A 144,179-nucleotide genomic window follows, 5' to 3' on the forward strand; every position below is an offset into this window, starting at 1 on the left:
CCCATCCTTTGTTGCGGCAAGTTGTCACAAAAGATCAATGTGTCTTTAATAAACTATATATTTTTCCTAGGCAATAACAGTGGAAACAGTCCAATATTTTTGTAGCCAAGATTTTATGGCATGCACCTATCCTAAAAAAAATATTACTTGAAGTAAAAACGGTGACAACCGGCTCCGCTCTCCCATTTACAATGACAGCTGGCGTTGTATTATGGCAATATTGTTAGTACTGGAATGCTTCAGGCCAGGTGAGAGAAATATTACATACCGGTAAAGGATGAAGGCTAAAACCTGAAACCATCCTTGGCTGTATTCCAGCTCTGCAGTGTTTGTATCCCACCATTATAATCCTAACATGTCGTCACCATTTCAGAAGCCCAATTTCACAAGCACTTTGAATTAACCATAATTAGAATCTTGGCTTTTGACCCTTTCGAACACAAGGGATGAGGGTGTGTAAATCAGATTGGTTCTACTGTGATCAGTAACATATGTGAACTGGGAAGAAGATGAATGTGCTCATGCCAGAGTCTATATCAATGAGCTGTGGTTTATGCGGCCTGTGATCCAGGTTTAGTGTTGTGCCAGTGCCAGGCTTGTGATTGATGTGTAAGACATAAACTGATGTGTTGAAAGGCAAGAGATTTTCTTTCATGCTTGTATGTTTCCTGTTAAAGGTGCAAAGCAAGAGTGAAAGCGCTTCCTCTCATTTCCAAGATGATTCCAAACATTTGGTAAGACATTATTTTATGCAGGTAGGGATATGTATTTTATGTTGATGTCCCTGAAATCTACCAGCCAGCGTGATGGGATTTACCTATGCCCCACATATGAGAGTCTGAAATGAGGATGTGAATGTTTGTGTGTGTGTGTGTGTTCGCATGCTGGTAAATGTCATGCTCTTTCTCAGTATGCTCTATCAAAAGGTATGGGACCTCGCATAGCAAAGCACTCAGAAAATGGGGAAGGAAAATATCACTCACGCATTTGGCAAACATTTGGTTGCGGTGCTTTTGATCACAAATGTGAGTGTCGAGTAAACCTCAAATAAGAAAAGATTAATTTTCTTAGAAAATGTTTGTTTTCTTTGCAGGGAAATTTCTGAATTATATCCAGTTCAGAGGTGTGTGTGTTTGTCTGCATCAGTTTGCATGAGTAAACATAACAAAATGATTCTCAAACCTGTTTACAAATCACCATTGAGTGGTTAATATTACAAACTCAATTGACAGCATTATGTGGCATAGTTTGATTAGCACAGAAAAATAATAATAATTTTGACTCGTCCTTTTTTTTCTTTACAAAGGGCATTAATCAAGGTTATGATGAAGTACTTACAACTGGAATGGGATCATTTTTGGAGGATTTAAAAGCAGAAATGTGAAGCATGTTATGTTATAAAAGCACTTACATTATAGTTCTGTTAAACTCGTGTATTATTTGATCCTTAAAATCACATAAATAAAATTTCATTTTGACCTCATTCACTATTCACATTCCAGTGCCTCACTATAACCTATATTTTTGCTTGTTGTAAAGAAATGGAGGGACGGGACCATTTAAAAAAAAAATCTCAATTATGCCACAAACACACTCAAATATGCTCAACCTGAATTAAACTGGGAATATTCCTCATGTGAAATATCTTTTGCGTTTTAAATAAGAAAAATTAGCTCTTGAACTGACTTAAACCTGAAAGATTCCTCTGTTAATCTCAAACCTTGAACACTGATTATGGGCGCCTCCCCTTTTGAAGAAAAACAGAACAGTGGAGTATTTCCATTCTAAGTAGATCATGCCAAATTACAGAAATGTGCTTTCAATTTCACCCTTCTGAAACAATAGATGTTAAACAAGCTAGATTTTTGTCTTATGCAAGACTATACAATGCTACTCGATCTCTAAAGTGTTCTGTGTGGTTGTTAGCTATTTACATGAATACCTATTATATCCAGGTCCCTATAAGACTTCACATATCAGGTAGAGTTTCGCCTGCTTTATCATCCATCACATGAAAATCACAAGCCTGAGCACTTACAAAAAAAAAAAATCTTGATTTTAGATATCATTCATGTCCGTAGCACTAACAGAGCGGGACTAAAGTTGTCCTGTCTTAGCAGCAGGAACATCTTGAGTTATGTAGTTTCTGTGTGTGTTGTGTGCATGTGTGTTTTTAAACAAAATGTCAGATGATGTCATAGGCTCTGTTCCTTGGTGAGCATTTTATATTTCCCTCTGTCCTCCCTTTTTTTTTATCAGTATTGGAGTGAAACTAGAGGCCAAATGTCATTCTGTCATGTTTCAGGCTGCTTGTTCAGTCAACAGCATGTGTTCTGCATCTCTCAGGAGAGCGATATATATCATAGCAATACCGCTAAGTCAGCACAGAACGCTGCCATAACCTTATAGCTTTACTCCAGTAAGCAGCCCAATGAGATCAATGCTTTGAGTCGCAGTTTAACGAAACAGCATAGTTAAACCATTTAGCCGCTTTGGAAATATTTCAGTATTGTGCATAATTTATTGAGCTGGACATGGTTTATGAAAGCACGGTAATCTTTTCTGTTAATGTTCTTCCTAGAGAAACAAATTTGGGCTGGAGATATGGAAGGGCTTGTACCTTTTTAACCATGATTTGCTACTAGCTAGTCATTTAATGGTTACAGGGGAGGGATACTTTCATCCGAAAGACAAAAATCTGTGTGGTTTAACATGAGTCATCAATATTTTTTATCTGTTTTCCCAGAGAAAGAATAATAAATATTAAATGTGGAAATCAACTAAAAGTTCATTTTGTCAGCATTTTGCTAGCATCAAAGCTAAAGATAGACTAAAAGATACAAAAACCTTTTTAATGCTGGTCCAAACTGGTTATTAGATAGTTCAGGCTGGTCATTATAGGTAGTGTATATTTGATATATATATAGAGAGAGAGAGAGAGAGAGAGAGAGATAGATATAGATATTTCCTTCCTCTCTTGAAATCATACACTCTAAGAAATTAAGGTACAAAAGCTATCACTGGGGCGGTACCTTTTCAAAAGGTACACTTTTGTACCTATTAGGTTCAAATATGTACACTTTAAGTACTAATATGTGACCCTGGATGACAAAACCAGTCTTAAGTGTCAATTTTTCGAAATTGAGATTTATACATCATCTGAAAGCTGATTAAATAATATTTCCATTGATGTATGGTTTGTTAGGATTTGCATTGATGTATGGTTTGTTAGCAATATTTGGCTGAGATACAACTATTTGAAAATCTGGAATCTGAGGGTGCAAAAAAATCTAAATATTGAGAAAAACGCCTTTAAAGTTGTCCAAATTAAGTTCTTAGCAATGCATATTACTAATCAAAAATTACTTAATATCCTAATGATTTTTGGCATAAAAGAAAAATGGATAAGTTTGACCCATACAGTGTATTTTTGGCTATTGCTACGAATATACCCCAGCGACTTAAGACTGGTTTTGTGGTCCAGGGTCACATATGCACCTTTAAGGTACCAAAATGGACCCTTTAGGTACAAACATGTACCTTTTGAAAAGGTACCGCCCCAGTGACAGCTTTTGTACCTTTATTTCTGAGTGTGTATGTGGTCTTGAAAGCCTTAAAACAAACTGCACTGATGTTCATATTCTTGTGAATAAGCTTGAAAACTCTCAGTCAGCAAATAGAGTTGGAAGGCATTCAGCAAAGAGTAAAAGAAAACACAACCTGTCAAATATCAAAGATGTGTATGGGTATGCATGCATATATGTGTGTGTGCTCATTTCCATTTTAGTGGCTATTCAGGAGCACTAGGGGGCCCTGCAGGGCTGCCTTATTGTGATTGCATGATTTGTGTGTGTGTTGCTAATGGACCTTACCGTGACAGATTTAATATCAGCCTTGCCAGTGACATTGACTGTTGAGAGTTCATCTTCTGTTAAAGTCCTGATGCTCTAACATGACATCAAACCCACAGTGACCAATAAGCACAATGTGTTCAGTGTGAAGCTGTTTTCACAGAGACTAAAAAGAAAAGGAAAAAAGAAAAGAAAAGAGGAAAGACAGGTGGACGCAACAGTTGCTGCTGTCCCTCAAAGCAATCTGGCCGAAAGGAGAGCACCTGTCGGATGTGTAACCGAGAAAAAGAGAGAGAGAGAGAGAGAGAGAGAGTCTGTCTCTGTGTTGAGTCTCTGTGATGATGAATAAGATTGAATTATTCCTGCTTAAATGTTGGTGCGCTTTTAGGTGTGAATGATTAGATCTGTGTGTCAGGTATACAGTTATGAGCTAAATCTTCTATCTCTTCTAACTTTTTAAGAGGAAAATTGCATTGCTCAGATGTTGCTCTTTTGTAGCTCGGAAGATTTAGAGTTTAGACTTAAAGATTTCTTTAAGATAATTGGTCGGAAAAAAAGACATTTTCCAGTAATTTTCCAGACATTATCGTTAACCCTAAACAATGTAATGAAACACAAATTTCAAAATACAGCTAAAACACCTGGAAAAAATCATTATGGAAAATTCCTTTACATTAATATAGCACATTGTGCCTTATTTTTATGGATTTTTTAAAGCGATATTTAAATTGCTCATGTTTATTTAATCTATTTTTACTTTTAGTTTACCTTTGCCATCATCTAAAGTATATGTAATCTTTAAACACAAAGAGTTTAATATCCCAGTTAAATGTAATCTTTAGCAAATCTGAAAATGAACCACTTTTTCATACTGTACTCTCAGAAATAAAGGTACAAAAGCTGTCACTGGGGCAGTACCTTTTCAAAAGGTACATGTTTGTACCTAAAGGGTCCATTTTGGTACCTTAAAGGTACATATTAGTACTTAAAGTGTACATATTTGAACCTAATAGGTACAAAAGCGTACCCTTTGAAAAGGTACCGCCCCAGTGACAGCTTTTGTACCTTTATTTCTGAGAGTGTGTACAATGCCTAAATAATGCCTAAATTCACTTTAGAGTTTAAAAAAGCTGATTTTTCTTTTAGAGTCTTATAAAATTAGCATTGAATTATATTATTAATAAGGCTTATCTGTATTGGGTAGAATTTAAAAGTTGGTACATCCTAATTCTCAATTTTAATTATCAACTTTGTCTTCTTAAAATTCTTAAAAAATAAAATAAAATAAAACACACACACACAAATGAGAAATGTTTAATGAGTTTAATTTAAAATCTCTGACTTTTCTGATTGCAGACTTTGGTGCCTGTTTCTTAGGAGAAAAACTGAGAATAGAGCAAAATATCTCAATTTAATCTCGTTTGTTTCTCCTATACAGCAAAGAGTGATTTTTCTATCCTATGGTTTGTGTGTGTGCTGTTATAGCCACTTCTCTCTATTGGTGTGTTAGGTGAGCTGTGCCATTTGTTTTCCCCATAGCCATGACGTTGCTCTGTGTGTGTGTGTGCATGAGTCTGCTAGACTCATATGAGACATTACAGGATAGCTGAGCCTCTCTTATGGGCCACAGCTGCTCATGGCTGTTGTAGTGCCTGTGTGATGTCATCTTTAATGGACATCCATTTCCACTGGGAAACAGGAGGGAGGGAGATGATCTTCATAAAGCCACCTGCATACTGGTGCATATGTACCACTGCGTACGTGACCTCTGAAAGAGAAGGAAAGGTGGGTTGGGATATGAATTGATCAAACTGAACTCCTTGGTGGCTTTGTTTCCAGGAGATGATAGCATTACTGGGGAACAGAAAAATCAATAATTTTTGGAAATGAACGGGGTGTGTGAGTGTGTGTTAGGGTGTGGTGGGGGGGTTTGCGTTCAGGGTTAGACCCTTTACGCAAACCCTACACCGTCTTGAGTAAAGGAGAGCCCCGCTAGGGATGTAAGGTGAGACACTAGGACAGATGGAAGGGTGACGGGTGAAGGGGTGTGTGTGTGTGTGGGTGTGTGTCTTCATGTGCTCTGGTGAGTGTATGGAAATAGCAAATAGTATACTCTTATTTTTTCAACTGTTTATCTATCTATCTATCTATCTATCTATCTACAAAAGAGCACAGCTCTAAGACTTGAGTGATGGAAAATGGCAGAAGGAGAGCCCACAGTTTCATAGGGAGGACAGAAGGAAAGGAACGAAAAGATAAAAGACTCTGGCGTGTTTTAATTATTAAACTCTACAAAAGTACTAAAGACTTGGGCTAAAGGTATACTGTCAAATGCAGAATAATCACTCTGTTCTCTCTATTCCTTCTCCACTGGTTGTTTTAATATTTCCTTTCCTTTTTTTCTCCGCTCTCATTTCCATCTGCCTCTCTTTATAAAAAGGTTACTTTCTTCTTTTCCCCTCTTCATTTCTTCCTCAGACAGACTGATCTCCTTTGCTGTGTACGTGACTACATGTGAGTGTGCAGGTATGTTTCCATGTTTGTAAGCAAGCGTAATTCCACCCCCACCCTCCGCCTCATTAGGTTCATTCTGAAGGATTTGATTAAATATTTAAAGTGTGCAGCACTTTCTCTGGCATCAGGTGTAAGCCACCGCTGTAATCATAGATAACACTCTGTAATTACACTGCAGTTAACCGTATGAGTGTGTGTGTCTCTGTGTGTGTGTTTGAAATATGAGCACGCTAAACCCTGTAATTCATGTGTACCATCCCAGTCTCCCACACTGTGTTCTCCTTGCTCCTTCTGATACACACACACACACACCTTTTTCTGTTTCGTAATCCTCCCACAATGCCTGCATGTTTCCTTTCTCTTTCTTTGATGCTGGATAGAGAGTGCAAAAGCAGCAGAGAGAGACAGAGAAAGAGAAAGATGGAGGGAGGAAGAGATTACACTCATTCTGAAGTCAATTATGCACACAAGCGTGAATTTCATAGACATCTGTTTTGATGCTGATATGTGGATGTTTACTTAAGCTTTATGAAAAGAATTTGCTAAAATCCTTCTTGTGTATGTATATGTATGTACATACACACATATACATATATACATATTTCACTCTCATTCAAGTAAACAATACATATAAAATATAATAAAATCTTCGTTTTGACTTTGTTTCAGTTCTGATCTGATGATATCCTTGAGTTTCCTGAACAACCAGTGGTTACCACCATGATGACTCCCTATTTCCGTTAGCTTGTTTTCCACTGGTCTCAATAAAAATCCTCGTTGAAGCTAAACCCCATACACGCCACAAACCAGAACCTGTCAGATAAAGTTAAATATGAGCTCGGTTTTTACATGTGCTGTTGTTGGTTACCACAAATATAAGATGTTTTATGAAGTATTTGTGTAGAACACCAACAGATTAGAAAAGAATTTAACGAATTCTTTAAAAGAATTTAAAAAATAATAATTAAATTCTTAAAAAACAGAAGTGTTAATTATCAAACCTAAAACCCCCACATGTAATAACTTGTGTCACTGTCTAACACTTGATGGCTGCTCTGTAAATTCTTCGTCATCAGTTAGGAACCTAGGTGTTATATTTAATGGCAATCTTTCCTTTGACAGCCATGTTTCTAGCATTTGTAAAACTGCATTTCTTCATCTTAAAAATATTTCTAAATTGAGACCTATGCTCTCAAAGTCAAATGCAGACTCCCTATTAAACATCGTATAGATTTTAAAATCTTGTTAATTACTTATAAAGCCCTGAATGGTTTAGCTCCTCAGTACTGAGCGAGCTCTTAATGCATTATAGTCCTCTGGCCATTTGATGATACCTAGAATATCAAAATCAACTGCGGGCGGCAGAACCTTTTCCAATTTAGCGCCCAAACTCTGGAACAATCTACCTAACACTGTTCGGGAGGCAGACACACTCTGTCAGTTTAAATCTAGATTAAAGACCCATCTCTTTTACCTGGCGTACACATAACACACTAATACGCTTCTAATATTCAAATACATTAAAGGATTGTTAGGCTGCATTAATTAGATCAACCGGAACCGGGAACACTCCCCATAACTCACGATGTACTTGTTACATCATAAGAAGAATGGCTAATATTAGTCTGTTTCTTTCTTATTCCGAGATCACCGTAGCCACCCGATCCAGTCCGTATCCAGTCCAGAAGGTGGATCAGCACCTAGAGATGACCTCTACAGCCCTGAACGTCAGCGGAGATCAGGACACCTAGATGAGCCCCAGAGACAGATCCCCAGTGAAGACCTTGTCACCTAGACAGCCATCGGGTCAAGACCTCGGGAACCAGATGAGTCCTTTACACAATCTGACTCTGCTGCAGTTGGAATTGAACTGCTGTTTCGTCTGTCCAGAGGAGAACTGGCCCCCCGACTGAGCCTGGTTTCTGCCAAGGTTTTTTTTCTCCATTCTGTCACTGATGGAGTTTTGGTTCCTTGCCGCTGTCGCCTCTGGCTTGCTCAGTTGGGGACACTTAGTTTCCAGCGGTATCGTCGGCTTGATTGCACAGATACTATTTAAACTGAACTGAGCTGGATGATGACATCATTGAATTCAATGATGAAATGCCTTTAACTGAAAATTGAGTGTTTAATCTTGTCATTTTACATTACTGACACTATTTTCCTATTTTGATATTGGAAAGTTGCTTTGACAATCTGTATCGTTAAAAGCGCTATATAAATAAAGGTGATTTGACTTGACTCGACTTAACGCTGAAAGAGAAGAAAAATAAATAAGTGGGCTTGAAGTTTTAAAATTAAAACACTCTCCAAAAAAATTAAACAGCGGAATAGTTGCCTTAATTAGAAATAGCACACAAGAACATTTACCTGTTGTGAAATGTAGGCCTATGTAGTATTATATATGCATATAGATTTATAAAGACACTGCAAGTGTTTATTTTGTATTTGTATCTACTGGACACAATATTACGTCTTGCATCTTGGCCATGGTGCCAGTTATGGGGTGTGATAAAGGCTTCCCCAAAATCTACGTTTCACGATGCTTTCAAACTTGTCAGTACCCACAAAAGTTAGATTACAAGTTAGTCAGAACATGCTAAACAGACACTCGTGATTAGAAATCGCATTCTCCCGCAGAATTAACCATAGCAACAGGAACGCTTCTCGTGCTCGAGCGAATCTGACGATACATCGAAACAACAGAAATAGATTCGTTATTTATTATTTTATTCGATTTATATATAGCAAGTGTTTTACAAAATGTTGGAAAGGTCTTGTAGTTGCATTAGGGAGTTAGTAGCGGCAAAAGACAATTAACGCGAAATTACACCGACATAATGTCGACCACGCTGCAAGTAGTTCATACACAAACAACAGCTTATGAGTCACATGATAATGTAACTGAATTCAGGAAAATGTGGATAAGATCAACAGTGGACTTAATGTCTTGAACTTTGAGTATCAAAATAGATGCTTGCATATAAGCCCCAGTTCTACAGCTCATTAGTGTATAGCAAAGAAATTGGTTAAGATGATGTGTTTATATAAAGTTTCCAATTTTGACCTATATCAGAGCTCACATGGAAAAATGGGCTAGCAAGTGTTAGGGGGTGGCTTGCTGCTTATGGATATGCGTATGTGTGTTCGTTCACAGGCCTTGAGAAATCTTTTCCCCATAACTCTTCAAGGTTACATGACTGACGTTTCTTCCTCTACACTTCTTTCTGCTAGTCCTTTATACTCATTTTTTTTTATTTTTCCTTTCGTCTCCACAGTCCTGAAGCCGAACATGTGTTGCGTGTAATGTTTTCCCAGAGTTAAAGGCATTGCTAGGAGGTTGTGCTTGTACCTTTGGATGATGTGTAGACGAAAAGGTGTTTAAAAGGCTTTGTTTCCTCAGAGGCATACATACACACACACACACACACCCCTGCAGTAAAACCTGATATGGCTCTCGTGATGGAGTCTGTCTTTGGCAGGTGCGGTTTCTTGGCGCTCCTTGTAGCCTGCGGCGATGGGGCTTTTTCGTTGACCGTACTCTGTCCAAGAGAGCTGGAGAACATTACATCGCACATTATCTCAGAACAATAGGTCATATCCTGAAAGTTTTATTCCCTAACACACATGACAACACACTGAAAATGCAGTCTAAGCAAAGCTCTAGAAGTTGTCCTGGTATATCCTGATTACTATGTTCACGTTTTTTTGTGTTTAATGCGATATGAATTACTAGAAAATGCATAAATAAATCATTTTCAATATTGTATATTATAACTGATGATACAAAAACACTATAAAGAATAAATCAATAAAAGAATGCTAAAGTTGGAGCTAATTGCTCCAAAATAAAAACCTCCATAACCTAACACACGATTTGAGATTATGAGCAAAAGGCAAGCCAGTACTTACCTCAGTCTTTTATACAGTGTATTGCCACACTGTTCTGGCAAACAGTTTTAACTTCTCCTAATTGGCCTTTTAAAAGCAGTGCTAAGGGTGTAAACTATAGTAAGCTTGAGCTTTTGGCTTTCTGTGCTCTTTTGAGTCAGAAATATTGATGTGTGATTTCTCTTGCCATTGTCCAAGTAAACAGCAGGTGGAAAGCCTAGAAGAAAATATCAATTCTTGGTTATCAGAGCCCTGGAGGCATGGCGGTATTGGAAACCACAAGATCTCAGTGATAAATGTATAAAGATACATTATTAAAGTATGCAGTTCTGAGATATAAGCCCCTGTGTGACTGTGTTCGGTAGGATGTTTGATATATTGATTGTACCAGTCCCGTATTAGAACTTGGATGCGGCGCGTAACACGTGCGGCCCAGGTACATGTGTGAGGTCAATGAGCTGTATGCAGAACTCAACTGTCTGCTGGTAAAGGCACAACCAATGCATTAACTTGCTGAAAAAGCTTGTAAATTCACTCAGCCGTTTAATATGGGAAAGCTCTATTCCTTTCTTACTCTTTTTTTATTTTCTCTCTTTCTCCCTCCGGTGGCTGCATAACATGGTATTGATTATGGAGACATATGAGAGGTAGGCATTGCATTGACAGAGCTGTTCAGAGCTCTCTCACAAATAAGATGTAAAGAATTTAATGTTCCTTTCCACAACTTGTATTTCATGACCTGTAATCTGGTAACGCAGTGATACTGATGGGGTTCATTGTGCATGGCATTTTGCCTGTTTGAGATCGAATGCAAAAAAACAACATCAATGTAATGCAAAAATTCCACATTGTGTGTGTTTCAAGCCAGAGAGAAATTCAGTATTGCCGTTTGGAGCGCTTTAGGTAGTTGAACAGAAGAGAAAGAACCAGGCATTTACACAGTTTGGTTTAACCCTGCCAATGTTTGTGTGCTGTTTCGGCCTGTTTATTTTTCTTTTATGTTTATTTTATGGTTTCTCTGTTACCAAGACAGCCCTCTCCAAAGGAAAATGAATACGAGAGGTTTCTCAAGAGATCTTTTAAACCTGCATGCCAGATATTTCAACATTGCAAGTAACTGAAGGATACAGACCTGAACGCTTTTGGATTAGCTCCATGATTAGGCACCAAACTACACAGACCTTGATATAAAACTAGAAACAGAATGCTTTTCAAGACAAACCCTTATGTTGGCTTGATGAAACCTTGCTGGAAATGTAGTTTAAAATAGTTTCAACTATAGAGTTAGAAGGTTATTGTTTGAAGACTGTACAGGTCTTAAAGAGACAGATCACCCCAAAATGGTCATACTCATGTTCTTACAAACTTGTATGACTTTTTTTCCCCCAGCAGAATGCAATTCTATCTATCTATCTATCTATCTATCTATCTATCTATCTATCACCATTTTTGGGTGAACTGTCTCCTTAAGGCATGTAGTCTTCAAACAATAACCTTTGAACTTTAAGCTGAAGCTATATATTGAGATATTTTTCCAAGTTATCTTCAACAGACAGACAGACACATAGACAGACAGACAGGGACTTTTGATCAGGAATTTTTATTCTAAAATTGTAGGTTCGATTGGTTAAAAAAAGTTCTGACTGACCAGTTTAAAACTCTGCCTAACTAACATAAAATAAACAAGGGATTTTAATAAAGTATTTATGAACTTGAAAAAAAAAAAACCTCTCTCTCTCTCTATAACATGTTCTCTCTCCTCTCTCTGTCCCTGTTTCTCCTCCCTCATCTATCTGGTTTTTATTCCTACCTGTCATCCGCTTCCTCAGCCCATACATACACCTTTCCCCTCTCTCCATTTTCCTCTCGCTCAGAGAATTTATCACCTCTCCGGTGCCCCCTCTAAACTTGTTAAACGCACTGAAAGGAGGAGCATTTTCTCAGGACCTGACAGGGGAGTCTATGCTGCGCCTGCAAAATGTGACTCATGGAAACAGCAGAGAAAGAGAGAGAGAGAGAGATAGGTAGAGAGAGATATGAACGTAATTGATTCTGACCGCCGAGGTGGGATCCAGGTTTCCCGAGGGGGATCATCACAACGGGAGGCCACACTGTAACACTCCGTCTGGGAAAGAGGGAGGAAGGAGGGATTGAATATAGCTGGAGGTGATAATGATAAAATGCTTTTCTTAATTGCAAATTGCGAGAACTCAGTCCTGCAAACTGGCGTGAAAGTGAAAACAGAGGAAAGGACGACTGGAGTGAAAAATTATAAACTCTAATTGTAATAGTGTATTAGATTCTAGTCTATGCAGCTGTTGATGAAGCGTGATAGAAAAGGGGCCTTGCTTAAAAATACTTGTTGATATAGTTGTAACGTCGCCTAGGTAAATGTAAAGAACTCCTTCATATTGCTTCTGACATTTTCCCGGCATCCAGTGCGACGAATATGCATTAGCTAATTAACCTATCAGATAAGGTTAAGGGAATTTCAGAGCATGCCGCAGGTAATTGCCATCAAAGGAGCAGAGGAGCATCATCAAAGGTTATGTGTGCAACAGTGTGTATGGATGCACAGTTTCAAGTTCCTCCATGCATCATGTATGTAGGTGCATAAGGAAGAAGAAATCAGGTGTTATGCATTCATGTCTTAACGTGTGTAGGTGGCCGGTTTTTGAATATTAGTTAATGTAGCGCTTACATGCACATAACATCAACATAATATTCATGAGCATGTCTGCAGGCCTGCGGTATGTCATTAGCCTTATTTGCAGAAAGACGTCGGATTGGGTGAATGTAGGTTATCACTCAGGCAGACCTAATTCCCTTGAGCCCCCCCTTAGATTTCCACTGTCAGGATCCTCCCTGTGGGAAGACATTGGAAGATAGCGGTGGGGTGGGACGGGGGGAGAGAAAATGCTCTACATCCTTTCCTAATTACTCCAGACTGCTCCGGTTAGCCTACCTGGGTCTCATTAAAAACAGTCAAACTTGGAGTACTTTCTCACTCCCCTTTCTAGATTAGTAAATATTGCTCTCATTAGGATGCTAAAGTACTGACAACCGAGAGCCAATTATCACTAATCTATTCCGGTGAATGAGTGAGCACTGATTGGCTGAGAATGAAAACAGGAGCGTGTTTAATCAACAAGGGAATATCTAACTAAAAATAAACCAAACAAATATGTATTTGCGAACAACTTTAGTGACTTGAATAGTGTTTACGTAATTACTAAAAGCTCCCAGATTGGCCCTTGGTGGAGTTGGGGCCCCTTTGTTGGGGTGGTAACGCTTTGACCGTTGATGATGAAATCAGGAAGGGTTCTAGATGAGCAGTTTAGCGGCTCTTTTGTCTGTGTGTGTAGTCGTGTGTGTGTTCCAGGTCAGAGTTGTGTGTGGGTAGTGAGATGTCCTGGGCAGATGGCTACTGTCCCTCTGGGCGGTCTACTAGAGACCCAGTGGAACAGAGTGATTCTGCACCATCTGGACCACACAGCACACAGGAGAGACCAAAAAGCGGCAATGTCACTGACAAGGGCTTCGTATTTACAAGTGTCTCCAGGTGTAGTACAAACATATTGCAATGGGAAGAAACATTCATATTCGGACCTCATAGATCTTTTTACAAGTTTTTAATGAACTACATTGCATAATATCATCAATATCATGTTCTCTGACCCATGAAAACAAGAACGATGGGAAGCGTAGGAAGCAAAATTGCATAATATATAAGACTTGCTTTCAGATTATCTTGAATTTAGTTTATTTTTCTTACCCAACTGACAAATTGTTTTATGCATAAACCTAACTACACTACTGTTTAAAAGTTTGTTGTTTTTAAAAGAAATGACATAATTATTTATTCCTGTGATGGCAAAGCTGAATTTTCAGCAGCCGTTACTTCAGTCTTCAGTGTCACGTGATCCTTCAGAAATCATTCAAATATGCTAATTTGATGCTCAAGAAATATTTCTTGTTATCAATGTTCAATACAGTTGTGTTGCTTAATGTTTTTGTGTAAAACAAGCCGCAACACAACAAAGTTAGCACAACACAACGGAAACAGGCCACAACACAACGGAAACAAGCTACAACACAACGAAGTTAGCACAACACAACGGAAACAAGCCGCAACACAACGGAAACAAGCCACAACTAGGGCTGTAAGATTCTGGAATTTTTGGAATTGAGTCCGATTCCGATTCCTGGTTCTGGAATCGATGGGATTCGATTCCCGAGAATCGATTCCTCTGTTGTTGTCGATTCTTTTTCGATTCTTGTTTTTTTTAGATCGAAGGAACCTAATCTCGCCATGACTGCAGAATATTAAGGTCGTAGAAAGTATACTTCTCATAATATGAAGCTTTATTTGTAAAAAATGACTATAAATTTCTATAGATATGATTGATTTTTAAATTGTAATTTTGTCTGCTTTCCCCGTGAAATTAGTAATAGCTCACTGCTCATCAGGGACATGCATTCTGCATGAATTGAAAAAGACTAAGAAGTGAAGAAGACGAAGAAGTGTCTAAAATAAATGTGCACAGTTCAGTTGAATGATGAAGTTTACTTTGTATGCTTTGGACAAAATTAACAAACTGTACATTGAAACAAAATAACCAGAACATTAACGATAACACTGATAGAGCTCGTGGTTTATCTGTCAATCAGATGCGCTCTCGGCCACTGATCTATGCTTGTGACGTTTTCTTTTAGAATTATTGGCTAATAGAAATAAAAAAATAGTATTTTAGATGGAAATAAGATCCTCAATCACGTCATGATCTATTCTGTCGTGCAGCGCTCAAAATTGTGGACAACATAAGCCAGTTCCACCGTAAAATAACCCCTGAATCATATTTTTATTTTTTTTAACTGGTTCATTAAAACTATATGAAAGAACCTTTTCGTGGAAACGAATCAGACTTCTAATCACTTTTACCGAGCATGAGGCGAAGGGTAATACAAATATAAAAATGAAATTGATCTTTTATATATAAAAAATAATCTTTTATCCCACAACTCTTGTAATTATGGCTTTTATCGAGCATGAGGGAGGCGAATGGTGCTTCTCAAACAGAAGGCTGCATCCTCAAATTCAGAGGATCTCATTACCGACTCGTTTTCTTTCAGTTTATTTTAGTGAATTTAAATGTGTGCAGCCTTCGTAGGATGCAGCCTTCCATTTGAGAGGCACCCATAGATAAGCTTTGTTGAACTGAAAAAAGCTCTGAATGAGGAGTCGATTCCTCTTGATGGGATCGATTCCAACCTTTGGAATCGACTCTCGATTCCCAACGCCTTGGAATCGAGGAATCGATTCTTTTTGGAATCGATTCCCAGCTCTAGCCACAACACAATGAAGTTTGCACAAAACAACGGAAACCAGCCACAACACAACGAAGTTAGCAAAACACAATGAAAACAAGCCACAACACAACGGAAACAAGCTGCAACACAACGGAAACAAGCCACAACACAACGAAGTTAGCACAACACAACGGAAACAAGCTGTAACTCTACGGAAACAAGCCACAACTCAACGAAAACAAGCTGCAACACAACGAAGTTAGCACAACACAACGGAAACAAGCCGCAACACAATGGAAACAAGCCACAACACAACGGAAACAAGCTGCAACACAACGGAAACAAGCCGCAACACAACGGAAACAAGCCACAACACAACGGAAACAAGCCACAACACAACAAAGTTAGCACAACACAATGGAAACATGCCGCAACCCAACAAAGTTAGCACAACACAACGAAAACAAGCTGCAACACAACGGAAACAAGCCACAACACAACGAAAACAAGCCGCAACACAACGGAAACAAGCCGCAACACAACGGAAACAAGCCGCAACACAACGGAGCAAGCCACAACACAACGGAAACAAGCCACAACACAAGCGGAAACAAGCCTCAACACAAGCGAAACAAGCCTCAACACAACGGAAAAAGCCACAACACAACGGTTAGCACAACACAATGGAAACATGCCGCAACCCAACAAAGTTAGCACAACACAACGAAAACAAGCTGCAACACAACGGAAACAAGCCACAACACAACGAAAACAAGCTGCAACACAACAAAGTTAGCACAACACAATTGAAACAAGCCGCAACACAACGGAAACAAGCCACAACACAACGGAAACAAGCTGCAACACAACAAAGTTAGCACAACACAATGGAAACAAACCACAACACAACGAAAACAAGCTGCAACACAATGAAATTTGCACAAAACAACGGAAACCAGCCGCAACACAACGAAGTTAGCACAACACAATGGAAACCAGCCGCAACACAACAAAGTTAGCACAACACAACGAAATTAGCACAACACAATGGAAACAAGCAGCAACACAACGAAGTTAGCACAACACAACGGAAACAAGCCTCAACACAACGGAAAAAAGCCACAACACAACAAAGTTAGCACAACACAACTGAAACAAGCCTCAACACAACGGAAACAAGCCTCAACACAACGGAAACAAGCCTCAACACAATGGAAACAAGCCGCATCACAACAAAGTTAGCACAACACAACGAAATTAGCACAACACAACGGAAACAAGCTGCAACACATCAAAATTAGTCCTATGTGTTGTGGAAATTTTGTTGTGTGGTGCACTACTGGGCCACCATAATAGAAAGTTAAAAAAACAGCATTTATTTGAGATAGAAAGCTTTTAACATTATGTCTTTACGTAAGGAATAATTGACGATGGACCTTTGGATTATTTAAAGAATAATTGACGACGGGCCGTTGGATTATTAGAAAAATAATGCGCGTCCTGACCGCATCACCACCTCAGGTGTGCATTATTTTTCTAATAATTCAACCGACCGAAGTCAATTATTCCGCTTATACTACGGTTGCCACACCTCAAGACATCGATCAGATGATATATTTCATGGCATTCGTCCGGTATTTCTACTTAAATCGCTATAGTGAGTAGGATTATTTCTTCCGCATTTCATCCAACGCCTCCGTTGCTTTTAAAACTAGAAATGGAGGCTTGAGCCGTTGATAACAGATTAATGCAGTTAATAACTAAGTTATGAGAGAGAGAGAGAGAGAGAGAGAGATCACCTCTGTGCGTCTCTCAATAGTGTTCGGCAGCGATGTCTCTATAGTGAAACTTAGTTCCTTTTGTTCACGAACAGCGCCGTTGTTGTTACCTCGCTTGTGAGAAGTCATGTAGTTTTTAAGTTGTTTACTGATAAAATCGTCAGAGTAACGCTAACATTAGCGCGATGTATGTTAGTGTGTGTGCAAATTGTAACTGTTATTTATGTGCGGCTGTGAGGGAGAGAGAGCGGGAGAGATAGAGTATGTGCTTTCCATACATACTGTAATAAAGCCTAATTTTGTGGCAAAAACATGGACATGACCTGTCGTTTTTATCATATTGTTTACTATATTTATTTATTTGGCCAGTGTCGTTGTGGGTTTTGGTTATTTTGCCGTTGTAAGACCTTTGAAATAACAGAAATCATTTGAAGTGATATGGTCATGTAATGCGGTCAAGAGCTGCCTGGAACTACGTTCGCCGTGCGTTCCCTGAAAATAATTGCACACCTTAGAACGTTCGGTAGCCAATCAGATTCAAGCATTCAACGCCCCCGTAGTATAATGTCAGTTTAATGCATGCTTGATGAATAAATGTATTAATTTCTTTACAAAAGCTTACTGATTCCAAACCTTTGAACAGTAGTGTAAATTTAGTCAAGTTTACACATAAAACATGAAAATGTTATTTGCCAATAGGCTAAAATTATTTTACCCAACTTAAATTGATCCTGTTTTTAGAATGTTTAGATGTGACATATTGTTTGCTTTTTACATTTCAAACAATTCCTGATGGATCAATAAGTCTCGTTCTGCATTTTTAAATCCTCTATAACATCAAATAAACAGATCATATGACAGGTTATGAGGCAAGATGCTCTGATATGTTTCCTTTCTCTCATAAAGCTTTTAGTGTTGCTAAGCTTCTCATTCCAGTGAATGTGTTCATTCAGTTCACATCACACTCTGGGTTCCAGACAGGCCTGTGTCTGTAAATGCAGGTGATGCTTATCTACTTCAGACACACCCTTCACTTCATTCATTCATCTTCAGCTCAGCATCATCTCTCTATCTCTCCTCCTCCGAGCAAACCAGGACGGATCGATAGAGCTTCTTGCTTCCATTAGTCTCCATGCAGGTTAATGCTGCATTTAAATATCTACATGCTCGCTGTATCTCGGCCGCTTCTTTTTTTGGATGGGAGAACTTTTTCTATCATTCTTTTATCAGTATCCATTCATCATAGTTCATGAAGAATTCATCCTCATCATGGTCATCTCTGCAAATGAAATGGATGGTGTGTGCGGCGCGCACATGCGGTTTCACTGTCAATTCTCCCCATTTCTTTTACCGTCTCTTCTTACATGTTTTATTTTCCTCTGCAATCTCCTCCTACTTCCTTTCTCTCTTCTGCAACCTCCTTTCTGCCTCTCTTTTCTACAGCCCTACATCCTTCATTTACTTTAAAACAGACACTCTCCTCCTTCTAAAGCTCCATCCTCTAATCCTGTTAGAAGGATGGGCTTTGATCTCCTGTGAGTGATCATGTTTCTGGTGTGAAGAGAGAGAGTGGAAGTGAGAAAGAGTGCCACACAGATTAAAGAGGAATATGCATCGGTGTTGACGTTCCTTCACTACCTGCATCTGAAGTGACTGCGCTATTGGGACAGAGAAGTTATGATCATTTAATGCAGGTTATAAATCAGAGCCAGAGCTGCTTGGGAAGCACTGAGGAATACAATATAAAATGTGATAGAAAGACTGTAACTCAAAATTATAAGCGATATAAAATACTGGATGTTGCATTTGTGACCAAAATGATCACACTGGGACGGGAAACTGTGCTTTCTAATAGTGGTTTGAAATGTGTGTATTAATATTACGATATAATGATGACATATAGTGATAATTTAATGATGTAAGACATTCAAGCAGACATTATAAAAGCATTAGCACTCCTTCAGTGAATATAGGTTGTTGTATAAATATGAATCCATCATGTGTCCAGCTGAAATTGATTTAATTCTTGCCTTACACGGCTCACTGTTCTGTGCAACCTACAAATGAAGTCTTGCGGTAAATGTCTTTGTAATATGGAATAAGATAAGCCTTAAGATGCAGCAGCTTATGTGTTCGCTTGTGCTCATTAGAGTGATGATGGAAGAAATCAAAGTCAGACAGCCAGGAGGTTGTTGCATACAATAAGCACACCAACTATTACTGTCGTTAGTTATTTCTTTTTTATTTAGGCACCAATAATCAATAATGCAGGGACGATGCTCTCTCTCGTACAAATGCTATTTAGGGCTTAGTTTATCTAAAGCCACAAACAGACACGTTTAACTATCACAGTGGCGGGGAAATCTTCAGAACTGGAAATGCTACCAGACACTTGTGCCATTACTGGCTTGTTAAGTGAAACCGATTCAAATGTTTTCAAATGTCCATCATTAAACAATCAATCACTTTAAATATAATAAGACCACATTTAAAAACATTTTTTAAGGTAAATCAGGCTTAAGTCAGGAGCAATCCACCAAAGACACGTTCTACTACGAAGACACTTGCGGGGTAATTTCAACAAGACAAGCAGCATTTATCTGTTTATTGACTGTTAAGAGCAACATTACTGACTTTAGGTTATCTAAAATATGAACTCAACTTTGAAAGACAAATGAAATGGTGCTTTGGGATTTGCTGTTCGTTTTATGTCAAGAATGTAACGTTAGTCAACTTTTATTTGTTCGCTTTATACAGCACCAGTTAAAGTAGATGACTGTTTACAGATCGAACACCAGTCAAAGGTTTGAACACACTTACTCTTTATCATTACTAATGTTTATATTTTCAGAATAGTAAAGTCAACTATGAAAAAAAATTGAACTATTTGATGACAAAAATATATTTTATTTTAAGGCTGGAATACGCTACAACACTGAACAGATTCATACACTGGTCGACTAAAACACTTAAAGGATTACACACTACCAGACTTTGAAGTTTTAAAATCGGCTAAAAATATCAAATATGTCTGATATCCTCCAACTGGAATGAATCATTGTCTGAAGCTAAAAAAATGCACCCATTATACGCTGTGATTTTCTAAAATTTGTCAGCTTCGACCACCCAAAATTGGCAAACTGGCTGTAACTTTTGGAAACTAGAATAGACTCTTCCAGACTGCAAAATGGGGAAAAATCATGTAGTGTATTTCAGCCTTTAAGCAGCCTAGATTCCAGCTTCGTACACTCTGGGCAATCTCTCAACAAAGTAATGAAGAATCCACCTGCGAAGTGCTGGGCACTTATTGGCTGCTTTCTTTACTATTCAGTCCATCATCCTTTTTTTTTTTTCATTTTAATGAAAAGTTAAAAGTAAAAACAAATTACACATAGGTGTCTTTTACGTAAGGCCTAAAAAGGTGTTTTAAAATTTAAGCATAGCTTAATCATCAGCCAAAGATTCTGTCAAGTGTGCTCAAACCTTTGACTGGTAATGTAGCTGAAGCTGCAGGTTTAACATTTAAGACACTGTAACAGGTAAATATATTTCATTGTTAATTTTTTAGAACAAAACAGTAGGGGAAGTCTTTGTGTAAATATATATTCTCAATATACAGCTGTATATAGTATTTTTTAGATATATTTGTAATCTATCTATACAAGTATACATATATAACAATTAGGAGGCTTTTTTTAACATTCCTTTACCCTGACATTTTTTTTATGAACAGAAATATGTTTGAATAGACTGTTAATATAAATAAATCACCACATTTCACCATGTAAAAAAAACAACAACATATTTTAAATACATAACATTTCCATCCAAAAATACAACATAGAATATTTAATGAAGCACATACACACATTCATACTAAATTTAACAGTTAAAGATTGGCCAAACTGAGTTTATTATTATTTTTTAAATCCTTACTAGTGGACCTGCTTGTCTTAGACTGAGAAGTCAGCAGAGGTTTTCTGGCAGTATTTATTTTAGCTGTGGAATGAGGACTGAAACTGTGTGATTATGTATATGTGTTGGTGGAATGTCACTGATAATTTGTGTTACTTTGAATGTTCTTTGACATATTATTTCAAGCATGCTAATCATTCCCCATTTGTATTCAGAGTATAGCAAATTTTCAATTTGTCTGAGTGGCAATGTGTTTTTGATGAGCCTTTGTTAGTCTGTTTCACCTGATTCACTCAACTGAAGCAGTTACTAACACACTGTGTTCACAAACCTTAAAAATTATAATTATCATCCTTAGGTTTTTCTATTTGTGGCGGTTATATTACATCTGCACCTGGGCCATGGTTATGACTGAATTTACGGTTTGTGAATTTTATAGATTATTTTCTTCTGCTTTTATGCACGTTAAAGAAAAATACCAAACATAAAACATTACAAAATTCAAGCATTACAAAACAACATTTGTGATATTAAAAAAAACAGTGCAAAACAAAACAAGAACAACATAAAAAGTCAGTTAGTGGATTTTTTTTGCATTAACGTCACTGCATCCTGCATGAACCACACAGTCGACACATGGAGCAAAGAATAAATTACCCATTTGCAGTTAATTTGGCCCATCAGTAAGCTTGCTCTCCCCTTTGAAGTCCAGGACATCCCATAGAAGGGTGGGATTTTCACAGTTGTGCTGTGCCCGCCAATGCTCAATAACGTCCTGTTTCTTATTAAACACCTTACTGCAAAGGATGCAGTTAAAGTGAGACCCCACCCTTAGGGATATACCTTTACTGAGGCCCCTTAATACATGGCCCTCCTTACCTATCATCTCCTCTTTGTCCTCCTCTTCTTGACTCTCTCTAGCTTCTTGATGGTGAGAATGGAGGTGGCGTTTGAACTTGGAAAAGGAGAACTCCTCGTCGCAGGTGCCGCAGTGCACTAGGTTACGTTTCTCATTGAGCTGCCTCCAGTAATGTGCTGCATGTTTGACCAGTTCATCCTCTGCTTCACGGCCCCCACGCATGGCCCCATCCCTCAGTCGCACCTGAACCTCCTCTCCGTGCACGTACAACAAATGCAGCTTCATGTCAGCAAAGGTAGGGGTGATGGCCTGGCAGCGCCCACACTTAATTTGTAGCTCGACTGGGTCAACACGTTGTTCTGAGGCCTGTTCATCAGCTTCCGAAGACCTGCAAGACAAGGAACGTCTATGTCAACAACAAGAAGGATTTAGCAAGAGTCAACTCTCGAAGTTTATTACTTACTCTCCAACAGACATGTTTTCTTCGTGTTGACTGATGGACGGTTCAACAGTAAGTATTACCCGGTGCACCTCTCTCAAGTGGCTAAAGTAGACACCCACATAACCAAATGACTTCTCACAGAATTCACAACAAAGGCTCTTCCGGGGCCTGCTTTCTGCATGGTGCAGCTTCATATGAGTGCTAAGACTGCCTGAATGAGCGTAGGCCTTCCTGCATACCGGGCAGACGTAAGGCCGCAGGTTACTGTGGCTATTCATGTGGCTCTGCAAGTGATGCTTGAACTGGAAACACCTGTTGCAGGTAGGACATCGATGCAGCGGACGACTTCCCGTGTAAATCACTCCTCCACCACCTTTACATTCTACCACAGGCTGCTGATCAGTAGCTTGCGAAGGCTGTGGAGCACTCGATTGCTGTCCTGATATCTGCTGGCCTAATACGAGCTCCTGATCGAGGTTCTCCGATGTTGACAAGGAAGGGAGCGGAACAAGTTGTGGAATAGTGGTTTCCATTACCAGTACCGGCTTGGGACGAATACTCCGATACTTTTTGGATATGTCAAGCAGCTTCTCTTGAGAGGCAGAATTCGACACACCAGTTGGAGGTTTCTCAGGTACCCTCCTTCTGAAAAACGACAAGGATCTCTTCTTTCGGGCTTCGAAGGCTAGGATATCCTCCATTGTTTTTCTCTTCCTCCCCCGTTTCTTGCCTGGAGGTTTCTTGATTTGGGTGTTGTTGTGGTCTTGGCTTAGGCTTTCACTTTTAACTTTGCTGTCTGTGGACTTGATTTTGTCGTCTGGGGGGCTTTTCAGGCTGCTTTTGGCTCCAGTCTGCTTCTCTGAGAATGGGGTGCTGGCGAGGCTGGTTGGTGCCAGGAGGGAGTTCTTCACCTTGGCATAGGGCAGGATGGGCAGCTTGCCCTTGGGTGGAGATGGAATGATCTGAACAGCTTTGCTAAAGATAGTGGGTGAAAGGACTGTGATGGCACTGCCAGCCGAGGCTTGACCCTCTATTTGGGTTTTAACCGGTGAGATTTTCTTGACAGGGGCAACAAGGGAGGTTCCAGAAGGATAGTGCTGGTTTTTGAGTGGACCGGCATCACTTTTTTGTTCCACTTTTCGATCTGTCTGTGAACCTGGGAGCAAGGGTGCAACGTTGATTTCGGATGAAGTAGGAGCATCAATCATAACAAGCTGCTCTGATACTGGGTCTGAACTCTGGTCTGATTTCACAGCAGGTGATTGAGCTTGTATGGTTGCAGAAACCTTGGCTGGACTCGGCATCTTGCTACTGCCTTTTTCTGGAGCGCTCTTGCTTCGCACCGGTTGGTATCTAGGAATAGGCAGCTTAAGGTTCTTCTGGATTGGCTGTTGCTGTTGTGTCTGAGGTAAGGCCACCAATGAGAAGGTCCCCTCTTGTCCAGCCACCTGCATGAGTGCATAGTTCTGGGCAGGGACAAGGATGGATTTGGGGCTGACAGCCGTGGATGCTTCTGGAAGGGCTGAGGGAGGTTGGCAGGATAGAACTGCAGAGGACGGAACCACTGCTGGGGCTTTGGGGGCAATGGTGCGAAACTGGAGACCCTTCATTTGGGAGTGAGGCCGTGTATCACCTGTCAAAACAAGATAACGCCTTCAACTTTGTCATTTAAGAAATAAGATGTAACAAAAGTGAAGTGAAAGAAAGAGAGGGTCTAACTCCTTTTTCATTCTCTCTCTCTCACACACACACACACACACACACACACACACACACACCAATTTACCCTCGGGCAAAGAGTTTGAGCCCTCTTTGATTCAAGCCCGGCGTACTGCAGCTCACTAAGTCTTATACCTCATGCTTCCTAATGCACACTGACACACACACACTTGCAGAAGGAATAAACCGCCTTTAAAGCACCACAGCTGCCCAGCAGAAGAATCATTATTACATGAACAAGAATAAAAGTTAAACAACCATACTCAAAACAAGTCATGACTGTCCACACAGCCACAACAATTGTTGACGTGAAAAATTGTTGCAGTGATTAAAAAAAAAAAGTACATTAACATTTATTCATTTGGCAGATACATTTATCCACAGTGGCTTACAGGGCATTCGAGATATGCATTTATTAGTCTGCGTTTTATTTTGGAATCAAACCAACGACCTTGTCACTGCTAGTGCCAAGCTTTACCAGTTCAGCAAACTATGTAACAAACTACATAGTTCTCTAACTTTTTGACAGAGGAGATGCTTTGGAACAATGTTTGATTAATTAGAAATAAGTATTTAGTAGCAACTAAGCTAAGTCATTAGTCAGGAAAAAAAAAAAAAAAAGAGTAAAGTGTAGCTCTAAAGACTGCTGATGAAGATGGAAAAAATTTAAATGATGTTTCAGCACTCGGTTTTTAGAAGTCTGTAAGCACAAAACAGGGTAATTCCTAATCCCATTTAGGCCGCTATAGAATTAATTAGGTTAAAAACAGAAACATCATAAAGAGCTGGGCTTTTACCGGACCTAAAAGGGGAAGATAAGAACAGTTGAAGGGGGTACTCATTTTAGGTGAAAGAAATAGGGACTTATTTTTAGCCACAGTCCCATGAAGAAAAATAAGAGCATCACGGACCAATTAGCAGAATGAGAGGTGAGGAGTTCAAAGGTGAGCTCTGGTGTTTATGTTAGGAGAAGGGTTACGCTCCAGCCACCACGTATATCTGTATGTAGGTCTGTTTTTTGTTGTGAGTACCAGAATGTGTTTGTGGGAATGAATTTAGTTTGCATGTGTGTGTGTTTACTCCTCACTCATGCGTAAAGGAATGCAGGCCAGATGTTGGTCAATAGGTCATGGGGACTTACCTGATAGCCCAACATTACAAAATTGTTATCTAATTTCGTAGTTTAACTCTAAGTGATTATAGGGACGGACACAGGTAAACTGGAACTTGGTACTTGGAAGTGACTTTTATAGTGAATTTCTTTTTCAAACATTTCACAGTAATTTAAATTCAGTAACAGTTACACACAAACATATCAAAAATGGGCCACATTTATTAATTTTGTGACTGGTTACATTGTCATTTTTGATTCATCAGACAACAATTAGTGGCAATTAAGGGTCAAGATTACGTGACGTTCACATAGAACACATTTTTCCATTTAATAGATATGAGATGCATGGAACAGAATGTGTTTTTACCACTTATTAAACATTAAAAATGTCTGTGTGAGGAACAGATAAAAAAGTACTCTTGATTTATCTAATCGAACACTACTAAAGCAGGTGACTGATTATTATTAGTTGATCTTAAAAGATGAGCTTCATATTATTATCTCTATACTCACTTTGTGTGTGTGATTTCAGAGGGCTGGAACGATGCTCTTGGGTTTTCATATCTTCCACACTGTCACTGAAGATCCTGAACAAACAACAAATACAGAGAACAGAACTGAACCTCTGCTGTGTAATTAACACAATAGATGCTTTAAATTACAGTGTTTAGAGGTGTCTGCCTGCGTTCAAACGATGTCTTCTTCCCCCTCCTCTCTCTCACTATCTCGATCAAAACCAGAGGACATTCCAGATGTCACACAGGCTCAGATTAGAGTCAAGGCAAAGGCAGAAAAACAACAGGAGGGGAAGGAGAGAAAGGGAGTGAAAGACTGTTAACCGAGGAGGAGGGGACACTGAATGAGCCAGGTGAGATGGGAACCAACTCTAATGTGTGTGTGTGTGTGTGTGTGTGTGTGGTAGTGGGACGAGGACATGGGGGGGATGTAATTTGGCCTGTACATGAAGGTCCTCATCTGTGGCAGTGAGATAGCAGCCTTGGAGTGTGTGCGTGTGTTGCGGGGGACTATATTTTAGGGAGGGGTTTGTCCAGTACCCTGTAGGTCTGAAAGGAGATGAAAGGAAGGGATCTGCAGGAGATAAGAGAGGTGGACACACACGGCCGTTCTGGCTAGAACGTCCATATCCAGCGGCCATGAGCTCTGACTGCCACAGATACACACACACACACACACACACACACACACTTACATACACAGCACATCTGTCATATCTCTACAAACTTCCCGATCTCTAAACACAACACCGGTCTGTCGTACCATATTTTCGCTTGTTTAATCAAGCCTGTGTTGGCTAATTCTCCTGTTGTTCTGGGCAAGCTGTGAAGTCGTTAACACGTGTGAAAATAAACAAAATAGGGAAAAGATGAAGAGACAATAAACTGCACATGCTAAACATTCTCAGCCAAGTTCCCTCAGAAAAGTCAATGAGAATTTTCACTCCCGAAAGAGAAAGTCCACTGATCTGTTTGATATGACAACTTTATGAGTGTTATTTCACAAACTGACCCAGAGGTAGCATCATTTATTTGTTTTAGGTTTGAACTAGGCAATGAGTTTAGACACACTTGCTTATTCTTTATTATTACAATTTTTTTTTTTTTTTTAAGTCTTTAAAATTGTGAAATAGAAGTATGAGAATTATGTGAATTATGAGAATTAAGTTTTGATCAAATAATTATATGCATGCACAATTTATATTTGTCTACAAAACTGCCCACTTTGTGTCCATTTATAATTTTTTGACTGTACAGTGGCGCCAAAAAATACTGGACAAAAAAATTGATACCAGCTGGTTAAAAGTCAAATAGCAAATGTGACTAGGTTTGATATATGCATCTAATATGATGCAATCTATATGTTTAAAGTGCACATGCTAAATGTTCTTAGCCAAGTTCCTTCAGAGAAGTCAACAAGAATTTTAATTATCAAAAAAGAAAGCCCACTGATCTGTTTGATATGGGTTAAATAAAAGTGTGCTATTTCACAATTTTACTGAGATGATTTGATTTCACTGAGACGGACATCTGATGATTTGTTTCTTTTTTTAAGCTTTCCTACTTAAAAAGTATTGGACACTTAGAAAATTAACTTTATACTAGTTCAAATGTCAAATTGCTTACTGAGGAAAAAAAAAAAAAGTGATATTAAATTACAGTTACTTATCAAAATGTTATCGATTACAAAGGGGGTTACATAAGGGGTTCACACAAACACACACACACAGATTTAATTGATTTCTTTCACAAAATGCATTGACTGCTCTAAAATATGAGACATCAGTGTTTTAGGAGTTTAGGACACAGATGCTTATTCGATAACTGTTTTACTTCCTATTTGGGTTTATGTATATGCATTATTTCCCAAGATTAATTGTTTTTTTTTCCCAAGGCATTGTTAGATGCCAGTGTTTCCTGACATAGCTGTGCAAAGATTTGATTTAAAAAAAAAGGGAAAAAAAAGTATTATAGCTATTAAACTATTTCTTATGATTTTAAATCACTGATCTTTAACCTCAGAAAGATCTTAAAGTAAAAAGAGGTGCTAAATTCAGATTTTGTGGTGGCTGTGCGTTTAAATTGTTCAAAATTAAATTGTTATAATCTTAATTCAGGTTATGAAGGATTGTGAAAATCTGAGTTGAGTACTGCTGTAAGGTTAACACTGCCTGCTTTAAATGTTTTAAAATGAAAAACAGCTGAAAACATTCATTAAAAATATAGGTAAATCAAAAAGTAATCAATTGTAATCAGTTACATTACTTATTACATTTTAAATAGGGTAACTTGTAATCTGAAACCTATTACATTTCCAAAGTAACCTTCCCAACACTGACTGTGACATACATAGGAGTAAAACAGAATATCAAAAAAAAAAAATAAATAAATAAAAATGTAGGGCCGGATACATCAGCATTTGATTGGATGGAGTCAGATCTGGATGCTTCACATGAAGTAGGAAATCCATCTTAGCGTTGTTGGATGTGTACAAGGGTGTGTGTTTGCGTGAAAGGTCAGTTGTCACTCTCAGAAGAGGAGACATTTTCAGAGAAAACACAGCACTGTTTGCCAATCTCTGTTTTTTTTAATTTTTTTAAAGTTCCTTGTTTAGAAGAGACTGTGCCTCTCCAAGGCAAACTTACGGACACACAGTTTTTGCACACTTACACACACACCTGCAGTATCTTATCTTGAGACAGCCAAAGCAACAAAATATTAACCAGAGGAAATGAAAACACAAACACGCCAGTACATCATATCACGCTACGTACATGCTTCTGCAAAAAGACTGCGCTCTGCTGGAACAATACCACAGATGTTAAAACATGTCAGTCAACCAGAGCACCGTAACAAAAGAACCACATGAAATAATATCAACTCTGCATAACACACGCACAAACACACTCTTGAGTAATTAGCTGTCACCTGAGCCAATCAATGTGGAAAGGAAAAAATCTATTCCAATTTCAAAACTACAGGCTTGCCTGTACACGCAGATGTGGACTAATCAATAAGAAAAGCATCCCACATCAGAAAGAGGAGAGAATACAGAACCAAAATATTCCCACTGGCTAAAGCATTTCAGTGTAAATCGCTGAATACATAAAGGATTCTCTCCCATAAATGCTGCTGAAAGATATTTTGCAGAATATACTGGCTGCTCTTTTTTAAACAGTGAAAGTGAATGGGAATTAAAGGACAAACCAAAAAACTAAAGTACCACATAGTCCATATGATTTATGAAGTATGTTCCAAACTTCCTGTAACTTTAATGATATTTTTATGTGAGGAGCAGAAGGATCTTTCACATCTTTTTGTACATCCAAATAGTTTGCATAGGCTGTACTACTAAAATTCGTGATTGGTTGACTGCAAAATTCAAATATTAAAATGGAACGATAAAATAACGTTATTAACTGGTTAAGGGCCATTTTAAATTTTTGATTGTTTTCTGTTCAGAACTATTAAATTTGACTTTGTTTCTGTTTATGTTCCTGCCAAAACTTCGTTCGTTTCCATTCATTGAACCGGTTCAGAGCCCTGATCTTGAGACTTGAGATCCAGCGATGTTTGACTGAACTGATTTGAAACCCTGAGAGTCAAACTGCAAATTAAACCACTTTATGGCATTTTTCTGGTGTTTTTTTTTTTTTAAATCATTTTCGGAGCTTGTAAATTGTATGAAAAACACTGTTACAGTAAATTATAATTAGTATTATAATTAAATAAAAAACATTTTCCATGTCATACTTCTCAGGCCATAAAATAACATTAGCAGTAAACATTTCTGGATGCTTGAGAAAAGGATGGTTGAAAATTACATGGAAATGTTGCAGGAGTCAAAAGATAACGGTGTGTCATAATTTCTCTTGGCAGTGCCTTTTTTTCTTGAAGACACTGTGGTGAGGAGCCTCATTTCCGCAGAGCCGACCAGACAGGATGCTGTAAATCAAGGTATTGAACTTTGAACCACGGAATGCAGTCGCCAAGGGCAACTCAGTGTGTGTCACCTCTACGGTGAAGTGTTGGAAAGGAAGTGACTGCGACAGTCAAAATGACTCTCAGCACTTGGGTTGATGTTGCATGAACATCCACACAGTAGGAGGGGGCAAGTGCTGCAATTATGCATTTAGATGGGTAATTGTAGCTTCTAGAATATAGAAGTGAGAAGGCACAGGCATCAGGGAAGATTGGTCTTTGATAATAGCATTCACCCAGATTAAGTGATCAGGGGGAGGCCAAGAAACCGTAATGAAAGTGTGAGAACCTATGTGGCCAGAGGCTAAGTCTATGTGAGTCACCTTATAGAACCTTTAAATGACCTTTTGCTGTTTGGTGTGACATTTGTATTCATTAAGTAGGTCACACAGTAGAGAAGACTGCATAAACCCTCAGACTCCATCTTCAACCAACTCCCATAACACCATGCTTGCCTCATTTCATCACTATGCCCTCATTTCCAAATTTCTCTCCACTTCCTTCTCTTTGCCTCTCAGTACTAGGGTTGCGTGGTGCAATTGCATCAATGCTTGCTAATGCTACCTTTAATGCTTTCTATTATGTTATGTTTATTTTTACTCCTCTTTTAATAAATCCCACATAAAGTCTCAAACTCAAAATTTCACTCGGTCATTCGTTTGAATTAGTCAACAGATTCTTTACTAAATGAACTCACAGAATCTGTTAGAGCAGTTACCAAATTAAAATATGCAAAAAGTTTTTTTTTGTCCTAAAAAAAGAATTTATGATGTCAAAGGATAGTTTCTGCTGAAATTCTTTCATCATTTACTCACCTTCATATAATTCCAAATCTGTATGATGTTCTGTGGAATTTTATTATTATATATATATATATATATATATATATATATATATATATATATATATATTATTATTATTATTATATATATATATATATATATATATATATATATATATATATATATATATATATAGATAGTGAGGAAAATAAGTATTTGAACACCCTGCTATTTTGCAAGTTCTCCCACTTAGAAATCATGGAGGGTCTGAATTGTCATCGTAGGTGCATGTCCACTGTGAGAGACATAATCTAAAAAAAATCCAGAAATCACAATGTATGATTTTTAACTATTTATTTGTATGATACAGCTGCAAATAAGTATTTGAACACCTGTCTATCAGCTAGAATTCTGACCCTCAAAGACCTGTTAGTCTGCCTTTAAAATGTCCACCTCCACTCCATTTATTATCCTAAATTAGATGCACCTGTTTGAGGTCGTTAGCTGCATGAAGACACCTGTCCACCCCATACAATCAGTAAGAATCCAACTACTAACATGGCCAAGACCAAAGAGCTGTCCAAAGACACTAGAGACAAAATTGTACACCTCCACAAGGCTGGAAAGGGCTACAGGAAATTGCCAAGCAGCTTGGTGAAAAAAGGTCCACTGTTGGAGCAATCATTAGAAAATGGAAGAAGCTAAACATGACTGTCAATCTCCCTCGGACTGGGGCTCCATGCAAGATCTCACCTCGTGGGGTCTCAATGATCCTAAGAAAGGTGAGAAATCAGCCCAGAACTACGGGAGGAGCTGGTCAATGACCTGAAAAGAGCTGGGACCACCGTTTCCAAGGTTACTGTTGGTAATACACTAAGGCGTCATGGTTTGAAATCATGCATGGCACGGAAGGTTCCCCTGCTTAAACCAGCACATGTCAGGCCCGACTTAAGTTTGCCAATGACCATTTGGATGATCCAGAGGAGTCATGGGAGAAAGTCATGTGGTCAGATGAGACCAAAATAGAACTTTTGGTCATAATTCCACTAAACGTGTTTGGAGGAAGAAGAATGATGAGTACCATCCAAGAACACCATCCCTACTGTGAAGCATGGGGTGGTAGCATCATCTTTGGGGTGTTTTTCTGCACATGGGACAGGGCGACTGCACTGTATTAAGGAGAGGATGACCGGGGCCATGTATTGCGAGATTTTGGGGAACAACCTCCTTCCCTCAGTTAGAGCATTGAAGATGGGTCGAGGCTGGGTCTTCCAACATGACAATGACCGAAGCACACAGCCAGGATAACCAAGGAGTGGCTCTGTAAGAAGCATATCAAGGTTCTGGCGTGGCCTAGCCAGTCTCAGACCTAAACCCAATAGAGAATCTTTGGAGGAGCTCAAACTCCGTGTTTCTCAGCGACAGGCCAGAAACCTGACTGATCTAGAGAAGATCTGTGTGGAGGTGGGCCAAAATCCCTCCTGCAGTGTGTGCAAACCTGGTGAAAAACTACAGGAAAGCGTTTGACCTCTGTAATTGCAAACAAAGGCTACTGTACCAAATATTAACATTGATTTTCTCAGGTGTTCAAATACTTATTTGCAGCTGTATCATACAAATAAATAGTTAAAAAATCATACATTGTGATTTCTGGATTTTTTTTTTTAGATTATGTCTCTCACAGTGGACATGCACCTACGATGACAATTTCAGACCCCTCCATGATTTCTAAGTGGGAGAACTTGCAAAATAGCAGGGTGTTCAAATACTTATTTTCCTCACTGTATATATATATGTGTGTGTGTGTGTGTGTGTGTGTGTGTGTGTATACATTTTTGTGACAAATTTGTATAATGACTAGGGTATGACATGGGTATTACAAGGAGAAGGTGATTTATGAGGACACTTCCCCATTTGAGAAGTGAAAATGCACAAAGTTTCCTGTAAGGGGTAGGTTTAGGTGTAGGGCGATAGAAAATACGTTTTTTTCGGGATAAAAACCATTACGCCTACGGAATGTCCCCACAATTCACAAAAACAAACCTGTGTGTGTGTGTATGTGTGTATGTATGTATGCATGTATGCATGCATGCATGCATGTATGTGTATACATACACACACATACATACACAAATACACACACACAAACACACACACACACACACACACACACACACACACATATATACACAAATAATTATTTGATCCCCTGCTGATTTTGTAAGTTTACCCACTTAAAAAAAGAAGAGGGGCTTATCATTTTTATGGTAGGTTTATTTTAACTGATAGAGACAGAATATCAAACAAAAAAATCCAGAAAAAAGCAGCATACAAATGTTAAAAAAAGATTTACATTTTAGTAAGTCAAATAAGTATTTGATCCCCTACCAACCAGCAGGAATTTTGGCTCCCACAGATTGGTTATGTGCACATGTGGAACATAGATTAGTCCTGTCACTTTAAGAAGATACTCCTAATTTCAGCTCGCTGTGCGTATAAAAGACTCCTGTCCATAGAATCTGTATCTTCCATTCCAACCTCTTCACTACCATGGGCAAGACCAAAGAGCTGTCAAAGGACACCAGCAACAAGATTGAAGACCTGCACAAAGCTGGAATGGGCTACAAGACCATCAGCAAGCTTGGTAAGAAAGAAACAACTGTTGGTGCGATTATTCGGAAATGGAAGAAATACAAAACAACCATTAATCGGTCTTGGTCTGAAGCTTCGTGCAAGATCTTGCCTCATGGGGTAAGAAGGATGATTATGAGAAAGGTGAGGGATCAGCCCTGAACTGCATGGGAGGAGCTTGTTAATGATCTCAAGGCAGTTGGGACCACAATCACCAAGTAAAACATTGGTAACACACTACGCTGCAATGGACTGAAATCCTGCAGTGCCCGCAAAGTCCCTCTGCTCAAGAAGTCACGTGTACATGCCCGTCTGAAGTTTGCCAATGAACATCTAAATGATTCAGAGAAGGCTTGGGAGAATGTGCTGTGGTCAGATGAGACCAAAATTGTGCTCTTTGGCATCAACTCAACTCGTCGTGTTTGGAGGAAGAGAAATGCTGACTATCACCCCAAGAACATCATCCCTACAGACAAGCACGGAGGTGGAAACATTATGCTTTGGGGCTGTTTTTCTGCTAAGGGTACAGGACGACTTTACCACATTGAGGGGCAAATGGACGGGCCATGTACTGTAAAATCTTGGACGAGAACCTCAGCCAGAACACTGAAGATGGGTCATGGATGGGTCTTCCAGCATGACAGTGACCCGAAACCAAGGCAACAAAGGAGTGGCTCAAGAAGAAGCACATTAAGGTCCTGGAGTGGCCTAGCCAGTCTCCAGACCTTAATCCTATAGAAAATCTGTGGAGGGAGCTGAAACTTTGAGTTTCCAAGAGACAGCAAAGAAACCTTAATGATTTAGAGAGGATCTGTAAAGAGGAGTGGACCAAAATCCCTGCTGAGATGTGTGCAAACCTGGTGACCAGCTACAAGAAACGTCTTACCTCTGTGCTTGCCAACAAGGGTTTCTGCACCAAGTACTAAGTCATGTTTTGCTTGGGGATCAAATACTTATTTGACTTACTAAAATGTACATCTTTTTTTAACATTTGTATGCTGCTTTTTTCTGGATTTTTTGTTTGATTTTCTGTCTCTATCAGTTAAAATAAACCTACCATAGAAATGATAAACCCTTCTTCATTTTTTTTTTTTTTTAAGTGGGCAAAAGTACAAAATCAGCAGGGGATCAAATAATTATTTTCCCCACTGTACATACACACACACACACACACACACACACATACATACATATATACATATATATGGAATGGAAGATACAGATTCTATGGACAGGAGTCTTTTATACGCACAGCGAGCTGAAATTAGGAGTATCTTCTTAAAGTGACAGGACTAATCTGTGTTCCACATGTGCACATAACCAATCTGTGGGAGACAAAATTCCTGCTGGTTGGTAGGGGATCAAATACTTATTTGACTTACTAAAATGTAAATCTTTTTTTAACATTTGTATGCTGCTTTTTTCTGGATTTTTTGTTTTATATTCTGTCTCTATCAGTTAAAATAGACCTACCATAAAAATGATAAACCCTTCTTTTTTTTTTTTGAAGTGGGCAAACTTACAAAATCAGCAGGGGATTATTTTCCCCACTGTATGTGTATTATATTATATTATATTATATTATATTATATTATACACACACACACACACACACACACACACAGTGGGTATGGAAAGTATTCAGACCCCCTTACATTTTTCACTCTTTGTTATATTGCAGCCATTTGCTAAAATCATTTAAGTTCATTTTTTTGAACTTAAATGTTCAAAAAGTTAAAAAACACAGAATTGTTGACATTTTTGCAGATTTATTAAAAAAGAAAAACTGAAATATCACATGGTCCTAAGTATTCAGACCCTTTGCTCAGTATTTAGTAGAAGCACCCTTTTGATCTAATACAGTCATGAGTCTTTTTGGGAAAGATGCAACAAGTTTTTCACACCTGGATTTGGGGATCCTCTGCCATTCCTCCTTGCAGATCCTCTCCAATTCTGTCAGGTTGGATGGTAAACGTTAGTAGACAGCCATTTTTAGGTCTCTCCAGAGATGCTCAATTGGGTTTAAGTCAGGGCTCTGGCTGGGCCATTCAAGAACAGTCACGGAGTTGTTGTGAAGCCACTCCTTCGTTATTTTAGCTGTGTGCTTAGGGTCATTGTCTTGTTGGAAGGTAAACCTTCGGCCCAGTCTGAGGTCCTGAGCACTCTGGAGAAGGTTTTCGTCCAGGATATCCCTGTACTTGGCCGCATTCATCTTTCCCTCGATTGCAACCAGTCGTCCTGTCCCTGCAGCTGAAAAACACCCCCACAGCATGATGCTGCCACCACCATGCTTCACTGTTGGGACTGTATTGGGCAGGTGATGAGCAGTGCCTGGTTTTCTCCACACATACCGCTTAGAATTAAGGCCAAAAAGTTCTATCTTGGTCTCATCAGACCAGAGAATCTTATTTCTCACCATCTTGGAGTCCTCCACACGGGCTTTCATGGGTCTTGCACTGAGGAGAGGCTTCCGTCGGGCCACTCTGCCATAAAGCCCCGACTGGTGGAGGGCTGCAGTGTTGGTTGACTTTCTACAACTTTCTCCCATCTCCCGACTGCATCTCTGGAACTCAGCCACAGTGATCTTTGGGTTCTTCTTTACCTCTCTCACCAAGGCTCTTCTCCCCCGATAGCTCAGTTTGGCCGGACAGCCAGCTCTACAAAGGGCTGTGGTCGTCCCAAACGTCTTCCATTTAAGGATTATGGAGGCCACTGTGCTCTTAGGAACCTTAAGTGCAGCAGAAATTTTTTTGTAACCTTGGCCAGATCTGTGCCTTGCCACAATTCTGTCTCTGAGCTCTTCAGGCAGTTCCTTTGACCTCATGATTCTCATTTGCTCTGACATGCACTGTGAGCTGTAAGGTCTTATATAGACAGGTGTGTGGCTTTCCTAATCAAGTCCAATCAGTATAATCAAACACAGCTGGACTCAAATGAAGGTGTAGAACCATCTCAAGGATGATCAGAAGAAATGGACAGCACCTGAGTTAAATATATGAGTGTCACAGCAAAGGGTCTGAATACTTAGGACCATGTGATATTTCAGTTTTCTTTTTAATAAATCTGCAAAAATGTCAACAATTCTGTGTTTTTCTGTCAATATGGGGTGCTGTGTGTACATTAATGAGGAAAAAAATGAACTTAAATGATTTTAGCAAATGGCTGCAATATAACAAAGAGTGAAAAATTTAAGGGGGTCTGAATACTTTCCGTACCCACTGTATATATATATATATATATATATATATATATATATATATATATATATATATATATATATATATATATATATATATATATATATATATATATATATATATATATATATATATATATATATATTAGGTGTCAACATTAATCAAATTTTAACGCATTAATATTTTTTAACGCAAATTAATCGCTTTATAAGGTTTGACCCCAACTTCTTCCCGTCATCACAGCACGGAAGGTCATCTATCATTGTGTGATGAGGGTAAGTTACAGCGAACCAGTGTTGCCAGGGTAACGGCACAAGTGGGATATTTTGAAAATACAGTCGCGGGAAAAATTACAAAGCCGTTTTGGGCTACTTTTTTAAAGTACCGCGGCCGCCCAAAGTGTATATAGACAAATAAAAATTTAAAAGATCCATTTACTAATGTGTATTATACTTGGAATGTATCCCTGGCAACTTAAGAAACAAGAGGCGGTAACATTACAAACAACGTGAGTTTCAGCAGAGCATAACGTTACATGGCTTTTACACAGCAGAAATAAACATGACAACAGCCACTATAGATTATATAAGATAATAAACACACGATTACGATAGGATATTGTCTGTATGTGATTTTTTTTAGTTTAATGTGTACATCTGAAATGCTCATTTGTGCGGTGATATAAAAGGCTATAAACAGCATATTTTAACAACAGTAAACGACCAAATTCCACATGTTATCGCAAAAGGAAGTTATTACAAACACTCGATGGTGGTTTGAAGTGAGTTCTGAGTAAAAGTGTACTATTAATCTCATAAACTGTCTTATGTAGCATGATGCTAATGTTAGCTCTAATGCAGCTGCAGAACAGGTCCAATTCTTCTTCATAATGCATTTTGTCATAATACTTCACGTAAGGTCGCAAGAAATGTTTTGTTGTATTTATTTAGAAATACTTTTGATAATAGTTGGGTACATGTATACTGGGATTGAAGCAATGTGGCTTGGTAAACGTTTTATTGCCAGTATAAAGGCTGATAATGGCTGAATAAAAACAAAAGAATAATGATAAAAGAATAAGGATTGTGTCTCATACCTGGCGGAAGTGTGAAAGGTTCTGTTTCCTTAAACTAGTTTCATGCATTTCTTTATTTCAACACATTTACAGGTAAATCCTAGTATTTTAAATTTGCGATTAATCATGATTAATCACAGTCCACGACTGTGATTAACGCGATTAAATTTTTTAAACGATTGACAGCACTAATATATACATATATACATACACATACACATATAAAAATGTAAAGATATTTTGAAGAATTTTTTCTTCAAATATTAAAAATGTAGTTTTCGTACAGTGAAAGTCAATAAAGAGCAACAATGAACTCCATTGGCTATATTGACAGCTGTGTTCATTGTTTTCTTTAGAATAATGGTCCTACAGATTTGGAATGACATGACAGGTAAATTGTGAAAAAAAAATTATGATCTTAACTGCAAATTACTGACATTGAATTATTGATTCTGTTGACAATCCAACATTTATTTCATCAGTTGCCCATCAAGAAGGACAACTAAAATATATAACATTCTATTTATTTTAAGCACACATTTTCCACTTTACATGCTCAAGCTCTTTAAAGTGGACTAGATTCTGATTGGTTGGATTATAAAATTTTCAGTTACAGTTATCATGCTTGGCGTGAACGGGCCTTATCTCACTCAGTACCTGCGGCTTAGGCAAAACAGCTAAAACGGTACTAACAAAGAACAAAAGAGAGGAAAACAAAGCAAGGAAGGCCAACTTTACAGGAACACAGGCAGAAAGACAAAGACCTGCATCAAGTTTTCCTCAGTGATGGAAGGTGTGGCTAAAGATCTCGGTCTTCAAATCTGTGTATATTATCAGAACCGAGAGGCCAGGGAAAAGAAGCCTGTTATAATATGCACATTTTTAATGTTAGAGAATATGAAACTGAGCATCAAAGCTTATGCAGATACCCCTGCCTCAGTACTTGTTCAGGTTTGGAGACCCAAGGGATTTAAGAGTGAACTCAGGTAGCTTTAAAGAAGTAATAAGAGGAACGGTTGTCTGGATATAGGGTAGAACCAAGAAGAAAGCCTGTTTGCACATAAACATGGTTCGTTGTGTGATCAGTGACCAACACTGCGTTTAAATCAACAGACACAAGTGTATTCTCACTTTCTGCTCTTGGGGTTAAAGGGATGGATCAGCTAAAAATGAAAATTCAGTCACCTTTTACTTATGTCATTCCAATCCCATATGACTTCTGTGGAACACAAAAGGAGATGTTAGGCAGGATGTTCGCAGATTCCAAATATAAGATAAGGGACTGGCAGAGTACCAATAAAAATGTGACTCATACAAGCTTTGTGTGAAGAACGGACTAAAAATTGGAAGTGGAATATAGTACACAAGCCATATAAGAGCTACTTTTGTAAGGCTTTGTAATTTCTGGAGCTTGACAGCCCTTTGTCAACATTCACTTACATAGTAAAAGAGCAGCATGAACAATCTGGTGAGTAAATGGTCACAGAATTTCCATTTTTGGTGAACTATCCCTTTAAGCTTCGGCATGCTGTTTTACCCCAGGTCCCTCTGAAATCTCCCAGGAATCAGCCACATTGTGTTCAACAAAGGCACCAGTTGTAAATCCAGACTTCAGAGCGCGTGTCATGTGATGGAGGAGCTGTCTCTCATTTCCCTGCCATAGAGAGGGTCTCTCTGATATAGCAGCTGTTTCTCTGATGAGTTGGAGAATCTGGGAAACATTGTCTGGCAAGATCAAAGAGAAGCGGGGCTGTAATTATCACGGTAACCAACGCTAAAGCTGTTAAATTAAGCAGGCTCAACCTTCAGTCTGTTAATGAGAAATTTCTCTCCTTCTCTCATTAGAGGAGGTATTTATGAGGCGAGTCAAAACCGCACACTGGGGTCTGGAGAGTTATTTATTGATTGAGGGCATTTATCATACCTAAACATTCACTAAATAAAGAGTTACGCAGTTACAACGGAACTAATCAGGTCAGAACTACTCCACATACAAGATGTCACTAAAGCCAGATTCAATTAATCATAACAAAAGAAAGAACATTCAAAATCCCATAACCCAACAGCTTTGCCTGAGAAAGTGGTGTAACTACATAAACACAAGGTTTGATGGTGAAGTCTGTTTGACAGCTGCCACAATTCCTGATGAGGTACAAAAGATGGAAAGCTTTGAAAGAGAGCATGAGTTCTAAATTATACTTTAATATGTGCATTTAAAAAAAAATTTGTTGAAAAGATGGACTTTTCCGTATTTTGTTTTTAAAATTTGACTGAAACAGCTGTCTGTTTTAGAACGAGGTAGCACAGGGAGTTCTCGGATCTCTTGAGAGACTTCAGTGGGGATTTGTCAAGGCCTTGGTCTCTTGTTGGCTGTAAATACAGGAAATGTACAGCTGGATCCAGCAATTAATATTGTTGACTATGTACAGCACTCAAAATACATGACTAGACCTAAATGTAAAACATTCCACTATGCTGCTGTGCTCTAGCTAGCGGTTGCCCCTAAAGTGACTGACAAGCATCAATGATGCACAAAGAAGACTGTATGTTAGTAATGACTAGAACAGCTCCCCATTGAGACTGCATAAGGACTGGTAATGAAGAACCATGACTTATCAATAATAGCTTAGCATTATTGCAGTGGGCTGCAGTGCAGGACTGTGGTAACAGCAGTGCTAGCAAATCTGACCTCAACCATATCAGTTTAAATAAAGATCAAGTGTGTCACTGTGCCACAGGAGAATAAGAATGCTCTAGGAAACAAGGTCAAGTGATTGTTTTATACAATGGGATATAAAACCAAGTTGGCAGCCAAAGACCAACAATTGCAATGGTTTCATTTTGACTGAGTGAGTTTTTCCAGTGCTATGGACAATGAGGACTCACACTCACACAGGTGCAGTCACTTCAGTGAAAATTTTAAAGAGGAATCTGTGTGACCAACTTAAACCTGTGACGATATCTGCAAGGGAAATTTTTTTCCCCTCATGTGAAATTCCAGTTCATGCAGATTGCATATGAAATGACTGGGTTTCACGGGTGAAATTTTCTAAAATATGACCGCATTCAGTATGAAATGTGAATTGCAATCATATTTCTTCTCTATTGTGATGCATATACAAGTGAAAGAAATTATTGACCAGCACTTGATTTTGTCCATCAGGATATTAAATCATTGGATTAAATAATTGGATTGTTGTTGTTTGCTAATTGCTGCAATTTCATGTGATTGACAGGTTTATGGCCCAGCCCTCGTGCCAATGTGCATGTCAACAAGGAAGAGAAGAGATGAATAAAATAATGATAAATTATTCATAATAAACACTGCGAAACTCCATTAAAAAAATAAGAATTGTAAATTTTGATTTCATTGTGAGTAATGAACACTTGTCTTCTGTATGGCGTGCAGTAAATACCCAAAGAATCTTCAGTGTCTCTGTCCCAAGATGGCCCACAATCCTCTTCTTCCTCCTCTTCTCCTTCCACAGCCCTCCACTCACCTAAAACAACCACAGAACAAACATTTATACACCCATTTACACTTAGTCACTTCATGCATTTGAATCGCTCGCGTCGCTGTCTGATTGGGTACGCACAATCCATTTATATTTGGCAACATAAATGCGTCTCCACACATCAGATATAAATCTGATCTACTCCCATGCTATATGCAAACAAAGTTCACTTTGATGCTAATGCCAGCCAGTGAAATTTTCCACCTTCGTGTTTGAGATTTGTGGCCACTCTTTCTAGGTTTCATATCGATGACTGCAAGGCTCCTGCACTTCCTTATGCTGTCGCAGTTTATTTTAGGAAGATTAAACGTTATACGTGTGGCCTGAACAACCAGATGCATTTATACTTGGTCTTTTCATCATGATCCTGTAACTATGAAAAATGACCAAGTGTAAATACCCCCTCAAAGGACCCTTAAACCACATAATCTGTCCAGCACACAGAAAAGACTAAATAAATAATAAGAACGTCCAAGTAAATTATTCACTTTACATTCTTGATCCACACTGAGTGCCCTTGTTAGAAACTCCCTTGTGAAACAGGGAAAAAACGAGATGTGGAAAGAGAGAAAAGTTCATTGACTTATACGCTAACTCAGAAAAACCTACGTCTTCAGCATTTGTGAGCAGCAGAGATAATCAGGTCCAACACCTTCTTTGTTTCGAAACAGGGATTGCTAGTGCACAGAAGTGCACAAACATGCTCTCGCACACCAATGCAGATGCTGAAAAGTCCACCAACACACATGAAACAAGCCTCCACTATAAACACGCTTTCACTTTGAATCTTCAGCTGTAAATTATGGATGTTCTGGGTGTAACAGTGTGATAGACGAAGGCCCCGGAGTCCCATCAGGGTAAAACACAAAGCTTACAACTCTCACCTTGGATGTGTGTGTGTGTAGAGGTCAAATGGAGTCAGCACCACACAAGGACACAAGCAGATGTTGAAGCACTCAGTCAATAATGTTTAGCCCCAAGACACCGTTGACCTCACCGGGAGGTCCGTATGAAATCGCGCTTTACCGTCTGTATGACTACAATCTGCTCTACAGTCAAGGGAGAAATGATCTCTTTATAAGATGTATTACTGAAGTTTGCTTATTGATTATTCATAATGCTTCACAAAGTGGCTCTCTATGTCTCTGAATAATGTATAAGAGACTCAAATACATGGTATTAAAATAAAATGAGTCAACTTTAGGGCTTTTATTTGGGGAGTTCTGGAAAGTGGGACATCCTGTGTTTTTGTAATGATTAGTATAATGAGCATAATGAGAGTACGATGTTGGTGTGACGGAGCAAATTCATTAATCATGTTAAATTTGGCTTGCATTGATCATTCATCTAAGTGATAATAAGAGCGTTTAAAAAGAGCTTAACCTGAACTTCATGAGCCAACTGAGATGAGGCCAAATATTTATTGTGCGGTGTTGGCAGCTGCCATAAATAACACAAAAACAAGAACTCTGCAAAGAGATTTCACATACGGCGCTTCCATAACAAGAATTTATGAAAACATATACTTTTTTTCCCTTTTTTTTTTTTCAATCTGTGCTTGTCATGTACAGAGAAATGTAAGTCTATGATACTTTCTCGCCTGTTTTATTGTCCAGCAGGCGAAGTCTGCTCAATCCTTTCCAAAACATTAGAGGTCTGCTGCATTTGGGGTATCTCTGTAAAAATGACAAATGACAAGAGTGTCAAAGTCATCATTTAAATGTTTGGGATCAGCAAGTTTTTGAAAGAAGTTCCTTATGCTCCAAGGCTGGAGGCTGCAATTATTTGATAAAAAATACAGTAAAACAGCTAATATTGTAAAATATTATTACAATTTAAAATACTTTTTAAAATATTTAAAATGTTTACCATTTAAAATTACATACTAAAATGTAATTTATTCCTGTGATGGCAAAGCTGAATTTTCAGCAGCCATTAATTTAATCTTCAGTTCTTCTTCTTTTTTCAGGATTCCTTGATGAATAAGAAGCTCAAAACGGTTTATTGTCAAAGTTCAAACTATTTATTGTATATATATATACACTGTCATTTTTGATCAATACAATGCACCCTTGCAGAACAAAAGTATTAATTTCTTAAAATCTTTCTGACCCCAAACTTTTTGTATGTCAATAATTCATGTGCTCATTTTATTTTTTTCTGAATGCTGAAATAATACATATGGTGTCACCCGAAAACACTTTTGCCCACCCAGCGACAATGAAAGTGTGCAAACTGCATTTAAAATCTGAAGTATGTGACAGGATTTAAGCACTAAATTCTCTAAAAACTCCAGCATTATCAGCATCAATGAAAGCTTTGCCTTTACCTTAAAGTAACTAACTGTTGCCTGGAATTTTTTTGACTTGAACAGCATTTCACCACGGTTTAACACTCTCACCACTGATCTCCACTGTCAATCCTACAATCAAAATGCAAGCCTGACACTCATTCAGAGCACAAATGGTCTAATGCTTAGCGGTTTTTCCTTAAAACTGAAAACTCTGTCATCATCTACACACCCGTACAGAAGAACATAAGGGTCAGTATATAATGACAGGATTTTAATTTTTGGGTCTAGTGTTTCAACTCTATCCCCTCTCATGCATGAATGCCCAACGGCAAAAGGCCAAGCCACCTCCAAATGTAAACAATTACTCTTTGATTAAAGCTTTCCACTCCAAACATTGCACAGTGTTTACCCCGATAGAGCCCCCGATAAAATACCAGCAGACAGCCAAGTGTGTGCGTGTGTGTATTTGTGTTTGTCCACTGAAATGGTTTTCAGTGAACACATGATTATCTCAGACACACACACTTTATAAGCAGTCCTCTGCTGTGACCTGGAGTTTGTAATTGCACATATGCTGAACAGTGTGCTGTGCGCGACTTCATACTGCATCACTGCTTAGTGTGACTCCAGCCTCCATGATAAAGACTTTTTTTTGTCCAACCCTTAAATGTGACTAAAGGCACTCTCTCGTCCAATTCTGATGATGTCAGCACTCAACACTCGGCCTGACTTGAGTAAAATGTCTTTATATACAAAGTTCTGCATTTGTTATACTGAAAACTTGAGACAAAAATCCTCAAATATACAGTGAAATACAATAACATTTAACATTACATGACAAAAAACCATTTAGTCTTTCAACAGATAATTACAGTAAAATGTTGCAGCCTTTTCATAGTCTTTAACTGTAATGGAGCCACTAAAGGCTGTCAGCACATCACTGAATAAAACAGCAGCAGGTGTTTTTGTTGTCGTTTAAAAACACTAGTTTAGCAACAGACACAAACAGATTTAACAGGGTATGGTTAGAATAGCACAGCTGTACCCAGGCCTAAATTAGACCGGACTGACTGCATGTCAAAAAGACGAGAAGCAAAATTATAGCTTTCAGCCCTGGACTCTGGTATTAAACTTCGGTTGGTGAGCTTCAATGATGTCATTATTACCAGCCATGTGACCAAAGGGAAGAGGCCCTGCTCCAGTGATGTCTAATGAAAAGCCTTTTACAAAAGCATGGTACTAAAATATGAATGTTTTTAGGGTCAAATTATCTTATCATTTGGCCCCAGTCTTTTACAGATGGGGCCATTTTTGAAGGTGAAGTGTGTAGTTTATATTGTTTAAAATACTTGCCTAAAATATTTAAATACTATAAAATGCTCAAAAATCAGTCATAGGTTGACGTCCCAAAGAGTGTATATGGTTTGTCAAACAATGGTAATAAAGAGCGACAGGATGTTTAGGAAACCTGTTCGGAAACAATTCTGATTTGGGTCATAGTGGGTCATTACTTTCATAATGTAACTTATTTCAAAGTGGAATTTTTTTTTTTAATAAAAAAATTAAAATAAATTCACTTATAATATTTTTTATTAAAAGACAAATGATTTTAATAAAATAATGGTCGCACTTTATATTAGGTGTATTTAAATACTTAATAATAAAGTCATGAATTGTTAGGTACAATGTACCTCTTGTATTCAAGTTGAATTTCAAAACACTTCTGCTGCGATTGAGCTGGATAGGGTAAGGTTAGGGGTAGGTTTGGTGGTGAGAAGAAATTGTTGAATAAAGTCATTATTTTTGTTTTCTTTGAGCACAAAAAGTATTCTCGTAGCGTTAGAAAATGAAGGTGGAAACACTGGGCTACACATGGGCTACTTTAATGATGTCCTTACGACATTTCTAGGCCATAAAACGTTTCAGTTGTGTTGCTGTCTATAGAGAGCCAGAAAGCTCTCGGATTTCATCAAAAAAAATCTAAATTCGTGTTCTGAAAATAAATCTCAGAGTAGAGTAATTAATGACAGAATTTTCATTTTTGGGTGAACTCTCCCTTTAAAGGTAGTAGTAGGGTCAATAGTGTAATTATAGATTATTAAGTAGAAATGATTATACAGATGCAATTACTGGACAGTATTTTCAAATATAAGTACAATGTAAAAACATGTACACATTGTATTAAATTATTAATTTAAATAGCAGTTAAAGACAGTTGATATAAAGTGGGTCCAAAATAACTTTAACTGTACCAATGAATATTTCACAAGAAGAGTGCATTAAGAATGCTTTCATTTCATGTTGACTTTACGAATAAAGTTAAAATGGCAGAAAATTAGGACTGAAGAATAAAGTGACGAAAGAAAGTTAGGACTGGCCCTAGGCTGGATAGACACGAGTTTTGATGTTATTTCAAACCAACCATTTTATATTTAGCATTTCCATCAGAACTCTGCCTGAACTTGTTGAGCTAAATCTGTTCTTGTGTTTTTAAGCAAGAGTGAGTCACTTCTGAAAATGAATCTGAAGATCATTTGCCAGAGGCGAAGGATCTGTTTCACCCCATCATATTAATACTGACTATAGTGTGGCACTTTGTCTTCTCCTCTGAATGCCAATCAACCCCATAGTTCTTAAAATAAAATAAATATTTATAAATTGAAATATATATTTCTATTTATATGCAATAAAAATAGCTGTTTTAAAGTAGTTCAAATGGCCACAAGTGGTAAGAGCATAAAAAGTAGATAAAACGTCCCACTGAATTAGGAGATGTTCCGATACCCTTTTTCCCTTCACGATTACTGATTCCGATACCTAGGCTCAGGGTATCGGCCGATACCGAGTACTGATCCGATACCTGGGTGTGGATCTGGTTACATATCTGTATGCACTACTAGCCCTGTATGAATCAATACAATTATTTTATGGTGTGCTTCACCATGTATATATATATAAAATTACAAAAATTGACACTCAAGACTGGTTTTGTGGTACATATATACACGTCAATTCTGTATGGTACGTAAGACTCTCTTGCTCTCTCTCTCTGTCTCTTTGCGTGTGAGAAAAAAGCAAAGCGATGGCAAGTAGTGCACCTTCACACTAGAGTTCACGGCACGTCAAATACAGATGCGCTGCGCATCCATTGAGATGAACTGAAAAATAGCACAGATCGCCTGACGGAGAGTGAAACTCTGAAGTGCTCAGTCAGAGTGTTCAGCGAGTGAAAATATATCTGTGCTAAACTTATACATAGCCTCCAACTCACACACTGGCGAGTAAAATCTGAGCATTTATTAGCCAGTGGCTAATATTAGACATCATTTAGTCACCCAGAGTGAAGATTTACTGGCAATGTGCTAGCATGTTTGTATTTCTTCTTCGCTGCTCTAAATAGTGGTTGCTTGTGGCAACACAGCACAACTTCCTGTGTTTGCATTCTGAGCAGCAAAGAAGAATTGATTTCCGATTTGCAATGTTAAGCTAAGCTAGAGGGCATAACTATAGGTCTTGTCTAAGAAAATGGTATCGGATCGGTACATGGGTTCAAGTACTCGCCGATACCGATGGCTGAATTTTTTGTGGTATCGGTGGAATTTCCGATACTAGTATTGGAATCGGAACAACCCTACACTGAATACTGATTTAGATCCAGGTTCTTGATGTCAAAGTAGTGATGCCAATTCAAAAAAAAACCTCAGCTGAAAAACCGAGTCCCAGGACTCAGCAAGACCATTATCGGTTCAAGAGTCAACACTACCCATTGAGCATATTCACTCAATACAGATACTGTATCTGTCCTTGTTTCTCACACAATGTCTCTACTAGTAGGTCTTTGTAGAGTCACAGGAGATTCATGTCTTGACAAAAGGCCTTCGCTCTGTCCATTTGCTCTGCGAGCGCTAACAGCCGACAGCTTTCATTTCCTCGCTTTTGTGTGAGTGTGTGCATGTGTTTGAAAGAGAGGATCTGCAGCGCTGTATGTGAATAATAGATTCAAGCCCGCGGGTTCCCTTCAGCAAGCGCTGCCTGTTTAAGTGAAAGTAGCCTACGGAGACGTCTATTATCCTCCTGTCCGTCTCTCCTTCTCACTTGTTCTCAAGCACCACATTAAAAGGAAAAAAATTATTTCCTTTTTAGTGCAAGACAAGGTCTAACGGAGTACAAAATCAAACATCACATCCCTCAGGGAGTTGACATGAAAACCTTAAATCCAGTTTTCGAGGCTATCTTGATCATATTTTTTTTCACCTACAGAGACATTTACCTGCTGCCAGGAAGTGGCAGACTGGACCTGCGAACAGAGACCCCCAACTGATTGCCCGATTAAAGCCAAGAGTGATCGGCCAACCACCAGAGAGCATTTCGCCAAAAGATCAAACTGACACCCGAATACATCTGGCTCTAAACACGCTGCCTTCAGCCAACAGGGAAAATGAAGACAGGATAGGGGAAATCAAGGAAGAAAGAGGAACAACAGAGGAGAACAGGGAGGAGAAATCCCTTCAAATTGATCCCATAGAGACCCTCAAGGTTTCATTTAAGAACCTGGATTAAGCCCTCCAACAAATCACAGAATGTGAGGTAAGAGAGAGAAAGAAAAGGGGGGATGTGAACGAGAGATAATATGTCCTCTGGCTCACATAGAAAACCCCAGAGCTGATGGAACACCATTTCGGTGATAGAAACTAGGTTACAACTTCATCAATGTTGAAAATAATCCAACGCTTTGAAAAGTTTTCAAGATAATATAACGGCTTAAAGTGTTATGCAGAAACTCCTCGGCAAAGTCCAGAAAATTAATATTTAAAAGAGTCTGTCTTTTTCCAAATGCATCTGATTAAAATAAGAGCCACGCGTATGTGAACCAGAACCCACTGCCATAAAAATATAGAGCAGAGTACTGAATTTCTCGAGGGATTGTGTCATAGAACAAGGTATAAAGACCACACGCAGGTATGAGTAACTCTCATAATCTTCTCCATCCAATTTTGTTGTTCCAGACATATCTGAACTCTGAGGAAAAACTAGGGTAGTTGTTCCACAGAAGTTCTCAATGCAGCACCATGAGAACTTGTTAACACGTCTTTGTTTCCAGATGGGGCTCCAGTAAAGTGTAGAAGTCAGCCAAATAGATTGGACCTGGAGATTTCAGCCAGATCTGGCTATTTCGTGTGAAATATGCATCACACACAATCAGTGAACGGCTTGTCTGATGTTTCAAGAACATTTTAATGGCCAAACTGCAGATACTCTCCTGCTAACAACACAAAATGTTAACAAAAACACATGCACCAGAAGAATGAGAAAAATGGAGTGTGAGTGTGTGAAAAACATGAGCGAGAGCAGGATAAAAAATAAGTGCTGCTGTCTCTTGTGTGCTTTAACTCTCTGCTGGAGTTCCTGTTGATGGAGCTCTGCTATGCAGCATTCTCATGACACTGGGGGTTTTTCAGTATAATTTTGTTTGTTTGTCAAACTACAGTTCCTGGGCAAACCCCCTCATATGACTGCAACTATGAAACTATGTCATGTTCTGCCTATCTAGTTACTGAGCAGCGGTAGTTTCCACAGCATGACGTGCGTCTCAGTGCTCCTCTGGCAGTTAAACGGTGCAGGTTGACTTCCTTCAGCACCGCCATGATGGATGACCGACACTCAACATGAATAACTAAACAGCCTCATAAATTAGCCAATCACTACTAATATCATTACACCCACCCCCACCCTTTGCCAACAACACACCCACTTATCCGCCTGCCCAAGCATCTCTACTGATGCCTGCCTTGTGCCAAAAAGGAAAATCTGTAATTTTACCTTAACACAGTTTATTTATTTAGTATTCTAAGCATTTAATTCAAGCAATATCCTTAAGGATCACTCTTCGTAAACTCAAATGCATAGAAAACAGCAGGGGAAACGATGTTAAGGGAATTCACCATTAGTAAAAGCCACAGGTGACCTCACTGTAAAGCCGAGACACATCACATACTAAGCGTAGTAAATTGATTGTCCCCAGAGCAGCCACATCATTACAGATAATTCTCAGTGCAGATAAAAAGCTGCAGAATGTAAAAATAAAACTCCAATCCAGGCACAATTGAAAGCTAGGCAATATCGCGTTCATAATCGAAGACGACTCGCCTTCGATTATGAACGCGGTTTAGCGTAGCTTGTCAGTGAACTGCGGCTCTGTGTATTAACTGCCGCTTCATCTGAAAGCAGGTGATGGCGATTTACTACTAATCATGAAACCGGCTTTACTGACGAGATGCGCATGATAGTCGAATACGATTAATTGCACAGCCCTAAACTCAATTCTATATTAATGTGACCCAGGCACAGTAAACAACTACGTAGGCCTAAATGTGTAAACAACAAAAGTTTCAACTAAAGGTCTCTATAGGCCTATATTGTTATTACAGTGAGGAAAATAAGTATTTGAACACCCTGCTATTTTGCAAGTTCTCCCACTTAGAAATCATGGAGGGGTCTGAAATTGTCATCGTAGGTGCATGTCCACTGTGAGAGACATAATCTAAAAAAAAAAAATCCAGAAATCACAGTGTATGATTTTTTAACTATTTATTTGTATGATACAGCTGCAAATAAGTATTTGAACACCTGAGAAAATCAATGTTAATATTTGGTACAGTAGCCTTTGTTTGCAATTACAGAGGTCAAAGCGTTTCCTGTAGTTTTCACCAGGTTTGCACACACTGCAGGAGGGATTTTGGCCCTCCTCCACACAGATCTTCTCTAGATCAGTCAGGTTTCTGGCCTGTCGCTGAGAAACACGGAGTTTGAGCTCCCTCAAAGATTCTCTATTGGGTTTAGGTCTGGAGACTGGCTAGGCCACGCCAGAACCTTGATATGCTTCTTACAGAGCCACTCCTTGGTTATCCTGGCTGTGTGCTTGGTCATTGTCATGTTGGAAGACCCAGCCTCGACCCATCTTCAATGCTCTAACTGAGGGAAGGAGGTTGTTCCCCAAAATCTCGCAATACATGGCCCCGGTCATCCTCTCCTTAATACAGTGCAGTCGCCCTGTCCCATGTGCAGAAAAACACCCCCAAAGCATGATGCTACCACCCCATGCTTCACAGTAGGGATGGTGTTCTTGGGATGGTACTCATCATTCTTCTTCCTCCAAACACGTTTAGTGGAATTATGACCAAAAGTTCTATTTTGGTCTCATCTGACCACATGACTTTCTCCCATGACTCCTCTGGATCATCCAAATGGTCATTGGCAAACTTAAGTCGGGCCTGGACATGTGCTGGTTTAAGCAGGGGAACCTTCCGTGCCATGCATGATTTCAAACCATGACGTCTTAGTGTATTACCAACAGTAACCTTGGAAGCGGTGGTCCCAGCTCTTTTCAGGTCATTGACCAGCTCCTCCCGTGTAGTTCTGGGCTGATTTCTCACCTTTCTTAGGATCATTGAGACCCCACGAGGTGAGATCTTGCATGGAGCCCCAGTCCGAGGAGATTGACAGTCATGTTTAGCTTCTTCCATTTTCTAATGATTGCTCCAACAGTGGACCTTTTTCACCAAGCTGCTTGGCAATTTCCCGTAGCCCTTTCCAGCCTTGTGGAGGTGTACAATTTTGTCTCTAGTGTCTTTGGACAGCTCTTTGGTCTTGGCCATGTTAGTAGTTGGATTCTTACTGATTGTATGGGGTGGACAGGTGTCTTTATGCAGCTAACGACCTCAAACAGGTGCATCTAATTTAGGATAATAAATGGAGTGGAGGTGGACATTTTAAAGGCAGACTAACAGGTCTTTGAGCGTCAGAATTCTCGCTGATAGACAGGTGTTCAAATACTTATTTGCAGCTGTATCATACAAATAAATAGTTAAAAAAATCATACATTGTGATTTCTGGATTTTTTTTTAAGATTATGTCTCTCACAGTGGACATGCACCTACGATGACAATTTCAGACCCCTCCATGATTTCTAAGTGGGAGAACTTGCAAAATAGCAGGGTGTTCAAATACTTATTTTCCTCACTGTAGCTAGCTCGTAGCCGGTTGACCAATGAGCAGATCAACAAAAAACAGCATTTGTCCTTGTGTGAATGAGAAACCGAAAGCTCCATGTAATGATAATCACATCCTCTGTAAAAGAGCTGGTGGGACACAGCAGTCTAAAGACTAATGCTGACTCATGTCTTCCGCTTTCGTACATGCTTCCTTGTTTTGTCATGGTGATTTACTGCAACTTCCTGAATGTGTTGAAAGCAGCCAGAGCAGGTATGAAAGAGTCAGTGAGTGTGAAGCCAATTTGACTTAATTATTATTTGTTGTAGTAGACTTTGCTTTTCCTAAACTATGCATCATAATTTAGTTTTAATTTGGCTGTATTTTTTAAAGCCTTGAGTAGTTTAGGAAAACAATTCTGGGTAAGGCTAAATATAGTCAAGCTTTGTGAGGTGAGTTAAGAGACCCTATAAGCTCAGCCTGCTATCTAGAGAGGTAAAATTCACAGATGTTCTCAAGATAGACCTCATTCGTGTCCTTTTAAGAACATAACGTCTAAATTTAAAATGAGCATTAGGAAGGAAACTGTCATGACTTAATCCTGTGGCTGCTTTTGTGTTTATCACAAAACCAGCATCGACTCTAAAGAGGGCATGCTCTTACTCAGTACTATGTAAAAGGACAGGAAGTTTCCAACTACAATGCAGAATGCAAGCGTGAATGAGAGAGGAAGAGACTCAGTCTTTGTGTTGCGCTCCGAACAAGCAGCAGTGTCATAATCACACATGCTGAAGCAGCAGAGGGCGAACATCTCTCACTATCAGCTGCTCTGTGCTATGGCTTTATTTAGCCGTGGGAGTTAGGAGGATATCCGGTGGGTGGCGGCCACTTCCTATGTGAGACCGCAGGTTAAGCTTTGGTCACAGGTTTGTGTAGCTCTGCTCGGAAGCAGGTAGCATGCATTGTATGTCATCTCATAGCATCTCATCTCGCAGGAGTGCTTTCTTCTGATTGCACAAAGAGCAAGACAGCCACGGCACTTTACCGCTGGCAGTCTGGGAAATCTTTTTACAATGTGCTACTGATTTACGCAACAATCTATAAGGTTGGGAAACCAAGAACTCGTTCTCATATAAAGAATGATATAATAAAGTAAAGAAATAAATATAAACATTAGGGTGAAGGGTAAACAATACATTTTTTTATTGGAAATGTTAACCTCTCACCCCCTCGTCTCCACTAAAAGTATGTAATGTATGCAAAATACCATCCAGATAATTTGTCATTTAGGGTATGCTCAAAGAATGTATCTTTTTAGCTTTTATGCAGAGCAGAAGTATGCATAACTGAGTATGGGTTACTATACTTGGCAACATGTCACGACAATGGCAGAACACTCACAACTTTTTTGTTATTCTTCCTAAATGAAGATCCTGGTACCTGGGCAAACAATGCAAGAAAGAGGTGCATCCAAGAATACAACGGACTCCTCTCAAAGGTGGAAGAACAAACGCAGTTCATTATGCATTGTCAGAAAGCACTAAAATCTGTTTCCAGTTTCTACGGCTGAAGCACATGTCGAATTGTTATCATGATCTAGATCAGATCACAATTTTTCAAAAATCGGTTATCATCTGCAGCGTTGTAATTTAACTTTAACGATTTTCTCAATATTTCGATTTTTTTTGCACCCTCAGATTCCAGATTTTCAAATAGTTGTATCTCGGCCAAATATTGTCCTATCCTAACAAACCATACATCAAACCATTCAGCTTTCAGATGATGTATAAATCTCAATTTCCAAAAATTGACCCTTATGACCCCGTTTTTTTGGTTCAGGGTCACATTTTAAGACTAACATCACTGTTCTGTGTTCTCGTTTTTTAACCTAATTCACAGTGAACTAATGGTTTTGTATAATTATTAATTACATGCTGTTATGGTCATCAAGACAGAATTTAAACTTTGTTGAGCACACACCAAACGTAGTCCAATCTCAGCGAAATTAGCTCCGTTTACATTTCTGGGTGGGTGAGAGCAGATTTAAAAAGTGCCACCCTAACACACTTTACTACATATACACTTTACTACAAAGGATACTATTATTTATCCTCCCCAAAAATGGGTTAGTATTTGTTTTGTTTATAATGTATAATTATAAACAATAATATAATTTTACTATAGTATATTATGAACTAATACTAAAAAACTATTAGATTTTTGCCAAAAAAGTGGTTCTTCCTAAAAAGAATTTATCAAAGAAATATTAAAAGAGGTGTTAACATAGTCTTTAACGAATCAGAACCAATAAAGTTCTTATGTTTCCCATCACCAATAATATTAGGGAGAGACTAAAAGGTCCAAAAAGGATTGCCTTGGCCAAAATGCTCTTTAAAATGTTGTTCGGTTTTATTTATTACGCAAGGGTATTCACTAAAGTTCAAATGCAATGCAACATTAGAAAAATACACAATCCTGATCATATCCTGTTGAGATGAACTCCACCTGTGCACGCAGGCACCTGAAAACATAGAGAAGCTTCCGGTTTCATCTCTGTACGGATCTGCTCGCTCAGTTCTGCTCGTTCTGGTATTTGGCTCCGGCACAGCAGGGGGGCAGCAGTGACTTGACTCTCTTTGCAGTTTAAGAGGTTTCAGAGGCTGGGAATGATTACTGCTCACGGGGCAATTAGTCAGTACACCACGGGACTATATTTAGACTGTCTCAGCAGGTCCATCACTGGGTCAGGCCCAAATAACATTGCTGTTTGTTCCGTTCGGCCCCGTGTTTCCATTTACAAAGACTGGCGTTTGTTGGTCAAAGCGGGGGTGACCGCACATCCAAAGCTCTCTCCCTCTCTCCACCTCTCTCTCCCCATCCATCTGTCAGGTGCTCAGAGAGAAAAAGAGTTGGAAGAGAAACCGTGGGAAAAGATAGTGAACTGGACAAAGAGGAGAGATGAACATCACGATTATAAAACACGAACCATACTATGTGTCTTTTATTGGAAGTGTGCAGTTAAAACATGCTGATAAGATTATTTTCTGATCCTACAAGGATTTTACTGTTGGGAAAGAGCGAGTAATATAAGAAATAAATATGAACTTGCAGATATGTCTTATTTCTTTTTTCTCCTCTAAACGTTCAAAGTGAATCTTCAACAGGATGCATCAAGTGTCATGTGACTATGTTGCGCTAAACCATCTTTATCACTAAGATTGATCACAGGCCACCTCTGCTGTATCAGAGGCTTTCATCTCTCGTTATGGTAACGTGACAAGCCTTTAAATTCTTCTTCCTCCCTATGAGGTGGACGAAATGCAGAACTGCCTCATGATAGTCTGCTTCTAAATTATTGCTTGAAGTACATGAGAAGACAACATTGTTCACTTGAGCACTAAAACTTGAGTTCCACCAATCAGCATTGCCTTACTCTGAGCCAAATGACTGGTATAGATTTCTCAAATAACTGTTTTCCCATGCCTGCGATCAAGGAAAGCTGAAAAAGAAACCACGTTTCACCACCACCGTTGTCAGGAGGCAAAACTTTTTTTATCCTTAAAAACAGGAGGTTCGCCCACACTCTCACCTGGGATCTCTCTTGGCCAGTGTAAGGAAGCCAGGAGGTTATGGGAGCCTGGGAATGTTTAGTATGAAGAAAGTGATCCGAAAGGAGCTGGAGCTGGGGGAATTGGACAGGAAACATGGAAAGTAACCCTTTCCTGTCTTAAGAGGGTGAGAGAGAAGGGAAAAAAATGCTAGAAAAACAAGGCATTAAGGATTTGACTTATTTCCACACTAATGCAAGGTTGGAGACCTGTCAGCATAGGTACAGGCAGCAGACGGGAAAGAATAAATGCTGATATTATGAAAAATATGGAAACAGGCTGAGTCAAAAGACTCCATTGTGACCATTTCATTTTCCACACGGTGCAAGACACCAAAACAGTTTATATTTACTTCATGTAAAAGCATAGTGATTCATTACAATCCAAGAAAAAGACCTAGACAAAAATGTGAAAATTTTCTGTGCTGATTTTGGGTGAAAATCCAGATTTCAACATGGGAAAATGTGTTAAACGGAGTTGAATGTACTTTTATTGGTAGCTGAATGCATAATGAAATTAGCCAAAACATAATGATGTAACCTTGTGAATGACATGCGTTCAAATTCTGCGGGTTTCTGTGGGCAGCGATGCCGTGTGGGCCTGTCCATCAATAATCAAACCGTATTATTAGTAACTTGCACTTGAATGATATAATGACCAATGAGGTGCAGTGCTGTTTCTGAGAGTTGTTTAGAGGCAAAGAACTAGTGGAAGAGAACAGACACAGGGGAGATAAGAAGACAAGTTAAGCGCTGCAGTGTGTTCTTATTGATTTCTATAAATATTTCAAATCAATTCACGTCTTCGCTGCCCAGAGCATTCATTTTCTTTAACTCTCTGGCCAGAGGACATTTCTGCATCATATTGAACACGACAAACATTACCTACGACAGCTCAGGAAACAGCTCAGCTTCATAAAGCAGTCAGGCAATGATCACAATCATGCACGTGCTGTGTCACATGATCACTTCCTATAAAGGGAAGAGGGCCTATATGGTAATGAGGACAAAACATCAAGGTTCAATGGTTTTTAGGATGTTACAGAAAGAACAAGAACTTACAGAATGCAACAGAGCAGGCAAAAATGACAAGGAATAGTCCAGTTATTTGTTCTATGCAGGCAGCTAAATATTCTAAAGGCACTCAAAAAGGAGGAGGAGTCATAATTATTAGTAGATGACGATGAAAGAAATAGTTCATACAGAATCGCAGATCATTTCCACACAACAACGGTTCATAGGGACCACAGCGGTTAAGCTCAAAAATGACAAAAAAAGCAGCAAACGAGCATAACAAGTCTTCTGACAAAAAGACAACAGAAGTCAATGGCTACCAAAACAATTTGGTCACTAACATTTAGAGATCGAGCGATATATCGATTTACCAATATTTTACCCGATATTTAAGCATTTTTCCTTAATTGGATATCGGTTTTGTAATATCGGATTCACCGATAAACAGCGCCATCTTGTGGTTGTTTTCAGAATTGCACGCAGGATAGCCATTGCAGCGCGTCTGAGGGGAGACGAGACAACAACAGCGTGCACAGGTACTTGATTTGCTGTAGTTAGTAAACTTTATTTAACATTACAGCCATGAATGCACAAATTACATGTTTTACATAAATACCTGATATGTAGGCCTAGTTTATGCAGCTTGTCTCTAAGAAATAGAGACGAACTCACAGAGTCACATAAGATAATCTGTCCGTCTGTCCCAATAAAGACATAACTTTGCCTGAATTAAATAATATGCAGCCATGAAAGAGCGCATGTTGGAAATAAAAGCACTGAATTTAATTCTCTCTCTGTTGTATATGCTCATCATTAGTCTCATGAAGCCGTTTTCATATTGCTGTGCACTCAGCTGGTTGATGCTAAATGCTCCAGCGCGGCCACCGCATGTAACTTTTAAGAAGATTCACTTGTTTAAAACACCCTAAATTATATTAACATTTACTATATAACCATTATTTTGCTAATAAACATTAAATAAATACAACTCTATGGAAATTAATTATTTATTATCTCCGCGATCCATCGCAGTTTGAGTAGCCTATAGTTCCGTGTAAATGCATTAACCGTGCTGTCAGCAGGCATTTCATAATCTAGATTTTAGAACGACAAAAACATTATTAATAATTCTGATATAACATGCCAGTTGAGAAATGCAATAAAATACAATGTTTTGTTATATTCCAATATTCCAGAGAATATTATTCAGTGAATTAACATTATCCAGTGAATTATTCTTCACACTTTAGCCTATTAAACAGCTTATAAACAGCTTATAAAGTTGGTATGACTCCTGTCCTTTATTTTCTCCATTTGAAAACTTTAGACATTCTACATTTATTTTGCTTATTGTTAATATTAGTGTTGCTGCTGATGCTTTTTATAAATAAAATGTTTTTTATTGTTATAATATGAAGATTAAATTTAACATGAAAGACCGTTAATTCTCAAAACATTTTTTTTTTAAGATGACTGAAAGGAAGAAAAACCAAAGAGAAGTATGGACTTACTTCACTCAGTCTTTAATTGACTTTATAACAGTAAATAAATATCGGTTCTGCATATCGGTTATCATGCACAAAAACATGCAAATAATCGGTATCAGTATCGGTTATAAAAAAAACAATATCGGTCGATCACTACTAACATTCTTCAAAATATCTTCTTCCACAGAAGAAAATCATACAGGTTTGGAATGACAGGGTTATCATCAATACTGTTATTGAATCATTAAGTGTAAGTAAGTGGGCTGAACAAATTGTTAAATCAGCTCTATCTGACAGTGGGATAACTGAAATGAACCAACTCAAAATAATGATTAATGCACTCATCTGATTCTTCTGAAGTAGTTCTTGAGTCAACAGCTCACTAGGGCAAGATTATACTTACATTTTGTTCTGTTTCTCTAAAGACCGTTTAATAATTTTGTGTGTTACATAAAATTAGGTTTGGAACAACATGCACGAGGATGAGTAAATAATGCCAAAATGCTAATTTTTGACTGAACTAGCCCTTTAAAATGTAGTCTAACTCATAAAAATTCAGAAACCTATATCCAGAATTACACAGCTTTATGACTTAATCACAAAGATAACATTCTTCCTCAAAATAACATTGGAGAACCCAAAATTGGCATGTAGCAGAGAATAATTTTCCCTGGAGAAATCCCCATGAAATATCCAAAGAGGAAACAACGTGTGTAGGAGGACAGCGAGGGAGATTAAGTGAGTGGAGGAATGAGAGAAGGAAAGAAAAGAGGTTACTTTGGCAATCGGACCAGGTGATAAAACAGCAGACATGCTCGATGGACAGCATATAAAAAATGTTTGTTATTTATCAGTCAGCTCGAGCGAAATTAAAGAACAGTCTGCCCTGCTTTACGCTGCTCTGTGTATGGGAAACCGATTCAAGCATATCCTTGGGGTGACATAATTTATTGAAATAAAATTCAGATGACTTTAAATATGTATAACAAACACATCATGAGCAGGGCTTACCGAGAGTACATTGGGGATTATATGTAGCGTGACGTTGGCGCTCTTTTCAGCAGATGTCCCGAATGACTAAGAAATAAAGCGGCTGCGATAAGAGAGATGATTCGTACCGTTTTATGTCACTCAATGTACCCAGTTTAAACACGAGTATAATATTCTGGAATCCCTGGGCAGCTTGAACAAAATAACTGAGATGACTGAGAGGCTCGCTATCACCGCCTCTGCTGTCGAAGAGGATTGTGGTTCCTTTAACTTGTGCATTTCAATGGCCCATGGAAACTCTGACATGCACTCTTTTCTCCGTCCAAAAAAAGAGGGAGATATTCAGAAGATTTATGTTTTATCATTTTCCAATGATATGAGTCAAGCTGCGGATACAATACCTTTTTAGCCAGTGCTCTTATGAGCATAACAACGAGGATTATATTTATTCTGCTGACACGGTCAGGCCAATAATTTTTCCTTGCCCTAGCGACATTTTCACTGACCCCAAAGCAAAACTGAAAAAAATCTGTAATTTTGTTTTGCCAACCCATTTTTCTGGTAGAGGCTAAACATTAAATCTTATTTTAAAATTTGATAATTGTATATTATACAGCTATAATGCAACTAATAAACAGGCATAAATTCATAAACAAATGACAAAACACACGCACACACACACACACACACACACACACACACACACACACATATACATATATACAAATTTGATAATTGTATATTATACAGCTATAATGCAACTAATAAACAGGCATAAATTCATAAACAAATGACAAAACACGCACACACACATATACATATATATATATATATATATATATATATATATATATGTGTGTGTGTGTGTGTGTGTGTGCGTGTGTTTTGTCATTGTTTATGAATTTATGCCTGTTTATTAGTTATTACAGGCATAAATTCATAAACAAATGACAAAACACACGCACACACACACATATACATACATATATATATATATATATAAAAAAATCTGTATCATATCTGTCCTAAAAAACAATATGAAAACAATGACAGACATCAACATCTCTAGACAGAACTGATGGAATAAATTATACTCCTATCTTGTCCTGTCTACAGTTAACCGATTGTGCTTTAGTTTCTCCTGCTGTGTAATGTGGACTACAGCTGGTCATTGCTAAACTTCCATTCTGGGTCACGTGACCTAGTTTGGAATCGGGATGGAATTTGTTACTGACCCCTCCTTAAACCAATCCTCCCCCTAACATACACACACTTTGACACGTGTATGTGTGTGTGCACAAACACAAACCCACAGACACGCAAATGAAGCTAGGTGGAGAACATGCACGCTGAGGCACCATGGGTGTGTGTCCACCTCTGCCATTCCAGAGACAGTCTTACATATAAACAATACAAACAGACTAGGAAAGAGGAGGAGGAGGAGAGGAAGATACAAAGATAAATAGCAAAAGAACAAGACAGCGGAGGAGAGGAAAGGTAGCGTCCAGTTCGGGCAGCTGTGTGCTATTACTGCTCTCCCCACCCCTCCTCCCGCGGCAGGAAATGAGTAATCATTTAGTAGTGACAGGTACATGCCGAACCACGGCATCTCTCCCCTAAAACCCTGAGAATACTGCACCACAGCCGGCCAGCATTAACCCTACAGACCACCACACGTCAGCGTCTGCCTGAGTCAGATACGCGTGTTTATTTCTTGTTTAACAGAGAAAGACTGGAGAGAACTTGTTGATGCACTAGCTCAGTGGTTCCTAAACTTTGAAACCCAAGTACAATCTTCAGTCAGATCAGAACAAGTACCAAGTACCATCCAGTCACAACAATGTTTGCACTTGTATTATTTGCATATTTATGAGGTCAATAACATTGATTGGACAAACACAGCTTGTGTCGGACATGTGACCTGTTCTAAGAACTGCTTGTCCATCTCTGAAAATGTCACCATGTATTAAGAAAAACATGTACTTAATACATTTGGTGTCAATTTAGAACAGTATCACATTTCTATCAGATCCTGAAAATAAACAATGTGTGAAAGTTTCTGCAACTGTACAAAGTGCATTAATATTTAATGAGGTAAGCACTATTCAGTTTCTAATTGGCTAAATTTTTTCAATGGTTTTCAAAAGAAGTCTCTTATGCTCACCAAGGCTGTATTTGTTTGAAATATTACTGTGATTTAAAATAACTTCTATTCTATTAGTGCTGTCAAATGATTAATCGCATCCAAAATAAAAGTTTTTGTTTGAATAATATGTGTGTGTTCTGAGAGTATTTATTACGTATATATATATATATATATATATATATATATATATATATATACACACACACACACACACACACAAATACACACACATACAGTATATATTTTGAAAATATTTACATGTATTTGCATGTCTATATTTATATTCATATAATTTATATTATAAATAAATATTTAATATATAAAAAGACATTTTTTCTGACATATATTCATGCATATGCGTGTATTTATATATACATAATTATACACAGTGCACATACATATATTATGTAAACAAAAACTTTTATTTTGGATGCGATTAATCGCAATTAATCGTTTGACAGCACTAATATTAATATATTTTAAAATGTAATTTATTCCTATGATGGCCATGCTGAATTGTCAGCAGCTATTTCTCCAGTCTAGTGTCACATGATCCTTCAGAAATCATGTTAAAATGGTGCTCAAGAAAAAAATCTTCTTATTATCGTTTTTGAAAACAGTTGTGCTGCTTAATATTTTTGTGGAAACCATGATACATTATAGAAAGCTAAAAAGAATAGCTTTTATTTGAATATTAGAAATTCACTTGAAATATAATTTACTGTAACTTTTGATTTTAATGCATCCCTGCTGAATAACAGTATTAAAGGGATAGTTCTATCATTAAATGACTCTCATGTGGTATGCATGCGTGGTACTCTCATAAAAGTGTATCGAAGACTGACACGGAAGAGAAGAAATTGTTGAATAAAGTAATTATTTTTGTTTTCTTTGCGCACAAAATCTATCCTTTCTGGGCCTTGAACGTGTTAGTTGCATTTCTGTCTATGCAAGTTCATCTCAATTTGTGTTCTGAAGATGAACAAAGGTCTGAAATGACAGGGAGTATGACAGAATTTTCATTTTTGGGAGAACTATACCTTTAATTTCTATCAGTTGGAGATTCACTGTAGGGCTGTCGCGGTTAAGGAATTTCCCTTGCGGTAATTTTGAGTGGCTCAATAGCGCGGTATGCGGTATTACATATATATATATATATATATATATATATATATATATATATATATATATATATATATATATATATATATATATATATATATATTATATTATATTATATTATATATATATATATATATATATATATATATATATATATATATATATATATAATCTGTGTGTGTATGTGTCACGATGTAAGGAGGTCATATTCAGAAACCAATAAAACCGAAACTAAATCGCGTTGAAACAGGAAGTGAAGTAAACAGAAGAGAATGACAAAATAACGGTCCACATAAAACTTACCTGACAATAAGATCATTAGTATGTTGTTAGCCTATATATATAACAGTTAGTTCTGATCCTCGAATCTGACTGACGATACTTTGTCTGTTAATATTTCACCTGCGTGTTCTAGATGGCTGTCAGTCAGTGCAGCTTCATTGTTTCGCCTCAAGGTGGCGTCAAAAGATTGTCTTTGAGTGAGTCTTCATTCAACTACACGTTCAAAAGCGCTGATTCATTCAGAGATTTATAATGAAACACGCTGTTTAAATCATTTTAACTTTGAGCGCCACTTTTAAAGGCTCAGCTGACCAGCAGAGCGTCGATGCTAAGACAGATTTCGCTTTCCTTGGACATGACAACCTGCTTTCACATACTTGCATATGACTCGGCCTGAAGGACAGACGCAGGTAATCGCACGCGATCAGTCGATCTCTCTCTCATTCGCTGTCTGTTTAGGCTTGTTAAGTGCAAATTTACTGAGCCTCTGTGCAAATCAGCATGATACACATTGTTATCATTACTAATATTCAGTACACATGCACGAAGTGTAAAACAAGAAGGGCGTAACCTTACGAAAAAGAAAACACTGAAATATCGCGGTTGCTGCATTCCTCTGCGGTTATGCTCATCAATAGATAATAATATTATATAATATAATATTGCGATATTGCGGTTATCGCGACAGCCCTAATTCACTGCGTTCCACAGTTTGAGACTCACAGCACTTGCTGAAAGTTCCTTGTTCTGTGTTTTTAAGGGATGGCGACTAGGTCCAAGTCCCCAGTTGACTGCGCCAGGCCTGGAATGAATGACTTTACATACAACTGGCGAGCGAGCTGAGCTTTACTGAAAACAGCTTAACAGCTTACAACCATTCAGCGTTTCCAATAGTGCAATGACATGATAAACAATCACTCTGAGATTGTCACTTCCAGGTGAACATGGAAAAAGAGAACAGGCCGTAACAAAAAGTTAAATAAGACCCACACAAATACATTTTAATAATGTAGCTGGCAGAGAGCATTCAGACAGAAAGGCAGCCTGCCGCTTATTCATGCATGCGCCTGATTCAGAGCGACATAAATGTCCTCATTACAACAGCCATGTTGCCTCTAAACAGCCTGTGCAGACCGAACTTCATAAGAAATAGGGAAAGATGTTTTTGCTGCTGGAGGAATTGTACATTCATTCATTCATCCGAGTTTTGCACAGAATGCCTTTAGGTCTCATGGATGATCAATTTTAGATCCGTTCAAATGCTGCTTAAACCTTTATAAACAAGATCTAGTTGTAGTCAAGTCTGGTTTTAACTGCATTACTTTGCTTTATATCACATGCACCATTAGAAATGGACATTATGACCAAAAATTGGTTCACCGTCATCAATACATCTACATGGAAGTGCTTTATCTAGCTTAATTTAAATGCTCTTAGTATAACTTGAATAGTAAAATATTTAAAATATAAGAAAAAGGCCAAAGTAAAAACGAAATGCAATTAAATGAGTGCTCTTAATCATTACTGAATGGGCTAATGTGCTAGACCACCAGCTTGGCAAATCACTCCGATTACAAAGTAGTTCTAGTCAGCACTTCAGGTACCGCATACTGCAACAATTCCTCAGACATGCTGAATTCAGCACTGTAAACCGTATTTCACTGGAGAGCAAGAGACAGGTCTATCCGCAAACAGAACAAAAATAAACAAAATCAGCTTCCATATTGTTTGGTCTGTATCAGATTACTCCCTCAGCCTCGGAAAACTCATCTTAAGGGACAATTAGGCCATCGAGCACAGTACAACTATCTTATTAGAGCTGTATATGCTTGCATTTATTCTCCTGGAACAGTCACAACATAACCATACACCTAAATTGTCTTTGGCATGTTTAGATCATTTAAAACATTTCTGGACCAATTTGTTACTTCACCAATTTTTTAAGTGTGTGTAGTTGCATGGGTTGAGTAAAGAAAAGTGTCTATAAACTATCAAGACAAATAATTCCCAGCCTATAGGGAATAGATTATGTCCTTGGATAGGGCTGATGATGAATTGATTCTAATCAATCAACCAACCAAATTAGCAAAACAATAAAATAAAATAAATAAAAATTGCAAAATATAATAAATCACATAAAAATAAATAATTAAATAAAATGTAATTACATTTAAATAAAAACAAGTAAATATAATCTAATAAAATGTATATAATATTTAAATAAATTCATTTTCTGCTTTTATCTTGGGAAAAAAAATCTGCAGAATTCTACATAATAATGTGTCAAACTAAGCTCAGATTAAAACACTTTTACGGGTAGCTAAATGCATTATAAAACATGTTATATTTACTAAACAAATGCATTAGGGATGTGGAATAAACAAACCTTTCTGTAGACTATTGCATACATATATATTCTGTATGGGCCTCTATATGATGGATTCAGATGCACATATTCATCACATGCTCTTCATTCACAATGAAACTCTATATCCCATATTGTCTTTCTCTCTTTCATACATGCACACACATAACCTGGGTTCTTCTGAGGCTTTAACATGTGTTTATGTAATGATAAGCGTCATTTTGAAAAAGCATCTTGTTGCATCATACACCATCTCTTCAGGCCACACCGTGCCCTATAAGTCATCGCAAAAATCTCCCCCACGACGGTAACTTTCAATCAATTTAATGTGGAGAAGTTGGACCACGAGTTAAAGAGATCCGTCATTGGGGAGAAGAACAGCATTTCACAACCATTAAATGACGTTACATATCTTTGACTGGCCACAGAAACAGCTCTTCCTTACAGTGCACTGATAGGTGGCTGAGGGAACAGAAGTAGGATCAAACTATGGTATTTCCTCTCTTTTAGATCTCTTCAGCTTCTACCAACCTTGCAGATACAGGTTTCATAACCCCATGTCACGTGTGCATGAGTATGCGTAGGTTTGCGGCAGTAACGATTTACGTGTGGTTTGGGCTCAAGTCTCCTGAAGTTAAGGAAGGCTTGAGACGGTACTCACTCCACCACAAAACCACAGTAGGAACAAGTGAGTCACACTATACAGTCACCTCCTCAGGTGGACCAGGGGAAGGAATGAGTGAGATGGAGAGACGGGGACGGACGATGACTACAAAAGAAAAACATCATGTTGAATGGTACAAACAGAGAGTTGTTTGTGTCCAAGCAATTGTACAGTGTTTGAAAAACAAGGGCATGCCACATCAAATTAATTAGAGATTTGAATCATATAGAACAGATCCTGACACAGACAAAGAGTACCAGTGGGAACATCATTATGGTGTTTCACTGTTTCCTTTCATTCATTTGAGTAACACTGAAAGCACCTATAAACTAAACAGCACTTCCTTTCTGGCATCTGATTGTCATCCCAAACGGGTAAGACTGAGGTCAAAATGTCGGAACAATATTGTTATATAAAACAAATAGTTGTGTCTTTTATTTAGTATTGAGCAACGCAGCCAATTTCCTATAAGAGTTGAGCAACAAGGATTCTCAAATGAGCCGTATAAAGACATTTTGACTCTCCCCCAACACAGTTCTGGCTGTTTACCTGCATGTTAAAGTACAATCATCTCTGGCAAACATCATTATTGTGCAAGATACTCACACACTAGCTGGGAAGGTGGGCCCAGATGTGTGTAATCAACAAAAGGGATTGATTTATCTGATCAAGTTCCATATGCAACTAATCATTCACTTTTGAAAAAGAGAAAGAGAACGAAGGAGAGAAAGACGGACACATGGCTTGTGACTAGGGGTGTGCGATATTGACAAAAAACAATATCTCGATATTTTCGGGGATTTTAATAGATGACGATAATTTTGCTGATGTGTTATTGGTTATGTGGTTCCTTAAGGACTGCCGTGGACAGCTGACTCCTAAAGTTTTTCATATTCTGTCCGGTGGTCAATTCACACTGATAGAAATTCATCTTTTCCAATACATTTAAACTGATTTTTACATTTTATGGGCACTTTTACCTTTATAAAGCCATTTTCTCTAAAAGTATCACATTTGGTATCATGGTAATTTATGGAGAAAAACGGCACTCTTCGTGTGAAATTGATTAACTATATGAAGTGGTAAAAATATATACATTTTCTGCCCCCATGTCTTGAATTTGTGATCATTCTAAATGCATTTTAATAGACTGACTCATGCAGTGAAAGAGCATACTCTAAATGTTTATGCGCATTTTAAAAAAGAAAGAAAGTTAAGAAAGTTGTCTAGATTTCACATACTGTATTCGTGCACTCAGGGTGTGTTTTGAATGGTTTTTGCAAAATACTCGAAAATGTCAAATCGCACATCGTTAAAACAACAATTACGATATTATCGCAGACGATATACAGGTGCTGGTCATATAATTAGAATATCATCCAAAAGTTGATTTATTTCACTAATTCCATTCAAAAAGTGAAACTTGTATATTATATTCATTCATTACACACAGACTGATATATTTCAAATGTTTATTTCTTTTAATTTTGATGATTAGAGCTTACAGCTCATGAAAGTCAAAAATCAGTATCTCAAAATATTAGAATATTACTTAAGACCAATACAAAGAAAGGATTTTTAGAAATCTTGGCCAACTGAAAAGTATGAAAATGAAAAGTATGAGCATGTACAGCACTCAATACTTAGTTGGGGCTCCTTTTGCCTGAATTACTGCAGCAATGCGGCGTGGCATGGAGTCGATCAGTCTGTGGCACTGCTCAGGTGTTATGAGAGCCCAGGTTGCTCTGATAGTGGCCTTCAGCTCATCTGCATTGTTGGGTCTGGTGTCTCTCATCTTCCTCTTGACAATACCCCACAGATTCTCTATGGGGTTCAGGTCAGGCGAGTTTGCTGGCCAATCAAGCACAGTAACACTATGGTCATTGAACCAGCTTTTGGTACCTTTGGCAGTGTGGGCAGGTGCCAAGTCCTGCTGGAAAATGAAATCAGCATCTCCATAAAGCTTGTCAACAGAAGGAAGCATGAAGTGCTCTAAAACTTCCTGGTATACGGCTGCGTTGACTGTGGACATCAGAAAACACAGTGAACCAACACCAGCAGATGACATGGCAGCCCAAATCATCACTGACTGTGGAAACTTCACACTGGACTTCAAGCAACATGGATTCTGTCCCTCTCCACTCTTCCTTCAGACTCTGGGACCTTGATTTCCAAATGAAATGTAAAATTTACTTTCATCTGAAAAGAGGACTTTGGACCACTGAGCAACAGTCCAGTTCTTTTCTCCACAGCCCAGGTAAGATGCTTCTGGCGTTGTCTCTGGTTCAGAAGTGGCTTGGTAGCCCTTTTCCTGAAGACGCCTGAGCGTGGTGACTCTTGATGCACTGACTCCAGCTTCAGTTCTCTCCTTGTGAAGCTCTCCCAAGTGTTTGAATCGGCTTTGCTTGACTGTATTCTCAAGCTTGCGGTCATCCCTGTTGCTTGTGCACCTTTTCCTACCTAAATTCTTCCTTCCAGTCAACTTTGCATTTAATATGCTTTGATACAGCACTCTGTAAACAGCCACACCTTTCAGTAATGACCTTCTGTGACTTACCCTCTTTGTGGAGGGTGTCAATGTTCGTCTTCTGGATCGTTGCCAAGTCAGCAGTCTTCCCCATTATTGTGGTTTCAAAGAACAAGAGATACCCAGAATTTATACTGTAGGGATGGTCATTTATTCAAACTCAAATGTAAATATTCTAATATTTTGAGATACTGATTTTTGACTTTCATGAGCTGTAAGCTCTAATCATCAAAATTAAAAGAAATAAACATTTGAAATATATCAGTCTGTGAGTAATGAATGAATATAATATACAAGTTTCACTTTTTGAATGGAATTAGTGAAATAAATCAACTTTTGGATGATATTCTAATTATATGACCAGCACCTGTATATCGCACACCCCTACTTGTGACTGACTGAAAAGTGCACTTTTGTGGAGATGCTGCTTTTTCTTTAACATTAATACCTGAATGTCAGTGTTCACCATACATTATTTAATATTTCATATATTATTTCATAATATTACTGCTTTACTGCATTTTTTGATTAAGGGTGTATTCACACCTGTTTTGTTTGGTTCGACTGAATGGAACTCAAGTTCGTTTCCCCTCTTGGTGCGGATCTTTTGGGCAGGTGTGAATACAGCAATCGAACTCGGGTGCAAACCAAACAACCATACCGAGACCTTGCTGAAGAGGCAGACTCTGGTACGGTTGAATGGATAAACCAATGAATGGATGACCTTAAGCACGTGTGGTTTTATTTATAGTTTCTGGATCACTTGCAAAAAGGGCGGTGTGAAAGCGAATCACACCAAACCCCCAAAAAAAAAAAAAAAAATTTTTAAAACATTATATTTGGACCGAACCAAAGCAAGTGAACTAGCGGCCTTTCCTGGTGTGAATACACCCTAAATATCCTTGGTGAGACAGAAGAGACTGTGTTGCAAAAAAAATAAAATTCATACCGACCCCAAACGTTTTAACAGTACTAATGTATAGGTGTTTTTATCTCATAAATACAAAAACATAAAAATAACAATACACATGGTGCCAATGTACACATTGTTGAGCACTAGAATCAAAATGACACTAATTTGTTTCGTCTCACTGGTCCAAATATGAGTTTGACTCTACTTCCTCCCCCCCTGTGGGTCTGAACCATTACATTTGAGCACCATGAGTACTAGCACACCAGATGTTTACTACAGCAGTAGATAACTAGAATGAGAAGACACAAATTTCACTGTAATATAGGCATTCACTTAAGTATTTGTCCCTTTGTGGATTTGCCATATCATCACACACACACATTGCCTGCCACAAATGCATTGCAAGATATGCTTCAAGATATGTATTACTTCCTTGAAGATAGCAGCTATGAGAAATGCAATAAACTACAATACATATGTCTGACCAGGAGTATGCAAATGAAAGTGAACTGGAAAGATGCCATCCCCACTGTGAAGCATGGTGATGGCAGCATCATGCTGTGGGGATGCGTCTCTACATCAGGCCCTGGAGGGCTCGTGAGGTGGATGGGTGAAATAAATGTAGCAAAACACAGAGAAAAAACCTGACAGAGTCTGCAAAACACCTGCGACTTGGAAGAAGATTTGTTATCCAGCAAGACAATGACCCAAAGCATAAAGCCAGTGCTACACCGGGATGGCTTAAAAACAACAATGTTAATATCCTCCTGGAGTGGCCAAATCCACAGTCCAGATCTCAAGCCAACTGAGAATTTATGAGCGTGCTTGAAAAAGCCTGTCCACTCATGATCTCCATGCAACCAGACAAATCCAGAATAGTTTTACAAAGAAGAATTGGGGAAAAATTACAATGGCCAGATGTGGAAACAGATAGAGAGGCGCAGTATACATACAAACTCAAGGCTCAAGCGGACTCAGATGTGTTTCACGTCAAACAAACTAAATTCTGACATCAAAAATGGACTAAGATCTGCCTCCATACTTCCTTAAAATTAATGACTTCATTAGCACCCTGACAACAAAAGAATTTCTTAAAGTTTTCTGCGGTGAGATGCAATACAGCAGCAAATGAAACATTCACTAGTCCATTACCACAGCCACTCTGCCCTCAGTCCAATGCCATCACATTCATAATTCACATTTTTATGCACTTTTCTTGTACAAGGTGTTGGCTTTTTTTGAATGTTAAGGTGAGTTTCTGCTGCACAGACATTCTAGTATAAGCGGTGGTCTTGTCACTTCAGTTTAATCAATGTACTCTTAACTATCTCAACTACCGGCCATGATTAGTGAGGTGCTTCGCCTTTACTGATAATAAGGATGAAGATGATGAGAGAGAAAACTATTCAATGTATGAGCTACTATATTTTGAGTAAGTACAGACATGATTGATTCAGAAGGGTTTGCTTTTTAATACAGTGAATCCCTTCTTAAGTATAAATACCTTTCTGTTGCAGATGTCAAAATGATGCAAATATCACAACTTTTGGACCAAAGCACAAATACAAATAAATGTCTTCACAGGTGCAAAAGGGCTTAATTTAGCCAAAAAATTATTTCATTACTTACTCATCCTCATGTGGTTCCAAACATGCCTTTATTTCTTGCTTGGAAATTATGATTGAAGTTTAAAAAGTAAAAGAGGAAACAAATAAATCATAAATTTGGTCAGTAGTTTGCTTCAAAAACTTAATTCAACCGTTCAAAAGTTTGTGGTCGGGTTTAAAAAAAAAAGAAGTTTCTCACCAAGATTGCATAGTTTAAAAAAAAAAAATACAGTAACAGTAAACTGTTTTCTATTTTAGTGTCACATGATCCTTCAGAAATCATAATATGCTCATCTGGTGCTCAAGAAACATTTCTTATCCATATTAAATCAGTTTTGATTAGTATGTTTGTGGAAACTGTAATACATTTTCTTAGGATTTAATGAATAGAAAGTTCAAAAACAACATAAAGTTGAAATCTTTTGTAATAATGCACAAGTATTTGTTGCTTTTGCTTAATGTAATGCATCCTTGCTGACTAAACGTATTCATTTCTTACCGTAATAAATTCTTAAAAGTATTGAAATCTTTCAGACCCCATTCTTTTGAACCGCAGTGTACATGTGATTACATTTTTCTTTTAGCTGTATATCCATTCAGGTGTAGAAAATCAGGTCAGATTTTTGTCTAAAAAAAAAAGTATATATTGCACTTAAATGCACTCCATAGCCTGTAAAATAAACAGGAAACCATGAGGTTTCGCCACACATTGCTGTATGACCTCTTTGAATTCTGCATATATCAGATAATGGTGGAAATTCTGAATCTTGTGATCGCAGCAAACCTGGTCCCCTTGAACAAAGAAATGAATTACTCATAAAATATGCACGGCTCCATGTTCATATGTTTACTTTGGCCACACGTCGCACCTTGCCGTGAAGCTCTGCACTGTTACAACAAAGACATTTGTTCTGCATCTGCTCAGAACAATCCCAGTAATTACAGTGCAGTTTCCTCCGCAGTTTTGATCCCTAATTGTGGAAAGCCTTATTTCTGACCACACACGAGAACCGTGCAGATAGGTGAACGCTCTCCTGCGAGTAATCACTACAAAGTCACCGACCAAGAAGTTGAAGGAGAGTTTAAGATAGCTATCGTTTTCTGGCTAGGTTGGTGTGTATGGGATAAATGTTGTATGTGTGTGTGCGCGCACATGCAGTGATGCTGACATGGTTCTGATTGACCGGAAATGTTAAATAAGCATCTCTGCTATGAAAAGGGTCTCCCTCCCCCTCTCTCTCACCACATGTGAAACCACACAACGTCATGACAACTGCCAAAATAAACCTCAGCATCCTCCAAAAGAAGAGTGTGTGTGTGCGCGCTTCCCTGCCGTGCAACACGTCCGTGCAGTGGTGTATTTAATAACCTTTTGCAAAATCCCTGAAAGAATGTGTTCAGTGACACCACAGAAATGAATTTCAACTGCCAACAGCTACACCATAACCATCAGAAGATTCTCAGCGATCCCCTAAATTTCTCTCAAGAAGTTTTAAGTTTAAACTCAAATATTTTGATGAGGAAAAAACGTTACTTGTGCAGAAACGGCTTTTCTCAACTCCTGTATTAAGGTTAACCCTTTCTAAAGGTTTGAAAGCACTATGGCAGTACATTTCCAGTACATATTTTCCAGTACATTTCTGGTCATATGTTTAACCCTGCAGCTATTAAAAGTATAACTCAAAAGCTCTAAAAGGAACATTTCAGCCTAAAATGAAACTTATGTCCAAATCTTAATGTGGATTTTCTGACTGACCAGACTTTTCAATATAATGAATACGAATAAGGACTGGGGCTTTCAAGCTTTAAAAAGGATGCAAAACACCATAAAAGTAGTCCACACAGCTAAAACACTATATTCCATATACAGCAACTTTTTGTGATGAACAGATTGAAATTTATCTGCCGTCAAATGCATTATGTCTTTCAAAAACATGCCTTTCCATAGTAGTAACAAATTCTTCCTTTGTACAATTACATTTGACTATTCTTGTCTCTGACTTAGTTACTCAGCAAATATAAATAGATAAGCCTCTATTAAAACATGCCAGTCAATTGTTTTACACTCATGTATGGTTAGCTTTAGCTAAGCAACATAATCATCACTTAAAAAAAGCTTGCTTGCAATCATACACGTTATAAACCTGGCTTCCGCTGTGATTTTTAAAACATCTCCAGTCTGACAGAACCATACTGTACAGCTCTTGCCAGTTCAGTTCATGATGAGTGCCAATTCTCATCACCAAAAAGGTATGTGCATGCATTTCTGAATTTAACAAATTGTTTGAGACAATTTTCCTGACACTGCTACTCGTTCAGCAAACCTTGCCATTATAAATATAAGGATGTTCCACTGGAATACCTGGGGCAAATTTCCAATCTAATGTCCAGAATGATTTGTAGCTTAACTGAGAAAATATTACTCTAACATTTGGAATCCAACAAGGTTGATTTACTAGTTTGAAATGTCACTGGTCATGCATGTATATGTAAACCACAGATGGGTAAATTTACTTATGATAGTCCAACTTTGATTTGTTGTTAGGTGAGCTAGGTCTATTTCACACTGTATGAGAAAGCATCACGTATTTCAGCAACAATATTAATAGATTACATTACAATATTCCCAAGCAATGGCACTGCATATCAGAAGTGTATGTATGATTTGTGTTTCAGCTTTGAACCTATTTTTAAAATGTGAGCCATGCTAAACTTAGTGGAAAATACTTAAAAAAAAAAAAATACTACAATATTACTTTTTAACACAGTCCATTAAAATATAAGCTTACAAATGCACATATAGTAACATAATGCAAGGAAGCAAACTGCTCACATATTGTTTGAAAAAGCATCTGTCTGGGTCAATGCAAGTTACACACAGTGACAGACACAAACAACACTTTCTTGCAGATATAGTGCTGGTGTGAAAGCGGTTGCAGTTACTGTTGAAACAGTGTGAAACTCTGAAACAGGCCTGACTTTCAAATTCATTTCAGTGCATGCAATATAAATCACCATTATATGAGTAAAGAGGACTTATAGCTCCTCATTTAAAGGCCGGCTTATGATATTTACAAACTGATAGCTAAGATCATACACTTACACGCAATATTACATTATGATAAAAGGAGTTTTCCAAAGTCTAATAATGCATTAGGTAAGTAATATACACACCCAAAGCAAAGCAAACATTATGACCTTCTACCTTCAAAACTACGCAAAAGGTGGGTGTAACACATACAAACAATCACAATACCATGCAGTGAGTTACATCATCATTATACAAATATTATCATTATATTTCCACAAGCAAGTTTATAGGAAAGGAAGCCATTGTATCTAACATTTCCCAATGCTTAGTATTACTATTTATACTCCTTCCATGCCATTATTACTAGCTTAAAGGGAAATGTCACTATAACAATACAGGTAAATGTCAACACTGATAGCACCTGTTGACAGCCATGAATGTGAAAAATCGTCTCAGAAACTGACATTCAGGGACATTTTAGTCCCTCGTACACACTTAAAACAAAGATAGTACAATAATTTTCACAATTTTATGTCATGAGATAACTAATTAAAGGAACAAAACATCTCGCAGTGCAGTTAAAGAGATAAACAACGCCTCTCCAATCACAAGACATGCAGTTATGCAAATACATTAAATGTCTATATGAATGTATCAGTGCTATTACTATTATGTTAATACAATATGTCACTTTTAAACCGTTACTGCAGGAGAACTGTGTTTACTATGCACAGAGATATGAATCCCCACATTGCGAATATGAACTTTGCATTGGTTTTTAAGAACGTATCGTTGCAGTTTCTGTGCTAAAGCTCTGTTTTAATGAAGTTTGATGCTCAGTGTTGTTTTATTCTGCATAAACACATCCTTGAAGGCCCTGGCCTGTGATCGCTCTGGTATTCCTATTGGCTGAAAATAAAGTCGTAACACGACTGCACGGAGAGCCCATTGGGTTCTTCTTTTCTGCACGAAATAACGGAAATAACGGAACATCTTGTGCCTCACCTTCCAGAAATGTCCTCCGGCTTGATCAGAGGACTCTTGGTTAATTTGGAGCATGCGCCACATTAATTAGGTGAGTAGATCGACACATCTTCATAACTGTTTCTCCACAGCCATTTTTGGACGAGACCTCAAATCCCAAACGGTGGCTGTTACAAAGTGGAAGTGAGGGGTATTTATCTTAAACGCAATATAGAGAATCCGAAATCATACATTTTAATACAAAATCAAATAATGTTTGTTGTAAAGCGTAATATTTAAGCATAACACCATCTATATTTGCTTATAATCAAATAACAAAGTTCCACATCCACCCCTTTTAAGAAAAATGGTACGGCTCAGGCAACACCGGTTTACTTCTGTGAATACAGCCAATCAGAGACGATTAAAATGTCACTCTCCAATCAGAGCACCGCCTACTTTATGACGAGTGTACAGTCGGCGTTTTTAATCAGATTCAAGGAACTGCGGGAAATCTGAGGCAGACGACGTCGTCAGTTGAACAGGGATTATGCTGTAATCTTCTTCACGCATGTAAAGAGATATTGCACCCAAACAATACCAATGCAATAAGACTAGCGCTATAGGTCTCAGCGGTTATAGACAGCGTTGTATATCTTGCCTACATAGTTAACTAAAGTTACATTAGGCTATAATTAAACTAGAAACTATATAAGATGAGGTTGGAACTGATGAGAGAGTGAAAGTGAAGGCATGCACAATAAAAGACTACAGGTAAAGAAACGACGAGTGGCGGATTTATCAGTCTCACTCATCAGCTCTGCTCTCACTCTGGTGTGTGGTAAACTGTCTGTATAGCTCAGTTTGTTCTGTGTTTGCAGAGTGCACTGTAGACTAACATATCACCAAAAAATGAAAATAATGTTGTTGTTCCATTTATTGTGGCATAAAATGGTTGCTTAGCAGAACATCCAAGCTTCGTTTTTCTATACAGCAGTGCAGTGCAGTGAGGTCCAAAATCTAAAATGGCTAGATTTTTTTTTTTTTTTTGCTTTTATAGTTTTAGTATTAAATCTAAGATGGCTAGATAATTTAGATTTTTTTTTTTTTTTTTTGCTTTTATAGTTTTAGGATTTTTTGTCGTTTCAAATTTGTATTATAACAATTTTAATGAACGTGTTAAATTAAGAATTTCTTAGCAGGCCTATTTGATTTATCTTCCTTTTGCTTTAATAACAGCATCACTCAAATAAGTTTACATGGTCAGTGTCACATTTTGTTTTTACATGCATTAAATAATTTTATGCCATTATGTTTCTTCTAAAGCTAAACATTTTGATTCCATTTTTTTTTTTTTTTTTCTTTTTTTCAATGTGCTGATAAACTGATATGTTCAGAATATTTTTGTTTATTTATCTTTTAGTTTGTCATAGTCATGCATTAATGTTGCTGGCAGTGTGTGAGAATATGCATGTACACTCTCAGGGGGAAAAAATGCAAAATTGTACCTTTAGCCAACTGTACCAACTGACATATTATTACTCTTAACATACTAATATGCAGCCTTTAGGGGTAAAGAAGGTTGAAAGGTGTCCCTTTGAGGGTCCTTCCCCAGTGACAATATGTTATACAATTAGGTAAAAAAGGTACAATTTTGCACATTTAATTTTTTTTATTTATTTTCTGATAGCATATGCATAATGTTTAGATAGAACTTTCCAATTGTTTCAAAATGTGAAGATATATATTTGGCATTTTGGCTTTATTGGGACAGCAAATGTAGAAAGGAAGCATTAGGAGAGGTGGAGTTGGAGACTTAAACTTGGGTTACCCCAAAGCACTGCTAAATATCAAAGCACTTCCCACAAAGCTTAGCTCATTTTTCACCCTCTGACTCAGGGTGAAAAATAAACACTTATGTGCTTTAGATTAAAAAAAGGAATATATTTGAATAAATTACAAATTCGTATTTAAACTCCAAAGTAACCTTGAAAGTAAAAATGTAATTTGTCAAGAACCATTTAGACAATTGTATTTATATAGGAGTGGCTCATGGTCACAGCCTTTTCCCTGTTTAAACACAGTAGGAGGTTATTTCACTTTTGTGAACAACATGTGGCCTTGCAAAAAACATTCAGAGAAAGACTTCTCCAGCATCTTCAAATTAGTGTTAACCCAATGTTTTTATTGTGTGCCTTCATATGTCTAGCAAACAGACATAGCCCAAAATATTTTTCATGAGCAATGGGAAATTTTGCCTTGTGCATTTTAAGGTGTACTGTATTGTTACTGACAAAACTTCATACAACCTTGAAGTACTTGAACCTTAATGTAATTTTAGCAGTTACCTTCGTCTTTCTTACAACTTATAAATAGTACTCCAAATAAAAATGAAAACTCGTGGTATGGATATGCAAAAATGGACTTTGGCGTGTATATGCTATACGCGATGGGTAGGGTTGTGGGGTAGATGCGTATCATATGTAAGTAAAAACTGCGTATCATATGCACGCCAACAAATTTGGTATCATATGCACGCGAAACCTGAGTTTTATATGCACGCCACACATGTTCGTATCATATATACGCCAAAGTCCATTTTTGCGTATCAATACCACGAGTTTTCATTTTTATTTGGCGTACCATTTATACGCATTTTCATGAGACCAGGCTCCTTTCTTATCATCAGACTGAGAGAATGTGAGTTCCATAGTTCAAGGCTTAGGCTGGACTATAAACACAGAGAGAATCAATGACGCTCCTTCTGTTGCAAACAATGAAATGGACTCACCCGCCCTCATTCTACATCTCCTTAATAAATAGCAAAATGAAGCACTTGTGCATTCAAGCCGAAGGGCATCCAGATGGCAATAACTTGTGTTTACAAAAAGAAAAAGCATCAGTAAGAATCAGATAAAAAGAAAAGGTTCTCTTAAGCTAGTTTGTTTACAGTCTCTCTCTCTCTCTTTCCCTCCTTACTCACTTGTCTCAGGCATATTTGTAATGGTTTATGGATGTCAGTTCTGTAACAGGAGCCATTTGAATGTTTTTGTCTGTGAAATCTGTCATGGTCATTAGAAAGGCAGAGAAAAGGTGAGTAAGTGAATTGTTCCACTGGGGCCAGCAAGTGTGATGACCTGGCTGTTCATCAGCCGTCAAGCATAAAACCGAAAGCTTACGGGATTCTTTTTCACTCGGGTTGATTTCAAGGAAATTTGCGTTTTGGCTTCTTCTGAAAAGCTCTAAATGCCACATTGAAAGTGGTAGTGGAGAGCTTCCTCAAATAGTTATTTTGCAGCCTCCAACTTTGCCCTGTGCCGTAGCAGAAGTACACCTGACATAGCTTTTCAGTTATGTATCATCAACCAGGGTTTTTCTTTTTCGGTTATGACTTTTGACGTTTGTCCTTAGCACCCACAAAGTTGACACTCAGTCCATGACATGGGCTAGTCAAATGCATGTAGTGAAAAAAGCAGTGAGTGTCTTTTCATTTATTTGGCATGCTTTCCTTCATTTCTTTTCTCTCTCTGTACACATTGTAAGTTATTATGGGTTGAGAGGGTGAATCTGTAGCTAGTTGCAGCTTTCATGTCTTGCCATTTTAGAGAGCAGATGTGTGTGTAAATGCATGGTATTGCTTGAACAGAGGCTCTCTGCTTCTTCTAACTGCTGTAAAAATATTTTCTTCATGTAATTCTACCTGTTCATGCCTACCTCTGTTTCATATCATCCCCTAATATTAACCTTTGGTCAAGACTGTGTAATGAGTAGCCCATGTGCCTTGTTTACCGTACATCTCTGTATCTAATGAATAATATCTAATAATTTACCTACCAACAGTGGACATAGTACTTTTTTGGTCGGTGTAAAAGAAGAGATGTATATATGTGAGAGCTTTTTCTTCTTCCTCAAAGGTGGACGTGGTCATTTTTGTGACTTCTAATGATGATGGATATAGCAGTCTCTTTAGATTAATACTGACACCTGTCGGTGTGGATGTTGCATAAAACAAATATTAACATTATTACCATCGCACGTACATCTGCACTTTGTTGTTTATTATGAGAGAATTCGTGAGAGAGCAGAATTCAGCGAACGCGCGCACTGAACTACAAAACTCCGGTGTTTCAGCGATGAGTCATCGGAAGGCCTCTGATTAGTCATTGCATTCATAAAGTCAACAGAATTGTGTGTGATTGGTTATAACGCACAACACTGTAAAAACACGAAAAAATAAATATTATGGAGCAAATAAGCCCTAAAATTAATTCGATGGCATTGCTAGTCTGTTAATAATAATCAGCCACAGGCGATATCTCTGACTATGGTCAATACACGATACTATCACTATATCGGCACAACCCTAATTTGCACAATTAATTTATTGATATTTATGATTATGTTTACTAAGATAATGTGAGCAGTATTCAACAGGTCGCCACCATGAAGCGACCCACTCCATGTAAAAAAATAAAATAAAATAAAAAAGCAAGTGCCTGTTGATGTGACTGGAGTCTTCATTTTCATTTTTGATGTGTAAGTTTTTAATGAGGAAAAATACATAGAGTGCACCTTTAAAAAACTGTGATACTGAAAAGAAATAAGCATCATGCTAATTTGCCAAATCTGTCCACAAAATAGCAGGAATTCTGAATGACTAAATACCTGCATACTAAACATGGAAATCGCTAACCACTAATGCGAAGGGGAGAGACACCAGCGGAAAACAAAACTTAGGAAAGTAATAAGGAGGATGTCCAAAAGCATTCTGTGGAAAAAGTTCCTTCACAGAAAGCACCTGGATAATGATCGTTTCTCTCTTTCTTTCTGTTGGTTTCTCTTTTTATTTCTCCTTTGCTCTCAGGTGTGTTCACATCTGCACCTAAATGTGAAGGATTCTTTGATATGCAGAGCCTGAAGTGTGTGTGTGTGTGTGTGTGTGTGTGTGTATGTGTGAGTGTGGGAAGCACATGATTCTTCCTCTCAGACATGCCAGCAAAATGAGCAGAAGAAAGATCTTGGTGTTCCAACATACACAAAATAAATTTTAGCTGTGGTTGTGAGGTGAATTTTTGACGGAACATTTGGAATGGATCTCCAGTAATCTGCGTGACAGACTTAGCTCACCCGTACAACCTGGATGATCCAGAAAAAATCCTGTCTCATACACACACATGCACATTAGTGCACTTCAACTATGGTACTATTCTTCCTACGCATCCATTATTCCCATAAAAGACTCCTGGGCACTCAGATGTTAGATTTTGAGACACACATGTTTTACAATGAACAAAATATTTAAAAGTACATGAAACAATATCGGTGTTTACACATCTTTGTCACTTTTAGTTAAGCTGCAAAAGTTTTATGCAAGATTTGAAATATTGCCTTTAAATACAATAATAAGCTTTCAGAAAGAAAATGAGTTTGATTGGTCATGGCACACCTATAATCATGAATTCTGCATTTAAATTGCAACAATTTTCAATGCATAAAAGACTTTTTGATTAGATTTCTGTTTCTGTATATGTCTATAGATCACACATTCTGCATTAGGTTACAAGCAGAATTTGATTACAGTTTGTGTTCTAAGAATCTGCTGGTTCACTGGATGTTTTGCTTTGGGTGTGGCCAAATTCTCCTGGGCGTTATAGCTGCAACCCTGTCCAGGGACACTCCAGAGAAGAGGAAGTGAGATCATAATGACCTTGTTCTTGGGAAGGGGGTGCGTATTGTGATTGACATCTCAATCTTGCCTTCAAAACATTCCATTGTTGGGCCCTTGAGTTTTCCTGGGCTCTTGAATAGTTTTGTCGTCATGGCATTTGTGTTTGCGTTTTCCATAAGCAGCAGTAACTTTAGCACAGTGCTAGAGCTTATGAAACAAGTAAACACAGATTTTGTGGCTTTGGATTTTTCTGGATCACGTCACAAACAATCAACTCATTTTCTGGCCATGTAACTGTAAGACATAGAAATCACTTCTGACTCTCTAAATTTTTTACACAGATGTTTCTGCAGTACTAGGAAGGACAGCTTTCATTTCAGTACAAATGTGTGCACTTCATATCCAAAATTCTTAGTCCCCCCAAAAATGTGGCTGTTAATCCTTGTCAGTGAGCTTTGGGGTTATCTGTATGCTACAGTGTACTTCAAAAAGTGGACAAAACTGCTTCTTCTGGTATACAGATAAAATATATTGATGACATATCTTGCATTCAAAAGTTTATCTAAGTTTTTGCATATAACACAATGTTCTGTAGAACGAGAATGTTCCTCACCCTAAACGTATGGTCACATAAATTCATTTTCAGGAAAACTTAAAAGGCTCATTGCCTGTTGTCAATAGTGTAGCAATATGAAGCACAGCTCACACAAAAGTCACTTTCAAACCAAGCAGTATTTTTGTTGGTTAACAAAGTAAATCTGACTAACTTGAACCTGTTGCGAAATCTGCGTGGAGAAAGCTTTTGCCCTCACATGAAATTCCCAACTACATAGATTCCAATTGTAATGACTGGATTTTGCTCATGAAAATTTGCCAAACAATCATAAATGTGTCCACACCACCACCTGCAACTGACTAGCATTAGCACACAGCTAATTATGCTTCTGTGAAATATTAAAACAAAATTGATTGGTTATATTTAAAAAAAGGCCCTTCAGTAGGCTTACATCCCACCCAAACTTCCTGTTTCATGTCAACACAAAACAATGCTCGTCAAGCCATTTCATGGGGTCTTCAAATCAGTTTAGTTTCTAGAAAATGCCTGTTTCAGTTACCTTGATCCTTGATGGTCTGCCCCTAGTTTAAGATTATTACATTTCTGTTTACTGTCATACTGTAATGGAAGATGGCTAATGCCTCATGCTGAACGCATTCCCGAGGGTTGCTTGAGTTTCTAGTTTTTATCTCCATCCATTATGATCATCACTCTTTCTTTCTTTCTTTCTTTCTTTCTTAGTCTTTAATAGGCTACATACCTGCCAGTTTCTACCATAATCCTCCATTTGTTTTTTAACCTTTCTCTGTTTCTCCAGTTGTACTTGCCACCTGTGTTTCTCTTTCATTCTTCTCGCTTTCTGTTCCTCTCCTCTCTCGCCACTTTAAATCACCCGTTTCTTCAACGTGTCCGTGTGTCAAATGAGCCCTACACAAATAACTTTAAGCTGATTTTGCCTGCCTCTTTCTTTTTATGTATGTTTTCCTGTTTCTTTAGCAGTCCTTTTCATTTCCATTTCTCTTCCTTCCTTTTTCTCTCTCTTTCAATCCTTTACCCCCCCCCCACCCCCAGTCCCCCCCACCCCCCCACGCACATACACACCCCATCTTCTCCCTTCCCCCACACAGCTGGCGCCCTGAGCTGTTAGTCCAGATGGTTAGGAGGGGAGGCAGGGGCTTGTTCTCCACGTAGCCCCACAGCAGGCTCTCTGTCCTGGGCAGCTCTGAGTCGGCTCCCCTGGACCAACTGGAACCCCCCCCCCATCCCACCCCAATAGCACTGCCAGCATTAATCTCCTAAATGATCCCGCCAGGAGAAGGATCAATACTCATTTACAGAGACGCGGCCTGATCCCTTAATGTAGAGCAGTGAGGATAGCTTTCTACCCCCCCCCCCCCCACGCATGTTGCTGTCTCTCCTTCTATCTTGTCTCTTCCTTTTGCACTCTTTCTTCCTGTCTTCATGGCCCATTCCTTCTCTTCCTCTTTAGCCCAGTGAAAGGAAAAGGTAAATGGGATTGGAATAGGTAACAGGTGAAGAAATGGATGTACAGTGGAAAAATGACCGGATAAATTGCTTGTAGTATGAGGTCAGTCGCTTTAATGAAAAATAAAACCTCCGTTGATGAAGTCACCACACCGCTCCTGTTAAACTGCCACCCTCAGTATGCCCAGTGGATTGAAACCAGCAGCTCTTGGATTGCAGATATTGTTGGGTTTTAATTTTGTCCTGCTGGGTGGTCCCGTCACCAGTAACCAGGAATAGAGGCTACTGGCTTTCAGACTGCTATTTTAATAGCATAGTGACTGAGTGCTATTATACCATTTTAATATTTGCAGTAGCATTATTTTTACTCTTTTGTTTTCCATCGTTGCAAGAAAATATGACTTAATGTCGAAATGGCGGCATCCAAGGAAAATGGGAATAGACCGGACTTTCCACAGAATAATGGCCCCGTCTTTTTCCAGTCGGTTAGCACCAGCAGAGAGAGAGCGCGTGTGTGGTTTTCAAAACGCCTCATCATTGATCTCTGATGAAGCCTGCCCTTCACTGAAATGCTTTTCTTCTTTTTCTTTTTCCCTTAGCCAGGGAACGTCTGTTTTTCACCTTCACTCGGTCTCTGAGCTTGCCCATCGGCCCGCCTGCTGGACCATAGTGGCACCTGGAGCCAACTCAGCTGGACAGCTGCTCTGTTCGCTGGCACACTGGCAGAATATAACCGGTGCCTGGTCAAAGACAAGCTAAACCATGAAATAATATTTTACCGTTCCGCTATTCCAAGTCCTCACGAAGTCAGCACAATTTCAGAGATTTCTTTCAGGACAGTACCACGTACCAGCGAAATTCCCAGTGAAGGTTCAGAAGGATGATGTTCGTTTAATCCCACCAGAAGCCGCTTACCTCACTTCTTCCAAAAAATTTCTTTCGGCAACTCTACCTCAGCTCCCAGTTATTGCAATGGTTATGGCCAGTAGGGAACATAGCTCAAACCCCTTCATTATGGACAGCCAAACCTGTCCACCCTTTTCCACATCGCTCTTTTCCATTATATGCACATCCAGCATGTGAATAAATATATATGTATAGAGGAAGGCAGAGAGCCGAATGCTAACTCTCTTAACGAGATTCTATGGACATTAATGCTATTATTATCTGTTACTCTGTAAAGCCTCGGCACAGCCACAGAGCACTTTGTCCTGTTGAATAATTCACTGTCAGCAGCCATAGGCAGAGCGAACTGGCTTAATGATGAAGGGACAGGCACCTTACTCAGCTCTGTCTGTTGTCTGTTTGATGAAGTGAAAGAGGCCATGGGTTGGAGAGGGTTAGACAGATGACAGGGAGGGTATTTGAGGCTACTACCAGGGGCATTTCTAAACTAATGTTGGGTTTTTCTCTGCAAAGATTCCCACTATGTACTTAGAGGATATTGCTTTCAACACAGAGCTTGTCTTCTCTCTAAACATTCAAAATGAAATTGCCCTGTCATTTGTCTCCTAACCATTGTTTCATTTCCCTTTCCACTTCCTGTTCTCATGACCATAGCTCACCTGTAGAGCGTTTGCAGATTTGATTAAACATAGACGGCTTTGGAATGTTTAAGAAGGTCATAGTTCTTTTCAGACCTCATTATCTGGGTTCGTTTTATGGAAACAGTTTTCATACTGCAGTTGAAATGCAAGATGAGAACACACAGGATGTTAAAAGGATTAGTCTCAAAAATGACAATTCTGTCATTATACCCAACCTCATGTTGTTTCAAACCTGTTGGACTTTATTTCTACTGAGGAATACAAAAAGTTAAGAGTTCATGAGAAAAAGAGTGAATTGCTGAATAAATTAATAAATAAATCAGTTGGTCTGCTTCTTTGAATCAGACTGTATCAGCCGAAAGTCACAGTTTGAAGGATCCTTAGTAGGCAGTCTTTGTGCCCTTCATTTGGCCTGAAGTATGCATCAGGTGTATCCTTCATGTCCTTCAATCACCCACAATCCTTTGCACAGGTTCCAGTTCACTAAAAATGAATAAACTGAGAATGAATCAACACTGAGCTTGTTCGGTTTTATGATGTTATTCAAGATAAGATTTTTTTTAAGTTAAGGTGTTTTGTTTTGTTCTAAATGAATCACATCATTTAATACTAAAAAAATAATAAAGTATTCTTTAAATGATCATTTTAGTAGTATTTTTGTGCCCTGGCTGTAGGGTGGAAACATTTATGACGCAGCTATGCATACATACTAGACCGTCTCATTCTAGCATTAATTCTGAGAAGGACTCTAGCCTTAAAACCTCAGAGGGACTGGTCTAGGAAGGACACATTTTCACTGTATTCCTCTGTTTGAGCAGCCCCCATTGAATCACAAATTGATCAACTGATCTGATTCGTTGGATCAAATATGTTCTGAATGATTCAGACTGATCTGTTCAACTCTTTCACTTGATGTTCTGGTCATAGTTATTTCTAAGTTAAACACTTGCAGGAGATGAAGATTATCAGAGAATATCAGAAAGCTATCTTTTTAATGATACTTTTATGGTTCATTTGAATCCATTTTGAAACATTTTTCCTTTTGTGGAAGAAAGTAAGCGATACGGGTTTGGAATGACATGAAGGTGAGTAAATAACATAATTTTCATTTTCAGGTAGTACTTAAAGAGCAATGGAGGAAGGAAATATTTTTTCTTACATATAGACTTGTGCAACATGCTTTGATTTGCAACATGTCGTTGTGAGATTATACAGTGTTTTCACTCAATCAGTGCGGACTGTACACTGCAGACCCATGCTAAGTACACCACACCCAGCTGAAGTCTGACAGAAACCTGATAGTCATCAGGTACAAGAATAGCGCTACCCTCCACTGCTGCAGCACTCGCTTTTGTGACCTGTAACAGAGAACGGCAGACCTTCAGATGTACCAAGTTGGTGCTTCAGCCCAATGTGTCCTTGTATTCAAAGTCATATAAATGCGCTAGCTCATGTTTTGGCTGCTGCATTCATATGTATGTAATTGACCAGATAATTTTTTTTCATTGGGTGTAATGTGGACATAAAACACCTGAAAATCTTTGGGATGCAACTAGGCCTGACTAAACTCATTATCTTAAACATTTCTCTACATCTAACTTTTCTCTGGCCTTTTAGTTGGTGTCAGTCGGTTTCTCTCTGTCTTTCTCTCTGCCTCTCACGCATTCTCTCCCTAGTCAGAGTCAGAGGAGTAAACATCCCTGGGGAACAGCGAGCTCTTTCTTTGGGTGGAGGACTGAATCATTGCAGTGAGGGTCCCATGATCCTCCCTGTGCCTTGGGACACACACTGCATTCCTCCTTCCTACTCAGTCGCACACACGTACACTCGAACACATATTTCCTTCATACTTTAAATTAATATGAATATACAGACCCTCCTACTACAACACATATCTAGATACGTTTGTGCCAGTAAACATTAGGCAAATAGCGTTAGACCTAATGTCACAGTTATTTAGTAAACTGACAAATCTTTTGCCAACCTGAAGAACTGTGAAGTGCATTAGATATGCTTATTTCACTAAAGTGTTTATTCCGTCACGATTAGATGTGCACTCTTTAGTGATAGACAATTTTATTTTCAAATAAAACAAAAACTCAGCTACATCAGCCACTGATAACATCAGTCATGTGACATGATGATTAATAATTAAAAAATGAATGGCACTGCTTTGAAGTTCCAAACATGTTCCTTTGAATTCAATACGGACTAAATAAAAACAGTTATATATAATTCAAAACTTATGGGGAAAACTGACTTCCATATAAAAGATTTAAATGATCTTGTCAGATACAGCCTTTTTGGAAATTCTATCTGAAGTTAGCTATAAGTATAGCCTATAACAAATAAGAGATTGGGGAACAGGAAAATTGTAAATCAGTACTGAAGTTCTGAATCAAAGTTGCAAAACCCAGTTCGATATCAACTTAAATAATATTTAATTTTATCTCCTCAAACTAATATTCCAAAATCAACATATTTTTGCAATAGCTCTTTGTAAAAATGACACAGAAATACAATAAAGTAAGGTTTTATAATTAAGGCTTTATGGTTCGTGTGAAAGACAATGTTTTTTTCCCCCTTATATGTCAGGTTGAGGCTCTTTAACGGCAGGTTTCAACTGTGACAACTTACCCCTTATAGGCTACCCAGTACTGCGACATATTGTTACAAAATGGGAAAACAATGGTAATGTTAAACACTTTTATGATTAAAACACCCAATTGTATTTATTTATTTATTATTAAGTAATTAAATAAGATTCCTTTTTTCCTATGGCTGTTCATGCTAGGGGTCAAATAATTAAATAATATTAAATAGGGTTAATTTTTTTTTTTTAAGGTGTCCTTGTTGCAGTGTAATTATACATTTAAGTACTGAGTAATATTAATTAACTACATGTAAGTACTATATGGGCAGGGTTATGATTAGGTTTTGGTTTAGGGTTACTTGCATGTAATTACGCATAAATTATTAGGCTATTATTAGTAAGTAGGCTACATGTAACTTGTGTAACAAGGAAACCTTAAAATAAAGTGTTACCTTAAATAGTATTTATTTATCTGATTCTTTTAGATGAGAGTACCTCTCAGGTTATGGCCGTACATTTATTTATTTTAATAAAACTACCCCATATAAATGTTCATTAAGGTGACAACTAGCCAGTGCCCCCTCTATAAAAAGTTACTGTCTACATCTTGCTGCAACTATTTTTATGACAAGCAGATTTCTGCCTCGTCATGAATGAGAAAAAGTTGCAGCAAAGATTGCGTGATTGAGCGTGTGCGTGCGCCATAAACAGGTGCACGCGTCAAACTTTCCCCGCCCCCATCCTAACTGTAAAAAAACACACATCACGCTCGATTCAGGTTAAATGTTTACCGTTGCGCTTTTCCGTGTGATGGGCTTGGAAATGTTTGTTTTGTCCAGACACTCGTGTTTCTTTGGAACTGTCAATCAAAATAGCTTTTTCTCTCCCTGTACATGGACAGGTTGATCAGCGAGCGTTTCGGAGCGCCGCAGGGAGCGCGTGGTGCGAGGGGCGGGAGTTGGCCAGAGACGGGGGTCTGAGCGCCAGAGAGAGAGGTATAGGAGCCAGAAGGTAATGTCGTAAAGCCGAGTGTCGTAAACCAGGTGCAGGGAGGGGAGGTGGAGTAGAAGGGAGGGAGGGGAGGTGTGGGGGCGAGAGGAGGTGACTCTCCAGCAGCATTTAGACACAGCGAAAGGATCATGGCGGATGGCCCCAGGTGTAAGCGCAGAAAGCAGGCGAACCCGAGGAGGACAAACGGTGAGTAAAAACCCTTCGCTTTGCTTGGCGACGGCTGTTTTCATTCAACTCTGGACTCCGGGCCGCTGGCAGAACTTCTCGAGCCCCACAAAGTGCTGGAAAGTAGCGCCGTGTTATAGCCCCTATCTAGTGTACCGTTATACCTGCCGCGCTCGCGACTCTCTCACCGCCTAGCGGTACACAGCGCGAGCGCGGACCGTTATACGCTGCCAGTCCCATACAAGTGACTCTCGCTTTTGTTTCCCCTTTTATTCCCCTTCGCCCTGAGTTCACTTTATAAAGCTTTTGGGTTTGAAAAAATCCATTCTATTCGAACCTGTTACTCGTCATTGTTAGATTTTCCTCTTTAGATTCGAACGAATTGAAACTTATTCTCTCGCTCTAAATGTACCTGTTTGGTCCGATGCGGGCGATTTGGTTTCACATGAATCAGTTTGAGCGATTGAAGTGGTGGAAATGCTTTCATAAATACGTGTTTGGGAATAGAGCGGAGGCTTGAGAGGATTTTGTTTTATTTTCGTTAACAACAAACTTTGATATATCTGCAATGGGCTGTTCCGCTGTCTGCGTGGTAGCAGGTAGCTAGCGAGCTAGCAGAATCCTAAGAATAACCTCTAATAGTAGTATGCATGTAAACGGTTTAGAGTAATATTTATGAATACGTGGCTTTAAATCGCCGATGTGACAGTTTGGCTTGTTTTACTGTCTACGGTTCGCACTTTTGTCATATAGCTCACAAGAAACTGCCTGATTACAGCAGCACGCTGCCCTCTCTGTGTTGCTGCTGCATTGGAAAACAGGGGCATGTATGCAGTTCGCGGTGATGTTTGACAGGAAAGTTTCTTCTTGAACTCCGATTGAAGTTTACAAAGCAAAAAATAAGCGTGTGTTTATGTAACAGTCCTGCCAGTCTCGGCGTCCCTGCGGGATCGGGGCTCAGACACGATGCCAGTTAAAGCAACCTGTTTGTGCAGCCAGCCTGCCACATTTCTAGTTGGGTGGTAACGCTGAAGAGAAAAGGAAAGGAATCTGAAGGGCTGTCTGCTGCTAGAACAACTGCTGCAGCCTATATAAGGAATGCGTATACATCCCGTGCAGCGCAGAGAATCCTGATAAATCGCGCTGCTGCAGCTGGACTTACTGCACTGACAGTTTATTTGTTTTGGGGACTTCATGCATCCGCTTTGTAATGCACGTCCGTAACTGTGTAGGTTTTCGGGTTTGTGTGTGGTAAATCGTATTTACGATTTGTTCTTTTGAATTATAACGATTTATCCGGCAAGCCGTGTCCAGAGGTATAGATGTGAGCCTGAGTAATTTTACGAAGGAAATCGATAGCGAGAAACGTGAGGCGTGCTTTACTTCTCGCTTGCGCGCGTGAGATAGGGAATATAAACTTGAAACCACTTTTAAAACATTTTTATTCGTCCAAACTCGGTCTTTTTAGATCAAAAGTCCGCCGTTTTGCATTTCGTCGGCTCATCTGTTGTATTACGTGTCTTTTTTGTAAAGAGATTTGTGAAGAAAGACACTTTTCCTCAGGCTGACGCCATGCGCGCGCCATGTAGCGGATCTCTCAGCGCGCGCGTGTGTGAGCGACCTGTAAATATGTGCTTACCTGATCGGAGGGGAGGATAAAAATGTCACTTAGGTTTTTCGTAAATGCCATTTGACCATCTCGCTATTGCTTTTTGCTACCTGAACTTGCTGACAAGGAAGGAGTCTTTCTTTTTCTCTCTCTGAGATACATTGTCTCATTTTGAAAGCAGACGGGAGGCGTTTCTCGTGCGTTGCAGCAAATGTCAACTTGTGCAGGTATAAAAAAGATGTATGTGTAGTGTTTTTCGCATGCCTTCTCACTCTCAGCTGCTGTTGTCGCTTGTTTTTAACTGCAGAAGGGATGGGTGTCTGTTATCATTCGGCTTTCTATAGCGCTTACTCTTAAAAGCATCGCTACAGTGCAAAGAGCATCCTCGGTAGGTGCTGGAGCATCGCTCATGGTATTTTTTTTCCCAAGCGGTAAAAGCATAGGCGTGTTCTGAAATTGTTTCGAAACCTACAGTGATTTTACACCGTGAGGTTTGAGGGTCATTTTGCAGCGCTTTTCTGCGGTGTTGGGTTGATATAAGTGCTTTGTCATAGGGCGTTTGGCACTGCTCACCGCACTGCAGGTATCTGAACGCGGAGACGCACCTGAGCCGTGCAACAGCACCTGCTTGTGCTTATTTTATTATATGAACACCTCCAGATTTAGCTTTTGATGACATGTTACGTCATTTCTTTTTAAACTCAGCCCTTCTGTGTTAAATAAAGCCTGTTTTATTTTTTTAATTATCTTAATCATATAAACTCACGTTAATTAAAGTTTTTCTTCTATGAGCGCTCGCAGGCGCTTTATGCGTCCTGACCGTTCATTATTTAAAGTCACGGACTGACCTCGGAGCGCTCCCGGTGCGTGATGAACGCTCCCTGCGTCATTAACATACGCCCCTCCCCCTCCGCGCCGCCGTGAGGAGTGTTGATCAGACCGTGTATAATTGGAATGTGGCCGCCTGAGTGCTTCACCGTTTGGTGTAAAGGCCAACAGTAAATGTTCACTGGAGGCAAACTGTCTTCTAGATGGATTCACCTTGTGTTTACCAGACGTACCTTCACTTTAATTACCATAATCAAGATGAATGGAATGTTTTTCATTTCAACTCACTTACTTTAGAACTATTTTGAATCAGCCACAGAAGGCTTAAACACTATAAAGTATCTCGTAAAGTTATGTGATATGAACGGTACTAAACTGTTTGTTCATAACATCTTCGGTTCTAATTATAATTCACACAACCTTCACCGACTTAACAATCACACGTAATTAAAATCTCCCCCTTAAGGTCTTCTATGATTGTGACTCTTATCAGAAGGCCTAATAATTGTTGGCAACTTTGCTGTCCTGATAAAACACGCATGGAGACAGTTTGCAGCAATGAGAAGGTTACACATAAATATACACTTTAAAATGCAAAAGCAAACAAAAGTAGCTGTGTTTAGAAACATTAATAATTACCAAATAGCCTACTTAGTTTTTAAACTTTTAAACTTATTTTTCTCTGTCATGTTGGAAGGTCAAAAGTTCTTGAAAGCATATAATAGCTCATTAAGGCAACATTATTTGCCTGAGAACTGTATTTTGTATTTTTTTTTTATGATGCTCTTAATTGGTCACATGACTTGCATTAGTGTGAGCCGAAGCAGTAAATATGGCAATACCTATACCATTCTACTAATCTTTCTTTTTTTTGGCTATCAATAAAATGTTCTTGACTCTCGCTTATGAGTCATGTTGCAGTAATATAGCTTCATTTGGAGCATTTGTAATGGTTACGGTGGTTTCTACACAGGGGCTGAGGGGGAAGGTAACGTTTTTTTTCCTGGTGCTGAAGCTTTTACCAGACACTTTGAGCATGTGACAGCAGCACTTCACCATCAGGTGAAAAATCTGTGACTTGCCTGTTGCTTTGACTAAAGGCAGGGTGTTAACCTCGAGATGAGCTGTTGTGCAGGTGAAGAATGTTTTACAAGCTAGAGAATTCATTAGTTCTCTCTGACTTTTTACCCTGTAGACCTGACTGAATGGCCTACCCTGAAAACAAAATATGCTCAATTTTACAGAGGTACAGAAAAGTATAAATTTTTCATCATGGGTAAGCCTGTAGGTAGGTCAACTGAGTAAACTTGAGGCCCAAGAAACAACCCACAGATTTGGACTCTCCGTCTTGGATTGGAATGCTAAATAGTCAACAGTTTTTCAGAGTATTTAAAGCTGTCTCAGGTGAAGTTATCTGCAGAATGCGAGGAAGGTGAACTGTGTCTAAACATCTTGAAAACTGTGTTGCTGTGCAGTAAAGCCTTAATCAATCTTATTTAGAAACACACCTTGCTTATATAACCAACAGCTCCAAAGGCTGACAGAGAGCATCTCGAGTATGCCACTTCTGAACTTCTGAACATATGTATTCCCAAAACACTTCTATTGATAGAGCTAAGAAGATGCTTTAACTATGTTCCAGTGAGTCTTTTTTCACCTTTTCGCATGGGACTGGTTCTAACGATGTTCCCAGCCACTTGGGCCTCTCGTGGCACGTAACATGAAGGCGATCAGGGGCTTGAGCTGTAAACGTGAAGGTGCTAATAGTCCGCAAGACGACAGGTGTTGTTCACAGGGCAGCTCTCCTTCTGTCCCTTCCTCCTTTGGCTCTCTCCGAGAGTACTGGAGGGCAATTTGAAACCTCCCAGTTTGGGAATAGAGGAATGTGGCTGACCGGTATTAGCATGGCTAAGAAAATAAACATGGCAGCGGCTGTTGGGCGTGCTGTGCTTTGTAGTGGCTTTCTAAAATGGAGGTTACGTTTCAAAAGAACCTTAGTAAGACTGTATTTTTATTCCGAGACGTTTTAGGGGAAAGATTTACACCTCTGAAATGAGCAGAACCCGCAAAGTTTTACCCAACTGCGTTTATACAAATACTCCCAATGAATGATGAGAAATATTTAGCTTGTTTACTGTCATTACATTTGGAGAGCTATGGCCAACGTCAGGCTACTGCCAGCTCTGTGATAAAATGGGTGTAGCGGAATTTATTTGGCTGATAAAACTTTAATTACTGTGCTGGGCTATTTCCACACCCCGTACCAGACTTTCTAGGGGTTTAAAGCAATAAACACACATGCTTGTTTTTCTCTTACTCATGCACATTAAGTTGACGCTTTATAGTTAGGAAATTGTGCAGTATTTTTTGAATGTGTTTGTTTTTCTGTAGGTATATGTGAGTTAGGAGGACAGCTTTTCTGCGGGACATGCTGCTAGGGCATTTTAAAAGCCATCTGCTAGCATTTAGGGTCTCTCCCTGGTGCGCGAGGTTCAGCCGAGGAGGAAATTTTCATTTATCCATCATGCTTTCGTTGACTTCCTCCAAAAGTCCATCTGAAATGCTCTCTCCTCTCTTCTCCGTCCCTCTCCTCTCCTCTTTTGACCCTTTCTCTAAGACACAGTAGCAGGGTGATGTTTAGTGACCTCTGCCATGGGCGCCCATGCATTGCCTCAAGTATGACTTCACTTTCGCCCCCCCCTGTGCTATTGTGAGGCGTCCAGCGTAACAAATTGGCTGTGTGTTAAAGCCCCCAACACACACACACACACAAATACACACTCTCTGAATAGATCTCTAGGTAACAAAGCTCAGAAGCAGCCCTTGTTTTTTCGTCTTACCCCCATTCACTTTCAGTTTGCCCCCCGTGTGGAGGTCACATGGGGGAGGGATTTGTTGAAGATGGGGGTCAGTGTTTTGGAGGCCTGCTGAGGTGACAGTGAAGGACTGTTGTAAACTGGCAAGATAGCTCCTCTTCTCTCCCTTCCTGTGCTCTGCATAACAAACATGGCTTCCTTCTTGTCAAGGGCCGGTGTTTGAATGTGTTTAAGCACGTGAAAAACACTGTATGTGACTGAGAACTTGTAGACAGAGCGTGGTGGTGCATTTCTATTTGATTGAGGTCCAGTTTGTGTTTTCTCTTTCATTGAACACATTTGTTCGCTTCTCTTTAGAAGGGTTAGAGAAGGAAATTGGCCCTTTTGTTTTGTTGATTAGGTGAATGAGAAGGAAAGAAAGGGAAATGGGACTCAATTATAGGCAATAGTGATAGCCACTCAGGCCACTCATGACAATACACACAACATAAGACAGCATGTACAACTTCACATGTAATGTGACTTACACTACTCTTCAAAAGTTTGGCGTTGGTGAGATTTTTTAGAAAGAAATGCTCTCCAAGGCTGCATTTATTTGAACAAAAACACAGTAATATTGTGAAGTATTATTACAAAACTGTTTCTATTTGAATATATTTTAAATTACAATTCATTCCTGTGATGGCAAAGTTGAATTTTCCGCAGCCATTACGCCAGTCTTCAGTGTTGCTTAATATTTTAATGATACTTTTTTCAGGATTCACTGATAAAGTTTTACATTTACATTTATTCGAAATAGAAACCTTTTGTAAAATTATCAAAGTTTACAAAACTTTACTGTCACTTTTGATCAAATCGATGCATCCTTTCTGAATAAAACTATTTATTTAAATAATAAACAAGCAAATAAATAAATTAAAGTCTTGAACAGTACTGTATTCCTGAGCGAAACAGAATTTTCAATAGGAAATAATGTGGGGTGGGACTTTTTAATTATAAACTTTAAATTTATAAATCCCCCTGCCCATATACAGCCTTGGTCATGCAAGCAAAAATTTTGTTTCAGAGGTTGAGAAGGTTTTTGAAAAATAACAAAAATATTTTTTCTTTATGATAAAGTGCGCTGTTGAATTATTTTCCAAATCGCTATGGATATTTATAGTAAATAGTGTCAATTTTAGTTTAATTTTGTCTTTAAGAAGGATTCTTAATGGAATCATCCTCCATCCCATAAAGAACTGAAATCCGTACACGGTTCATTTCAGGTGCTGCTTAATTCCTGCGGCCCTGTCCAAATTTGGCTCTCAGCAAACAGCTCTCCAAACATCTCTGTGCTTTTACAAACAGGGATTAATGATCAGGCCGGTCACTGGTCCCACGGAAGGAGAGGAAGCATTACTCCTAAAGAAAAACCTTCTCTTTATTTCTGTCTCCTTCATCTCTCCCTCGTTTTCATTCTCCTCAGAAGAGCCCAGGTTTCATGAACCCCCTTTTTAGCCATGCACGGTTGTACTTTATTGGTTGGTTTGTGTGTGTATTTGTGTGTGTGTGTGTGTGTGTGTGTGTGTGCATGCTTAAGTGAGCTATTGTGTTTTAAAGCTTCAGCGAGGGGGAGAAAAGGGGTTTTGCTACCTATGCAGCAGGCCACTATCGGGCATAGAGGGGCTTAGCGGCAGAAGAAAAGGACTATTGAAAGAGTGCAGAGAGGGAGGGAACACTCTTTCTCCCGCTGCCTGTGGGAAACTACTGCCCATGCGGAGACACTCATTTGCATATGACCCATTCTCCTCCGAGAGGAAGATGAGATGTGGAGGAATCCTTGTCTCTCTGCGTGTCAGTGTGTAGGTGGAGCGTTTGTCTTTGACGCTTGTGATGGAGAGGTGTGATGGAGGAACAAGTGTTAGAGAGAACGGGTGTCAACAGCACTGGTCCGTGGACTAAAATATCCTAAAGGTGTCTGGATGGTGAGGAGAGACACGTACACACTAGTGGTCAAAAACACTTACTGAGTTCTGCTTTGATACCATACGATAAGTTCATATCATACACCACTTTATATATACTCCTCCCTCGCCCTCCACCTAAAAGGAAGCTTTTTTGTAGAATAAAAAAGAGGAATTTTGTTGTTTTTATTTAAATTATCGTATGACAGGATATTTAATTGTGCATGCTCATTTACTCTATTTTACATTTAGTAATTTAACATGAAATTAAAGTTAGTCTTTAAATACACTAATAATTCAATAACACAGTTGAATGTAAACTTAAGCAAATATAAATATATTTTTCATTATGGATATTATGATGTTTTGATGCTGTTGTTCATGTGTAGCATTTAAAATAACTGATTTCAGTTTTTATTTTAAATTTAATTTTAAATGAATAAATATAGTTGTTTTTATTTTAATTTAATTGATTTGATTTAATAACATTTAGATTATTTATACATTTTATATTATATATATTTATATATTAATTTTAATTTAATAAAAATGTTATTCGCTTTTAATTTGTAATTCATCTGCCGTAACATGATTGTAATATCAGTATCAGACATAATTTAAATCTGTGCATTCTTGAAACAAACCACATATTTATTTACATTATCAAACAAGATTTTCTCAAAGGGAAATTTTATTCATCAGACCATTCTGCAGACAATTTTGTCTTCACAGTACAGTAAAGTAAACCCACACACTTACAGCACACTTACAACTCAGCCCTGGAATAGCAGCAGCCAGTTAGGATCATTCACAAGTATTGTGCTGTCTGCACACAGCAGCACACGTTTCACAACGAGTGTGTGTGTGTGTGTGTGTGTGTGTGTGAATGATTCCTATCAGTCTTATTTTTCTGCTGTATGTCACTGTGTTGTGTTGATCTCATCTAATAGAGTGTGTATGAAATAGATTCTCTGGAGATAAACACTTCTCTGCAGATCTCTTGTCAGCGTGAGTCACATGAACTGGTGTGTGAGGTGTATGACCTCATCTAATACAATCATCTATCCCAACGTGTGTGTGTGTGCAGGCATGTTGGGAAGGTCGCTGCCACATCACACAGGAAATTAAGACTTCACCCCTCCTTCTCCACTCCTTTACTCTTTGGGGATATTATGTTTGTGTGTACACCTGTCCAAAAGACTCCGATCGGAGCCTGACAACTTAAGTGGCTTGCTCTTCAGGGATAAGTCTACGAGTTTGTGTCTATGAGCGTGTGCACCTGTTAGGGTTTTTTCAGTGCACCTGAGAATATGAGTGCTCGTAATTGGCTTGTGTGGGGGGTAATTTTGTGTGTCTGTCGTGCGAATACATTTATTGTTTTTAATAATATGACTTGGGACATCTCTTAAGGACTAGGATAGTCATTGGCATCTCTCTCCGTCTCTCCTTCTCTCTCTCTTTCATGCATCTCCTGGCCTTAATCCTAAAGTTTGTGTTTAACTGTTTACACAATATAAGCCTGCTGGACTTTTCCTGGACTCTGTTTTCAGTAGATTGTGGTGTAATGTAGTAGTTAAAGATCTTGGCTGGTAACCAAAAGGTTGCAAGCTCAAATCCCTGAGGAACGATCCATGAACGAACACTATTGTGCTCTGGAGCGAGCCACTTAACCTTAGGTTTCTCCAGGAGGATTTTTCCTGTGACTGAAGGTGCAATTACAGCGGTTTTCAAAGTTTTTGATGCCAAGGAGGAGCCCTAAATATGATGATCCCCTTGTAAGGGATCACCTCACTAAAACATAAACGCAGCTATATATTTTCATGAATAGGCTCTTTTCACATTTCTGAGGTTCTTAGAAGCAGAAGTTGTCATACTTGGGAAAACTTCTACAACAAATATAATTTTGCTTTCCAATTTGCCCCAGTTGCAAAAGAAAAACGAACAATTGATTACACAAGAGAGTAAGATTTGTTGTCACTCCCTCTGCCGTTGTATTTGTAACACTCTTACAACCAGTTCTGTGTAAAAATGCCAAAGAAAACATAAAGTATAGGCCTAGTGTTAAATGTACATTACGTTTTAAAAAAATGAAAATATTAAAAACGTTACTAGATTTAATATTTAATAACTGAACACGTCATCATAGTCTATGTAAAGGGTCCATAAAGACCCACTTACTTTTTTATACGTGTTACATGTGCTTACTATAGAAATAGCAATAAATTATGCATAATAACATGCAACTAACCCTAAAGCAAATCCTCATCCTAACCCTAACCATTTAAGTAAATGTAGTTAACTGATATTACTCAGTACTTAAATGTATAATAACGCTGTAACAAGGACACCAAAGTATAACCAAAAAAAAAAAAAAAACATGTTATAAGACAAAATTTACCTGGAAATATATATATATTTTTATTTTTTTTTTTTACTTTTTAGTTTCAGTGTAACTGAGATGAACACTTTTGGTGAAAAAATAGTTTACAGACTTTAGACACAGAGACAGGTATGATATCTGTCGGGTTATAGGAATAAAAAAAAAAAAAAAACCTGAAGCTTTAACATGGTGTAATTCTGTTTTCTTCTGTTCGGTGCGTAATATGGACATGGCAAAGGATGAGCAATGGAAGTCTTATCACCGCCCAGAGTGTTTTTCTTATCTTCACCCCCTGTGTATAAAGAACCTCTGCTAAAAACGAAAAGCTGTATTTTTCATTTCTTTAATCTTACCAGTTTCACGCTCGCATCCAATCCCATCATCCCCATATTGCATCCATAATAGGCAACAACCTGCAATATCTCCTGATTGATCCACGAGGCACGGCAGTCTCTTCGGCACAGAAACAGCTCCTAAAGAGCATCAACACACCTTCAGCTGTCACCGTTCCTTTTTCAACATTTGCAGCCCTGTTGCATCAGAAAGCGAAATTACAGCTAGAAGTAATGCATCCTCATTTAATGCTTTCAGCCCTTATCGCATCAAAACAATGCTAAGAAGATAATGATGAATATGCCGTATACTTTTATCAGCTCGTAGGCTCGCGTGGCCTTATGAATACGGCTCTTATGCCGGCGAGCGGCTGCACTGATAAGGTGATCTATCAAAGTGATGTATGAAATGTCAGGGATGCTGGGAGGCAGCGTGAGATCTCTGTTCTCTGAGGTTCTGAGGAGCTCTGCAAGGGTTTGATGCGTTATGATTTGAGGGGGTACTCGTCGTAATGCGTCTCTATCCACGGCCCCCTGGAGATGTGTGTGTGTGTGTGTGTCCTTGTCCATCTGAACTCCCCAGAGAAGTGATTGTATAAGTAGGATGTTAGGTCATACTATGAGTGTGTGTATTAGTCACGTTGTGAAAGGCTTTCCGCCAGAGCGACCGTCAAGACTGGTAAACATCTAGAAAGATGCGATGGGGAAAAAGTGTAGCCTTTGCAAAAAATAGCTAAAAAATGCTGAATTGGCCATGTATGGGCCCATTCTACAGAACTGATGCAAATTGCTGTCCAAAAAACACATTTAAAAAGCATTTAAGTATTCAATTCAATGTATTACTATCCTTCTATTATCTATTGAAACCCAAAATAATATTTAAAGTATTAGTAAGCTTAATAATATATAATCATCATTTATTGGGTACTTTCAATTGGGAGGTGGCTGTCACAAATTCTAACCCCTAAATTTCAACTTTTTTTTCCATTGTTGTTATTAAAAGTATCTTTTTGATTCTCTTAAAAAGTGAAGTTCAAAAAATATTTATTTTATATTTTCTTTGTAAATTGTGAAACTTTACTGAATTATCAGAATTATCAGAATTATCATAAAGATGTTATGATAGTTTTTGGTTCAATGTATATTCAAACTAATGAATCCTTAACTTTTTGCCTTTTACAAAGAAAAATTGGATTCAAAATACATCAAATCTCATAAATTAGACTTAAAAATATTGTTATAAATGTAATTGTTATGTATTTACCTCCTTTAAAATACAATCTAGATGTAAGCTAAATCTTAATTGGTCAATATAACCCTTCTAATTAAATTATTATTGCTGTGTTTCTGGAGTGACAAATTTGGGGAGAGGACAAATATTCCAAAACCTTCTGAAAATACAATATGAGAATTAACTGCACAGTTACTAGAAATGTGTACCTTGGATATTATACAATTTGTATACGTACAAATCTTTTGGAAAAAGACACATTTTTTTCAACATGTTTACAACTCTGACTTTGGACCGATTCTGTAGAATGGCCCATATATATATACACAGAAAGAAATGTATAAGTGTTCTGTATTTTATTAATGTGATGTTATTACAGCCTCTTGTATTTGAGATGCTGTCACCCCAATTAAAATGTTCCTTAGGGGTCTATCCGATCTGTTAGCAAGCATTAAACATGCCTGTGTGTGTGTGTTGCCAGAAAGGCTTGTCATGTGATGATAAATATGTTTAAGCGGTGTTTAGTAAACTGTTTGTTTCTGCTCTCCAGCTCCATATGTTTGCCTCAGGTCCCCACAGGTTTCCTCTGATGTCATCTGTCCATGTGCTAAACGGCATCTCGGGAATTTCTCACCTCCGCTATAGTAATAATTATCACGGGGTCCCATGTGAGGGGATGTCATTGCAACATTTCCTTTTAAAACCAGCCTAATGTGAACCAGATTTGGCTCCACGCTCTCTCTGTACATGATCCGGACATCTTTAAAACGGTGATCGTTCACCTCTGCTGGTGCTGTCAGACTCCCCCACCCCTCCTCTGTCCGTCTGCACCTGGCACCTGATGGTATCAGAGCCTCCCACTACATGTTACAGCCAATCACAGCGCAAGGAGTGGTATCCCTCCTGTATTTGCAGTACACAGTATTTGGCCTTGCCAAGTTTACCTGATAGTTACCTGATACTGAACTGGGGTTAGACATCAAGAGCAAATAAATGACTTGTGTAATAATCTTGCTCCGTGCCTTGATCCGATTGGTGATTCATTTCTTGGCTTTCTACAAAGTTAAACTGAAATGATGTTTGCAATCTATTTTACATTTATAATATGATGTATTTCTTATCCATCAGGAATTGATTGGATTGAGGCAGAGCAGTTTATTGCATTTTGATTGAAGATTACAAGCATTTTGTAATTGGAATAACATAACAATCGAGTGTAGTAAGAACTAAAGTGTGCATTCAGACCATAAATAAGGTCATTTACAAGGTTGATTTTGTGTTGATTTTAAGGATGTGTTTTTGGTCTATTTTAGTGGAATTGAATTCATCCAGCAGATGCTACAGCATTCAGGTGCTAATGTTTTTTTTTGTTTTTTGTTCACTGTGTGTGTTAGCTGTGCTGGCAATGATGCTCTCTGTCCAAACTGGCAGATTAAAGTCCACCTGTCCTGATTCAGGTGTTTGCAGTCAAAACAAACGCTGACCTTGCCATGTTCACCTGTGCGCTGTGTTTACCTGGTTACAACACTGACAAGAAGTGATGACTGAACTTAGGTCCAGATATCGGCAACAAATAGGAAAGTTGCTCATCAGTGTATTTTTTTCTGTATTTGCACTTCACATGAGGCACATGTTGTTCTCTGTTTTCATTTTAGCATTGATTTAAATTTATTATTATTAGTAATGGTTTTAGTAACACTTCAGACCACAAAACTTGTCATAAGTAGCACAGGTATATTTGTAGCAATAGCCAACAATACTTACTTTGTATGGGTCAAAATTATCGATCTTTTATGCCAGAAATCATTAGGATATTGACCTATTATCGTCCCTGTTTTGATTTCAGCAAATCAGTTCGAGCGAACGCAGACAACGTGATTAATATTCCCAGCAGCTCATTAGTCCTTAGTGCGTTTTATATTGTTATTAGTAGTAGAATTCGTAGTAGGCTAGTTTTGTTATCTTATCAGTATTATTTTTAGCGTTTTTTTTCCTTTTTTTAATCAAAACACTAAATGACAAACAATATCTTAAGCACCACCACCAGTCCTAAGTTCAGTCAACATGACAAATAATTACTAAAGTTCTATCATCATATAATGCTAAATTATCATAATATCAGATTATAATGCTTGACTGACTGATGCAAATTGTCAGATATAAAAAAAAATAAATAAAAAAAACTGCCATTTTACAAACATAAGCTTTATATATATAATTGGTTGATACTATTTACAATAATATATTGAATTTGATAGGTGTCTCTCACATTGTCCCACAGAAATATTAAAATAGATTAGTGTACAATGTTTTATAATAATAATTTATTCTATTTAGTGTCCATTTCATTCATTTAATATTGGGGGCATCCAAGTTATTTGACATATTTGAAATTTTTTATTTTTTTTTAAGTAACGCAATAGTTACTTTCCCTGGTAATTAGTTACTTTTATAATGATGTAACTCAGTTACTATTTTTGAGAAGTAACTAGTAACTATAACTAATTACTTTTTTAAAGTAACGTGCCCAACACTGGTAATATGCATTGCTAAGAACTTAATTTGGACAACTATAAAGGCGATCTTTTTATTTTTTTTTCCAATATTCTTGAGCTCAGCTACATGTTTTATACTTAAAAACTCCCTGGGCCACTTAACATTTTCAGCACACTTTCATAATGTGTTTGAAAACGTTGTTAGACCTTTTTGTTCTCACAATGCTTTCACAGTTCTTCTGCGAGTCCCAGCTTCCCTGAACAAATCCACTACACTTTTTCAATGTCCTTTAATGTTCCCGGCCTCCCTTAACACTTAAATAACATAATCACAGTGCTTTCACAACATTTTCCCTGCTCTTACAGAGTACGGCAGCTGCCGCTCGACTCCCCGTCCAACTACAGCAGGTGCTGCAGGCTCACAGGAATTCCGCTACACGTCTCATAAATAACACCTGACAAAAGAGAGAGAGACAGAGCGAGAGAGGAGACATGGTACCTTTGATGATTTGGAGTGAAAGACTTCAGCAGACATGGATTCTGAATTACTTTGCTTTAAAATACAGGGAAAAGAAACAGGTCAGTGAGGCAGAGGAAAGGAACGAGACTCTTAAAACTGCGCAAATGGAATGATGCATGAGGGTGTGTCTGCATAGAGAGAGAGAGAAAAACAGATAATGCATGACATTGGCTGTGGCCAAAACCGTAGGCAGCTGTCCTGCTGTCCAGTAAGCCAATGAGTACACAGCAGTGTTTTTGTTTGAAGGCACCTCCTAAGGAAACTGCTTTCAAAAAAGCTTCCAAGTCATAGTGTCATGTCAAATGATAAAGATAGCTAAGCACATATTTAATGATTAAAATACGTATTTCTCAATCAAAAGTTGGCCAAAATTGATATTTTTGAATCTTTTAAGATGGACAAACCACTCGCATATGATTGAGGGATATCATAGGCAGGCATATACAATACTTTTCAGGTTTCAAGACGGAAAGAAAAGGTAAAAACAAAGCTGAGATTGAAGATTTCCTGTGGATCACATGGTCTAGTTTACTTTCAGGGGATGTCTTGTGTTTAGTCATATGCAGAAACGTCAAAACTCACCTATATGTGGAAGAAATATCTTATCAGTTGCCTTTGTGTCTTTATGAGCTCACCAGCTCAGTGAGAAACAAAGACAGTATGGACTCACCTTCAGACTGCATACAACCATTGAAAAAAAAAAACATTGTTTTCATAACCTGCCAATTTTGTATTTTATCATGTGTCAATTTTTTCTCGCTCCCTTATATCAAGCTTTTAAGCTTGGTATTAACTGAAAGCATGGAGGTCACAAAAAGGATTTTTTTTTTTTTTTAATAAAAGACAAATGGATGTGTTTGGTTAATGGATGCAGACGAGAACATGAAAGAGTGCTTGTGAATTCAAATCAAATAGCGGGGAGGGCATTGTTCTCTTCTCTAGGAGTTTATAATTCCATAAAAGAAAACCCGGGCGACTGTGTTAATTGCGCTGTTAAAAGCTGCTAACATCGTCAGGAATGACATTGAATGAGTGTCTCAAAAAGTGGCGGCATAATAATTAAGAAGTGCACATTAATCAGGTTAGATTGGGCATGAATAGACATGTGTAAAGTGATTAATTGAATCATTACTGTGGTCCTCTACCCCTGTTTTGCTTTTCTCAGAGGTTATTTACAAAAGGCTGAAGTTACTGATGCTTGGACGTGGCATATTTTTAGCTAAATGAATCATTTCATCAAGCTGTCTGTAAACTCATCCTTCGCTGATTGTACCAGCTGGAATCGTACTCTGATGGGAATCTTAATTTCTGTTTGAACATGAAAGCTAGTGATAGTGATTGTATTTCTCATAGAAATGAGGAATCAGCCATGCATGTCGATGCACATTTTGTGAAATATTATTACAATTAAAATAACTGTTTTCTATTTAGATAGGTATATTTTAAATTCTAATTTATTCTTGTGATGGCAAAGCTGAATTTTCAGCAGCCGTTTCTCCAATCATGTGATCCTTCAGAACTCATTCTAATATGCAAATTTAGTGTTCAAGATGGAACAAAAGAACAGCATTTATTTGAAATAGAGATCTTTTTTAACAATACAAAAGTCTTTGCTGTCATTTTTGACAATTTTACTTTATTTTATAGAAAGTACAATGCCACATGATACCTGTGTGGACGTTTCTGAGTGATGATGCAAACAAATCATCAAACTGACTGATTCAGATGGACTCAACTCAACTCTTTTTTGGCATTTTAGTAAGATTTAAATCTGGGACACTATTAAAATCTCATTGTTTCAAGTTCACAGGTTGTTGACTAAAACAGTTTTATATATACTGTAAATGTATGGTCCAGCCCTAGCACCCAAACATACCTTAGGCGACAAGTCTGTTCCTACTTTGAGTGACCCCATCCAGGGCAATGCAAACATAACCAGGAAGAGACAAAGACAGATTACTTACCCAGGATGCACAACCCCAAGGTCCTGCCCCCTCACAACAAAACAAAGTAACAAAAAAACAACACAAAACAAACAAGGAAGTGCATGTAACTTTAGGATAAGTGTGTGATTGCTGCAGACGTGACAGTGGATTTAGTCTTTTAACACTGCAGAAGTTCAATTATGATTTCAGTATTAATCAGACTGTCTCTCTCACAAACAGAGTGTTGAAACGCTCCCGTCACACACTGGATCTCTGTTTCATCCAATTCCTCTCACTAATACCAAAGTCTTGCAACACTGCTTTTGAGGCAACACTGTGTGCATGCCAACGAGCCTCTGTCTCCTTTTGTGCTGTTTTCACTGACTGGCCTTATTCACGCGCTGGGATAAATAAGCCTCATTCATGACCGCTGAAAGCCTGAGTCTGCCCTCGCTGGCACAGACGGCTCCTCTGCATGTTCCTGCCTGGCATCCGCTCGCCTAAGTGGGCACTGCCAGCCCAGCTCACTGTCCTGCCGTCCTGATTGTGCTAAGACAATCAGTAAATGAGAAATCAAGCTTTGGTAAGACTTAAAGGGATAGTTCACCTAAAAATGAAAATTCTGTCATTAATTGCTCACCCTCATGTTGTTGCAACCTGTAAGACCTTAATCTTCGTTCATCAAATGAACATATGTTTGATGAAATCTGAGAGCTTTCTGACCCTGCATAGACAGCAACACAACTGAAACGTTCAAGGCCCAGAAAGGTAGTAAGGACATTGTTAAAATAGTCCATCAGTGGTTCAAACTTAATATTATGAAGCTATGAGAATACTTTTTGTGTGCAAAGAAAACAAAAATAATGACTTTATGCAACGTGGTTCTCTTGTGACGGAAGAGAAGAAATTGTTGAATAAAGTCGTTATTTTTGTTTTCTTTGTGCACTAAAAGTATTCTCTTAGCTTGAACAAAAAATGTTTTGGTTTGGAACAACATTGTGGTGAGGAAATGATGACAGACTTGTATAATTTCTGTGAACTATCCCTTTAAGAATCACCGTCTACACTCTCATTGGCAGTTGCTGTGTTGCATCACCGTGTATTTGCATAAAGTTGAGTTCTGCTCAACTTTTGTCTCATAACTAATAGTTGCTCGTGTTTGTTGAATTACTGAAAATGAATGACTTAAGCTCTCTTTGTCACCACAGATTGCTATTTTGTTGATTTAGAAGTCTCGTTTACTGTATATCTTCCATTTGACAAGGAAGTCAGTGTCTTCCAGAGTTTAATGTGTGTGTTATCTGAAATGGGGAAGAGAGAACTACTATTAAGCAATGGTTGGACAGGCAGAGGACATTAAGAAAGAGGCCAGAAGAAAAAGAGGAATGAAAGGAAGAGGGCAACAGAAAGGGTGGAGAATGGGAATGCACCCATGAGATAAGCGTGAGACTCACATGGTTGGCCTGTGTGTGTGTGTGTGTGTGTGTGTGTGTGTCTGTGTGTTTGTGTGTCTGTGTGTGGGTGGATGATTTGGTTTGTGCATGCATTCCTAACCTCCACCTGAATGCTGACCTTGACTGGACATGCATCTTTTTTTCTCATCAAAAAACCTTGTTTACCCTGCACACCCAACCCACTAATGCACATTTCTTCATTAACATTTCTCCATATTTCTGGCTTAGATGCACTCGGAAAGGGCGATAAGATAAAAAATCTGCCTCTGCTGGGACAGCGGGAACAACAGGAAAAGCACTCGATGGAGGACAGACTGGTTTGAGACCGGACGCTGAAGAGAATTAATTTTTTGTTTCTTTACCTCCACTTGTCATTTTTGTGGCATCGTGTCTCCCGAGGATCACATTTGCTGACCTTTTTCCACCCACATTTTTGGTTTTGCCATGACTCCGTTTACCACCAAAGAGCACCGTCAGAAAGCACAACACGAGCTGAAAATTGAACCGCTGACAATTAAGTTTCACCAAGCTAAAAACCTGATATGTCTGGGATAATGAGAGTGATTAGGGATGCCGTTAGCTGAATTGAAATCTCTGAAGAGTGGTAGAGGGGTCTGGGCTTGTGGTAAGCAGCCGAGGCAGACTGTACTTACCCTTTAATTTAGCCTCTGTGCAGCCAATGTGCCCTCAGCCTGAGCTGTCATTTAGAGCTGAGCCCTCTCTCTGTCCTAATCGAATCAAAGCCTAATAAATCTATTAAATCAAGGAGAATCTCTTTAGCCCTACAGACGCTGGGAATGTCTAGACGTTTATGGCCAGTATGCCATGCTGAACCTTTGGAATTCACAGCCATTCGTTCTCGTCTCCTGCTTGATGTGAGGCGATATTGGGTTGATTCGAGAGATGCTATTGGTGGATAATTTAGCTTGATTACTGATTAACAGAAGTGGTCAATCTGTCTAGTGTCACTTTTTTATTTTCTTTCTTTCTTTCTTTCATTTTTTATTTTCAATTCTTTTAGCTTGATCCCTGAAGTGAGATAGATAGATAGATTTAGTGAAAGTGTAATTAGTATTTATTTAATTATTAAATATAGTTATTTTATTTATGTGACTAGTATATACTACTATATGCAAATATAATTAAATATGGTTTAATGTATGTATAGTAAATATTTTTTAATTGATATACTTGATTATTGAATTTCATTTTATAATACTTGATTTACTGGTTTATTAATTTTTGTGATTTATATTTTTTATTAATTTAATATTAATTTGCATATATATGCATATAGGCAAACTAAATATATATGCATATAGGCCCTCTCTCTGCACCTCAGTCATGCACCAGGTTGTCCCATGGAGTCGTGTAGCACTGAAGCATCCCATTTAGAGAGATTAATTTACAACAACACCATGTGTAATGATGATCTTGTGGCCTGGCTGGTTATTAATACGTAAATACGGTGGATTAGTCTGCTCGCAGGCTCGCGCTTGGAGACCAGGATTACGGAAAAGCGCAGGAGTTTTGCTGCATGCCGCTTGCCTCATACACACACACATGTGCACGCAAATACACAGACCACCTGAAGCACCCAGAGAGAGGATGATTAGTTCATGGTTAATCTTCTCTATTGAGGTTGATCTCTGTATGTCTGACGCCACCCCTCCCCCAATTACATTCAAGTACAGCTCGCCAGATAACGTCCAGGTCAGACGTGCACACCCACAAACACTCTCGCAGGCTAAGCCTTTACATGAAATGCTGCCCACAGGACTGTTTTAGACCCTGCATTACACATGGACTCGCATACACTGAACATTTAAACACCAGATGGATTGAAGGACACTGGAGGGAATCTGCATCGTTTGATAACTGTATGCTTGTTCGAATCAGCCATAGGCTTCCAAACTGGCTCACATCAAAAGCCACGTCTCTCCCGTCACATGGTCTGCACAGGAAACATGATAATAGCTCCAATCATGCTGATTCAATCAGGGCTTCTCCTCCAGCATTCTGGAGCTAAATAGTTCCTTGTTGACTATACACTCACAACTCTGCAAAAACCACAGAAAACTAGAATCTGAAGCTTTAGGCTAATGTACAAGAAACATTAGGGAACAGCAATGGGAGTCAGTAAAACTGCTCTGTATTTTCTCAGGTGTTTTTTTTTTTTTTTTGAAGACAACATGAAATCAATATTTTTTATGTTGTCAATAATGTCAGATTGTGCACAAATGATATTGTGAAATAGTATTGCATTTGTAAATAACTTTTTATTTTTAATGTTATTTTAATATATTTTATATGTCATTTATTCCTCTGATGGCAGAGCTGAATTTTCAGCAGATATTTACTAGAAAATATTCAACATTTTGAGTTCGGCTTTAACTTTGTTGGCTGTCTGTTTAAAATATTTGAAAATAAAACTATAAAAAGTTTGATATAATTTATTATATAATTTATTTTTGTCTTAATTTTATAGAAAATAATCAAAATGCTGGGTTTGGCTTTAACTTTCCTAACTGTCTGTAAATATTTCAAATTAAAACTATAAAAAGCTAATATATTTTTCGATATTATTTCAATCCAAGTGATCCAGTCAAATCACGATTCATAAAATCCATTCATGCCATCTGTACTCCATTATTTCTTGTTGAATATTAGTAGTATGGCACATTATGTTAAGCGTGCTGCAAATGGCGTTACTTTTAAAGGTATTGGTAGAGTAAGTGGTACAGTTGGTCATTATCTCAAAATACCCAATCAGGAACCCAATGCAAAAGCAGATTCGTTAATATGAGCTGAAATGATTTCATTATGTAAAAAGCAAGATCACATAATAGAGACATAAAGCTTGCTCAGCAATGAAGGAAATCGGTGCTCAGGGACAATGCTTAATTATTCAGTTTAGCCGCCATTATACAAAAAACATTTGACTGCAGTTGACCAATCAGAATCAAGCTGTGTAATAATGAACCAAAATCTATTTTATGCGCCTAATTGTCAACTGACAAAAGCAAATTTACTGAATGCTCTGTGCAGATCATATTTCAATCTCTTCTCATGGTAACAGATTCACCGGGGCCTTGTGTAACCCGTGGCCGTGACTCTGCTGCTGTGGGTCGGCCGTGCGATTAGTGCAGCTCAATCCATCTACGTTATGGCTGAAATAGCTCCACATGAAGTAGTAAGCACAACCTCCTGACCCAAAAATGAGGGGCTTAAGAGACCAGCTGTGTGTGTGTGTATGTGTGAGTGTTCGCCCAGGAGAAAGAGAGCGCATGATTCAAAGGTTAAACCTTTATATGTGTGTGAGAGAGAGATTTGTAAGAGAGGAGAAGAACAGGTAAAAGTGTAGCGATAAACCCTGTTTATAAATCCCTCTTCCTTTAGCGTCTATCTCTCCTAATCTCTCTCTCCTGTGTCTTTCCGTTCCCTTCCTTCCTCTCGCTGTGCTTCCTCTCCCTCATTCACCAGCACGCCTCTGCAAACGTGCATTAACTGCATTTGTGTACCTGAGTGGGGTTTTATCACCTTTTTGTCGCCATCTCGGGTTTGCTATCGCGCACGATTAATGAGGTCGTTGTATGAAATAACGCAGACTAACTGCTAACACATTTATCCACCCTATCCCATCATCACAGGGTGTGTCGTCCTGGAAGAGGACACAGGAAACAAGAGCGCAATAGTGCACCAATTAAACAAGCACTCTTCATATCGTGTGTGTTCGTGTGTGTGTGTTTCACATCTACTCAAAATGTACTCATCTCCTCTTTTTTTCATTCACACTCGCACTCCCACACACTCAGGGCGGCATCATAGACAATCATCGTGTCTGAGGACATGGCACAGGAAATCAGGGTTGTCTTGGAAACGGGGCCTTATTGATTAAGTGGTCATCATCGCTCAGCACATGCGGCTCAGAGGTGGACAGGGTTGTCCAACTGTCTCCTCTTTTGTTCTGTCTTTCGTTCTCCATCCATGTTTCTTTTCCATTCTTCCTCATCCAAATCCCCACCAGGTGTTTGTCTCTCCCACATGGGTAATTTTGATATTTAATTGTCTTGGCTGTTGCCTTGTTTTTAAGATTGATGTTTTTGTCTTGATATGAGTTGGTGTAGTGCTCATATAGTACCTTTGGATGGGGGACACACACACACACACAAATACGCACATACACACATTACATTTTCATGCTTCAAAACTTATAAAAAGAATCACCACGAAAAAAACTACAATACAATTTTAAACTAATTATATAGAATGAAAATTATTAAACAAAAAGTGAAAAACAAGTTTCTTCTATAGTTTCAGTTTAGTTTTTCATAGCATTCACTTCATTTCCAAAGCAGTTTCAGTTTATTTTACTTTTTTTTTTTAAGCGTGTAATCATAGGCTGAAAACTATCCATAGTACTACTGTACGTAAGAAAATAGAATTTCCATTGTTTCTTTATTTTTTTGTTATAAAACTCTAAATATATAAAAATCTAAATATACTGACAAACTTAAAATTGAAACAAATTCTATTGACTAATGAACTAATGAAACAAAAACTATTAAAAACAAATTTTCTATACTTTCAGTTTAGTTTTTCATTGTGTAGGGTTTTTTTATACGTTCAATTTAGTTTTATGATTATGCTTCATTTTACTCATAAAACTATCAAAAAAGAACCTAAATTGGACACTTGTTAAATTAAGAATTCAATGACTCTGACAAAAACAGTTGCCCCTTTTTATTTATTGTGGCAAAGGTAGAGTTAGCCTCTCCCCTCTCTCTCTGAAGACATGATTCTACAGTTCCTTATTTGATATTAATCTCTCTTTTTCACTTGTCATGTGCTCATGTTCACTCCCTCTGGTTCTTTCTGCTCTAGAGTTTGACTGTCAGATGTTTTGATCTCTGTATTGGAGCAGTGAAAAGACTTTAGAATGCTTTGGGAATTTACAGTAGGAAATCAGGACAGAACCACTGTCGTTATTGCCGTTGGCTGGCAGTGTAATATTTTGAGTTTAGACAGATTAAGTCAGGGTCCACAAGTCCAAGATCCATTTAGATCCTGAAAGAGCTTTTACAGTTTATATGACTCTAGCTTCAGGCCACAGATGTGTGCGTGGCTTAGGTTTTGGCCTACAGACCAGCCAGGCTTAATAAACACATAATGTCTTAATAAAAATCTGAAAATGCAGAAAGGTTTATGTTAAGGTTAGGGGCTAGAAAATATTAACTCTTTGTAAAATAAAATATATTTTAATAGAAATAGAACAGTCTAAAACGATAGAAGTCAATGGAAGCTTCTAGTGTGTGTGTGAGAAATTTAAAGGGATAGTTCACTCAATAATCAAAATTCTGTCATCTCTTTAGGTGTGTAGCAACATCCTTTAAGTCTGAATGTCACATGCATTTATGTAACCTTACTGAGTGTGTGTGTGTGTGTGTTGTTATAGTGCATCATCTATCTCCTCTTCTGATGTTCCAGAGGACTGAGACGCTGTGGAATGTAAACACATGAGTAAAATAAACTGCTATTATCGAAAGTAGCTGGTGTGTTTGTGCGTAGGACACTGGATGTTGCCAAGTTGGCGATAGTAGATAGTTTCATTTTAAATGTATCTAAATGTATCAGCTGGGAGATTGCAAGCTTCGTTGTCTGAACTCCCAACATATTTGCATCAAGTTAAACTGCTCAACTTTGTCGCATCCTTCCTGTCACTCATGTCAACTCAAACCTTCAACTCTCATTAAAAATGAATGACTTTCCGCAGCACAAGCACAAGTGTGTTATGTGGAGGGTAACATTTCTGCAGCACTTGCACAGATCAACCTTGAATGACTAAATTATTGCAAAATAATTTGATGGAACCTTTGAAATACTCAAATTAGGGCTACAGTTTCTTAAAATGCTTAGCTATCAGATTTAGTGAGAGCGTGGACCGTTTCCAGATTAATTTTACTTAAAAAATTTAAGCTGCCGTTTAGTAGTAAAGCGTGAGAATGTTTGGGGAGCGAAAGTGCGCCACTCTTTTGAACAGCTGGGGAACATCACGTCATGGAAAACTCAAAAGAAAAAGAGTATAGGTTCGTAGTGAGTTCAACAGGAAGTTGAGGTTGTTCCCGCCAAGGTCATGACCCAGGAAGTACATTACTTCAGATAAGGGCTGGTGGGAATTCAGCCATTGTGGCAGTGTCACGAGAAGAGAGGATGTGGATAGTATGAACTGTGTGTGTGAGAGAGACGGTGTGAAGGAAAGCTAGGCTAATAAAGTCAGACATTGGATTCTCTGTTCTCTTATATCTTGGACTCAGAATAGTGATGCGTGTTCATTGCTTGAAACAACATTTCATGCAAGTTTTCAAACCAAAGAATTTGCCTCAAGTAAAACAGATAATGTGATTTTACACATTGAAATAGCACCTTTCTCTCAAAAATGTGAGACACTTAAACTGCTGTTGAAAAGTTGGGGGTCGGTAAGAAGTCTCTTATGCTTATCAAAGCTGCATTTATTTGATCATAAATATGATAAAAACATTATTGTTGTGAAACATTACAATAAAAAGTTTCTATAATAAATAATCAATCAATCAATCCATGGTTCTTCACAAATTACTCTAATAAAATTAATTAATGCTCAAGAAACTTTTATTATCAAGGTTAAAAACAGTTTTAAAAGCCTTTACTTTTAATTAAAACAAATGTGTATAACATATTATAAATGTCTTTATGTTTTGACCAGTGTTACACATACTGAAAAAAAAAAAAAAAAAAAGTAAAACAAATTATAGGCTGCTGCTAATGTCTCTGTTGTTCTAGTCACTACTAGGTGTGATTTTTCACCATGTTTAGCAATGAATTTGAAAAGGTAATAGAACACTCTTCATCGGTTTGCATGATTTAACGGCATTAATGAGTGTGTTTACATGAACAACAAAAGATAATGATCAAAAATCATCTTAGAATGCAATGAGATTTTAAGGTTTACCTGATTAAAGGTGTACTGATACCACTTATTTTGTTTTCGATACAATACCGATACTGTTAAAAGCCAGTATTGTTGATACCGATATACAATACTTCTAAACTGAGCTTTAAAATTATGAAATTTATAAAATTATTAAATTACTAAGAGTAAAATGGGTAATGCTACCACTTAACTTTATATGTGAAACGCATTTTAACATTCAATATGCCTTAATTGCAACTTATTAGGTTATAGTTTTGTTTACACACAGTTAAAATATGTTTACTGTAGTGTTACCATGAAAATCTACAAATATAGCTGAACTACGCTCACTTTAGTAAAACCATGGTTCATTTTCATAAGGGGCTGCCAGTGACTGGCTGTTGCATGCATAAAGTGAAGTGAGTGAACGCTTTCTGTGATTGATTGATTCTGTCTTGCAACATTTGCACGTGTTCAGATGAGCGGGAAAATAGTCTTATCCTACACAATTATTCGCTAACAGGATATTCAGCCAATTCAATGCATATTGTATGCATTCATTTTTTGGTAAATAAAACACCTTAGTATCGATATTTTTTTTTATTTGAGTATCGATACTTTAGATACTCGCATCGGTATCGATATATAAGTTGAATGAACGGTAGTAATAGTGATGCTTAGCAAACACCACTAGTAATCTCACAATGCTAAAAGCCTAATCAATCTCAGATATCTTCTTGCAGGAGATGCTCAACCACTATTGTAGCCTGACCTCTTTTGCTCTCGCTCTTTCTCTCACTTTGAAACTGAGACGTTGATGACTTCGGTGTGTTTTTCTTTCCTTGTCTCTCTGCTCTTTTTCTTGCTCCTTTCTTTCTCTCTCTTTCAGTTCTCTGTTCCACCCTTTTTTAATTTCTCCTGCTACATCAAAGCTCAGACTGGTGTGTAGGCGGTTAAATATGGGCCCAATGTCAACAAGCTCTCTACTTTTTTCACTTCTCCTTCTCTTTTTCTTCTTCTTCCGAAACCTGGAGGACATGCCCTCCAGCACAAACACTATGTACTTTTCTATTTTCCCAGTAAAACATCCCTTTCGATCTTTTCGTTTAGAAAGAAATGTCACTTTCTTGTCACCATGTCATGGGAAACTATCTCAGAAGGACTAACCGTGTTCATTACCGCCAGTTGAACTCGAATTCAAACCTGTAGTTACAGTGTCAAATCATAGAAACTTCTTATGATGCCACAGAATGTCTCTGAAAACAAACTCATGCTGTCCAGATAGGCAGCACAGCAGGTTTTGAGACAAAGTCATAATTAGAAGTCTGGGGATTTTACAGTACTGACTCATTATAAATCATCTATTAGCACCAGATATTCCTGCAAGCTTAGAGACATCACAGTTTTTCTTTATCATGGATTCTAGGCTGACTTAATAAAGCTGTCTGGGGATATAAGAGGAGGATGAGACCCAGACGCAGGAAGGATTGAGGAGAGGTCTGGAGCACACCTGGTTTACACACACATAGCGCTCTAGTGTGGGTTCTGATAACTTCCATTTGTTCAGTTTCCGTTTGATTTCTTTTTAAATAAGGAAAAGATGTTGTTAAAGATAGAAAAAGGAAGGGGGGAGGACTGTGAAATGGCACAGGAAAACACGTCAAAGCAACAGTTCTAGTGTGACGTGGCCCTGCTGGTGGAGACTCATTGGGGAACAAATTCAACTGAATGAATAAATATCACGCATATGAGAACACACACCTGTCGAGTTGATGCTGTCCAGAGCATTTTCAGAATGTCTAAACTTCTGTTTTTGTATTTGGATACAAATGGAGTCTGTACACTCTCAGAAATAAAGGTACAAAAGCTGTCACTGGGGCGGTACCTTTTCAAAAGGTACATGTTTGTACCTAAAGGGTCCATTTTGGTACATTAAAGGTACATATTAGTACTTAAAGTATACATATCTGAACCTAATAGGTACAAAAGTGTACCTTTTGAAAAGGTACCGCCCCAGTGACAGCTTTTGTACGTTTATTTCTGAGAGTGTACAGTGGCAACAAAATATTTTTAGGCCAAAATCTGACTTTCATTTCATTACAATTAAAAGTGCTTTTTTGCCATTTTTGCTGGTGATTTTTAATGACTTTGAATTTCAGGTTCACTCAAGTGTCTTAAAAGAATAACCATGTTGTTAATACAGTGTATGATCAGTGTATGATTTGTTAAAACTGGTGTGTGTGTGTGTATATATATATATATATATATAGTTTTTTTGTTTGTTTGTTTTAACTACCCACAGTAAGTGACAGTCAATGGAACATTATGTACATTTCCCCGCCCATCAAATATTTATAAAATATTTTAACATCAAATATGTTCTAATTGGTTAGTAATTATCACATCGAGTAGCAGTTTCAGTTAGTGTGGACCAACATGTTTTGTCGCTCCTGTGTAGATGTTTTTAGGGCCACTGTGTATGTGTTTGAGAAAAATCACAGCGAAATATGTGTTAAATGAATGCCTGGGTTGATTATGCACACTTTGTGTCTACAAAGAGAATTAGGGGTTAAAAGTGGGTGCCAGGAGGGGCAGCTTTCCCCCAAACCTTGTGCAGTAGAGCATTTAAGCTTTGTTGTAAAGCTCTCTCACACGCACACACACACACATATCATGGTTTAGAGCACATGCTTATAATGCCGGCCTATAGTCCAGAGATCATGTCTTAGGAGTAATAATCATTACACTCACAGTCTGTGTCTGATTGTTGCTGCAAACCCACAGGTGAGTGTGTTTGCGCGCGTGTGTGTGTGTGTGTGTGTGTGTGTAGAGACGACAATCAGATGATTGTAATCTCTAATCTCTGTTGTTTATCTGACGTGCTGTTTGTTTCTCTCAGATTAAGAGGATGCTTAGAGCTCCGGTGTTTTTGTTATTATTATTCCTCACTAATTGTGTGTGTATGTGTGTGTTTTAGAGAGTAAAAGCTTTAACAAATATGGTCATTTGAGAGCGCAATTAGCCTGTTTGACCACTGTTGTTGTGTATGTGGTGTGTGGGTGTGTGTGAGGAGGCGTGTGATGAAGATCAGCAGATGATCTGTGTATTTTCGTTAGCTGTGTTCTCTTTGCTACACCGATGATGACGAAGGCCTTCATGCAGATCAAGTATGTCTGAATGAACAAAGACCAGTCGGTATTCTCGATTTTGTGCTCATCTGCATGTGTTAATGTGTGTATGTGAATGTTTTGTATTTGGTTATTTGGTCTGGCAGGTAAATGTCACGCATGGGAGTGTTGCCTAGCTACAAAAATCAAATGCCATTAGCCCAATGAGAGTGAGAGCGTGTTTCACATTCCTGACAAATAACATGTCCACAACACCGCACCACTCATCTGCATATACACACACTTCCTGTTTCCTTTCATTTCATCAAATAATTAAAAAGCAAATGGTGCGTCCCTTTGAACTCTTTATTGATGATGTTCTGAGTGCTTATGGAGGACTCGTGCTTTGTTACTCGTGTTTCTGACTCTGGTTTTAGACAATGTTTATGGATTTTTGCTCCTAGATTTTCACCTCTAGTTGAAATTACTGCAATTACGAGATGATAACTCTCGTTTTTCAGATTTTACTCTGAGCTGCTCACAAGTAATTTTTGTGGCAGTTTTCATAACACCAGAATGGATCCATTGTGGCTTTGTTTGTGATGTCTTAATCACAATATTAAATCACCTCTGTATTTTATTTCAGAATATTGAAGAGCTAAGGGTCCGTTCACACAGAATTTTTGGAATCGTTTTTGCATTTCATTGTGATGCTTTTCCATTGTGTTTCTTTGTAAACATGCACTAGATGGAAGAGTTTGGCCGCATCTTGCATCTTTTTTAGCATCTCATGTATGACACAATAATCATAACGTGATGCTCAAGTTTTTAAAAATTCAAATTTGACATTTTGTCTCTACCTTGCGGGTTTTTTTTCCATTCCACTACCATACGTCTCACAGAAAAATGCATTCTGTGACATCATGATATCTGTGATGAGTAGAGGTAGCTGATGATGTCACAAAGGTTAAGTGAGGTCTTATAAAATTCCATGTTTAGAAGAATTTCGACAAAGGTTTTAACGAGATTCACAACTTGGAAACTCCACCAAAATGTATCTGAATTTTTACATGGTGCATTGAGTTGCTGTTTTCTTTGTGTAAAGGCAGTGATTGTCTCATCTTTTCTAGATATTTATTTAGATGTTTCTTTAAAATCATCATAATAATCCAACAATCAAACATTTATTATAAAGTAGCTAACATCTTATGCCAAATTTACTCTGCAAAGGTGGCCCAGAAGTGCTTCATGTACTCTAGGTGTCTTTACATAGACAGTTTAATGCTGCTCTGAGGTGGCATAAATGCCTTTACACAGCAGTTACAGTAGCATACTTTGATACTAGTGGCTGAGGTGGGTCTGGGCAGGCATAATTTAATATGGCTTTAATGCGGCATTGTGTTTTTACACTGAATTCTCTATCACTTTTAAATTCTTGTAAGCATTTTTACTCTGCCAATCAAATAGTTCAGAATGAAGCTGAAACAAAAACAGAAACAGATTCGTGTCACTGACAGAGTGGTGTTAAACTAAATATCATCACTTTTGGAACACCGCTCAGCCAATCAGATTACAGGACCGGAACTAACTGTTGTATAATAGAAAACTAGACAAAAAAGGGTTTACAGATGTTTCTATTTGTTTTATTCCTAAAGTGTGCCAACACAAACAAAACTGCCTTTGGGTCTGCTTCAAAGCTTTCAATCCTCTCCTTTCGTCTCTTTTCTTTTGCGTTTTCCCATTTGCACTTAAGGGGGAATCAGGGACACACCGTCTATCAGTCACTAAACACACACACACACACACACACACACACACACTTCTCCGCACAGCATTGCGTCACACCCTCCCATTGTGTTTATTAAAAGCTGCATGTGTGAGTTTCCTGAAGTGTCAAAGGATCCGCAAAGTTTAAAGGACAAACGCGCACAAATGTTCACCTTGTCTATCTTTTAAAAGTGTCTTGTGTGCATGTGTTTGTGTGTGTTGAGAACTATCACAGGAAGGGGTTGTGTTCAGGGTCACATTGACTAATAGAATTAGGTCAGTGTGGGTAGTTCAATACAAATGCTCCTCTCGAATGCTCTTATGATGCTATAGGACAACATTTAAGCTCAGTGTCGTATCATGCAAGAAAATAATGAATTTGTTGTGTGTGCACTTGTCTAGGTCAGAGATCCCATTAGTAAAGGTGAGAGGAAATTAGAGCTCTGTGTTGTTTTACATTGAGTGATTTGTCAGTGTGCACATTGATTTCTGTCCGCGTACATCTTTCTCTTTCTCTCTGACTCGCATGCATACACAAGTCACAGACAAAGAGAAGCTTCAGTATGTCAATATGTCTGTCCCTGGTGACATCGTCTATCTGCCAGGTCAGTCGTTTATCTATTTTACCGTAAAAGACCCCCTTTATACACATTCCTGAACTTATTATGCACAATTCATTGGTCCAAGCTATTCCAAAGAGAAAAACGTTTGTATTTGTAATCTTTTATGCATATTGCTCCTGTTCCAAACCACCTGACTTCATTCTGGCATATAACGCCCACTTTTTGAAATCCAAGGAATAGCTGATGGATAAAAGCCAGACCTGCATTACATTTTTTCTTGTTGAATATTACGTTTCACATTTGGAAATACAGTACAGTATGTAACATTAGTTCAAATAAACGGGTTGAGGATGTTGTTTCATGTTGACTGTAAATAGTGCTGTGTGTGTGTCTGTAGGAAGGCCGTTAAAATCTTGTGATTGGTGATCAAAGTAAAAACAGGACAACTGATCCTTGTCACTTCTTGTAATTAGTGACTACACCAACATCCAATCCCTTTTTTTCTCTTCTCCCTGTGCCTCTCAGCGCACATACATTTCCACTCTCTCATGGCTGGTTAGGTTAGATATATCTCGGCTGCCTGTGATTGTGTAAGTGATTGCTGTCCTGCCCGTTTAGTAGTGTGTAATGGAGCAGCAATGGATGGATCAGTGAGCTCCAAGAGACGAGGGGCTCAACCCCACCTCACTGCCCAGGAACAAGATACCCTTCTAGGGCTCAGGCAGACAATAATTTGAAGAATCTTGGAGATTACATTTGTAATGGAGGTTTTTGTTTGTTAGGGAGTGAAAATGCTCTACGTTACCATTAAAAATTTGGGTGCTGGTAAGATAAAAAATAGGAGTTTTGAAAGTAGTCTCTTATTACTCATGTGGGCTGTATTTATTTGATTAAAAATACAGCAAAAACAGTAATATTATTTAGTTTGATTTAGAATAACTGTTTTCTGTTTTAATGTATTTTTAACATGTAATTTCTTCCTGTGATAGCAAAGCTGAATTTTCAGCAGTCATTACTCCAGTCTTAAGAGTCACATGATCCTGCATACTCATATTCTACATATTTTTTGTACTTTGTAAGTATACAAATTGAGATTCATCTTTAAGATCTGATTTGGGCTGTTAATGATAAAGACAGCAAAGCTCAACACAGATTAATCGATCGTTTATTTGAACATGCTTGAGACTTACTGATATAAAAATTATAATTAAACTTTATTTGGAGTACTACTTGTGCACATTTCTTAATATTAGGCCTAAAATGTGTTTTAATGTCACTATTGATGAGGATTGTATGATCTTTGAATGATAACGGTTTTTAAATGCAAGATATTTAAAGTGTACCTTAAGTATACTTGCAATAGTTCCACTTTAGCACAATCAAATATACTTCAGTAGCATAGTTGGACTTCAGCACTACATCTGCACAAGTAAAGTGTACAAAATTTAGTACAAAATTTGTTCCAATTTAGCAGACATTAAGTATACCAGTTTAGTATACCAAAAGTACAACTGCAGGGTATTTGTATTTGTACATAAATATGTAAATGTATTTGTAGTATACTTTGCATGAAATGAACATTTTAGTATATTTATTTTTCACTAGGGTCAGCCAATAATTGTGTCCACAACTGGGCCTTGACAACCGATAACTTCTGGTTGCATTTTTTTTTTAATAAATATGCCGATTTCATTTCAAAGATTTTCTGTAAGTCTCATTTGTACTCATTTAACATATTATGTTTATTTTAGTTTGATATGAAAAACCTGTATCTGTCGACCACTGGTGTAAATGATTTCTGTGTCTTTACAGTCACCAGAGAGCGAGTTGCAAGGGGCTGTGAAGCAAACAGAGAGTGAAATTTGCAGATCTGTGCTGTTTCTGCATGTGACGTGGGAGAGTTTCTGGGGTTGTTTTGTTGACTCATCCCTCTGCCTCCAGTGCGAGTCTTCGAATGTGTGTGCGAGTGTGTGTACGCCTGTGGCATCTCTTCACCTCTGTAAGTGTCAGGCTGTCTGAATGATCAGCTTTATGAGACCTGACCTTTAAATACAAGAGTCTGAGCAGCCCCCTCTCTCTCAGTCTTCCTCTCTCTGACCATGTGTGACAGGATCTGCCTCGGGCGAACACTCCGTCCAGATGAATATGGACTTTGACAGCGTTTCTTTGTCTTTTCAAGTCATTAACAGTTTTCTTATCCCGCTGTATATACTCACAGCCCAATCTCTCACAGATCAAATGCTGTTATTTTGACTATTTTAGGTCGGAAAGAGAGGGGCGGCTTATCTGTTTCTCCCTCCCCCGTCTCCAGTGCCCCGTTAACAAGAATAGTCATCCTTGCTGCACACTTCACCTGTTCCCACAATCCAACAGCTGAGACTGTGAGTGGGCCTCCTGTCGGTCTGGACCACAGACCGGTTGAATCCGGTTTAAGGTGTTTTCAGTCTGGATGTGCTGCATTAGAAAGAGAAACAGAGAGAGAAAAGCACCATCCACCAGCCAATTACTTATATAATAGTACATAATTAATACTAAAATTATATTGCATCATGGATGGAATGCTATAATGACCAATCAGAATCTCTTTTATAAGATTATTTTAACATGATGTTCTTAATCATAACAAAATATTCTGTCCTCTTTGTCTGACTCACTTGAACTGTTTGGGAAATGCCCTGCATATACACACACAGACAAATATACTCAGATGCTCTTAAAATGACTATTCATATCTGAGTCACTGTGTGTGTGTGTGTGTGTGTGTGTGTGTGTGTGTGTTGGTTTGGATGTGTGCATAAGTAAGTGTATCAGTGTGTGCTGTTCCGTGGTTTGGTTGAGTTGGTCAGTCAGTCAGACAGACTGTTCAATGTCTCGTCTAGACACTACCGGCTTATTCACTCATTCTTTTATTGATCATTTCATAGATTAAAACTTTTGGACAGTGTTTGTGTCCAAGAGAGTGAGCAGACACTATTACATGTCTGGAAAAACCACCAAACAGGGAAGCTTGTACCAGAGGAATATTTTATAGCTCAGAGATTGCTCTTTTATGGCTCAGGAGAATTAACAGTGTTTGCAGTTATGCTTCATTGAAGTATCAACTTAGTCTCACAGGCTTTATAAAATTCAAGATAAATAAAAGTACTATGTGACTCAGATCATTTAATTTTGTAAGTACTGGATGAGAATTGTTTGAGTTTATACTGAAATATAATATAAGTAATTCATATAGCTTACAGTGTTTCTATTTTATTTAATTTTTTTATAGTATGTTTAACAGACAATAATTACACAATTATGATTTTGGGAAACAACAACATGAGCATCAGAGTGCTGGGTGTCTTAATCACACATCACTTTATTTTAATATTAATCAGTGTTTGTTTGTGGATATTTCAGCTAACAGCTTGATTTGTACATTCAGTTGAACAACATTAATTTAAAGTTAAAGACTGTCCGCGGCGACTCAGGATGCTGTTCCAAATCCTGCTGCACCACAGAGTGCCACTTACATAGTTTCCCCCCCCCCAAAAAAAATCACATTATATTTGTCCCAAATTATTGTTGATGTTCATGACTTTATCCCAGGCTCAAAGATTGTGTTGTCTTTCTGTCCGTATGCTTTATATAGGGAGCTAATAATAGCCATAGATCGCGCTTTCTCTTTCCGTTTGCTCTGTTTTGTTAATCAAACACCGTACTTCAAACTCATCGATGCAACTTTGTTCATTCCTGAAGTGGGCTTTTATATTAATTGTTTTGGACTGCTGTCTTGAATTGGGTGCAATACCTGTGAGTTGTAAAAAGTATGATGCTATGCAATTCAATATTGTACAGATCTGGTTCACTTTTATTTCTTTGGTTGAGACAGCAAATCATAAATTAACTTAAGTGGCTTCTGACTCCTAACGCCTCTGTCTCCGTATGTTGTGGTATGTTATATTCATGTAGCAGCAGTGGTGAAGAGAGAATGCGCTTGAGAAACAGTTAAGAGAGGAGAAATCAATCTACATTTAAAATATTGGTCACTTTCTAAATATTAAAAGTATAGTGCATCTACTATAATTAGATATGAATAAACTGGTTTTTAGCAATGCACACTTTTTTAAATCGCATGGTTAACTTTTATGCCGATGCACCGATACATATCGGTGAATCTTACCATCCCTAGTCAATATTTAAAAGTATAGAGATAACAAATGAAAGATTTTAGTTTAGTTTAGTTTTTAGAATCGATGGCTGCTGATCTCCACAGAAAGTTTCCACAGAATTTGAACACCTGTCATTCACAACATTATACACATTATCTGCTTCTTGCATGCTCCTTAATTTTGATTAATTTGATTATATTTTCTGCTACCAATAGAGTTTAGTAGTCTGTAACATATTTAATCCATTTTCCCATTTAAATCACATTTTCCCATTTAAATCCCTTCCACAGAATCACGCACACTTTCCCTCAAAATAGCACAGTAAATGCAGAAAAACTGATGACCGAAAGAATATATATATATTTAATTTATATGTCATATATTTCAACTGTTGCAATCTGAGTGGGAGAAAGAGAAATCCCCATTTCCTGTTGACACAGGTGTGTGGTCACGTCTGTGTGTTCTCATACAACAGTTTGGTGCTTTCTTCATTGTCAATGTTAATTTTGGTAGAGTTACCTTGACGACGGGACTTTCCCACCCTAAACAAAGTGTGTTATGTTAGCGTCTAAATCCAGCATGCTGACCATGGGCGGCACTGAACCTCTGTCTGATCTGCTTATGAAGACGAGTGTGAGGACAGAGCGAGGCAGAGCTGCTGGAGGGACGAGTGGGAGGAGAGAGAGAGAAAGAGAAGGTAGTGAAACTGTATGAAGAAAGGTTCAGGTTAGTGAACCATATCTGCAGGTACAGGACTGACTGACTACCCAGCAGGCACGGCAGATGTTTCCTCTTTATATCTACGGAACGGTGAAGCACAAACACACATGAACAGACACAAAGTCTAGCACTGCGCAGATACAGAACAGGCTCTGATAATGAATGAGTGCCTCAGCATACCGCCCATATTTTCACTAACAGGTAATGCACTGCCATAAAAAAACAAACTTGCTGGTTTAACTTACTCTCAGACTCTTAAATTAGTCTTTAGCCAATCGGCATGTAAATGAAAGAGCATTATTTGTGTGAATGGGGTCAGTCTCACCTCAAACCAAAACACACTAAAGTAAGCACTGACAAACTGAGGCAGCTTGCTTTGTTATCATAGCACAGGTATGACAGCGCTCTCTGACCTTATTTAGAAGAACTCAGTTGCGCTGAGCAAGATTAGCTCAAAATACACTCACATAGTCTCATGTGAAGGCCAGACACACATCATGCATGGTCAGATGTAAGTTCTCAAAGTCACCTTTGCTCAAACACACACACACACACACACACACGCGCGTATTCCTCACTATGCATTCCTTCTCTTAGCACATCACTTTTATTATCACCCATAAGAACCTGCAGTCGGGCTAAGTGTACATTCGCAATGTGTTTGTGGTTGACGTGCTCTTCTTCAATGAATAGAGAGGACGGCCTGCTGCGACTAATTAGCTTCTTAGCATTGGCTGGATAATGATGCACTTGTGAAGTGACGCTCTTAGCAGGGCAAGTGGCGCCACCGCCATCTATGACACTAGCTTGTGTGCTGACTCCCAGAGGGCAGGAAGTGGGAAGGAAAGCATGGAAGAGCAAGGCGAATGAGATGTAGGAGCATGAATATTATCTACTTTTAGTAAAGCTGTAATTCAGCATGTCAGGGCTGTGGCTTTTAGGTGCGCACATGTTCCAGACATGTTGAGCTTTTACTGCAACAACTGACTTTATCTTCTTAGGTTTTCCATAGGGATACACCTTATTGGTTATTATTTGTAACAGTCAGTACTGGACATTTAATTTTAGACTCCAATTTTTTATTACTTTTCCTGTCTTTTACTTTTTAAAAGCTCGAGGGTGTAAATGTTTGAAAGTGAAGAATTTAAGACATAAATATTAGTAGTGTTGTGTAAAATAAAACATATTTATTATATTATAATATTATTTTCAAACATTTGTTCTTTATTTTACAATACAGTTATTTACAACAGTAATATTTGTCTTCATTTTTATAATTACTGTTAAAACAACAACTGTAATACTACTACAACTACTACTACTAATAATAATTATTATTATTATTATATAAAATAATATATAAACTAAAATAATCACACAATATATAATAATAAAAGCAAAATAAATAATACAAATTAGCAAATAATAACAATAATATATAACAAAATAGCACAACACACAAAAATATTATTATTATTATTATTATTAGAGGTTTTTGTCAATTTTAAAGTCCAGTTACAATGTCAAATAAATAATATTTTATCTTTTTATGTGAACATGCAAATGTGTCACTAAATTATTGACATAATAACTTAAAATCTCAGGAGGTACTTAAATATTTTAAATCTAAGGTGTTTAAAAGGCAAAAAACACCCTATAACTCCTTGAGTTCTTCTTTTCAGTTGTATTTCTAACATCCCAGATGACTTTTGTCATTCAGTTCAGAATTCAAAACAAACCATTTTTCCATGCCAGGATGCCTAAATTAAGTAGTTGATTTTAAGAGTTTTGATTTTATTTATTTATAGACAAATATAAATATAAGACGATTAATAGTGCTTTTTCTACTTGTAAATTTATTTATTTTTTAGTCAGGTTGTGACATTAATTATTATCTTATTGATATCGGCGAGAATTTTAATATCGGTGCATCCCTAGATTTCCCATCTCTTTTCATCTCTGACATCAGGAACGTCACATGAATGCTTTGCAAACTGGGCCACGCTGTGTTCCATCTGCCTCTGTTGCCTCGCTGACGGCTCCTTGGGAACAGGTTGCCCCCTACAGCCCAGAGCAGAGGGTGCAGCTCGAAGCCCAGCCTCTGAAAACAGAAACATAATGATACAGGCCGCATGTGGAACCCGAGTCTTTGTCAGGAGTGGGTTCACACACTCCCCAGACACCCAGAGATGTGTGCGGTGACAGGCTTTTGTTTGATGTAATGGCTCTGTCTTGTTGTGGTTAGTGTGTCTGTGAGAGAAAAGAATGCTGGGTGGGGATGTGGTTTGAAGCACCGTGTGTGTGTTTGCCAGTAAAAAAAGAAGTTTGTGCGTAATAAAGGATTGCCATTCAGTCAGAACATGTATGGTCCAGAAGGCTTTACTGCATTTTTCCAGTTCTGCATTGTTATTTTTCAGTTTTCGAACACATCTAGCTCAAGATAAGAGCAGAATTGTGTGTTTGTGTGATTGAAGCTTTGGTTTATATATAGCTCAGTTCTAGCACGGGGTGTGTCTTCTTCATTCCTCCAACGCTGCTTCGGTGTGTTATACTTCAAACTATCACAAATCCAGCTATGAGTTTTATCATTATTAGAGATGCTACAGTTACAAACTTTACTGTTATTGACAGGAACATCCATCAGGTTCAATTCTCTCCACAGGCATGATTTCCCATCATCCTCTCTATTGGTACTTGTATTACAAAATGGCTTATACGTGGGCTAACTAGATTTTCGCTATGTGGTTTTTAAGGAGTTCTGAGTGGATGCAAAGGTGCTGCTATGCTGTTGCTTAAGTTTTAAGGGTAGTTTTAGTGAGTTGCAGTGAGGTTTCAAAGTGGCTGCTAAGCCGTTTCTATAAATTATTGTATGTTAAATCTAGGGGTGTGCGATATTTAGCGTCTTCAGTAATATTGTAATTGGTTTTTTTTTGATGAACGGAGGTCTTACGGGTTTGGAACAACATGAGGGTGAGTAATTAATGACAGAATTTTCATTTTTGGGTGCACTACCCCTTTAAGGCATATTTATTAATCCATGACAGGCCTAAACCAGCCAAGGTATCAGCACAAAAACACACTCAGCAAAATTTAAATTATCATTATCGAAAAAATCCCCAAAAATATTGAGATATCTTTTCTTTTTTTTTCAATATCGCACCCAAATCACTCATAGAAGTAACAGCACACCTTTCCTCATAAAGATGTATGGTCTGAGGAATCATTCAAGTCCATATTACAAATAGTGAGAGATGAGTTATGCATTAATTTTTATTTATTTATTTATATATACATTTGTGTGTTTATTCTCATCTTATTTTTTATTATCTGTGTACTGGAAGCTTGTGACAGTAAAACAAATTCCTTGAATGTGCAAACATATTTGACAATAAAGCTCTTTCTGACTTCTGAGACTTTAATACTTATCTTAGAGAGTTTGTTCAAATAACAGTAGTCACCAAATCTGACAGTAGTATGAGCAACAGTAAGAGCAATGATTTCCTTAGCAAGCACCACTAATTAGTCTTTGCAGCTGAAAAGCAACAGTGCAGTATGTGCCTGTTGTAATGAAGGTTAAAAAAAAGCCGACACAGCGATCTGTCGTTATGGTCGAGCCACTCAGGGAGAGTGTTATGATTGGACATTCCACGCATAGCTTCTCTCACCAGGGTTGGAGGAGCGAACTAGAAGCACTCAAACAAACGAATGAAAAACCCAACTATCCATTCTTACTGTAACCTCCATCTAAAACAAACACCAGTTCTCTCGCCGCAAAGATAGCTTTGGGGAAAAAAAAGCGTACTTAAGCCCTAAAGACAACTGTGTTTGCAATGGAAACCCAATTACAGGCCATTAAGGGTTTTTTTTTGTGGAGATCACCCACCTCGTGTTGACATATGTTGATTCAGGCAGACTTACAGGTATACAACCAGTTACTTTTCATACAAAGGTGGAAAAAAAAGACCAGCAATGCAGAGCTCAGGACTCTGGGAGGTAAACGTGGCTGTCGCTGAAGAGGAAAGCATGCTGTAATTTACTGCTCTTGTGCCCCCCTCAAGATCCCTTCATTGGTGATAAATCCCATGAACAGAATCCTGAGCGAGGTATCAGTGTGCCCCAGCGATTATTTTCTTACACCACAGGCCACAATGATTAATATGTTCTGCAGAGAGTGTTCCAGAAGAGACACTCCTGAAAGATTTAACGCACTATTTGTTCTCCTAGCACATCTGATTCTTACTCGCTAATTCTGTGTATCTTCTTAAAATTGCAAACTATGCAAAGGTCAGAGGATTTATGTTTTTAATACATTCATGCTTTCAATACATTAGTAGAGATACACATTTTATCAGTGCCATGTGCATTGGTTATTATAGGATATTTGGAGTTGGTAAGATTTTTTATTGTTTTTGAAAGATGTCTCTTATGCTCATCAAGGTTGCATTTATTTGATCAAAAATGCAGTTAAAAACTCTAGTATAAAATATAAAATAATTGTTTCCAATTTTAATGTATTTTAAATAGTGCTGGCAAATCACATTCAAAATAAAAAATGTTCTTTACATAATATATGTGTGTGTACTGTGTACAGTATATATAAATACACACAAATATATTTGATAATATATTTCTTAAATATATACATGCATGTATTTATATATATATATATATATATATACACATAATAAATATACACAGTACACACATATATTATGTAAAGAAAAACTTTTATTTTGAATGCAATTAATCACGTTTAATCGTTTGACAGCACTAATTTTAAAATGTAATTTATTCTTATTTTATCGGTTAACATTGTATATTTAATTATGCATGTACTCATTTTCTGTTTTTTTTACATTTAGATTACCTTAAAGATTGAATTTAAAGAATCATAAGATGAGTAAAAATTTGTACTCATCTTATGATTCCTTAAATTCAATCTTTAAAAATACTTATAAGTTAATAACACTGTAAAATGTAATCCTTTTCAAATTTCGAAAATGAATATCCGTTTTCATACACTGTACATTATAATGTTATGACATCTAAATTCACTTGAAGCATTTAAAATGATTTTTTGTTGTTGCTTTTGATCCAGTAACATTCTCTAAATTCACATTGTGCTTGTGCTTGAATGCGCTCTACATAGAGATTGAGAGGGCAAGTAGCAGAGAATGTTCTTAGTGGCAAAGACTCATGGGAAACCTACAGCTCACCTTCCTAAATGACAAATCAATAACTCTTGTCTGCCTCAGAGTCTCATGTGTCTTTTATCTGAGCTGGAGTTTAGATGAGTGAAGGCTCAATTTATTATTTAAAGGCTCCATATTTGATGTTCTGTACCGCTAACAAGCAGTTGAGCTCTGCCCAGGTGAGTCACAATGTATATGTGTACTTGTTTAGGGATTGCTTTTAGAGGCATTTATCGGTGTGCCTTGACAGATGTCACTGTAATGTCCTAGGGGGCATTAAGGGGTCTCGATTATGTTTGCTTTAAATAGAACCTTCGGAGAATCACCTGGAGTTCAGCGAATTCAGGCTTTATCATACAGGTACAGAGCAGCAGATTGGAGGCCAGTTTTTGCCCAGTCAACATATCACTTCACTGGGTTGATTGTAAAATCCATAGATGAGGCATAGCTGGAAAACTGATTGACCAGTAGGAATGCAGACTCATTAGGCTAATGGTTTCATAGGCTGACTTGACATATTCATAGTGCTGTGCATGCCGACAACACACACAAAGATTGTTGAAGGTTTTGGTGGAATGTCAGTGTTTGTATTTGGACAAGTGTATGTGATATTTTAGGAGATAGGAAATACCTTTAGCAAGAATTTATATAACTGAGTAATAGTAGAGCGTTGGCCTTATGGTTAGCACACATGCTAAAAATACAATGAGCTGTAGTTCAGTATCCCATTTCCTGTTCTTTCTCTATACCAGGGTTTTAAAAAAGTACTCTTTAGTGTCACATGATCCTTCAGAAATCATTCTAATAGGCTGATTGAAAACAATTAATAAGTTTTTATTATTATTAATGTTAAAAATAGTTGTGCAGCTTTTTTTAGAAACCGTGATTCATTATTTCTCAGGATTCTTTTTATAACTGACAATTTTGATCAATTAAATGCACCTTTGCTAAATAAATGTATTAATATGTATTTCTTAAATAAAATTCCTAATGACTGCAAACTTTTGAACTGTTGTGCATACTGTGTGAAAGTTGTTTCCTAAATTGTTTATTAAATAGGGGTTTATATTTTCATTAAAATATTGTCCAGAAAATATATACTTTCCATTAATTTATTAAATGATTCATTTCTGTTTAAAAGCATGTTCATGCAATTTTTTTTTTTTTTTTTTTTGTATAGTGCTTTTCACAAGAAGTATTACAAAGTAAAGCAGAAAATAAGACTTTTTCACAAAATAATATACAGATTTTTTTGCTTACTGTTACTAAAAACAGAGTAAAAATTTGTAATCAGTCTCATGATTTCTGGCCAGAAAAAATATTTAAAATATGAGTAGTAATTATTTTTATTTATTTATTTTTGACCGACCTCTGACTTTTCTATTTTGAGGCACAGATGTTAAATGTTTCATGCTGTCTTTTATGTGTTTTTATGTTGTACAGTTTGTGCTTCCCGTGCCTTTACACAGTTTTAGCTTACAGCTCCAGCATAATGTGAGCTATTCCTTTCTTGATACAGCGTTTATTTAGTCACTTTTCCTGTGTGTTCCTCCTGAAGGCTGTAATGAAACCTCTCATGTGGAACGGCGGAACAAGGCTCGTGGCTGTTTGTCATGGATCATTCACAGTGAGCTCACACACTCTCCGCTGTCCCTTTACTTCTGTCTTCTGCTGACTAGCCACACCGTTTGCTTCCCTTGGCTGAACAGCCTGATGGGATTGGTAGCATCTCCTTCACAGTACACCGAATTGACTGTTGTGGTGATCCGTGCATCACTCGGAAAGGTTTGACAGAACTTGTGGCTAGTGAGCGATGGGTCTATCTTTATGATTGTGTGATTTTTTTTTTTTTTCCATTTTGTTATAAGGAGCATTTTTCAACCACCGTCACACTGAGACTCTACTTTCAGGTACATATATAGACACACCACAGGTCTTTTATCCATGACCTTAAAACCAAAGATGGAGCGTGAGATAGAGAGAAAGAAAGAGGTTAAGAGGTTTGTACATGCACAGAACAGGTGGAGAATGAAAGTACAGGCCAGAGAAATAAAAGAAGATTGAGAGTGTGAGAGCGAGAGAGAGAGTTGGTTAAAGTGTGCAACAAAAAAGCACAAAATCAGCTGAATGTAAATGTGCCAGATAAGCCCAGCAGAAGAGATATGGTGTGTGTGTGTGTGTGTGTGTGTGTGTGAATCTACGGCCAGCCCCTCTGCTGACTTTGCTCCTCTCAAAGGAAAATTGATTTGGCCGGAGAGAGAGGTACTTAGATGAGTGGAAAAGAAGAATGACGGAGAGCGAGAACGGCTAGAGAAATGGAGAGAGGGGAGGAGGATGGAGAGGAAGGCTTTTTGGCACACCTATTCCTTTCCCTGCAAAAAAAAATCAGTCAACAAGGATTCACACATATTACAATGATAATCACTACCAGTCTCTTGCGTCACATTCATTGTGTGATGTGTGAATATCTGTATTAGAAAAAAGTTGTGTAAATTTATGTAATGAAAAATATGTTTTTTTTACCAATTAAAGGGATAGTTCACCATCTTGGATCATTTACTCACCTTCATGTCGCTCCAAACTTCTGTGGAATAAAAAAAGAAGATATTTTGAAGAATGTTTCTGTTGTTTTTAGCAATGGGGCCCAAAACAACATTGAACCCCATTGATTTTCATTGTATGGATGAAAGAAATCACAGGCTATTTTTCAAATATATGTTCAGCAGAAGTAAGAACAACACAGAATTCTTATTTTTGGGTGAACTATACCTTTAAAATAATACTGATTCCTCAGGTGGCCACAAACTCTTCAGTCTGAGACTTGCTATAGAAGTGCTGGATGTTTCCTGTCTCTCTTTTAGCTGAATTTATAAATCTAAACATTCAACCTCTGCTTGATTTATGCCTGCTCCATTAGAGGCCTTGTCCTGCCAGCACTTACCTTTAACGAATGAGAACGTGTTAGGTGAGCTTACCACTCCGTCATCCACTGTTTTAATAGAATGTCAAATCACACTTATCCTAGCATGCAAACACACACATTACTAATTAAGGCCGTCTGGCCTGTTACAGAAAATCAATGGTGTTTTAGCTCGATCTCTCTCTCTCTCTCTCTCTCTCTCTCCTTCCTGTGCTGCTGAAATGGAGGTCAACCTTTCCCTCCTTTTTGTCAAAAAAAGTAAAGAGGCATTTAATCATTACAAAAGGCCGATCACACACCTATAAGAAGATGTGTTTCCAGTATTGTACGGTATGTGATCTCACGATTACAGCAGCTTGATCGTCATTTCATGATCTGATTACACTGTCTGACTGTGTCCACACTGGACCGTTTGGCCACAAATGTTTTAACACGAGCCGTTCTGATTTATTGATTCAATCTCGAGTGATTCTTTGTCTTGTTTCATTGGCTCACAGAAAGACGCAGGAACTGCTCCACTACTATTTGGCATTTAATTGAATTATTCCCTTAAGTACACTTCATCTCTCTACATCTCTTCAGTCATCTCTCCCGCTTCAACAATCGGTTTCATCTGAGCTGCTGTGTGTCTCTTTAATCTTGTCTGGCTCTATCTTGTAGTCATTTTCACCAGCAGCGTCTTTCCAAATTTCAAGGGTTTCATCAAGCCTTCTGCAGTTTGTAAGCACTTGCAGGCTCCATATGGTAGCATTCTCTTTAAGTGTTGTGTTTTCTCTGTCTCTGCAGTGAGTAACTACAGTCATGTGCTGGAGGGCCAGTCAGACTCAGATGATGAAGATAAGCTTCACATCGTGGAGGAGGAAGGGAGTCTCCTGGACGGGGCTGACTGTGACAGTGTGGCCCCTGACGATGACCCTAACGGGACCGTCGACCCCGACGGCAGATGGGACGATGGTAAGCCCGCCCCTTTGTGGCATATTATTATCAAGGAAGTTTGTATTTTGAGTCTCATTTCAGGTTCACCTGATCCTGATCAGACAAGTTTCTCAGGGAGTGTTTACATAAGACGCGTTCTTGCGTTCAAAAACAGCTTGATAGAAGAGAATGAAGGTGTCTCTGTATGCATGTTTTAAAAGTTATAGGCTATTTTTAAATTGACACGCTGTCTTAAAAATGCAAAGCTTGTGGCAGGATGCTCCAAAACCAGAGCTAGAGATGATGCAACAGCCAAAGACCTCTGTCTGAATGTGTGTGACTGCGGTGCTTTAAAAGGGATGAGTTTTATATGCAACTTCTCTGTCATCACACATAACACAATTTATTCTGCAGAGACTTGTTAAATTGATCAAAAGTGACAGTAAAGGTATTTATATTACAAAAGATTTCTAATTAAATGCTATTCTTTTGAACTTTCTGTTCATTAAGAATCTTGAGAAATGTATCACTGTCTCCACAAAAATATTAAACAACCATATTTATTGTTTCTTGAGTACCAAATAAGCATAATAGAATGATTTCTGAAGAATCATATGACACTGAAGACTGGAGTAATGACTGCTGGAAATTCAGCTTTGCCATCACGAGAATAAATGATACAAATATTAAAACTGAAAAGAGTTAAATTGTTATCATATTTCACAATATTGCTGTTTTTATTGTATTTTGATCAAATAGACTTCAAAAGAGACTTCTTTTGAAACGTTTGAACAGTATCGCGAAACAAATTAAAGAGATTATATTAAAAAATCTAAATACAGTGTTCTCAAACTAAAGTGTTTCATAAGTCTAATTTATATAGTAGATCTGGAAAGTCATGAGTCTTTTTTTTTTTTTAAGAAAACAAATTCTATTTGAAAAGTTCTGACTAGTCAAACATCTAGTCACTAGTTAGGTGACTAACCATCATTAAAATTATAACACAGGTTTTTTTTGTTTTTGTTTTTGTTTTTTTTAGAGGAACATGAAGCACAATCTCTCTAAGAAACACTAATTGAGACAATTCAACACCATTCCTTTGCTGCCTTTCAAGCACAGGTATTTCCTTCAGAAAATGCAGACCTAGTTTTTATTGTGATGGTAAAATCTTGGCTCCATCTGGATAACAAGGCTTGATAAAGGGTGACTGGGATACAATAGAGCTCTTTTGCTTTCGACGAAAGGCATTTCTCCTGTTCCTGGGCTAATATGTGTGGGGATTGTTTATGCTGGAAGAGGTGAACACAAAGTCTGTTGTGTGTGAGCTACCAGGGTGCTATTGTGCATTAAGCTTAGTGTTGCGGGACGCAGGCATCATGGCAGGTAATATACCGCCACTATAACCACAGCAACTGCTTGCACAGCAGCCCCTTGTTCGGTTTTTTCATTCGGTGCATTTTCTACTCTCTCCACTCTGTATTTCAAGGTTCGCCCCCGAAATTCATGAAAGTCCTCTGTCATTTTAATTTCTGCCAGTATTCATTCATTCATTCATTTCTTTCTCCCGGCTTTTCTGTCAGTTCTCTGCAGGATGGAGCTTCAGTGAAGAAGAAAGTCATTGTTTTTGGCAGAGCTCTCCAAACATTAAACACTTCACAGAAACCCGAGTTAAGAGAGAGGGACTACACACACACACACACACACACACACACTCTCTCTCTCGAATGTTTCTTTTATTACCTCTATACCACCTTCATCGCTTTGTAGTCTTTCTTTGTCCGCCTGTTGCTTCTTTGTTGTAGCTCTGAATGAATTGTTGTGAGTCTAATGTTTTCCCAGAATTCTTCCTTTTAACATGTTACAGCACCTGTTGCAGCACCTTTTCCTCTTCATTTCATAGCTTTTCTCTCTCCATTGCCAAAGGCTTGGTTGCAGCAAGAGGCCCAGATATACGAGCCATTACAAGGTGTGTCACATGGAGAAATTGGTCTGCTGAGATGTAATGTGCATTGTTCTCTGTTCTCAGATGTCGTGTTTGAGTTATATACACTTCTCTGCCTAAGCTTCCCATCATTCATAGAGCTCAAGGCTGTAAAGCAGCCACTAGCCATAATGGTTCAGCGCTATCAGTCCAACTCTCACTCTCCATTTCGGTCTACCCCACACCTTTATTTTATTTTATTTTCTCGTTCTTTTTATCTTGGCAGCGATCTCTGTATTAGCGTACCAGCTCCCTTAGAAACCGTATGGCTGGCTCTCTGTGGTCTCTGGCTACAATTCTTGTACCTCAACCTCCGCTTTTACTTTCCCTCCATCCAAGCTATTTTTCTGCACTTCGTTCTTCATGATCGGATGACTGGCTGCTCGTTCGCTGTCAGCTCTCGTGTTCTCTGAGATGAAAACGCTCCTCTTGCAGTCATTTATGGGGCAAATACTCCATAAACCAATACATGATTACTGTGGTATGGATAGTGACGCTGGGTATCCAATTCGATATGTCATAGCGCTCTGTTTCCCTGTAATTTAACCACACGTTTCTTGAGCAGGCATTAGGAATCAGCCATTTACGTAATGCGGTGAGCAGAGGCACCTAGCATAATGGAACAAGAAACATGGCGGATGGGTTTACCTCATTTTTTACTGTTAGGGAGGATTACATTCTATATTTGACTCTTAGGTTTTAAAGTGCATGAGCATATGGTGATGGAGTAATTGGTCACTGGGGAAAGTGCTGTAAGTGCCTGACTCATAATGGAAATCTCACCAGAACTTTAATCAGGAAAAGTGAACCTGGTGGATTCTGGGAAATGTAGTGCTGGCTGACGGTATATGCTGTGAATCAGAATCATATGAATCTCACAGTTCACATTCTACCATCAAAATTTGCAGTTGGTAAGATTTAGTTTTTTTTTTTTTTTAAATGCAGTAAAAACAGTAATATTGTAAAATATATAATAATAACTTAAAACAACTTTTCAGTTATTACTCCAGTCTGCAGTGTTACTAATAGAAATCATTCTATTATGCTGATTTGGTGCTCAATAAAGACTTCTTATTATCAATGTTGAAAACAGTTGTGCTGCTTAAGATTTTTGTGGAAACTGTTATAAATTTCTTTGAGGATTTTTTGGTGAATAGAAAATTTAAGAGAATAGCAATTATTTTAAATGGAAATATTTGTGACATTATAATTGTACTTACTCAAAACACAAAATTCTATATACATGCCTCGTTCATTCATTAAATCATTTTAATGCATCATTGCTGAATAAAAATATGAAAAAAAAAAAATGTATTCCAACTTTATATCTCACAATTTTTTTCTCAGAATTGCATAATACAAATTTGCAATTCCGACTTTTTTTCTTAGAATTGTGAGATATAAACTTTATTTTATTTTTATTATAAAAAAATTATTAAAAAAATTATATCATTCAATTCTGAGGTAAAAGTCAGATTTTCGAGATGTAAACTTGCAATTGCGAGAAAAAAGTCAAAATTGTGAGATAAAAACTCGCAATTACATTTTTATGTTTTTATTCAGTGGCAGAAATGGGCTTCCATAGATATATAACCTTCATGAACTTAATCATTACTGTAATACTAAAAATAGTCTCACATTCAACAATGCCTCTACTTATTTACTTCTAATGTTTTACAAGCAAAAATCAGTTTAGGAGTGTTGTCAGTTCAAACCAGTATCTGATACAGGCTACATTTGAAGGGTCATGTGAGCAACCTCACAGAAAAATCAGATTTGAGCAGAAAATCAGATTTGGGCCACATTCAGCGTCGGTGAGAATGCCATAGTCAACCGTAACTGTTTTGTTAGTGGGTTTAATGGATAGTGGAACCACGCTTACAGTACCTCACAAGATTTTATGTACATATGTCTTCATTTTCTCTACTTAATCATCCGAGTTAAAGTAAATTTGTGAACTGGATGAGCTTTTAGACTCATGTGACCCAGCTCTGGCACGCTAATAGTGCGTCATTGTCAAATCAAACCAAGCCCGTCACAGAACACTCATGCACTGTATCTGACCTTCACCCTTAATGTGTTTAACAAGGTCAGGATGTCATGTATAATCATGTACGTGTGTTAGCTACTTCCTTGAGCTTAGACTACAACAGTATCTTATTTGTTACTCTTCAAAGAAAATTGAACTTAGTTTAGTTTGTTGTATAATCACAAGACAATCTATGTATGCCTCCGTCAACTTGTTTTATTGTAAGGCCCGAGGGGATATTGTTCCTCACAAGATGTCACAGGACTTTAATAATGTAGCATAATAAAGTGTTGGGCCTAGTTTGTGAACGATTCTCGGAAACGCTGTAGTGTAGGCTAGATCTGAGTGTAGAATGAGGAATGAGACCCTCCTTTCCAGCCCCACTAACATTCATGTCTCTATCTCTGGCCCACTTATAATGTGAGATTGTCACGGCTACAGTTGTGTTGTGATGTCATGACAACAGCGTGCTGTGATGGCTGTGTAGTGCAGGGTAAAGCTTGGAGCGAGAGCTCTGGTAATCATCTGTTCCTTCACTAGCGGAACATCTCACACCCAGATTTCAACACGATTTAAACCTCTCAGGAACGTTTGGGAGGGACCTACTGAAACATTTGCCATTGAAATCACTGGAGATCGTGATATCCGGTCATTTCAGTGGAGTTTATCTTTTCAATGTGTTCATATATTTTTTTTTCGGTCGGCATAGTTTAAATGAATATGTAAATGAATCTATAAAATTAGCATAGTCTTCTGCTACTCTTTCTTTCTTACCTGCAGTGTTATTCCGGTCAGTAAAATTACTGACAAAAATAACTATAACACTGCAAGATAGTAACATTACATTAAAATATTTTTAGATTTATTTGTATTTTGTTCATCTTGATTAATCCTAAATGTTGGATGCATGTAATGAATTAATAAAAGTTTCTGTTTATGGACATAAACTAAAGTCATGCCACTTTAATCAGAGTAAAATGGACTAAAATTTGTTCTGTCAAATGATTAATCGGGATTAATTGCATCCAAAATAAAAGTTTTTGTTTACATGATATATGTACGTGTACTGTGTTTATTTATTATGTATATTTAAATACATACAGATACTGTATATACTTTGAAAATATTTACATGTATATAAATTTATGTATTTATATTATTATATTTTTATTATATATAACATAACATATTTTTCTTAAATATATACATGCATTTGTTTGTATTTATATATACATAATAAATATACACAGTACACACTCATATGTTATGTAAACAAAACGATATTTTGGATGTGATTAATCGCGATTAATCGCTTGACATCACTAACTAAAATATATATTTTTTGAATTAATTAATATGTTTATAAATAAATTATAAATAATAAAATTAACGCGTTAATTATTAATAAATAATGAATTAAATGTTTGTTGACTGGGTGCTTGATTTAATCAATAATTTAATAATTTTATCATAATTTTAAAAAATACAGTGAGACAACTATAACACTGCAAGATATTAACAATACATTAAAATTGTTTTGATTTATTTGTATTTTGCTAATCTTGATTAATTCTAAATGTTGGATGCATGTAATGAATTAAAAGTTAAGTAAAGGACTAAAATAAAAAATAATTAATATGTTTATTAATAAATTAAAAATAATCAAATTAACATGTTAATTATTAATAAATTATTAATTAATTAATATTAAATAATAGCTAATAACATTAATAATTAATAATACCTATTGACAGTTAAATATACATTTTAAAGATAAACGTGACAAAAAAAAAGTTTAAAAAAAAAATAATAATAATTATAATTATAATAAATAAATAAAATAACACTGATGACAGGATATGTGTCATCTTTGGACCAAGGATGCCCGTCTATACTGTGGTGAGAAAACCCTACATGTCAGACAAATAAACGTCGGTGTGAATCAGTGTCCCTTATGGAGACATCAATGCTGACAAGGGTAGAGTGCACTACAAAAAGAGCTGCTGAGAAAGAGAGCGAGAATGAGCAAAAGAACACTGACATAAACAAAAACAAAAAACAAAAACCCTCTTCATTTTCTTTTTGTCCCTCGCATATTGCAGGATCTCTTAAATCGTTCCGACACACAAATGCACAAATGTCCTCAGGTGTTTCCGAATGTTGTTTTGACTCGCTAGCAAATGCCATTAGTTGTAATTGCTGACATTGCGGACTCATTTTCAGCATACGCATGAGAGAGCGCATTGCTAAGGCACAGAACAGCGTGCCGCCCGAGGGCTGAGTTTCTCCCGAAGCCTTCGCTTGTTCATTTGCAATCGTTAGTTGAGCCAATCTTTCGTTTGTGAGCAAAGGAGAATGAGAGTTCATTTCTCAAATTAAAGAAGCTCGTTTAATGGGGACGTTGAGCTCAGATTGTGCATTAAGCCGGAAATTGAATTAACTGCACCAGAGTAATTTCTTTTTCATTTGCTTTTAATAGGTAAATGTGCAATCGAGGACTAATATGTGTTTTTGTGGGTGTACATACCCACGGACGTGAAGCTATGTATCTAAAGCTCATACCCACTCAAACTCCTTTGAGTATTTAGCTAATGTACTGTTTAATAGTGAGTCACCACTAAGTATTTTGGCTGTTATTTGGTCTCATTCAAATTACTCATCCTTCATATTTTTATCGTGCATTGGGCTGTATCGTATGACTGATATTCTGTCCACAGACACAGAGGTGAGCATCAGTGTAAGTGTGTGTTTGTGTGTGTTGCAGTGAAAGAGGAGTGCGTGTCGGACGAGGATGAGAGGAGCAGAGATGCTTTGGTTGAGGAGATGCTCCAGCAAGGAGACACGGCCGTCATCTTCCCGGAGGCTCCAGAAGACGAACCACGACAGGGCACACCAGAAACCAGCGGACATGATGAAAATGGTACACACACACACACACACACACACACACACACACATGGTAAACACTTCATCGGGTAACATCATGCAAGATGAATATAAATACAGTTGCTAGAGTAAGTATGAACCCTTGGATTTTGTCTTACTCATTGTTAATATGGTCTGGTTTCTTTATCTGTTGTTGGGTTTTGTTGAGTAATACAGCAGAAGGCACGAGGGTTCACATACTTTTTCCTGCAACTGTATGTACTTGACATTCGAATCTCACACATGGAGTAACCACACTTCTCCTTGACCACTAATGGCTCTGAAACGATTTCTAGGTGCGTTTCCATTACAGATTTGCACAAAACTTTTGCAATATTTTATAAATGTCGATAAAAAACTATTGCAAAATGGCCACGTTATGCGACTAAAACATCATTTTTTCCTCTCGCGATAAGTGATGGTGATGGATGTTGGTAGGTTTACACATATCGCCACCACCACACTAGCCGTTATTTTTAATCAAAGGAGACGTATGCGTGTACCTTTGGTAAAGCAGTTCGGAGAGCCACTTCTGGGACGCTTCTGAAACGTGCTGCGCCGTGGCTGGTATAAACACAAGAATTGAGTGGCTGCGATCAGTTCTGGTGACCACGTCAGAGCCGCAATGAGTCGCAGACATGTGCAGTTAATGCAATTAATGGCAAGGAAAGACCCTCATACTTGAGAGCGGCCACGTATGAGGTGTTTCTTGGAGGTTATAGTACATTAAAGAATGATCATAAGATTTTTACGTACGCCAGGTGTCCTATAAATGTGAAAAAAAAACTTTCCATTGCAGTTTTGAGATATAGTCCTCTTTCAAATTGCCTGAAAAACCACGTCATGCGAGCGTAAAAACATTTTTGCAATATATATGGGAGTTTTTGCGAAATTGACGTGTTTCCATTAGACGTATTTTCAATTTGCAATGTCAATTTGCACAATTTGAAGGGTAATGGAAATGCAGCTTCTGTTAGACCTGCAACACCTGTGCAAATCTCCCATACCTGAACTACTTTCTCACGTCCCTGTTGCTGTGTTTGTGAGAGAGAGAACGTTTCACCTGACCGGAGAGAGAGGTTTAATAGGTTACCTGTTAACAGGTAATATGTTACCTGTGTGAGAGCTGGACAGAGACCTGTCCAGGTGTTTCCTTCTCATTTTCCATTTGAAAATTTATATATTAGTATTATACAAGTTAGATAAGTGTTTCCTTAAATTTAGACATTTGGTTTGAGAAATAAGACAGTGGCATATCTTAATTTTATGCACTATAATGACATTTCAATTAAAGTTGTTAATTTCTTAAATGTATGACAGCGTATGATGTGTCATCCGTGGCTTTATTATTCGGTTAGAATGTACTGTCAAATCTTCTCTGGCTTGTTATTCATGTTGCTTTTATAACAGGCTTTACCAGCATGTTGTTTCTCTCTTTTTTTTTTTCATGAAATCCATTGTTCATCCATGTAATTATTTGCCTTGTTGCCGTGGTATTCTTTAATTACCAAGCTGCCAATCCTTGTTCTTTTTATTTTGGCTGCTGTTCTTCAGCTCTTCATGCTGGAGATATTTCAGGATGGGAAGTGTCACACATTAAAGATCTTCCCTAACTCTCATATTCTCATTTGCCAGTGCATTGATCCATGTCTACATGCGCGCACACACACTTCACAGATAAATCATCTATGCCAGAAATGCATGCAACTGGATTCCCTTCTATTACAGTACATTAGTCTACTTGCACACCTCTTCAGAACAACATAGGAAATAATTGTATGCAAATTTGCATACATTTGTAACTACTGATAGATAACAGATTTTTATGTTTCAAATATATGATTTTGAGGAAAAAAGGCTAGAGAGAGTCACAGAAAATGAAAATGAATACACACATACACCTCTGCTCATTTGTAATACTCTCTTCTCTCTCACTCTCAGGCACACCAGACTCATTTTCTCAGCTCCTCACCTGTCCCTACTGCTCTCGTGGCTACAAGCGTTACACCTCACTGAAAGAACACATTAAATACAGACACGAGAAGAGCGAGGACAACTTCAGCTGCTCTCTCTGCAGCTACACCTTTGCCTACCGAACACAGCTAGACAGACACATGACCGCACACAAAGCTGGCCGAGAACAGGTATTCTGTCCTTATTCTGTTTGTGAGAAGTGTGATTTAATGACATATTTTAAATCTAACATGTTCAGAATGGTTTCTAAGGGCTAACTCTGGGAATAAGGTTGCAATTTTAGACTATTGTGTGTTGTAGTGAAACCCAAAGATTTAAAACCAGACTAAAAATGTTTGGATTTAACACATAAGTAATAATATATCACTCATGCAATACCTAAAGAAAATAAATAAAAGCTGTAAAATGTACCGTAAATATAAATGTTGTCATTAAGCAATTAAAGTACATAGCTATATTTGATACAAAGGGCATATGGTTAAAAATTAAACACACTTTTTATGAGATTTTACACTTATAAATGATGACAGCAGTATTGTTTATCTGATTATAACACATTCTCTCTTGCATTTTTAGCGGCATGTTACTCAGTCAGGTGGAGGAGGGAATCGAAAGTTTAAATGCACTGAATGTGGCAAAGCCTTCAAGTACAAACACCACCTGAAAGAACACCTGCGCATCCACAGTGGTGAGGACTGCTTGAAATATACTATGCTTCTGTATCTCTGTGTGTGTGTGTGTGTGTGTGTGTGTGTGTGTGTGTTTGCAAGCATGCATATGCGTGTGCATTTGTTCACTTCTTTGTACAAATTTGTAGGGCAATTCAGCATTCAAGTACTTCAAAGTACTTACAGTACTTACTGTCAAAGGCTTCCTAAGAGAGTTTGTCCTTTAAACACTGCACACTGTTTTTATAGCCTTTACAGTTTGAAAAAAATAAAAATCCTTTTCTGTGTTGTAGTTTCTTTTGAGGACCACCTATGAAGTGTCTGTTTAATTTACTTAAAGAGATTTACCCTCCATTCATCACAAATCTGAACCACACAATGTGTTCCTCAACAGTAAAAACAATAGAGTTGAAAACCTCTTTATATATATGTGTGAATTGTTGGTTTTCTTATTTATTTATTGTGTGTGTTGTGTAGGAGAAAAGCCTTATGAGTGCTCCAACTGCAAGAAGCGTTTCTCTCATTCCGGTTCTTATAGTTCCCACATCAGCAGTAAGAAGTGCATCGGCCTCATCTCAGTAAATGGGCGGCCGCGACCTTCTCCAGCCACCGGGGCTGCCAAGACCCCGCAGTGCTCTTCCCCATCCCTGCCAACCTCTTCCCCCACAGCACGTGTCCAAGTCAGAGACAAACTAGACAATAGCAAACCCCTTCAGGAACAGCTTCCCTTGACACAGATCAAGTCTGAGCCACTGGACTATGAGTACAAGCCTGTGGTGGTGGCTCCAAATGCTAGAGGCGTAAATGGCATATTCCAAGGTGGGGCAGCAGCCCCTCTTCAGGGTGCCGTACAGGCTGTTGTGCTCCCAACAGTGGGTCTGGTATCCCCAATCAGCATCAACCTCGGGGACTTACAGAACGTGCTGAAGGTGGCAGTGGACGGGAATGTCATTAGGCAAGTGCTGGAAAGCACGCAAGCTAAGGGGCAGCAAGCAGGGACGGGAATCATTGGAGCAGGAGGGGTGGGAATTGCCCAAGCACCCCAGCAAGTCATACAGGCCATTAGTCTTCCCATCTTGGACCAGGATGGCAGTACTAAGATCTTCATTAATTACAGTCTAGACCCTTCACAGGCCCAAGCGATCCTTCAAAGTTCAAAGAAGGAACCTTTGGGGTTGATCACAGAAGCCTGCAAGGCTCAGAAACTGCCAGAGGACTTGACAGTCAAGACGAATAGGGACAAAACCACCATCACTGTGGACGAGAAGAGTATTTTACACAATGACACAACACTTAAGCACTGTGGTAAAGATGGACATAGGGTAAACGGGAAAAACCTTGAGGGGAAGATAGACTTGGAGGAAGGACTGTGTCCTGGTCAGCCTCCCCTGAAGAACCTTCTCTCCTTGCTCAAGGCTTACTTTGCCTTAAACAACGAGCCCACCAAGGAGGAGCTGGCAAAGATATCCGAGTCTGTCAGTCTTCCGGCAGAGGTGGTGAAGAAGTGGTTTGAGAAGATGCAGTTGGGACAGATCTCTGTAGATCCCTCCTCACCCCTGGCTGAGGATGAGCAGACCACTCCTGGAGATGTGGATGGGACTAGAGGTGCATCACCCCGACCAGAGCCAGATAATCAAATGAACTCAGAGGAGCAAGGAGAGAGGGAATGCTGTAGCCCAGCTGAGGGCGTAGCAGCTGGGGAGAATGGGATAGAGAGTGTCCCTACATCCCCTTCACCACTAAACCTATCCGCCGATGGTCCTGTCCCAGCCAGGACTCTTGAGGAAGGCGAGGGACCTCTCGATCTGTCGCTACCAAAATCTGCTGCTACAGCTGCTGTGGCTAGCGGTCACGTAAACACTGTTTACTCGGCTCAAGAGGAGCCATTGAATTTGACTTGCACAAAGAAGGAACTGCTCAGCAATGCAAGCACCAATGCTGCCATATATGCCAGCCAACCAAGTGCCAATCCCATAAACATCGTGACCACTCAACTGCCCACCCTAGTGGCTATCACTGACCAGGGACAAGCGCAATGTCTTCGTGCACTTACCACCACTAAACAGACCATCCTGATCCCGCAGCTGACTTACAGCTACACCACTACATCCTCCAGCCCAGCAGGGAACGACGCGCCACAGAAGAACGTTATACACGTCAATGGTATCAAGGTGAGGGCCGTGCATAAATGTACCTTGTACCAAGACTCAGGTACGTGCATACAAATGTACCTTGGTTATATCAAATCACAATGATCTGCTTTTTCTCACAATGTAGGAGGAGAAACAGGAGATGGGGTCAGAGGTCACCTCAACATTGGAAGAACAGACAGACTCCGACTCAGGGCCGACGAGAAAGAAGATGAAAAGGACGGAGAGTGGGCTGTACGCCTGTGACCTGTGTGACAAAATCTTCCAGAAGAGCAGCTCATTGCTCCGCCATAAATACGAACACACAGGTGGGATTCTCACACACAAGGGGAAAATAGTAGGCGTAAGGAGTTTAGCCAGTTTTTAGATGTTCCTTCATATGTAAATGCCTGGGCATTCATTGAAATATGATTTGAAGTGATATTGAAGGGGAAATTATGACAGAATACATTGTGTTGCAGTAATTTTACCTATTACACAGGGAGCAGAACTGAATTTCAAGTTCCAACCGCTGTTAAATTACACGTGCTGGAGGGTGCGGTGACTTATTTTCCCTTATCCACTGGCCAAATACATTACCTTCTCACACCGAACCCAGGCTGTTGCATCAGTTCTCTGTTAGTAATTTACACTCCTCCTCCCTCTTTTGCTTTAAAAACATGAGAAGTTAGTGAAGCCAAGAGCCGGTCACCTCTCACTGTTAAGATACCTGGCCAAAAAGTGAGCAGCACTCATCCAAATGACATCACAGCGCCTTGAACCACAAATTGTGCTGTCTTTTCTCTCTCTCTTATTTTTTGTCTGAAGCCACAGTTTATAAACTTCCAGGCCTTGGTGGAACTGGCCTGTCTTGTGCACCACAGCTTGTTTTGATTCATTGTTTGGTCTTATTGTCCATGGCTACATAACAACATGTAATGCAACTCTTAATGCCTTAAAGATCCAGGGTTGAACACTGGGTGTGGGGGATTTTCTAGTGCTGTATGTAGAGATTACAAGAATGTTTTTCTGTGGTTGGGACCCTTTATTAGTTGAGCTGTGTGACAGCTTTTTAAAGCATGCATATAATTGATGAAAATGAGTCCATTTGATACATCATACTGTGGCGTAATTGTGTCGATCAACTGACAAATTTATCGTAAACTTCCAGTGAGTGTGACATGATTTTTAACACGTTAAAGGGATAGTTCACCCAAATATGACAATTCTATCATTGATTATTCACCTTCATGTCATTCCAAACCCTCAAGATGTTTTTGATGAAATCCACGAGCTTTCTGATCCTGCATAGACAGCAACGGAAATACCAGGCCCTTTCAAGGCCCAGAAAGGTAGTAAGGACATTGTTAAAATAGTTCATGTGACATCCATGGTTCAATCTTAATTTTATCAAGCTATACGAGAATACTTTTTATGCGCAAAGAAAACAAAAACATTGACTTTATTCAACAATTTCTTCTCTTCCATGTCAGTCTTCAACACACATTCACAAGAGTACCACAACGCATGCATGCGCTCCGCCTT

The 144,179-nt window shown here is 38.2% G+C and overlaps 2 protein-coding genes across 12 annotated transcripts in view; one reads left to right on the forward strand and one right to left on the reverse strand.

Moving 5' to 3' along the window:
• Positions 1-5,151: 5,151 nt before the first annotated feature.
• On the reverse strand, positions 5,152-74,417 carry znf438 (zinc finger protein 438). 7 transcript variants are annotated; one of them, XR_009273552.1, is made up of 9 exons: positions 74,129-74,417; positions 40,988-41,071; positions 39,109-39,296; positions 25,904-25,977; positions 22,579-24,190; positions 22,136-22,503; positions 10,275-10,470; positions 9,808-9,917; positions 5,152-5,619 (listed from the first exon to the last, which is right to left on the reverse strand). XR_009273552.1 is itself a non-coding variant. In XM_058792648.1 (8 exons), the coding sequence occupies exons 3-7, from the start codon at positions 39,144-39,146 to the stop codon at positions 12,347-12,349; spliced, it is 2,124 nt and encodes a 707-aa protein (XP_058648631.1). In that variant the 5' UTR covers positions 39,147-39,296; positions 40,988-41,071; positions 74,129-74,415; the 3' UTR covers positions 5,156-5,619; positions 12,311-12,346. The 7 variants fall into 7 exon arrangements, 6 of the variants coding, with proteins under 6 accessions (XP_058648631.1, XP_058648628.1, XP_058648630.1 ...); XM_058792648.1 differs by lacking the exons at positions 9,808-9,917; positions 10,275-10,470 and adding an exon at positions 12,311-12,378 and having other exon boundaries at positions 5,156-5,619; positions 74,129-74,415; XM_058792645.1 differs by lacking the exon at positions 5,152-5,619 and having other exon boundaries at positions 8,346-9,917.
• A 12,334-nt stretch (positions 74,418-86,751) lies between these two features.
• zeb1b (zinc finger E-box binding homeobox 1b) overlaps positions 86,752-144,179 on the forward strand; it is a 60,709-nt gene continuing 3,281 nt past the window's right edge. The window contains exons 1-9 of one of the 5 annotated variants that reach the window (XM_058792628.1): positions 86,752-86,946; positions 130,800-130,967; positions 132,509-132,595; positions 132,852-132,894; positions 137,703-137,858; positions 139,805-140,007; positions 140,414-140,525; positions 140,983-142,676; positions 142,783-142,963. In XM_058792628.1, the coding sequence (XP_058648611.1) occupies positions 130,815-130,967; positions 132,509-132,595; positions 132,852-132,894; positions 137,703-137,858; positions 139,805-140,007; positions 140,414-140,525; positions 140,983-142,676; positions 142,783-142,963 (2,629 nt within the window). In that variant the 5' untranslated portion in view covers positions 86,752-86,946; positions 130,800-130,814. Of the gene's footprint in view, positions 86,947-87,013; positions 87,133-88,601; positions 88,948-130,799; positions 130,968-132,508; positions 132,596-132,851; positions 132,895-137,702; positions 137,859-139,804; positions 140,008-140,413; positions 140,526-140,982; positions 142,677-142,782; positions 142,964-144,179 lie in introns of those variants that run through there. The other 4 variants (XM_058792627.1, XM_058792626.1, XM_058792630.1 and 1 more) reach the window with 4 other exon arrangements.

Source organism: Onychostoma macrolepis, chromosome 12, assembly GCF_012432095.1.
Source record: "Onychostoma macrolepis isolate SWU-2019 chromosome 12, ASM1243209v1, whole genome shotgun sequence".
NCBI classification, from domain to species: domain Eukaryota; kingdom Metazoa; phylum Chordata; class Actinopteri; order Cypriniformes; family Cyprinidae; genus Onychostoma; species Onychostoma macrolepis.

Bases quoted from the DNA above. Each gene is read 5' to 3' on its own strand.
- znf438 (XM_058792643.1), bottom strand. From the start codon at position 39,146: ATGTGGCTGATTCCTGGGAGATTTCAGAGGGACCTGGG. The intron at 25,978-39,108 runs GTAAAACAGCAT...TTGTTTGTTCAG, and splicing joins AGATTTCAGAGGGACCTGGG to GATCTTCAGTGACAGTGTGG. The intron at 22,504-22,578 runs GTAAGTAATAAA...CTTGTCTTGCAG, and splicing joins GAAAACATGTCTGTTGGAGA to GTCTTCGGAAGCTGATGAAC.